General features: G+C 37.0%; 2 protein-coding genes across 7 annotated transcripts; both read right to left on the reverse strand.

The window, feature by feature from the left end:
- Positions 1–24,619: 24,619 nt before the first annotated feature.
- Positions 24,620–90,926, reverse strand: Nxpe3 (neurexophilin and PC-esterase domain family member 3). Of its 3 annotated transcripts, none has more exons than XM_071615390.1 (8): positions 90,636–90,926; positions 71,915–71,991; positions 71,596–71,771; positions 67,390–67,677; positions 40,589–41,343; positions 35,717–35,790; positions 29,711–29,902; positions 24,620–26,160 (listed from the first exon to the last, which is right to left on the reverse strand). In XM_071615390.1, the coding sequence occupies exons 4-8, from the start codon at positions 67,480–67,482 to the stop codon at positions 25,610–25,612; spliced, it is 1,665 nt and encodes a 554-aa protein (XP_071471491.1). In that variant the 5' UTR covers positions 67,483–67,677; positions 71,596–71,771; positions 71,915–71,991; positions 90,636–90,926; the 3' UTR covers positions 24,620–25,609. The 3 variants fall into 3 exon arrangements, with proteins under 3 accessions (XP_071471491.1, XP_027799084.1, XP_071471492.1); XM_027943283.2 differs by lacking the exon at positions 90,636–90,926 and adding an exon at positions 74,980–75,093; XM_071615391.1 differs by lacking the exons at positions 67,390–67,677; positions 71,596–71,771; positions 71,915–71,991; positions 90,636–90,926 and adding an exon at positions 58,215–58,236.
- Positions 90,927–96,097: 5,171 nt separating this feature from the next.
- On the reverse strand, positions 96,098–118,398 carry Cep97 (centrosomal protein 97). Of its 4 annotated transcripts, XM_071615392.1 has the most exons (12): positions 118,308–118,398; positions 116,256–116,398; positions 115,177–115,335; positions 114,092–114,193; positions 111,497–111,610; positions 110,794–110,960; positions 107,800–107,964; positions 106,823–106,956; positions 105,612–106,380; positions 102,134–102,209; positions 99,707–100,384; positions 96,098–96,417 (listed from the first exon to the last, which is right to left on the reverse strand). In XM_071615392.1, the coding sequence occupies exons 1-12, from the start codon at positions 118,348–118,350 to the stop codon at positions 96,379–96,381; spliced, it is 2,589 nt and encodes an 862-aa protein (XP_071471493.1). In that variant the 5' UTR covers positions 118,351–118,398; the 3' UTR covers positions 96,098–96,378. The 4 variants fall into 4 exon arrangements, with proteins under 4 accessions (XP_071471493.1, XP_071471494.1, XP_071471495.1 ...); XM_071615393.1 differs by lacking the exon at positions 116,256–116,398; XM_071615394.1 differs by lacking the exon at positions 99,707–100,384.
- Between the last annotated feature and the right edge of the window lie 845 nt (positions 118,399–119,243).

Consider the following 119,243-nt stretch of genomic DNA (forward strand, 5'->3'; position numbering starts at 1 on the left):
AGTGGCAAAGAAGAAACCAAATGAAAGCACAGTAGGGCCACATTGCTAGGGCAGAATAAATAGGTCTGACATAGTTGGTGGTGAAGAGCAATGAAAGAGTTCCAATCTCTTGGTGGCTTGAGGCCAGGAACAGGTGAATAGGGATGTAAAGTTCAGATCAAAGGGAAATCAGCAGAAGCACAATGTTTGGGTTCTAGGAAGGGGGGAATGACACAATAAACTTGGATTGTAACTTAACATTAATAGGTATCAGACCCTGGAGGGGATCATTACAAAGTAAATATTTCCTTATTTCTCACAAATGTGACATTACCTGTAACTTGTTACTGCCTCTCCCTCCACCCAATTTTTGGTAATAAATCAGAAACAACTCTCTTAGTGTATCTGTGGAAAATACAAGGTTGTAGTAATTGCAGTTCTGCAGAAACAAAATCACTTAAAAATGCTCCAGATGAGATGTTAAGTATGATGGTTAATTTTGTCAACTTGACTCAGTTAAGGATGCTCAGACTGCTAGTAAAACATTATTTTTCTGTGTGTCTATGAGGGTGTTTGTTAGCATTGAATCAACAGACTAAAGAAGAAAACCTTACCAACATAGGCAGGCATCATTAATCTATTAAGGGCCAGAATAAAACAAAAAGGTACAATCTCTTATTGAGCTCAGTTATCTATTTTCTGGTCTCAGACATTAGCACTCCTGATTCTTTGGCCTTGAGACTCCAACGGAGGATTATGTCATCAGATTCCCTGTTACTCAGGCCTTTAGGCTTGTATCAGAACTACACCACAGGCTTTTCTGGTTCAGTTTGCAGATAGCAGATGATGAGACTTCCTGGCCTCCATAATAGTGTTAGTTAATCTTTCATCTCTTTGTATCTACATATATGCCCTATGGGTTCTGTTTCTTTGGAAAACCTAAATACATTGGACTTTGTCAATAAAATCTGTTTGGATTTTTTCCCACTTTAATACATGTATAAAAAAGAACTTAAATGCCCATTCGAATAAATTCTACTTGGTATATAAAAAGTCATTGGGGAACTGGGGTTGTGGCTCAAGTGGTAGAGCGTTTGCCTAGCACGCGTGAGGCATTGGGTTTGATCCTCAGCACCACATAAAAATAAAATAAAGATATTGTGTCCATCGAAAATGAAAAAAAATAAATATATATTTTTTAAATTCAATGGGAGGTCCATCACACCTCTAATTCCAGCTACTCAGGAGGCTAAGGCAGGAGGACTGCAAGTCTGAGGCCAGCCTAAGCAGTTTAGCAAATCTCTGTCTCAAAATAAAAAGGGCTGGGATGTGGCTCAGTGCTTGCCTAGCATTTTCAAGATCATGGGTTTGATCGCCATTATGAAGAAGAAGAAAACAAAATTCAAACTGAGGTAGAATAGAAGAAATAAGGATATGCAGAAAGGAGAAAAGCAGGGAAGAAAAAAGGGGTTGTAACTTTACATCTAAAAACTCCATGTAGGCCCTTAACTTCACTACTACCACCCCAGGCCTGTTTCCCCCCCAGGCCTGAATTCTTAAAAGGTCTACTACATCTTAGAGAGCTGTCTTTGTTAGTTTATAGAATGTTATTTTTAGACTGATTAAAGAACCCTAGATAAAGACTGGTTATTGTTTGGATATGCCATGTTCCCCCAGATCTCCTGTGCTAATGCAGAAGGTGAATGATTGGATTGCGAGAGCTGTAACCTAATCAGTCCATCCTACTTTGAATGGACTTACTGGGTGGTAACTATAGTCAGGTCGATGTGTCTGGAGGAGGTGGGTCACTGGGGGTGTGCCCTGGAAGGGTACATCTTCCCTATGGCCCCTTCCACTCTTTCTCTCTCTCTTTCTCTCTGCTTCCTGGCTATCATGAGTTGACCAACCTTCCTCGGCCTCACCCTTCCACCATGATATTCTGCCTCACCTTGGGCCCAGGGCAATGGAGTTGGCCCAGCATGGACTGAACCTCTGAAGCCATGAGCCAAAATTAACTCTCCTTCCTTTAAATTGTCCCTGTCAGATATTTTGGTCACAGTGGTGTCCATGTGCTATTAACTAGGTAATGTCAGCCTGAAGATTCTAAAAAAGATCCAGACCACTGTGACCCACTCTGTGCTCCAAGATCAATCAAAAGAATTGAGTTCATTAAGCTGACATCACCCCTCTTATATGTTTCTCATGATCACCATTTAAGAAGTTTCCTGTAAAAGAAGACGCCTGAAATCAACACGCGTAAATCAAAGGCATTCCTGTATATCAGCGAAAAATCCTCTGAAATGGAAATGAGGACAACCACTCCTTTCACAATATCTTCAAAAAAAATAAAATACTTGGGAATCAACCTAACAAAAGAGGTGAAAGACTTATACAATGAAAACTACAGAACCCTAAAGAGAGAAATAGAAGAAGATCTTAGAAGATGGAAAAATATACCCTGTTCATGGATAGGCAGAACTAACATCATCAAAATGGCGATATTACCAAAAGTTCTCTAAAGGTTTAATGCAATGCCAATCAAAATCCCAATGGCATTTCTTGTAGAAATAGAGAAAGCAATCATGAAATTCATATGGAAAAATAAAAGACCCAGAATAGCAAAAACAACGCTAAGCAGGAAGTGTGAATCAGGCGGTATAGCGATACCAGATTTCAAACTATACTACAGAGCAATAGTAACAAAAACAGCATGGTACTGGTACCAAAACAGGCGGGTGGACCAATGGTACAGAATAGAGGACACAGAAACCAATCCACAAAACTACAACTATCTTATATTTGATAAAGGGGCTAAAAGCATGCAATGGAGGAAGGATAGCATCTTCAACAAATGGTGCTGGGAAAACTGGAAATCCATATGCAACAAAATGAAACTGAATCCCTTTCTCTCGCCATGCACAAAAGTTAATTCAAAATGGATCAAGGAGCTTGATATCAAATCAGAGACACGCTGTCTGATAGAAGAAAAAGTTGGCTACGATCTACATACTGTGGGGTCGGGCTCCAAATTCCTCAATAGGACACCCATAGCACAAAAGTTAGTAGCTAGAATCAACAAATGGGACTTACTCAAACTAAAAAGTTTTTTTCTCAGCAAAAGAAACAATAAGAGAGGTAAATAGGGAGCCTACATCCTGGGAACAAATCTTTACTCCTCACACTTCAGATAGAGCCCTAATATCCAGAGTATACAAAGAACTCAAAAAATTAGACAATAAGATAACAAACAACCCAATCAACAAATGGGCCAAGGACCTGAACAGACACTTCTCAGAGGAGGACATACAATCAATCAACAAGTACATGAAAAAATGCTCACCATCTCTAGCAGTCAGAGAAATGCAAATCAAAACCACCCTAAGATACCATCTCACTCCAGTAAGATTGGCAGCCATTATGAAGTCAAACAACAACAAGTGCTGGCGAGGATGTGGGGAAAAGGGTACACTTGTACATTGCTGGTGGGACTGCAAATTGGTGCAGCCAATTTGGAAAGCAGTATGGAGACTTCTTGGAAAGCTGGGAATGGAGCCACCATTTGACCCAGCTGTTCCCCTTCTTGGTCTATTCCCTAAAGACCTAAAAAGAGCATGCTACAGGGACACTGCTACATCGATGTTCATAGCAGCACAATTCACAATAGCAAGACTGTGGAACCAACCTAGATGCCCTTCAATAGACAAATGGATAAAAAAAAATGTGGCATTTATACACAATGGAGTATTACTCTGCATTAAAAAATGACAAAATCATAGTATTTGCAGGGAAATGGATGGCATTAGAGCAGATTATGCTAAGTGAAGCTAGCCAATCCCTAAAAAACAAATGCCAAATGTCTTCTTTGATATAAGGAGAGTAACTAAGAACAGAGTAGGGTCGAAGAGCATGAGAAGAAGATTAACATTAAACAGGGATGAGAGGTGGGAGGGAAAGGGAGAGAGAAGGGAAATTGCATGGGAATGGGAGGAGACCCTCAGGGTTATACAAAAGTACATACAAGAGGAAGTGAGGGGAAAGGGAAAAATAATACAAGGGGGGCAAATGAATGACAGTAGAGGGGGTAGAGAGAGAAGAGGGGAGGGGAGGGGAGGGGAGGGGAGGGGAGGGGGGATAGTAGAGGATAGGAAAGGCAGCGGAGCACAACAGACACTAGTATGGCAATATGTAAATCAATGGATGTGTAACTGATGTGATTCTGCAATCTGTATATGGGGTAAAGATGGGAGTTCATAACCCACTTGAATCAAAGTGTGAAATATGATATATCAAGAACTATGTAATGTTTTGAACAACCAACAATAAAAAATTTAAAAAAAAAAAAAGAAGATGCCTGAGACCCCAAAAGTGTGTCTCAATCTTCAGTACCAGCAGTCTCTCCCTTTGAGCACATATCTCACTCTATTATTTGCTTTCTTGAATAAATCTTTACTTGAACCTCTTTTCACACATCCTGAAATTCCTTTCTGGGGAAACTTCCAGGGCTGATTTGAAGTCCCCTTTTCGCTTCTGAAGACCTCCTCAGGCCCTATCTAGTGACAAGAATCATGGTCTCTGGAGAACTTAATATAGTCAATGAATGACTAATGTTTCACAATAAACAAATTTTCCATGAAATACCAAAGCAGTAGTACTGTTTGAGAAGACCACAACCCCCAATTCTCAGAAACTCTCCCCGACATGGTCAGGAATGGGTTTTGTTGACATCGCTGTAAGAAGAAAGTTTAGATATATTTTGCTTCATTTAAATGTTGAAGTATAAATTTCATTTAGTCTATTAGGTTTAATGATATAACACCCCCATTGTTCTAATCCATTACGGTTGAATATTCACTCTGGGGAAGAAAGCCACCATGTTATGAGAACACCGTCTGGAAAAGTCTACTTAGGGCAATTGCAGCACCAACTTGCCAGTCATTTCAGTGGCTACTCTGAAAGCAGATCCTGGAACTTCGCACAGCCTTCAGATGATTCAGTCGATAATATTGTTTGTAATTTCATGAGAAACCTTGAGCCAGAACTCCAGTGCCACTTTCAGATTCCTGGTGCACAGAAACTATTTACAAATAAATAAATAAATAAATAAGAATTTGTCCAAAGTCATCATAGGTGAGGAGAGATTAAAATTCTTATTTCTATGATGCTGGAGTCTGATCTTTTGCTTTAAAAAGGGAGATTAGACAACGTACTTTCTCAAGGCTCAGATGTACTGTCTATACCTAAAGACACTTAAAAAAACATAAAAATGCCATATCAGAGAGTTTTGTCACTCATAAAAAGAACCGATCTTTTCCCAAGTGACTGGAAGAAACTGTTAAATTAGAAATTAAAATTGGCAATGCTATCTTTCCCCGGCTTTAGAACTGTTAATAATTTACCTTATTATGTTTTATGCAATAAAACATCTTGAATAGTTTTATGGTCCCAGTTATGTTGTAACCCCACTTCGAGACTGCTGAAAAAGGAATTGAGTGTGTGTGGTATGGTGTGTGTGTGTGCATGTGTGTGTTTGTTGCTGGGTATTGAACCCAGGGCATTTTGCATACTAGGCAAGCACTCTATCACTGAGCTACACCCCCTAGTTGATAACTATAATTAACTGTAAATGTAACAAACTTTTGAAAAGCCAAGAACTATTTAGAAGAGCTCTTCACACTTGAAATGAAAAAGCCAGTATTTTAAAGGGTGAGTTATTGTACTGCGTTGGCTGAGGAGACGAACATAAGAGGTGAGAAACCAATAAAGACTGGTAGTTTATTTTTCTGGAAGCCTTGTACATGAAAAGTCAGCAAGAGTAATCATCGCACTGTCAACTTCCAAAGGTACAGTTACTCACTGAATTAAAGATTTAACTGCAAACTGATCTTGCCTGCCAAGTTACACTTATGCCTTAGAAAGGACAAATCTACAGAACTGTTCAGACTTGCTATGTTGGTTACATTCATCTGGTATTAGCACCAGCTAATTATCCAGTCTTTTATATGAATACTTGACCACAAACACACCATGTACTGAAATGTTCAAAGTGTACAATAACTTTTCTGAATCTCATCATTTATCCTGGAACAAGTACATTGACAGTTGCAATGACGGTACAAAAGCAATGATCAGTAAAGCTGCTTGTGCCTCAGAGCAAATCAAGGGAGTCAGCAAAGTGAACCAATAATCACTGTATTCTTCACTACCACTCACTTGCAAAATTATTTTTCAAAACCATTTTACTTTAACAAAGTCCTAGATGAAACTATGATTATTAATTTTATTAAATTTTGACTCTTGGACTGGGGTTGTAGCTAAGTAGTACTGTACTTGCTAAATATGTGTAAGGCCCTGGGCCCCAGCATCACCAAAGGAAAACAAAAAAGAAAAAGAAATCAATAAATCTTGACCCTTGAAAGTACATCTTTTTACTATTCTATGTGTCAAAATGGAAAATGGCATAGAAGTTTGTACTGCATACTGAAGTATAATGATTATCTCCTAGAAAGTGCTTGTCTGTTAGGTTGAACAACATGACTTATCCATTTGTTCTAATCAAACACTGAACTATGAGCTGAGCTAATCACTGTTTGCCATGGCACACCAATTTTACTTGACTGACAGGATATTCAAACTTTGGTATTTGTCAATTTTTTTTTTGAATGAACAAAGTAAGCCTGTTATCTTAAGGAAAATAGCTAACACAAATATTTGTTGCCAATGATAAAATTCAAGTTTTCAAGTGAATATTATGAATAAAATGAATTTTGGGAAACTTCTATCAGATATCCTGAGCTTGACAGCTGCCCAATACTAAAGACTTTTTTGATGAGACCAGTGGTGATATTACTCACAAATGTGATTTTTTAATATTATATAATGAAATATAATATCATTTGGAAATTTATATAAATCAATTAACTAATATTTTCTAAATGAACAATGCAACACATTATGAAATCACACAGGGCAAAATATCCATTCAAAGGGCAAGAGGGACAAGGGATTTAAATGGGTCAGTGGACAAAAAGCTTTTTGGTATGGTTTCAGATCCCACCTTGTATCCATCTTTTAAATAACTATCACGTAGTAGCTATCTCCCACCCTTATCAGAAGTTTCATTTTCTGCAGTTACTAGCACTAAACCATGGTCTGGAAATATTACATGAAAAATTCCAGACATAAATAATTCATGAGTTTTAAATCGTGCATCATTCTGCGTAATGTGATGAAATCTTGATCTGCCCCTTCTGTCCCATTCTGGACATGAATCATGTCTGTGTCTAGAGTCTCCTTACTCTACCCACTGTCCTCTCTTAATCACTTACTAGCCATGTGGGTTATCACATCAATGGTATCACAATGCCTGTGTTCAAGTAAAGTTTACCTAACAGCCTATAACACAACGCCTCTGCCATTCACTACTTCATCTCATCGTGCAGGCTGTGCATTGTCTCACCTCATCACAAAAAGAAGGGTGCGTACAGGTCAGTAAGATAATCTGAGAGACAGACAATATTCACATAACTTATATGACAGTATATTGTTGTCATTGTTCTATTTTATTGTTGTTTGTCTCTTCCTGTTCCTAATTATAAATTAAACTTTATTGTGGGTATGTATGTATAGGGAAAAAAAAACAATGTAATAGAGTTCAGTACTATTTGCAGTTTCAGACATCCACTGGGGGTCTTTGAATGTATCCCCCACAGATAAAGGGAGACTACAGTAGTTGGGATCTGAAATATTCCAAGGCTCATGTGCTGAAAGTTAGGTCCCCACTACAACAATGTTCATTGTATCATGAGGGCACTAACCTCAGCAATGGATTAGTCTGTTAAAGGATTCATAGCTGGATAGATTAATGGAAACTGTAGGAGGTAAGACCTTGTTGTAGGATGTGGGTTCTTGGGAGTATGCCCTTGGGAACTTTACCTCTTATCCCCAGCCCCTTTTCTTCTTTCTGTACGTGCGCTGCACTCCCATCCCCTTTCTCTCTCTCCTTCCCAAGCAGGAGGTGTGCAGTAGCTTTGCTCTGCCACACACTCCTGGCCATGATGTTCTGCCTCACCATAGCCCAAAAACAATAGTCAAGTGACTGTGGACTGAAACCCCTTAATTATGAGCCCAAACAAATCTTTCCTCATTTAAGCTGATTTTCTCAGGTATTTTGTTATAGTGATGGAAGGCCATCTAACAACTGTTAAAGACCATCCAAATTATCTGAAAAGCTATTAAAAATTATTTTTTTATTTTAAAATTTTATTTTAAAGCTATTAAAAATATTAATTTTTTTCTTTTTTCCAACTACCTATCTGAATAAGGCAACATTATTTTCATGTTCTTCACCAAAAACAGCACATTGCAACAAGTTCAATGCAGAAATAGACATGAGAATCCCTCTTCTGTAAAAACAGACATTAAGAGATTTGCAAAATTGTAAAATAATAGTTTTTTTCACTAAACATTTTCTTCTAGTTTAAGAAATATAGTTATTTAAATGATAAGCAAAGATTTAAATAATTTTTAATGATAGAATGTAGATAATGTTATATTGTCCAACTAAATAGTTCCAGATTGGACTATTAGTTGTTGAATACTTGGTTCTGGAAACTTCCTTTCTATCCCAACTCTATTTCCACTATTCAAGACAGAAGAAAAGGTTAAATTTAACTCACTGCCTCATTAATATAGAAACAGGATATTGTATGTTTAAATCTTCATATCTTCATTATACAGTTGCTTAATATACATGTTTATTAGACTGATTTACACATTGATTTATGTTTTTCAAAACATTCATATTCATAATCTCTTATCCCTTTCACTTTAAACACAGATAACACATATCTATCAAAATAGATGATAATCAGATAATTTTATTGCTTATATAAAAGCATGAATACTTTATGTGCCACATCTATTTAAGAAGAATTTTAATTGTAGAATTTTTATTTTTTATATAAATAATCTTTATCTAGAAGGACTTTGAATTTAGAATTTAAAATTTAAAGTTTTTGGTTTAGGGGAGTTTTTTTTGTTGTTGTTGTTGTCTTTGACATTGGTCGATAGAGATTTATTCTGAATTTCTATCAAAAGGACAGTAGGTCCGATATAAAAAGTCCAATTATAAAAATGTTTAAGAGAAGAAAAATCGAAATTGGCCTGGATCATGTGCAAAACAGATATCATCACTAATGAAACAATAAAAAGTATAGACCCACAATATAATATATACTTTGGCAAACTTATTGATATCACTACTGAAAGTCCACCATATACTGAATGCTGTGTTAGATAACTTGTACACACACTATCTCTAGTGTTAAGTAATAACTGGGAGAATGGTCAAAGATTGAAGTAAAATACACAGTTATGAAATCTTACCAACCACAACCCTTGAGAAGCAGATAAAATAAAACAAATATGCATAGCTACAAATGGGAAAATGTTATGATACAAAGATGATTTAATACTGAAAGTAATGAATGAAGAAATCTGTACTCTAATATTAAACAAACTATGCAAAATTAATACACAGTTAATGACAATTATTCATTTGAACAAATGCCTCTCTTCCCCTAAAATTGTTTTTGCTTAAATTTTCAGGATACTTTAGGCCAGCAATTGGCAACTACCACCTGCAGGCCAAATCCAGCCTGTTGGACAACCTATTACCTAAGAATGGTTTTTGCATTTTTTAATGATTATATTTTAAGTGTTTATATAAGTGGTCAAGTGAGTCAAAATGGTTAAATAAGTGCCTACATAATATCCTCCATCTTGTCTCTTGGGCCACAAAACCTAAAACAAAAATCTTGTCTACTTGGCCCACAACAGAAAGAAATCTGCCAACCCTATTTCAAGCAAAAGTGCTCAAAGGCTCTATGGTGTCATTACTTTGAAGCCTACAAACCCAACTCTAACAATTACCAATTGTATGACCTTGGGCAAGTCCTTTAACTTCTGAGCCTCATTTTACTTCTGTAAATTGAGATGCTAGCTTCTAAATCAAATTGCTAAAATTACATGAAATAATGTGCAATGTATGTAATGTATTTGACACATCCTAGAAACTTAACATTAATTCCATAAATTATTATAACCACTGTGTATCTGTTGCTGTGGGAAGCAGAAAGGATAGATCACAAACTAAAGCCTGGACAAAAACCTCTTGTTATAACTTATGTCTGCATAGCATTTCTCCCCCAGAGTACTTTTACATTGTGCAATCAAACTGGTTAGGAAGGAGTCCTGTGTATTTTTAATTCATAATTGTTAAATTTACAAATCAGACAACCATTATAATGAACAATTTTAAAGATGCACTAAGCTGGCAATGAAGTTTAGCCAACAGGTTCTCCCCGTAACATCCTTCCACTTTTCTCTATTTCCAACAATCATATTCAAAATTTCATCACTTAATTTTTTTCTGGATTTTACCAGCTTGTCCTGTTGCCTAGAAAGTAACTTTTTCCTGTCAGCCTACTCATCCTATACAGGATAAAAGTTCCACAAAACTCCAAACAAACAGGATCTGGGAGACCAAAAAGCAATTCTATGGTGAAGAGTGGAGGACAGAAACAAAGAAAGTCATCTTTCAGTATTATCTGTTCAAACCTCTCAGAATCCTTGATAAATCTCTCTCTCAACCCTTTTCTTTCCAGTGTGCCCAACAGGAATGACATGCTCCCATCAGAAAGTACTGTCCAGCCACTGTGATCTTCAAAATGCTCTGTGGCTCTTGAAAACACTTCTTCAGCGACTTTCATAGTTCTTTAAGGAGGACTTCCCCACACGTTGGAGAACCACTGCTCTAAATCTAAATGACCCAATCATTCTAGGGTCATTTACACCACTCAGACTATTGGAAGACAGAAGTCATTTGTACTAGGTCTTACCCACATGAAACACATGTAGAGTCATATTTAAATTTACAAATTTACAAATGCCTATCCTATCTAAAGTTATAATTATGACAACCCCATCCCAGGGAAAAGTATGGAGAATGGTCATAAAAAGAGTTCTCAGGTTTGTGTGGACTGATGACATCTACACAGGTACCATGAGATGGGAGTCTTTAAATACAGGTATGGTGGGTAAAAGCAGAAAAGATCTGACAAATAACCTTCTATGAAAATAACAACAAAAAAAGTGTAGATGCAAACAGATAAGCTAAGAGTAACCAGACTGCCAAAATGCCTGAATTTTCAGAGTCACTTCTACTTTCTTATTAAGAAATGCTATAGAGAGGTGGTGGTGGAGGGGGGGGAGTGCTGAGGAGCTATATTGGCTAAATTTTGTTGTTGTATTTTGTGCACTATGGATATGTAACAACAAACTCCCCATTATATATATAATGCACCAATAACAATGTGAGAAAAAAAGATATACTATAGCAAAGAAGAGACTGGGTGATCTTTATCTGGGGAAGGCAGAAGTTGAGGGAAAATACAAACAAAATTTAAATTTTCAGGTTGGATATTTTGAATTCTCAAACACATTTGTCTGTATACTCATTTACCAAAAAGTGTTTGTTCAAAGAACAAAATTTTACTTCAAGAAAAGATAAAAAGGCAATATCTGAAAATATAATTATCATCAACTTAAATTCTATTGATAAAAAAATTCACCTATTCATAGATTCATTGAATAATGAACACTCCTCCAGGTAGTAGGAGTATAGTACTAAAGAGACAGGCAGTCTATGCCCTCATGGAATTTGCATTCTATGAGAAAGATAGGCAATAATCAAATAGCTATATAATATACAATACAGTGCCAGGTTGTAATAATGTGCTATGAAGAGAAACGGCAAGATGAAGGAAGACAGTCAGAGGGGCTATTTTAGATAGATCTTTAAAAGCCTCCCTTATCACCTTCCAGACCTATGTAACAACAAAGCAGTTCAAGGCCTGGGAATCCTTGCCTCCTGTCCTTTTCAAACTCTGATGTTACTCACTCACACACGCTCAACTCTGACCAGGGCAAAGACTCCAAATGCTGATCCCTAACTCTGGCCTCTTCTTTAAATTCTTATCCCACGTTGACCAAAGTATAATTGACAGGTCTAAAACCAAACTGGCCACACTCATTCTTTGCCCCTGTATCCCCCACCAAAATACTACCTTCGCTTTTCCAGAAATCTCTAAAAGACTTAGATTCAACTCTTTTCTGCTCCTTCATACCACAATAGAAAAGTCCTAATAGTTCCTTTTCCAAAGTGGTCCCATTCACCTCTTGGAATGCATTTGAAAAAAATCACATTTAAGAGTAGCTGGAAGTTTAGGGAAACATTGCTCCTGCTCAACCACAATTAGACCCTATACTCCCATATTAAAATTAAACCCTTATCTGTTGATTTGCACATCCTCTAAAATCCAGTCATATCAAATTTACCAGTTATTGAATGAATTGTACCCTCCAAAATAAATGCATATGTTGAAGCCCTAATCCCCAATATCTCAGAATGTGACTATATTTAGAGACAGGACGTTTAAAGAGGTAATTAAGTTAAAATGAGGCTTAGACTGAGCCCTAATCTTTTGTTGTCAAAAGAAAAGGAAGAGCCATCAGGGATATGTGTGCACAGAGAAAAGGCCACGGGAGGACACAGGGAGAAGATGGCCATGTATATGTCAATCAGAGGGGCAACTTAGAAGACATGAAACCTGCTGGCACCTTGATATTGGATTTCCAGTCTTCAGAACTATGAGAAAATTCTTTTTTGTTATTTAAGTTACCCAGTGGGAATGGGGGTACTGTGCCATGACAGCTCCCACAAACTAATACTCAACCCCACAGTACTTCCAATTATTCCTGACATGTAGATCTTATGAATGATCTTCAAAAAACACAACATTAATTTTTGCCATAAACTTTTGTCCAAGCTAGAATTCTTGTCTGTAATATTCTTTATCCCTTACTTAAACATAGTGCTATTTCTGTTTTGTGGTTTTGGTTTTTGTTTGTTTGATTTGTCGATTGGTTGGGGTTTGGTTTGGGATGGTTTGGGTAACTGGGAATTGAACCTGGGGTGCTTTTTACCACTGAGCACATCCCCCGTCCTTTTTATTTTTATTTTGAGACAGGGTATCACTAAGTTTCTGAGACTGGCCTTGAATTTGTGATCCTGCTGCATCAGCCTCCTGAGTCTCTGGGATTACAAGTGTACACCACCACACCCAGCAAAAAATGTTGTATTTTGAAGTCAACAATTTGGGTTCATATGCTAGCTCCTTGTACTTAACCTCCTACCTTAATTAACTTCTCTTTTCTGTTTTCTCAACATTCAAATGGGCATTTTAATTGCATTAAATCATTATGTAGGTTCAAAGAGATAGTGTACATGATATGACTAGTATAATCCCTGGCACATTGTATAGACCCAATGATGACAAATATTATCCATTTTTCCAAGCTATGCTTATTATTTGATTTTTGAGCATTCTGGCATCTTTGGTCCACCAGCCAAATTTGAAGAGAACATTTGGGAAGGGGAGAATCATGGAGTTAAGTTTTGAGCCCTATCCCTAAGAACTCTGGAGGGATCATGCAAGGAGCCCTAGGGAGCCATTCAGCGTTTCTAAAAAGGGTAAAGACATGCTCAGAAGCAGTTGCTGTGTGAATGCAGGTGACCAGGACAGAAACTATGCAACAGTCAAGGTAACAGGTCATAAACAGTTGAACTGGAGTGGTGCCCATGGGAATGGAGAGGGGGAAATATTTAGAGAAATATTTCAGGCAAATAATCTATAGGACTGGCACCAGGCTGTCCGACCAAGCGAGCAAGGAGAATCAGAGGTAGCTCCATAACCTTGACATGACTAGAGGGGAAGCAGCAGGGACAGAAATAAGGAAGCCAGATGAAGGAGACAGGTGGGCCTGAGTCTGATTTCAACCTTCATATTCTATTCCCTGTTCTGCTCCCACCACTGCATCTTACTTTTTGTCTGCAATCTGATAGGGCAGTCTCTGGGTCCTTCTCCTCCAGAAAAATTTCAAGAAAGGATCTCAAAATATAATCACATCAAGGCATAAACAGAAACCTCTCCTAAAGGCTATTTGCATTTTAAAGAGAGGCTCCCCCAGAAAGGGAAGAACCGTAAAATTTGAGAAGTGACAAACCTAAATCAGATGTGGTGTGAAGAGAGGATGTCCTTTAACATTATTATCCCCACACATTTCACCTCCTGCCTGTTACAAACCCTGGTTGCGCACTTTCACCATACCCTAGATTTTAAATGAGTGTTGTTGTGTTTAAGAATCCCTTTCTTATCTTCATGCTGGATGCTGTACAATACCACATGCAAACAAAGAAAACTGTTTTCACTGACTGTTTAAAAGATATAAAACATAAGCACAGAATAGCAGGGCTGGGAAGGTCCCCACACTAGCCTCTGCCACCTTTCAGATGACACTGGAGATTCCAAGGCTAAATTCAGAAACCTGGCCCTATCACTTTCAGTTTCCACCAATTCTTGTCTTCTACCTTAAATTAAACCTACCTCCTTTGCCCTTACCAGAGTTACAAAATAGGAAGTTCTTATATCCTTCATAGTAGCTTTTCACAGCTATTGTGATTAGAAAATAAAACCTTCTTTCACTTTTGTTTCACATTATGGATTATTTGTTCAACCAAAATTCATGGATTCTGCAGTGCTATACTGCAAAGATGAGGGAATGGAGTGGAGAAAAGGAGTAGGGCCCCAATCAGAGTTCACATAATCTGTATCAGGATTTTTTGGTTCATCTTCACTCACAAGTCCTAATCCCCATATCTGTGGGTCACCTTTGTAGTTCTGTCCCCTTTTGAACCTCTGGCAAGCCTTCTGGGTTTCTTTAAATGTGGAATTTCATGGAAAAAGGTCCAAATTTTACAAGACGATCTGACCCATATGGAATCCAAATGCATTAACTCATGATTCTCAAAGGGATTATCTCCAACTATACACTCATTTCAAAGTGTGTACATTAAAGTATGCAGCCAGGCAAGGGTGTGTGTGTAGGGAAGGTTGTTTTGATTCAACAGCTGTCTTGCTGAATCACTCAGCAAATTATTTACTCTGAACTTTGCATTATTTTCTGTCATATTCATGCTGTGCACACTTAGACTCTGCCAAACACTGTACAAACTGAGTTAAAAAGAAAAAAAAAAAAACATTGTGAAACCACTGTGGAAAATGATATGGCAGTTCCTCAGAAAATTAAACATGGAATTACCATTATCCAGCAATTTGACTTCTGGTCACATATCCAAAAGTACTGAAAGCAAAAACTCAGGTAGATACTTATATGTACATATTCATAGCAGCATAATTCATAATAGACAAAAGGTAGAGGCAATCCAGTGTCCACTGATAAATGGGTAGACAAACAAAATGTGGCATTTGTACACACACACACACACACACACACGAACACAGAGGAATACTATCCAGTTTTAAAAAGGAAGGAAATTGTGACATACATTACAATGTCAAAGAACCATGAAAACATTATGTTATGTGAAATAAACTGGTCACAAAAGAACTTATGATTTAACTTATGTGAGGTATCTACAGCCATGAGTTCACAGAGACAAAAAGCAGAATGGTGGTTGCCAGAGCTGAAGGGGGAGAGGGAATGGGGAATTATTGTTAAATCAATAGAAGTTTCGATTTGGGAACATGAAAGTTTGTGAAGATGAATGCTGATGATGGTTATAAGGTAATGTGAAAGTATTTAATGCTGCTGAACTATACACTTAAAAATAGTTAAGACGGTAACATTTATGTTGTTTACCACAATTTTAAAAATATATTTAAAATATTTAAGGACATAATAGAAAAAATTTTTTTTCCTCAAATAAAGAAATTTAAAAAAATATTCTCCTTCTGGAATCCAGTATTTTTTAAAATTATGGCAATGATTAGACACAAAGCAAGACACTAAAACACAATAGACCAGATAAAAAAAATGTTTCACATTAAATGAATAAGTACATGAAGAGCATTTATAGCAGCCTTTCTTTCACTATCAGACTCCCTCAGGAAACTTTTTACATATTTTTCCCCCTAAATATCCCTTGAGGAAAAGTTTAACTGCACAGATATACTGTGTATCCATTTTTTGTACCCTGGTTCTTTGCAAGCCCACAAACCACTGCAGTTATCTTAAGATTCTTCCCCCAAGAACCAATACTTGTCCTTTGGGGGGCAACATCGCCCTCTTTGAGAATGCATGATTTAAAGTATTAGTCACTCTATAAAAACAGGTGCTGTACAAACAACAAATATGACTGAAAAAAAAATCGGAGGACTGAGGGTGCACATATACTACTCAATGCTAGAATGTGTCCAAAAGTCTCATATCAGTATTAAAAGTATCTGAACATTGATAAACATCTAAACAAAAAGAGAAATTCATTTCTACTGTCTCCAAATATCTGGAAGTTAGCATTGTATAGTTATAGTATCAAAATGTTTAACAGAATTTTGGTAAGTTTAATTCAGATATTTGGCATTATGAATAGAGAATGTAGTATTACCATTGTTAACATAACGATGACAGGATTTATTTTCACACATGGTAAAATGATATATACAGAAAAAAATGTATATTTTTTCTTATTAACAGAAATTTATGGAGCTTTATAATTTTGCTACTCAAAGTGTGGACCTTGGGACAGAACATCAGCATCACCTAGGCTTGTTTAAAAGGCTGAATCAAGCTCCTCCCCAGACCTGCTGAAACAGAGTTTGTAGTTCAACAAGATCCCTAAGTGACTCTACTCACATTAATTGAGAAATACTGCCTTAAAAGACAAATATAAAACTGGGTGCAGGAGCACATACCTGTAATCCCAACTACTTGAGAGGGTGGGGGTGAAAGATCACAAGTGTGAAGCCAGCCTGGTCAACTTAATTAGACCCTGTCTCAAAACAAAATATAAAAAGGGCTGGGGATGTAGCTCAGTGGTAGAACACCCCAGGGTTAAACTCCACTACTGTTTTATATATACTCTTCCTTAATTCAACACATTTTAATCATTCAAGAGGTTCACTTATTACTCCTCTCAAATGAATTTATTTCCTATAGAGAATAAAGGAAATGTAAACCAGAAAGGGATCACAGGAGACTTCTTAGAAATCACCAAGGACCTAAAGCATGCAAACTACTAACCTGGGAGCTACCTCTGGAAGACTTTAATTCAGGTAGTTTATTAACTGATCCCTGCTCTGGCAGGGATGGTTTGGAACAGGTGAATGGGTTTGCTAGATGCCTAAGGCTCTACTCTTTAGAGGCAGCTGCCATGGACCCTTCACCAGAGCTGTGACTCAGAATGCTCCAACATTTCACTTTCCAGAATGGAATGAAAGGTCCTGCCAGAGGCAAGAAAAATGTGTAGCACAATACCCCTTTCTTTACAATCCTACAATTTCTAAAAATGGCTTAATAAGTAAAAGGCTGCCTTTCTCCAAAATATTAGTCCAGCCACCCATATAGTTCTAAAGCATATTCTGTGGTCTTCTTAAAATACAGAGGGTTATGGCAGTTATCAACTCAAACTTTATTAGTTGAGTACGAAAAGGGAGGAGGTGGTGGCCAAGTGTGTGATTTGGGGAGGGGGGCTAGATAATTCAGGACCCTGGGAAGAATGGACCACTCCCTATTGTACCTTTGCCTGATGGCAAACCAGAGCTCTGCTACTTACTACCTGAAGGGCCCTGAGCCAATTGCTCAATCCTCCTGAGCCTCAGTTTCCTCATCTATAAAATAAGACTAATTATACTCACCTCAAATGTTATTATGAAGGCTAAAGGCACTCTTATTAGCCGACTCCTAAAACAAGTGTTTACAAACACTTGTTAATTCCCAGTCCACTAACTCCTCCAGTAAGATAATTTTAACCACTAAGCTTGAAAGGAAAATGTTTTTCCTCACAGAGAGCTCCAAGTTAAAGGAACAGGAAGTACTTTGATCAGAAACCACATACGCTAGCTTTAGTGAGCCTCTTCACCAAAACTCTGAGGATATGATGCTTTCGGAGCCTGTTAAAAATTACCTAACCCTGAAACCGTTGGTCAGCAGAGAGCTGAATTTCCCTTAGATGTGTTCATATGCTCTCCCCATGAAAAATAATGGAAATTCAACAAAAGTTGTTGAAAAACTGCTAAACCACCAAAGAGCTTTAGTTCACAAGAAATCATAGTCACATGCCTATAAGTAAAATTCATAATAGTCTTGAAACAACTTCAAAAATTGGTTAAAAAGACAAGAATCTTAGAACCTTTAGAAAACATCCCACTCCCCATTTTGACTTTAGCAGCCAAGACTTGAGTGATACTTAGATCCTCCTTGGTTAGAAAAATCTGCCTTTCTCACCCTTGGGAGTTCAGCATCAGGCCACAGGAGTCAAAAGGTGAAGTTCAGCCTGGGCCCTCGTGATCTTCCTATTAACCTGAAGGGAAAAAAATCAAGAGGCCACCAAATCAGCATCAGGTTAAGAACCAAAAGGAATTTTTTTTTTCCCCCAGGAGTAATTCATGGTTGATCTTAGAAAAATCAGAAAGCCTTCCCCTTAGTAGTGTTCTCAGGAGTCTGTAGCTTCTTAGAGAGTGTCTTTTGATTTCTGGAAAGGAGGACCTATTTCAAGACAAAGTATAAGGACAAGGGTTTGCATCCCTTCCCTTAGTGAGGAAAAGTCAGTATCTGAACAACTCAGTTGGGCTGACGGTGGTCCTCACCTCCACACTAGAAAGAAAGCCAAGGGTTTAACAAGCCAGTGCTGAGCCATGGCTTCATATGCTAACTCCTCCCAGATGGATTCTTCCACCCCTGCACCTGCACCTGCCCAACTGTATCCTTAGCCGAAGCAAAATGATGCTGAAGAGACTGTGGAGCCGCTGCTGGATCACACCTTATATTCTGAAGCTAATAAACAGACTTCAGGGTTACCTGCATATTTAGATGATCCTGTGGGGGACTCCCTCCTCTATCAAGGAATACTGAGAGTGGTGAATGGGCCTTGGAAACTTTACTCTCCTTTTATTGTGAAACAACCTACTATCTGACTAAGAGAAGCAAAAAAAATTCCACTCAGCCAGATAGTGTATTTCTTCAGATGCCAGTTTCAAATTGACAGTATATATATAGAGAGATATAACCATGTACTAAAATTTACATAATAAATGTCAGCCTTTTGGGGACAACACCCTCACCTACTACAGCCAGTTTCCTATCCCTGTGAAGAAAATCTTAATTGATCCTACATAGAAACATGCTTTTATTTGGACAAAACACCTTAAAATACTGATACAGATTGTTATGAAACTGATGATCCAGCCAAGTCATCAAATTTCACATTTCCCTCATTCATAAAACGGTCACTCATAAATTCTAATTTTATAGAGGTTATATAAAAATTTTTGAGGGCAAGCTACCAAATACTCCAATATACTTGGATATATTTTTCCATAAAAACAGTGACATGCCTGCCCTTTTTGGAAAAGCATACCTCTAAAGCCATACCTCTGCCTTGTGGCATCACAGGTCTAAGTCACTAAAGCTAAACCCTTTACATGAGATTTAGGCTCCCTTCGCCACTTGTCCTATCCACTTCCACCATCAGCATCTTAGTCCCTCCTAAGCCTTTAAGATAAACAGACACCATTCATGCTATTAACAAACTATAAAATCACCCCAGATCTTCCCCCCCAAAAAAGAAAACCTGCCCCACCCCCCAATATTTTGCCCCAAAGCAAATATTACTCAAACATCAGAAAGTGATTCCCAAGGAAAAAATATGGGAAAAAGAAAAGGGCGGGAACTTAGCATTTCAAGACACTTCTTCATACTAAATATCAAATAATAAAAATATACCTTTGTGTTTGAAGAGTCAAGTCATACAAATACGTAAAAGCAAATCAACTGTTTCCAGCTGTAATCAGCGATAATAAACGAAGTACGTGAGAGCATGAGAAAAGATGATCAGTTTCCTTTTTGAGGTTACATGATAAGGAGCAGAGGCCGCCTTTCCTCTACCAGCTCGTCTTCTGACCTCGTGGCAGCAGGAGGCTGCCGAGTCCCCGGCCCCCTTTATAGGGTTCGCCTTCAGCTCCCCACGGGAGCGGGCGGTGGGGGCGGGGAACGAAGCGCGAGCTTTCTGAAAGGCCGAACCCGGTCCTCCTCGGGTTCCATCCTCCGCGTGGGCACAGAGGGCCCGGGGAGGCGGGAGGGGGCAGCCAGGACTAGGTCTGTGGATTTTTTTCCGCACATTGGAAATTCCCAGACCGAAAAGGTACCAACACGAGTCCGGGACATTCCCCTCGAGGGCGGGCTCCAAGACCCGGCCTGGAATCACGCGAGGGGATCAGAGGCCACGTCTAGCAACAAAACTTTTTTCTTAAGATGCGTTTCTTGAAGGTCCCGGATGAATCTCCAGCAGGGATTGGGGCTGGCTTCTCATTAGCGCCGCCTCTTTCTGTACGGCCTCAGTGTGGGTTGCAGTGGGTATCTGGGGGGGGGGGGAGCTTGCCTTCCACCTCGCAGCTTTTTAAACACCGCAATCAAAAAGCAGTATCCCCGTCATGTGCTTTCATTGACTTGGACTCTGCAGCATAAATAAAGCGATGGTCCTGAAACACGATTATTTTCACTGGCGATGGGGGTGGGGTGGGTTTAAACAAAGAATGAGCCGTCAGAGCACATTGAAAGGATTTCTCCAATCACATTTAGTTTCATGGTCGCTTTTCCTTTTGGGACACTTGCTACTGTGAACTCTAGTGTTTCCTTTTTCTTTCTGTTTTTTTTTTTTTTTTTTTTTAGAGTTGTCTTCTCCAGGTCGTGTTATAACCCAGGAGACGCCCATGTCTGGTTCTGCAGTAGAAATGGGCCTATCTATAGCTACCTGCAGGTCCCTTGAACTCCAGAGGCCTACCTAACCTCCTCTCACTTAATGCAAAATATTAAAGAGGAAATTGTATATTTAATGTATTTTACACTTTTAAAAAATTAAGTGCACTTTCAACCTGAAGTTGGGGCAGTGCATTTGCATTCTTCCAGTCTGTGTCCTATTAAACTTCTGCTCTCAACAACCTGCTGACCTCCATAACCTCCCATTCTCAGACTGCCAGGTGCCCCTAAGCCTCAGGACACTGCATTCTCACTTTGGAAGAGAAAAACAGCAACTTCCAAATCTTATTTCTTTATTGCACACAGCAGTGCCAGACATTGAGTGCACTGAGACTGCACTGTTGAATAAACCGGGGAGAATAATGCTTCACTCAAAAAAATGAATACATTTAAAAAAGAATTTCTGGTGTTAGTGACTAGCTAACATTTAAAAGCTGAGTTTACCCAGCACCCACTAATATAATGCTAATCAGCTTTTTTGCTGGGTTGGGTCTTATTTCTGTTGCTCCCTTGGGAGTTTATTTCCCTGTACTACTCAGTGATCACCATTTCCTTTAACAGATCCAGAAACAGACTCACTTCTGACATGTAACTCATGACTATGTAAAGATTTACCATATTGTTCTTGTCATGAACCCTGATTTATCAGTCTGAAACCTAAGACCTGCAGCCAGGAAATGTCAGTCAAGTGGTATTTAATAGAATTATGGAATGATAAAAATGTATCATCCTGGGAACTGGGATTGCAGCTCAGTGGTAGAGCACTTGCCCAGCATGAGTGAGGCACTGGGTTCCATCCTCAGCACCACAATAAAACAAATAAATAAAATAAAGGTAAAAAAGAAGAAAGAAGTTTAGATCCATTTAGAAATGGATCATACTGGAACACCAAAGGTCTGTTTGCTATCTGCTAAAGGTTACTTTTAATAGGTAACTTCTGTAAAATATAATTTGCATAGAAGAGCCTTATTAGAGTTCTCCCTTTCACAATACCATTAAATCAATCATTTTAGTTCTGGAATATGAGAATTCACTAAGTTATATTAATACTGTGACTCCAAAATAAAAGTCCATATTTTAATCCAATGAAATTATATATAAAACATTGCTTTAATATTTTATTATAAGCCAAAACATTCAACCATAACGGCCAACTTAGGTAATATTAACATCATTAATATAACTATTGGGCAGATCTTTATAATTTTTAAGGCTATTTAACAGAAAATATTTATATTTTAAATTAAAAAGCGTATCCAAATTACATATTCTCTATTAGCTACAGTTGTCTCTCTGTATTTTGGTTCTAGAACCCTTGCAAATACCAAAATCTGAGGCTGCTCAAGTCCTTAGTAAGATGGTATTATATAATTTATGTTCATCCTCCCATCTAATCTAATAAGTCATCTCTAGATTACTTGTAATATCTAATACAATGTAAATGCTATGCAAATAAGTGTTGTTCTATGTTGTATAGAGAGTAAGAACCAGGAAAGTCTGTATGTGTTCAGTACAGATGCAATTTTTCCCAAATATTTCTATCTGAAGTTTGTTGAATCTACAGATATGAAAGGCCCACTGTATGTGGTTTAAAATCCTAGAAGAAAATATATAAAAATGCTGATGTTCATTGCATTCCTGTGATAGAACTATAGATTTTTTTAATCCGGATTTTTTCTTCTAGATTTTGTACTCTATGATGGCCTTAATTTTTATAATGAGAAATATATATATTTAAAACCACTTTTTGGCTGAAATGCTAATACATAGAACTATGTGATGCTATCCTAAAATAAAAATTTCAGAAAAGTATTGTGCAGGTTAAATTTTCCTCATTCAAAATGCTTGGGACCAGGATCTGGGATTGTGGCTCGTCTAGCACCTGCGAGGCCCTAGGTTCAATCCTCAGCACCACATAAAAATAAATAAATAAAATAAAATATTGTGTCCAATGACAACTAAAAAAAATAAATATTAAAAAAATGCTTTGGACCAGAAGTGTTTCAGATTTTGAAATATTTTGGATTTTGGATCATCTGCATATTTATATGAGATAGCCCAGTGACATGACCCAAGTCTAAACATGAACTTTGTTTCACATACAGTTTACACATGTTGCCCTAAAGGTAATTTTATGTAACTTTTTTGGTGCATCTTTTTTGACTATCGTATGAGGTCAAGTGTATAATTTTTCACTTGTGGTATCATGTCAGGTGCTCAAAAAGTTTTGGTTTGTGGAGAATTTGGGGTTTCGCATTTTCAGATTAGAGACACTTGACCTGTGTCTAATTGTTTTAAGAAAGGTTTATGTAATATTTCAATCTCTATCAAAGTTGACACACAGTGCAGAAAGACAGAGGAGGAATGAAAGTGACTGAAACTACCTCAAGAAATTGTGTCATCAAATCTTTAACCAAATTAAAAAGTAATTAAAATATGTAAGTAAATAAAATATATAACCAAATTAAAAAGTAATTAAAAACTGGACAAGGTCACAAGAAAATCAGTTGCAGCAGCCTCACTCCAAACCCTTGGAGATACAGTGTTTGCTTTCTCCATGAAATTGCCCTAAAAAAGTGACTCCTCAGCCTGCTCCAGCAGTTCTTCTAGAGAAAATGCCAAAAAGTTATCAAAAAAGAAAACTTCTGCCAGGCATAGTACCAGTAATCCCCCACCCCAAGGAGCTTAGGAGGCTGAGCCAGGAGGATCTGGAATTCAAAGCCAGCCTCAGCAACTTAGTGAGGCCCTGGGCAACTCGATGAGATGCTGTCTCTAAATAAAATTTTAAAAGTTGGGGTGCAGGGGAGAGTCTGGGGATGTGGCTCAGAGGTTAAGCACCCTTGAGGGCAATCCCCAGTACCAAAAAACTAAAAATAAAACTTCTTTAAAAAATTGTAAGAAGCTGGTCTCCCATATACCTTAATTCAAATCTAATTTCAAGTTCTTCATCTATAAAATGGAGCTAATACCACCTACACTATTGGATCATGATTAGAATTAAGTAAGTTGTTGGGAAGCCCTTGAAATAGTAGACAAGCAGTGTTACTTTCCTGGTTCCGCCTTCCCTCTTCCCCTTCTGTGTGTTTCTTCATGTGTAGAACCCCACTGCTGCATCAGAATCACTGGCCTCTTGTCACAAACATTAATTCCCCAATTCCTGGAGGCACAGACCCCAATTCTGAAATTTTATCAAATATAACAAGCTTAAGGTCCATTAAAATTAATTTAACTCCTTTGGTCCTCTTCAGGCTCAGAAAACAAAAATGCTCTTTACCCGTAAAATGTATTATAAACGATGATCTTTAGAAGAAAAGGAAAGGAAGATCTGAGACATTAAGTTAAAAACCCAAATTATTTGACTCATTCTTCTAAGAGTGCATACTTCTCATGCTTTAAGCATCCATTGTCATCTCTAAAACGACCTATGTTTCCTCATGTGTCTACCTAACGACAACTAAAATTAGACATGGGACAGTACTTAGTAAATGACCCCAAATAAACTTCAATTCATTTAAAACTAGTAAGATGGGGCTGGGGTTGTGGCTCAGTGGTAGAGTGTTCAACTGGCATGTGTGAGTCACTGGGTTCCATCCTCAGCACCACATAAAAATAAATAAAATAAATGTACTGTGTCCATCTACAACTAAAAAATTTTTTTTAGAAAAACGTAAGATAAAGTCAAAGAAAATTGACAATTGAGAATGGGAGAAAATATGTATACATATGCCTAAATAAGGAATACCTGTCATGAATTTTAATTTCTGATTTTATTAATATCTAATTGGATTCTAGCTTCTAATTTTGGTATGTAGTTCAAAATAACCAAAAAGGAAACACTTGAAATTGGCAGAAAAAAACTTCTACATCTTTATAATAATAAATAGCATTCTTTACATAAAAGTCAATTTTTAAAACCCCTCAAACTTTAGAACATAAAAATAAACTTCTGGGCATAGATTTCCCCCTTTCAGTTCCAAAAGTGGTTATTTTAGAATAAATATTCATCACACAAAAATTTAGCTGATCCAAATAAGAAACAATCATCCAATGCAAATATCAATTCAAAGCACAGATTTTATCCATACTGCTTTCATATTTCCCCTTCACTTCTTTCCTAGATAAAAGTGGGAAATTTTTAATATCCCATACTATAAAATTCTGACCAAGCACATTGGCCTTTTCAAGTAATTCAGAAAAGGTAGATCAAGAGAAATTCCTGGGTCACTGCAGTCTTCAGTAGGTTCATAGGAACCTATAAGTATAAACCCTCTTTAATTCACCCCCTAAAGATGGACCACTTGGACTATTCATGCAGATATATTCAATTTCCTTTACCAAATAAGCCACAAACACTTCCACTGACAACCAAATTTGTCCCTTCCATTTACATCAAAACATTTCTCACATGCTTTAACACAGTAGTCTCCAGTCCCAGAAGAAGCTAGGTCAAAAAAACTCATTAGCATCTTTGGTTACAAGGGCAATATAGTGTGTAGATGCTGTTAATAAGAATTCTACCATGGTTAAGTCAAGATTGGAAAAAATCCTATAGGTAGATATAAATGTAGCCTGCGTTTTCCAAGGTCCTTACAGGTCATTATATAAAGTACGGCATTTTTTGAAGTTTTATATATATTAATGGTAGCCATCTCATAATGGGGCCACCCACAAACTTTATGCACTGGAAGTCAATTGGGGAGATCACAGATGTTATTCCTCTAGTCCCCTCCAGGGCAACCTAGGTCTCCAAGGGGCACACAAAAGATAAAAACATGTCCAGCTGGTTCTTCACAATAACCTCATCTGGGTGCAGCTTGTGGGGTAGATAATGGGCCAGGGTCATCTCCCAGGCATCAACGAGATATACTCCAACCCCTGAGAACATCCTCCGAAGGATGGTGTCCAGTTGAAAGTTGTACCAGTCACTGTTGAAGAGGCTCACTTCGGGCCCCAGTTCCTGGGCATTGGCTGTCCGGATGACCACTACAGTCCTAGGGCTTCGATCCAGGAGCTGGACCACTGACCGACGGATGTTCCTGAGCCGACGGATATACACTTCCAAGGGGTAGGTGCTGAAGTGAGACCACAAAGATATGGCAATCACTGTGTTCCTTCCTCCCACGATTCCATTCAGTTCATTTGCCACATAATGGAGCTCATTGCTAAAGACGGTCGTGAAGCGGATGGGTGGACCATGGCAGCGGTATTTGAGCAAGATGTTGTGCTTCTGATCCACTGCAAGGAAGGGACCCACATTCTTGGGACTACCCATTTGAAACTCCACTAAGTCTGAAACAAGGAAAAATTAAATTCATAAACACATTCAAGCTATGTATGTATATATATGAATATTCTTTACCAAGTAGCTTCAAAGAACAGCTTTTAAAATAAAAGTCCAGCAAAAACATACAATAGAAATACTAAAGGAATACCTATTTCACTGTTCCCTGCCCACCTTTGAATCAATCGGCCTTTATTCTGACGTATTAATTATTCAAAACACTCCACAAATGTGATATTATAAGTAAAGCCATCAGTGAACGATTCTACATCTTTAAATATGCCTCAAAAACAACATACCTGTTTAACTTTAGGCCAAAAACTCTTGCTGTTTGCACCACTAGTTGAATATTTAAAAGTCAAATTGGCATTTACACTTTATGCTTCTAATAGGTAAATATTATATCTTCCAGGACAAGGGCTGTAACTTCTGTTTTATGAGCACAATTAGTAATCAAATAATTCTCTTGAGAAATTCTATCATTTGCAACAATACGGATCAACCTGGAGGACATTATGCTAAGTGAAATAAGCCAAGCACAGAAAGACAGATATGCATGATCTCACTTATATGTGGAATCTTAAAAAGTCTCCCACTTACAGTAGAATACAGAAACTCACCAGAGGCGGAGTTTTGGTGGGGGTAGAGGGAATGAGAAGATACTCAAAGGGTACACAGTTTCAGGTAGATAGGAGTAATAAGTTTTAGGGATCTGTACAGCATAGTAACTGTAGTTAATAATGTATTGTACATTTCAAAATGGCTGAAAGTAGATTTTAAATGTTCTTATTACAAATAAATACATTTGTGATAGATATGCTAATCGATATAATCATTCTAAAATGTATATATATCAAAATATCACATTGTATCCCCAAAATATACACAATTATAAGCTTTTCTCCCTCCCACATTTTGCAAGTACTGGGGATTGAACTCAGGAGTCCTCCACCACAGAGCTACATTCCCAGCTCTTTTTATTTTTTGAGACAAGGTCTGGCTAACTTGCCCAGGCTGGCCTTGAATTTGAAATCTTCTACCTTAGCCTCCCAACGCAGGTGGCATACACCTAATCCTAGCCTTCCAAGCAGCTGGCATTAGAGGTGTATGCCATCACACCTGGATAAAAATAAACTTTTTTAAAAAAATAAAATAATCTAAGTTGTAATTCTGGGGGGAGGGTAGAAAGTTCCTCTTTTTGCAATAAGTGAAAAGAAAGAAGCAACTCTGGTTTCTTTTGACTTTCAGTTTTACCCCATGGTTGAAAAAAAAATCACAGTTAATACCCTACAGAATTTTTTCTGGTCTGAGAAATGACAAAGGCAGCAGTGTAATATAGAATTCCCTTCTGCCCCACCCCCACCCCCCCTTTATCTAAGTTGTGTTTCAAGGTCTATTTCTCTGAAATATTCTGGAGATCCAAGGAATCCATAGGATCCCTTTTTACTCCTAAAAACTCTGTACTTGATCACTTGATATATGCCCCCATGAGGAAAGGGGAGCTCATATCCTTTAACATTCCCAAAGTGCCTTACAGGGAATAGAAGGAACAAATATTGGCAACACAATTCCACCAGCATTTCCTAAGCATTCAGGGCTCATTTTCAGCAAGGCTTGGAGAGGTGTCACAGCTCTTGCCCTGAGGGAGTTTACAGTCAATTGTGAAGAGACAGCATCAGACTGTAATTGTCCTATATTCCTTATAAGGGTTCAAGCAGGTTTCACTTTTTTCTGCCTACAACCCAAGGTTTCTCTATTAGATTTTCCTACCAGATTCATCACTATTTAGCACCCAACCCTACTTAAACCAAATAAAAGCTCAAGCTTCTGTTTGCTTTTGATCAAGATCAAGTACCCACACAAGGCTTTCTTTCTTTCTTATTTATTTAAATATTTTTAATTGTAGATGGACACAATATCTTTATTTTGTTTAGTTTTGTTGTTGGTGGTGGTGGTTTTTGTTTGTTTGTTTAATGTGGTGCTGGGGATCTAACCCAGTGACTCACATATGCTAGGCAAGCGCTGTACCACTGAGCCACAATCCCAGCCTGAGGCTTTATTTTTATTGGATGAAAATTTGTCTATAACGGGTCTGTGGAAAACAACCAAAACTGTCTATATGATCATTGCAATTAAAGGAGACACCAAGTTACAACGTTAGAAATTAAGAAGAAACTATAGGTATCTGAAAGGCCCAGTCTGGTCAGCATCAAATCATGCTTAGCACTGTGCTATACAAATTATTTCCCTTCTGATTTTTAATTTGTTTTACCAACAAAAACTCAACTATATCTGTTTCAATAAAAAACAAGTGAAAACTACAATTGACTTTTCTCCTTTTGGGGTAATATCTACTTCTTCCTTTCCTTCTAAATATTAAATTTGAAAGTAAGCTATTGTAATAAATAGGAGAATGAATGAAACACATCACAAGCAGCAACTCATAACAAACATTGAGGATTTACTTTATGAAAAGCCTTTCCCATATATAATCATCCAAAAAAACCCACAAAATCAGTTCCCACAGAACTTCCTGAATTGTAAGCAGGGTCTTTATTCTTACTACCAGGATCCATCCCTCCTCATCCCATCAATATTCCTTCCAGAAAGAAGAGAACACCATTGTGAAATGCCGCAGTCTGGCTGGGCACAAAATAACCAAGCCACCACAAAGCCTTGTAGATTCAAACAGCAACTCTTTATTCCCGAACTCTCACCGGCACTCTACACGCATGTTCTGGGAAAATACACTCCCTCCACCGGGCTCTGCGTACCAATTCTCTCAGAACCCCGCGAGAACTCAACGGGAACTCAAGGAGCAGGAGCCCGAGGCAGCAGGATACGCCCTATTCCCAGCAGGATCCACCCTAAACCTGGAGCCACCCTAATCCCTGAGCAGGGTCACCTTTCAACCAAAAATGCCATGCGTCCTACTTGGCTATGGCTCTCAGCAGTGAATAAGTGGTGGGTTTTGTTCTGAGTCTGGAGAGTAGCCCCAGAGAAACAAGAAGCTAACCACACTGGGACTTGCCCACACTCCCTCCAGAGGAGCCAGCTCTACCTCAGAGTGCCCCCAGTGGTAGGCCTAAAGGATGGTTTTGCTACATGGATGCAGTAAAATGAACCACAGTAAATTTCCTTCCAGTTAAATCTACTATAAATTTGAGGTTGGACCGAACAACTAGAAGAGAAACAACTGGAAATGTCTACCTCTATGTTATAATCCCGAATATTAGAAGTAAAAGACAGCTGTAAAGTGACATGGTCCTGCTGTCTCATCTCACACATGGAGAAAGAAAGCCCTGAGGAGTAAATGACTTGTCCAGGGTGATCAAACAGATAATCAGTGGACAAATCTTTCTGGATTGATCAGAAATTGCACATACCTCTCCAGAATGAGGATACCTCTTTAATCCTACAGAGAAATTGCTTCTTCACCTGATGCCTTTCTTCAGAGTTAGAGTGAGTCTACGTATTTCAATTTTATGTCACTTCCTTACATAACCCGGATTTCATCCCTCTAGGATATAGTTATGAAACAAAAAGCAAAGTACCAACCTGGAACAAATGTAGTGAGGTAATCAAACCATTGCCTGATTGTCGAGTCACCAAATAAATACACCATTTTTCTTTGTAAGCATTCTGTAATGTTGTCAGGGTCATTAAAATGGCGCATCTTAAATCTTCTGGGCTTCCACTGGTCTTTGTAATAATACCCAGAAGGAAAAGTTTCTGAGCCTTCAGGTACTTCTAGGTTGTTAGTTAGAAAAAGGGAAAATAAATAAATAAATAAATAAACAAATACACACACACACACACACACATATATATTTTAATTTTCCTCTAGTAATAGATGAAAAATGTTGCAGGAAACATAATAATGCCTATATATTTGTTAGACTGCTAGCATTTGGGCAACATTTCCTGTTATCATATCTGAAAGACATCCCAGACTTTCCCCTTCATACAGAAAGGTTCTCCTTTGCACAGAAGTAGGAAGATGTGAAATAGGTGTGGGAGTATTGAGGGACACCAGGGGAAAGGGGGACGCTGAGCATTCCTTTGAGTATGCATGTTTTTATAAAAGACAAAAAATAAAGGAAGGCAAACACCAAAGAAATGTGTAGATATAAGCACATGTCCAGCAATGTCCCAGAAAAAGCATAACTATTTTTTATCCAAATACCTGTGAGGCAAGTAAGAATTTAATATTTTATATATGTATAGTAATATTAGTCCAATGTTTCTTGGTTCATTAAAAGGAAAGTTTTAATCTGTGGGTCCTAAATTCATTGACCACATTGAGACAAATGACATATAAAGGATTATTCTCCACAATATAAAAGGTTGATAAGGTCTTAGGCATAAAAAAGCATCACAACGTGTACTCACCTTGTAGCCTAGCTACAAAGCACAACACAATCACCATCTACCTTTTAGAGGGAGAGTCAACCTCTGTCTGCCCTAACACCTCCATTGGAAAAATGCCTCCATGGAAACAAATGCTTTGCATGCGTCAAAACAGATAGTGATAGCCAAATTTCTTGCAGTTTACTCTGCATTAGACACTATCCTGAGCAATTAAACCTAATATCTCACATGAAGCTCACAATAATTCTTTATAAAAGGTACTGTTACTATCCCTGCCTTTCAGAATAATTAAGCAACTTGACCAATGTCCCAGAGCTGAGCTAGTAATGAAATCGGAACCAGACCTGAGCAGGTGGGCCCCAAAGCCCAGGTTTTTAACCACTGTGCAGGAGGTACTTCTCAGAAATAGATATCAGTAGATGTCAGCCATTTCTTTCAGCTTTTTTTCTTGAAGGTATATATATTTATATTTCTAACAATTATTCAAATCTCTAATCTTCAAGAAACCACCAATCATTTTATGTCACTTCCTTACATAACCCAAAGTTCAACCTTGATCATATTCCAATCATTTTACAGTGTAGTGATCTGTTAAACCACAATTTGAAATGCAAATGTTTACACCAATCAGAAATTTAAGTATGTCCCCTATTTGTGACTATTTTCAGTTTATCTGAATTCTTGATATTATCCACGTTACTCAAAATTATTTTGGATTTTTTATATCCTCCAAAGAAAATGCCCTATTTAACAAAGTGCAGATCTAATCATTTTTCCCCTTGGCTATCTGCTAATTCTTTATATGTTCAGGGCCCAAATGAAAAGTAAACGTGCTTCAAAAGCTTTACTTTGGTAAATATTATTAAAAAGAACAACGGAAGGGTGATGAATAAATATTTATTCAACTTATTTAAAAAAATTCTCAAGTCAGATAGTAACTCTAGTCCCCCAGCTACTCAGGAGGTTAAGGCAGGAGGATCCTGAGGCCAGGAGTTCAAGGATAGCCTGGATACCAGAACAAGACCCCATCTCAAAAACAAAAAATCAAAGAATCTTTCAACATGTTGTCAAGGGTGGCTTTACCATGTAACTACACCTTGCCCAAGCTCCCTCGTTTCATCAGTACATCAAAATGGCAGAGCTAGAGAGCTATAGTGAAGGCACCCAGGTCCACAGAAAACATTTACTAGAGAAAATTAAAAGTGGTTTTGAAGTTAAATTTTTAATTTGGTAATTTGACTATTTTCTGTCAAATACATGTTAAAAAGAAATGTATATATCACACAGGAAAAATTAACATTTCAATTACAATTACTACCAGAGTTAAATCAAGCAAAGCAAATCAATTACTGAATCTGACATCCATTCTTTAAGAACTCTATTTTTTAAGGTGAAATGTACATACCTGTGCTGCCACCTTATGGTCAGTTGTTTCAAAAATATTACCTGACTGATTTCAAGGGGTCAGAGGTTGTTAAATTCAATGCATTTTCACATAAGGTAACTAAGATATGAAAGTATCTTAAACTGATAATATAACCCCTAATATGATATTAATTTGGAATAAGATTAAATAAAAATAAAGATTTATTACTCAATTTAGTGGTTAGTTATACTGAATATTGCTGGTAAGAGGAAATGTTGATGCCAAGGTGGTTGTAAAGGCAGATATGAAGATATTTGTACAAAATCAGGTTTATCTTTGATTTGCAAATAATGTCTAGTCATCTCTAAAATGGCCTGGCTTCTCTTTAAAGCCCATAGCTAACATTTTCCTCCAGAGGGTGTCATCCCATGCCATTGTTAACCATAGGAGGCTATCTGGGACAAAAAATAGGACAAATAAGGGGGGGAGGCAGTAAGATAAATTTTCCTAAACCATCTAGAAAGATCTGGACAAGAGGGATACAATGTGAATTAAGGGTGGAAGTTTGGGTATTATATCTCAGTAGAATAGGTAAGCATCCCCTACCCCCACCCCGACCCTCACCCCCTAAAAAAACACGAGCTCAAGTTTCTGATGAGGTTGGGATCCATCAAGGTTGCCAAGTCCTTTAGTTATGATAGTCTGGGGACTACAGTACAATGCTAATGAAAGTTCAACAGTAATTATGACACTGGAAAAACCTGTTAGAAACCAAACACTTGGCCTTGATAAGCTAGCCTACTCTTATTAAAAACTCTTTCTTTGTTCTTGACTACAATTATATCCATGCATTAAGCAGTCTCAAGAAATCCACTAGACTCAAAATAGGAATGTTGGAATAATTTTACCTTATAGGAAGTTAATTAGCTAAAACAAAAATAATAAAATTTCATAGAGAGCAAACTCCAAAATATAGGTTTTGTAAGTGAAATGATAAAGGTGTAAAGATGATGAACACATCCAGGGATAGGGCAAAAAAAAAAAGGAGGCTAGAGTAACTGGTGGTGCTAGAGAGTAAGAAAGTGCTCCATTGAATGAGAACATGTCAAAGGTAGAGAAAATTCCTGGAACGATTCCAATTGACAAGGTTTCAAATCTGTAACAATTTGAGAGAAAGCGATTAAGCTGGATTATAACTCAAATATGAAATTATGATGAGTCCATACTGATATAAATAAATGTGGGGAAAGGGATAATACCTCTTTACAAAAGAATTTCAGCTACAAGTGTTGAAGGAATGAGTGATATCATTATTAGATTGTTAACATTAGATTGCCACAGAAATAACTACTAATGATAAAAGCTAATGGGTGCTAAAATTAATGGGTGAAAATTGAAGCAGAAACAAACTGTTGGCATAGGAGGAAAAATATGAACTCTTATTTAAGGTCTTTGAGTGCCCTCTGTGGGTCACTAAGGTGAATTTCAATGAAGTACTGCTAAGCTGAGTTCCTTTGATTCTACATAAAGCAAAGCACCTGGCCTTCTCTTTCTTTCTAATTACCTATCTGGTACAAGATGCTTTCTCAATGAAAGCCAGCCTACTTGCTCCTACTGATTTAGGGTTACTTTATTCCTCTAAAAATCCATCAAAAGCCTCACTAGTTACAGAGTCTGTCTTCCCTCTAAGTAGTACACCACATACCACACCACTTCCTGGCTGATCTTTAAGATCTGTCAGGTGGAGGTAAACATAAAAGCTCCTTCCACTAACCATTCCAAAGACACCTGAGACATCAAAGGTGGGCAAGCCAGACAGGGCTGTGGAAAAGAAGAGTAAATTTGGTGTTGGGACAGGGCCTCCTGAGGATGTCAAACATGGGAGTGTTGAGAGGCATCATGTCTACTGACATCTTGGCCATGGGCTGAGATCAAGATTGATAAGTATTTCTATTAATGATGTTTCTCATATGTACCTTCTAAAACTAGTGATCCATCTGGTTCAAGTAAATCAAATGTAGCTCTTCGTTAGGAAAAGATTGAGATTTCTTATGACACACAACAGTGGAGACTAGAGAGACAACCGGCAGTTTCCTGCCTGTATCGCTGCCACAGACTAATTTTATTTAGCCCCCATGCTATTTTGAATTGGATGCTAATGCTGTGAGATCTGGAAATATCACATTTTTAAAATTAACATTTCTGGGGTTTTGTGAAAAAAAAATCTACAGATCTGGCTGCACTGGGTTTGTTTATGCATGGAAACAAAGCTGTACAAACAGCAGAATTCAGGCTGCCCTACTGAGGTGGTCCTTGCTTTTCATTAATTCCCCACAACCGCACAAGGTATGGCTAAATGCCCATTAAGCTTGGTCCATGTATATTATATACCTCACCCCTAAGGCAAAAGGCTTTACATCTACTGTGTGGGATAATATTAATATGTTTTCAACAACTAAAAGGATCTTGCCCACCATCTGTGTAAATCTCCTTAATAATGTTCATCCTTTCTAAAAGTCATTATAACTAGCTATATCTATTCTGCAAAATCATAACACATTCCTCTGAATTTTATCCTTTTACTATTAATATCCTACATCAATGCATCAGAATGACCTGGAAAGTTAAACACAGATTTTACCAGTAAATGGATGAACTGGAGACTAACAATCTAAGTGAAATAAGCCAGACCCAAAAAAGTCAAACAACAAATGTTTTCTCTGATATGTGGAAGCTAATTCAAAATAAGGAGACAGGGGAAAAAAAAAAAAAGAATAGAAGAAAGATTAGTGGAGTAGACAAAAGGGAATAAAGGGAAGGGAAAGACAGTAGAATGAATTTGACCTAACTTTCCTATGTACATACATGAATATACCACACTGAATCTCACCATCAAGTATACCCACAAGACATTAATTAAAAAAAAAAAGTAAATAGTAGAAAGATCAGTAGAGTAGAGGAAAGGGAACAGGAGGTAGGAGGAACAGAAGGGATCAGGAAGTACTGGGGGCTAAATTAGAACAAATTATATTCCATTCTTTTATGTCTAAATAAATTCTGTTGTCAGCTATAGCTAAAAAGAACCAATAAAAAATTGCAAGCCAATTTTACACATTCCTTGAGTATCTCTAGTATAACAATATCCAACAGAACTTTTTGTAATCGTGTATAGATTCTATATTAAATGCTGTTAAAACATGATCACTCTCAAGTATCATGTATAGTGTGGTGAAAACTTCTATGTTTTCACATAGTGTGACTAAAGAATTGAATGTTTATTTATTTTTTCCCCTTTTTTATTTTATTTATTTTTTTTTAATTTTTATTGTTGGTTGTTCAAAACATTACATAGTTCTTGATATATCATATTTCACACTTTGATTCAAGTGGCTTATGAACTCCCATTTTTACCCCGTATACAGCTTGCAGAATCACATCAGTTACACATCCATTGATTTACATATTGCCATACTAGTGTCTGTTTATTTAATTTTAATTAATCTAAACTTACATAGCTTCATGAAGTTAGTAGCTACTATACTGAACAATATAGCTCTATGGGCTCTTGATAAGATAAACAGAAGGGAAGGGATGATAAAAAAAATATAATTTTCATATAAACATAAATAGAAAAACCCAGAATTAATCACATAAGATTTAGCTAATGTTTTTAAAATCAGTTTTTAATATTTTCAGTTGTGCCAGAAGTAACCAGGCACATTAAAGTGACAAAAAAAAAATTTATAACATCATTGAAATGACAGAGCTTCAACCCATTTAGCAAGAAAAACAATAAATCATCAAACTCCTTTTTTTTTTTTTTTTACCTTTTATCCTCCTGGGAACCACAGTCACCCAATCAGGTCCACTGGAATTGATTGGCATTTTGATATTGACACCACTTTAAAAGGAATAAAAAAGCACAAGCTTAGATTCAGAGGCATTTATTTTCGGGTATGCATCTTTATCTGCACATAGCAAAAAAATGGATATGATTTCACAGTGCCTTATTATGGTAAAATGTAAGTGTTAACCAACAATATGAATAACTGACAAACCAGGTCTTTTGTAATAAGTACGTTATATGTGTATATAAAGTGAGGAGGAAGTTAACATAGTAAGTTTTCACCACACTATATATTCTTGGCCAGTCCTAAGAATGCAAAATCCAAAATGACAAGTTCTGGCTTACATTACTTATTCTTCTGGTACTCAGAATAGCTCACGCTATTGTCTAATTGGTAACTACCTAGTTATCAGGCTGTGTGTCTCTGTAGCATGTCAGATTCCTTTGGCTTTGCCAGATCTGAGATGAGTCCCACTGAGGACACTTGCCCCCAGATATGTACTGATGCAGTACTTTATTCATCATTACTATGACTCTCAAGTGCCGGTGGCCCTTCCTAAAATACATATTCCTCAAAGACATGAATGGTGCCTCATTCACCCTTGTGACTTCTGCACTTAGCTCAGGCTAGAATCCATGCTCAGACTTTTTTTGAATGGCTGCATGAAAAACTGAGAGAGAGTGAATATCAGAATACTAAAAACCCAATACAGCTATTGTAGATACTGAGCCACAAAAATCAAGTCTATTATACTTAGATCAAAAACAAATAAAAAATGAAATAAATTTCTAAACTCTTGATGTAGGAACATTCAGTCATTGTTTTTTTTTAATAATTGTTTCATCAATTTCAGAACAGATGTGTTTGTTCATTCAATAAATAATTTTCAAGCTTCTACTATGTGCCAGGCACTGTCCTAGATGCCAGGAGCTATCACAGTAAACACACACACACACACACACACACACACACACACACACACAGAATCTCTTTCTTAATGGACTGACATTCTAATGAGAAAAAAAGACAAAATAAACAAGTAATGAAGAATGTATACAGGGCTGGATTCATTAGAGATAAGTGATACTTAAGGAGAACATGACTTTTAAAAGAGTCCAAATAAACTACTTTCATAAGCTTTGAGTATTATCATATGACAATTACATAATTTTCCCATAAAAATATCTGTAGGAAAATTTCCTCTATAGTTTTCCTACAAAAATATTTAACCTGAATCTAGTCATGTTGAAACAATAAAGCAAATCCAAAGTAAAGGACATTCTACAAAACAGCAATATTTAAACTATCATGTCATAAAAAACAAAATAGACTAAACAGATCTCCTGGATTAAAGAGATAAATAAATACACTGTGTGATCATAGATTAGATTAGCTCAAATAGATGACTACAAAGGATATTACTAGGATGACTGGGAAAACTTGAATATGGATTGAATATTAGATAATAATATTGTATCAATCATACAAGTCTCCCTTACTATGACTATGTTATGGTGATACATTAAAGTCCACATTTTTAGATTCATATTTATGGGTACCGTTCCATAATGACTAATTTATTCTCAAATGATCCAGGGGCAAAAGTCACACACACACACACACACACACACACACACACACACACAGAAAGACAAAGCAAATGCAGCAAAACATTAACAATGGTGACTCTAGGAAAAAGCTGTATGGGTGTTCACTGTTATTAATCTTAAAAATGTTTCTAAAGACATGAATTTTTTTAACACAAAGTTAGAAAAAATAAAAATCTTGCTAAATTAAACGGGAAACTTTTCAGGTGATAAGCTCATTCTTTCAAAAGGCCTTCCCTTACATTAACAGGATCTTTTAAGGAAAGTACTTCTATCTTTCCAAGACAAACACATTTTTTCCCCCTTAAAGGTAAAGAACAAAGATTACCTTGACTTAACTGTCCACCTGTTACTTAGGGTGTCAAATACCAAAAATAACCTTCTTAATTCCTTCTAACTTAAGCAAGGTTAGAAGCCACCAAGGAAAAGAGGTACATACAGGTATTAATGCAACATATTCAGGCCAAATAAGCTCAAATAGCACACCCTAAAATTTCTCCAAAGATAAATTTCAATCTTTTTCTTTTTAGACAGTCTGATGTAATATTGCAGAACTTTATCACAGGAAAAGATAGGAATATTAATTATCAGGACTCTGCAAATGTTTGGTTTCCAAAGATGTATGCCACCTCAAACACTGTTTTTTCAGCAAACCTCCAGATAAGGAGAATTTTGTAATGATTCTACAATAGGCCATCAGCCATATTCACCCAGGACATGCAAATAAATGCAGGATTACAAAGATATTATTCTTCTAGATTAACAACAGGTGCTTTTGATTGTAAAACTTAGTATCAGGAATATTTTAAAGATTATCACTAATTCTCTAGCTTTCCCACACACACACACACACACACTATTTTCCACACAGAAATTGAGTAATTATAAACTGTGCTTCTTTGTTTTTGCTAAGCCACCAAATGGACTGACAACACAACTCTAAAAGGGATGGGTGGGGCTGGGGATGTGGCTCAAGCGGCAGCGCGCTCGCCTGGCATGCGTGCGGCCCGGTTCGATCCTCAGCACCACATACAAACAAAAGATGTTGTGTCCACCGAAAACTAAAAAATAAGTATTAAAAATTCTCTCTAAAAACAATAAAAACAAAAGGGATAGGTGGGTAGTCTTCACATATAGGCCCAAAACAGTGCACAGAAATGAAATAATCTGATAACAGTCATTGATAAATAACGAGTCTGAGATCTGAATGTAGGATTAAAAATAAAACTTCTGGTTTCGTTTTTTCCTTTCTTTAGGATATGTGAGTGTGTGTGTGTGTGTGTGTATGAGTGTGTGTCATTTTTACTCTGTGCTAAGCTATACCTAGTCTTCTCAAGAACAGTACAGCAAATATAGTTAAGTCGGGCTCCCTCTGCTGGCCCCGTGTATGCATGGCAAGACTCCACTAGACTTACACTGCCAGGACCTATAGCAAACTTCAGTGGAAGCGGAGGGTTTGATTTCAGGAGCTCCAACAGACCACGCTTTATGACAACAACTTTTCCTCCACCATGTAGAGTAGACATAAAATATGCAATCTGGGAGATGCCCAGACGTATTAAACAAAAATAACTCTCTACCAGGCAAAGTTTAAAAAGTATAGACTTCATTAAAAAGTTAAAAAAGTTATACTTTCTACCAAATAATTTATAACATGTTACTTTTTTAAATTTTTTTTTATTTTTGACTGACACGTATCAATCGTACATACGTACAGAGTACACTGTGACTTTTCAATACATGTATGCAATGTGTAATGATCAGATCAGAGTAAAGGGCATGTCATCTCAGACATTTGTGTTAGAAACATTCAAAATCCTCTCTGCAAGTTATTTTCAAATATTCAATTAATTGTTGTCAATCATAGTTATTCTACTATGCAGGAGAATACTAGAAGTTATTAGGAATGTTCGTTTATTCAGAAATGTAAGGAACGTTAAAGAAAACATAAATTACAATTTTTACTGTTTCCCTACATTCCACTCTGCCGGTTACTCCACACATTGACTGTTGTGCTAATTTTTTTATGCTTTATATTCAAAAGAGGAACTTGAACAAAATAGTGCAATAAATTTCAATGATTGCTAACTTAAAAAATACATAGTTTGCTGTGGTATGCCTTGTAACCCAGTAATTTTGCCATATGTATACTTTTCTTTTTTTTTTTTTTTTTTAAAGAGAGAGTGATAGAGGGAGAGAGAGAGAGAGTTTTTTTAATATTTATTTTCTTTAGTTATCGGCGGACACAACATCTTTGTTTGTATGTGGTGCTGAGGATCGAACCCGGGCCGCACGCATGCCAGGCGAGCGCGCTACCGCTTGAGCCACATCCCCAGCCCTGTATACTTTTCTATTCATCAACAAATGTTTCTTGAAAACTAATATTATGTCACTTTTTAAAAGCTGTTTTTAGTTTGACACAAGAAAGCTAAAACAATAACCTATCCACTAGATATCACTAGAAGCCCTGTTCTCAGATGCTTTTGAAAATCTGTTCTGTGAATAAGTGACCTTGTCTCTATAGTCACTAATATGATGTGTAGTTCTAAGTAAAATACATCAGGGAAAGACCAACAATTCAAGAATAAAAGATTAATTTGAGCTTGGAGAAGAACTAATTAAAATACTAATTAAACCAGGTATTGTAGCACATGCCTATAAAATCCCAACTACTTGGGAGGTTGAGGCAGATGGATTGCAAGTTCAAGCCTAGTCTGGGCAACTTAGTGAAACCCTGTTTCAAAACCAAGTAAAAAGGGCTGGGAGTGCAGATCAGTGGTACAGTGCTTGTCTAGCATGTGCAAGGCCCTGGGATCAATCCCTAGTGCTGGGGTAGTAGGGCATACTAATTACAAATACAAATTTGTGCCAGGCATGGTGGCGTATGCCTATAATCCCAGTGGCTTAAGAGGCTGAGGTAGGAGGATCATGAGTTCAAAGTCAACCTCAGCAACTTAGTGAGCCCCTAAGCAACTATTTCTAAATAAAGTATAAAACAGGGCTGGGGATGTGGCTCAGTGGTTAAACATCTCTGAATTCAATCCCCTGTACCCCAAAATAAATAAACAAATGAATGAATGACTAAATAAATAAATAAATGCAAATTTGTATTTTTCTTATTCACTACTTCTCCTGAATTGGATCAAGCTCAGCGAGATAAGGAATATATGCTCAAAACAACAAAGTCTCCTAAATGTGACTAGGGCAGTAAAAAAGAACTCTTAAATTACCAAGGAGCACATACCTCTGGAAGAAAGCACTCTCTGTAGCAGTTAGAAGACCCTTCAGATATCCACCTTTGAAATGATTAATTCTGCTGCTGCAAGGGAGTTTCTTTGGTTTGAAGCAGAACCAAGGCTCTCCAGTGTAGAGATCTGTAAAGTTACACAGGGGCAGACTCCCAGGAAGACATACATTGCACTCAGTGGTTTCAGAAATCCTTCCTGAACGGAACAGGCTCTTGAAATAGACTCTGTCTGGCTTTTCTTCCTGTAGGTGCTGAAGAACTCTGATCCCTTCACTTGGGTGAACCAGAGATATGGACACTTTAACTTTGCCTGGCCAGAGCAAAGTAAAGAAAACCTTATAAAACCCATTCTTATAGTCTACTACTCTGCCCACAGCCCCTGCCTGAAGCTTGGGGGAGTGGATTTTGGCCTGCAAGTAGTCTCCACCATACTTCTTGGGCTTTCTTTGAAAATCCTGCACATGAACCAGTACCTCCAGTTGGCTTCCCACCCTGAAGAAGGCTGCGGAGTTCAAGATGACAAAGTAGCTAGAAGAAGGGTCGGTGCTCTTCACAAAGGGGACTAAGCCCACATCAGGTACCTGCCCCTGTAAGGTGGCCAGCAAGGAGTCCTCCTCCAAACGTTCCTGACGGGAGAGAGTCTGGTGTTCATAGCCACAGTAGGGATTTCGGCTAATGCCTGTAGCCTGGGATAAAACAATTTGCCCGCTGCTGTCAATGAATGTGGCTGAAACAGTCTCATGGTCCAAGTACTAAAGAGAATGACACAAAAACAGAAATCACTACTACACTAAATATCTGAATATCAGTCAAATAAATCTCTGCTTCAGTTTAAATTTGCATAAAATCAACCAAGATGACAGTGCTTTAAAAACCATAGCTCACGAGTTTTACAGGGCTGTCTTACTATCTTACTTTACAAAATAAAGTCAGTGTGAGAAATGAATTCATAGATGGGTCTCTACACTTTAGCAAATTTTACCCAGAGGAGTTCACCAGGTTCTTAGAGTGAATTATTCTTTTCCCTCAATTTTTTTTATTGGTACATTACAGTAGAACATAATGGTGGGATCTGTTCTTACATATTCGTACATGCATACTATATAATTTGGCCAATATCAATCCCCAGAACTTACCCCCTTATTGTGTACTTAAGAAAGCCCATCCTCAACAGTAATTATTTTACCAGATCCTACCCTGTTGGGGTTTTATCAAAGCCTAACCTACCTGGAAGGAGGGGGAAAAAAACAACTCCAGCCTACTAGGGAAAAATCAAGAAAACTAACAAGGTTCAAAGCCAAGGGGTATATACACTTAAAGATTGAGACCTAATGACAGTAACAGAATGCATACCCTCCCCCCACATACCTTACTACCACACCTCTAAACTCTTGTTTACTGGAATTCCTTTTATCTTGTACATTATGCCAGTTTTCCATCAAAAAACAAAATTACAAGGCAAATTAAAAGGCAAAAAACAGAGTTTGAAGACACAGAGCAAGCATCAGAACCAAATTCAGATATGGCAGAAACATTAGAATTACCAGACTGGAAATTTGAAACAACTAAGAATGTAGTTCAGCGAAGAGTGCTTGTATAACACTGTGAGGCCCTAGGTTCCATCCCCACCACCATGAAAAATAAAAATAAAAATTAACTTTAACATAAAACTATGTTGCTATGTTAATAATGCTAATGGAAAAAGTAGACCACAGGTGAACACAGATAAGCACTGAAAGCAAAGAGATGAGAATGCTAACAAAGAATCAAAAAAGAGATGCTAGAAATGAAAAATACCATAAGAGAAATGAAAAATGCCTTTGGTGGATTCATTAGTAAACTGGACACAACTAAGGAAGAAGTTCCTAAGCTTAAGGATCTTTCAATAGAAATCTCCAAAACTAAAAAAAGAAAAAAGACTGAAAGAATATAGTTGTGGGACAACTATAAAAGGTATAACATAAGCATAATGAGAGCACCAGAAGAAAAAGGAAGGAACAGAAGAAATAGCTGAAGCAATAAAGACTAAGAATTCTCCCCCAAATTAATGACAGACACCAAGCCACAGACACAGGAAGTTTGAAAAACAACACGCAGGGTAACTGCCCATAAAACTATATGTAGGCCTATCATACTTGAACTGCAGAAAATTAAAAATAAATTTCAAAATGCTAGGGGCTGAGGATGTGGCTCAAGCGGTAGCGCGCTCGCCTGGCATGCAGGAGGCCCGGGTTCGATCCTCAGCACTACATACAAAGAAAGATGTTGTGTCCGCCGAAAACTAAAAAATAAATAAAAAATTTTTAAAAAATGCTAAAGAAGCCAAAAGAAAAAAAATCATCTTAATTACAAAGAGATAAAGGTAAGAATTACACCCCAACTTCTCCTCAAAAACTAAGCAAGCAAGAATAGAGAGGAAATGAAATGTTTAAAATACTGAGAAGGAAAAAAAAATCCATGTAGAGTTCTGTAACCTGTCAAATCATCCTTCAGAGAGGCTGGGGCTGTAGCTCAGTGGTAGAGCACTTGCCTAGCATGTGTGAGCATTGAGTTGGATTCTCAGCATCTCATATAAATAAATAAATAAAGATCCATTGACAACTAAAAAAAATAAAAAATAAAAAATCATCCTTCAGTAATGAAGGGGAAATAAAGACTATTTTAGATGAACAAAAATTGAATTGAAGGAAGTTGTTGCCAGTATACTTGCCTTGGAAGAAATGTTAAAAGAGGTTCTTCAGGGAGTGGGAAAATATAGGTCAGAAACTTGAATCTATATAAAGGAAGGAAGAACATCAGAGAAGAGATAATTGAACACAAAATAAAAATGCCAGTTTTTGTTGTTGTTTTGTTTTTTGGAGGTGGGGTTTTAAAAATTGTGGCCTCAAACTCCTAGGTTCAAGCAATTCTACTGCTTCAGCCTCCAAAGGAGTTGGAACTATAGGCATGCACCCACACACCAGCCATTTTTTTCTTATTCTTAAGTGATCTCACAGAATGTTTTGTTACAGGTAATCATACTATCTATGAGGTGGTACAGTATTACTTGAAAGTGAAATCTGATTGTATATTACAAAATCTAGGACAATCACTAAAAAATTTAAGTTTAATTGATAGCTAAGAAAGGAGAGAAAACAGAATCATATAAAATGCTCAACTAAAATCACAAAAGGCAGAAAAAAAAGTGAAAGTCAAAGCAGGAACAAAGAAAAAGGACAGCAAATAGAAAACAGTAAAGATATTAAAAGATTGAATCAATACTTAAAAAATGTTTAAGGAAGAATTATACCCATTTTCTACAATCTCTTCCAGAATATAAAGATAAAGGAAATACTTGCTAACTCGTTCTATGAGGCCAGTGATCCTCTGATATAAAAACTACACAGAGACATTACAAGAAAATGACCGACCAATATCTCTCATGAATTTACATGTCTTTAAAAAAATTAGCAAATTGAATCCAACAGTGCATAAAATGGATTATACACCATGACCAAGGAAGCTCTATCTCAAGTTTGCAAGAAAATGCCTTAACAGGACTCCAGTGCTTCCTATGGAGCACAATTTATATCTCCTAAAAAACAATCCTTAATCTTCAATTTGGTCTTCCTGCTTAGACCTCTGTCTGTTGTAAGTGAAACTTCATCAAACTAAAAAACTTCTGCACAGTAAAGGAAACAACAACAGAGTAAAGAGACAATCTACAGAATGGGAAAAAATATTTTCCAACTACCTGACAAGAGATTAACTTTCAGAATATATAAGAAATTCAAACAACTGAATAGCAAAAGAGAAAATAATCTGATTTTTTTTTTAAAATGGATGAATGACATGGAAAAGGTCATTTCTAAAAAGATGATATAAAAAATGGCCAAAAAGTATATGGAAAAAAATGCCTGACATCACTAATCATCAGGGAAATGCAAATCAAAACCATAATAATGCACCTCCCTATTACCAAAAAAAGCAAATACTGGCAAGAATACAGACAGGGAAACTCTTGTACTCTGTTTGTAGGAATTTAAACTAGTTCAGCCAACATGGAAAACACAATGTAGGTTCCTTAAAGAACTAGAAATAGAACTACTTATGGCCATATGATCCATCAACATAACTAACTACTGAGTGTATAGACAAAGGGACTGAAATTAATATGCAGGAGAAATATATACATCATATGCAGCACTGTTCATAACAGCAAAGACACAGAATAAGCATAGGTATCCATCCACAGAAGGATGAATGGATAAAGGGGATGTGGCATATATACACAATGAAATATTCAGCTAGAAAAAAATAATGAAACTCTTATCATTTGCAGTAACATGGATGAGCATGGAGGATATTGTGTTAAATGAAATAAGTCAGGTACAGAAGACTAATAGCACATATTCTCACTTACATGTAGAAGCTAAAATGTTGATCTCAAAGTAGAGAACAGAATAGCAGTTATTAGAGCCTGTGAAGAGTGCAGGGAAGGAAGGGATGGGGAGGATGGACAATGGGTACAGGGGTACAATTGGACAGGAAGAATAACTTCCAATGTTATAGAGCAGAGTAAGAGAACTATGATTAACAATTAATTGAATATTTCAAAATAGCTGATGGAGGGGATTTTGAATGTTCCCAACACAAAGAAATTATGTATATCTGAGGTGACAAATATGCCAATTATCCTGACCTGATGACACATTGTATAGATGGATTGAAATGTCACACTTTACCCATAATTATGCACAATAGTATGTATCAATTTGCATCAATTAAAATTTAAAATACATATTTTTAAAGATATTTTTAGTTATTGATAGACCTTTATTTTATTCATTTATTTATATGTGGAACTGAGAATTGAACCCAGTGCCTCATGCATACTAGACAAATGCTCTACCACTGAGCTACAACTCCAGTCCAAAAACTTTTTTATTTTTTAAAAAGACTTAGTCCTTTCTACTTATATCTGTACATGCCCGTAGTCCTAGATATTCAGGAGGCTGAGGCAGAAATATCTCAAGTTTGAGGCAGCCTGGGCAACTTAGCAAGACCCTGTCTCAAAAATAGAATAAAAATAAGGCTCGGTAGATGTAGCTCAGAGATACAATGCTTCTGAGTTCAGTCCCAAGTATCTGCCTCTCCCATCTCTCTCTCTCTCTCTCTCTCTCTCTCTCTCTCTCTCTCTCTCTCTCTCTCTCTCTCTCCACACACACACACACACACAAATTGTGTTTATATATTTATATTTTTATTTTTCTCCATTTGTTGTATAACACAACGGATTTCTGATATCCCATTACTCAGAGTTATGTTACAAACTCTAATTGTGAGGAATTTTTTTTTTTTAAACTCCAGATTGGGATCAGGATGGCGGAGGGGAGTTAAGATGCACTTTACAACTTCTCCACAGTTCAAAATCAAAACAGCTAGAGAATACTCACACAGTAAGATGGATACCTGGGGCAATACACTGAGGACCAACATTAAACTAACAGAGATTTGGAGAACTCAAGAAATCATGGTTACTAGGACTATGAGAAACAGTTCAGTTCCGAACTTACGTACGTACAAGCTGCCTGGACAGGGAAAGAAGCGGGAACACCATAATAAAGAGAAAAAAAGCCAAGTATGGTGGAGTGTGCCTATAATCCTAGAGTCATGAGGGGCTGAGACAGGAGGATCACAAGTTTGAGGCCAGCCTCAGCAATTTAGTGAGGCCTTAAACCACTTAGACTCTGTCTCAAAATAAAACATAATAAAAGGCCTGGAGGTGTGGTTCAGCAGTAAAGCAACCCTGGGTTCAATCCTCAGCACAGAGAGAGAGAGAGAGAGAGAGAGAGAGAGAGAGAATGAGCAAACACGTGCGCACTGATAAGATCATTTTCAAAACAGCAGAACTTAGTGGACACAGAAATTGCTGGTGCAAGAGAAGTGTTTTGTTTTGCTCAGTTTTTAAGTGGAATACCATGACTGGTAGCCACTTTGTGAAGGTTACACCTTAGCTGGCAGTGCCAGGAAAGTTATCATCCAGCATCTTCTCACTCCTGGAAACTGCGGCAAATGTGATATGAGAGAACAGCTCTGAATTATACAGTGAGAACTCAGTGACTAAGGGCTGTGAAACTACTACCGGTAGCCAAGGGAGCTGAGAGGAGAGCAGTGTACTTCTTGCCCAGACTCTCAGCACTCAGAGCAAACCAAAGACCCCTGGCTACACATACCAGCCTACCAGGTGGAAGATGTTATGGGCCAGGCTATATGGGTAATGACCAAAATTTTACCCTGAGACTTCATATCATGTAAGAAATGCTTCTTCCATGGGAAAGCCCCACCTCTGTACCCATTAATAGTTACATAGCATAGCACACTTGGAAACACAAAATAGCAATTCTTACACAATGTATAATTATTCTCTTTGCTTTCCATGTTTCTTGGGCAATGTACCTTGTCAGAGATTGATTGTCTAGACGTTAGTAACCATTCTCTAACTTGTACTCAACTAGGGTCATTTTGACCCCCTTCCCTTCTGCTTGCTTGCTGCTATGCCAACCTGGAAAGTCCTGTGGGAAGTACCAGTGTACCCACTGCATTGTCTCACTAACTGCCCAATTCAGCTTCTGTACCTGCTTGCTTGTAGCTACGTAAACCCAGGTGTGATTTTTGCCTTTAAATATCCTAAAATGCTCAGGCTCAGGGTGTTCCTTGCAGAGACACTTATGGGTCCTGTGAGGGGCAGTTGCCAGCTGGACGGCTAAATAAAGACTCTTCGATTTGGACAAAACTGGGACTTGGTGTGCTTTCTGAGTGACCTGCCTCACAACATTTGGAGGCCCCAGCAAGATCTACTTTTCTCACATCCCGGAGATGGCTCAGGATCAACAAGGGAGGTGCAGTGGTGAAGAGATCCCCTAGGGGAAGGCCTCTGAGAGACAGCCCTGGGACATCCCTCCACCAGCCCCCACCCACCTAAAACTACCAAGAGTCATCTGTATTTCCTGGGGAAGGTAAGTCTGGTCTGTGTGGATCCATGTCTGGAGAGGCTTGGGGAAAGCTTCACACAACATTATTTCCTACAGTCCAGGGCTTGGTCCTCTGGTCTGAGTCTGGTTTTCCTTGGTCCTCTGTCTGGTCTGGTTTTTACTCAATCCTCTGGTCTGAGTCTGGTCTTCTATCAGTTAAATTTGTCTTTGGCGCCTTACCTGTTGTGTTTTATTGTTTGTCTTGTTTGTTGTTTGTTATTCTGTGTCCCCTTTGTGTTTTGTGTTAATTTCTATGTCAGTTTGTTTCTAATGTTAAAAAATGGTTTAAAAGGTTTTTACTGTACTCACTAAAGCTTGTGTTAAAATGTAAATGGCTGCCAACAGGATTTTTTTTAAATGTCAAAAGTAAAAGCTAAAGGTAAAGAAGCATTCTAGAGATTGCCTTCATTTAGGAACTGGGCCAGGTGGCCAACAGGGTAGATCATGTCAGTTCCTATAGAAGGCAGATTAGGGATTAAAGTATTTTATACAATTATTACTTCTATATTGTATAACAAAAAGCATAATCTTGTCTAGGAAATTTGGCTTTTGTCTCTCAGTATTTGCAAGCATGAATAACTCCCAACTACTAAAAATGATCCAAAGATTTTCCAATGTCTAAATCAGGCTAAAATTTGGTGGCCACTATCCAAGAAACCAGAAAAAACATTTTAGAATGGGACCCCGACCTGGGGGGACAAATATTAATGGGCTGATATAAACCAAAGTTTGACCTATATGTTAAAATGACAAAAACTTCTCAAAATATTAATTACATTGTGTCTGATAAGTTTCATTCTCTAAAGCAACTAATCTTGGAGAAATTAAGGTTTGTATATCTGTGGTTAAACAGCAACTGTTATTGAGTATTTTCTACATTACAGAGTCCAGATTTTTCTTTAAAAGCTAAACTTGGTTAATATAAAAACATCAATGGAATTGTGGTACATTACTCTTCTTTACATATTAAAAATGTGTTCATATCTTTCAGTTTTACAAGACTTTAACGTAAAAGGTTAAAGGAGGCATTTTATCAGGCTGGTATTCTCCAAACTGAAGTTTTCTGTAATGGTAATTTTAAACGTATAAGGATAACAGATTTTATTGGGGATTTATTTACATCATTTGATGTTTTGTAACAAAACCTTATGTTACCCATTATACTGGGATACAAAAATTGAAAGATATTTTAAAAGATAATGAGAGGGGCTGGGGACATAGCTCAGTTGGTGGAGTGTTTGCCTCACATGCACAATGCCCTGGGTTCAATCCTCAGCACCACCAAAAAAAAAAAAAGATAATGAGAACCTGATCTTTTAAACGTTAATATTGTAAAACATTTTGCCACTTTTCCATACAAAAGGAAAGTTCTGAGCTCTCGGCCTTTCCTTGATTCACATTTTAGTTGTAATATCACATTTGAGTTAGCGAATATTCATACAGACTCAGACAACAATATATGCAAACTTTATAAAATGATATCTAAAAAGATCAGTTTCAGAACTAGAACATTTACCTAAGATTTGTGAAGAGCCCTGCCATACCTGAGATAAGCCCCCCACCTTACAGCATGTCAGATGATTCAAAGTAGGCCAGATTCGGCTCATTTAAAAACACCCCTGAAAGCACCTCTTCTGAGAATGCAGACGCAGAAGTCTGTTCAGTGAGTGAACCTACTGTAAAGCTTTCAGAACAAACTGATGGACATGGAGAAGGGTGGGGTGAGATGTGTTAAAAGTACCAAGCACAGACTTTCCCCCCTTGAGTATGCAGAGACACTGCCTACACCAGGGTAGATTCTGATCTCTGGGCTGCACAAACCCCAGGACCATCACATTTGTGCTACCAGAGAAATCTCCAGCCTCTGGGCCTAACATGGAGCCAATAAGAAGACTAGGACAGAGTCCTAGACATGGAAAGAAATAAATTAGGCACAATGCCCCATCCCAGCACAGAGACTGTGGACTCAGTTGGGACCTCCACACTCAGGAACTCTCTGAGGTAATTTTCAGTGGCATGAACACTTGAAACATCTCCAATACCTCAGAAACGACAAATCTAAAAGTCCTAGGGAAAAGTCTCTTCACCTTACCTACCTACACAAGGAAAAAACAAAATTTGTTTTTTTGTGGTTCTGGGGATTGAACCCAGGGCCTTGTGCATGCAAGGCAAGTATTCTACCAACTGAGCTATATCCTCAGCCCGCAAGGAGAAAATTTGGTCTTGTCAATTGTAATTTTTTATTTTGCTTGCATGGTTTTCTGTGGTGGTTAATTAAACCCTGGAAAATTCTGCCATTGAACTGCATCTTATTCCTTTTTATTTTTATCTCTTACTTTCAAGACGGAGTCTCAGAAGGAGGTCCAAGCTAACCTTGAATTTGCTGTCCTTCTGCCTCAGACACCTAAGTGGCTGGAATTGTATTTTATTTAGAGACAGGGTCTCACTGAGTTGCTTAATGCCTCACTGTGGCTGAGACTGGCTTTGAACTCATGATCCTCCTGTTTCAGCCTCCCGAGTTGGTAGAATTAAAGGCATGCACCACAGCACCCAGCTCAATCTATAATTCTTGATTGCCTAATTCTTCAGGCTTTCCTATACTATTACTCCTCATTTCCTCCCTTGGTTAGAAGAGTTGTCGAAAACATTTTTTATTAGTTTTCATAATATATTAGTTTATGGCTTGCTGTCAAGCTATTGCTATTATTGGTGGTTATTATCTCTTCTCAAAGTAGTGCACAGTTTGAGCACTTTGAGCAGTTAATTCAGTGCTTTGATGTTGAGAAAAACTTTCAACATAGAGAACACCATAATAAGAAGGCAGCTCACTAAAAATACCTTCATACAACAATGGAAGCGCACCATCCTGACAGATGTGCAAATCTCAGCATAAAAACATAGGAAACTTGAGAAAACAATAAGATGCCTCTAAAATATGTAACTCCCCAATAACTGAATCCATGGACACCAAAGTGGAAAAAATGTTGGAAAAAGAATTTTAAAAGCTAATTGTTGGGCTGAGGTTGTAGCTTAGTAGAGCACTTGCCTCGCACTTGGTTCGATCCTCAGCACCACATAAAAAAATAAACAAATAAAAATAAAGAGATTGTGTCCATCAACAACTAAGAAAAATATTTTTTAAAAAGCTAATTGCTAAATTGATCAATGAATGAAAAGAACAAAGAAAGGAACTAAACGACAATACAGGATATGAAACAACACTTCAAGAAAGAGAGACTGTGAAAAAAAAAAAAAAATCAAATGAAAGGCCCAATATGTCAAAAAACTTAGGTGAAAGTCTAATAGACCAGTTCAAGTAGAAGATAGAATTTAAGGGCCTGAAGAAAAGGAGGACAAACTGGAATATTCAGAAAGTAATAAAGAAAAAATAAGAAAGTATGATCAGAATGTACAAGAACTCTGGAACAACATGAAGAGAGCCAACTTAAGATTCCTAGGCATCAAAAAGGAAACAGAGATACAGACTAATGGCACGATTGACTTAAATGGTGAAATACTGGCAGGAAATTTCCCAAACCCTGGAATAAGATGGAATTCAATCAGTATTCAATCAACCATTTAGAACAGCAAATAGGAAGACCAGAAAAGCCTCTTTCCATGGCACATTATTGCTAGAATGCCAAAAATCCAGAACAAAGAAATAATTTTGAAAACTGTAAGAGAGAAACACCAAGTCATTTATAAAGACAAACCAATCAGAATAACAGATATCTCAGCAGAAACCCTAAGAGCCAGGAGAGCTTTCAATTCTGAAAGAAAATGACTACCAACCTAGATTGCTACATCCAACAAAGCTATCCTTCAGAATCAAAACAGAAATAAAAACTTTCCAAGCTAAGCATAAACTTAGCTTGGAACTGCAGAAGATAAAGGAATCATACAGAAGAAAATGAAAGCAAGCAAGAGAACTCAGGAAAGACTAAATCTCATTGGAAGATTAGACAAGCAAATGAGAACTAGGATCAAATCAAACATAGAAATAAAACAAAATGACAAGAAATAATGTATACTTTTCTATAATTATACTGAATGTAAAGGTCTCAGTTATCTATTTAAAAGGCTGAATTAAAAACAAGACAAGCCTGGGCACACCTATGAGAGTCTGAGGCAGGAGGATCACGAGTTCAAAGCCAGCCTCAGCAAAGACAAGGTAATTAGCAACTCAGTGAGACCCTGTCTCTAAATAAAATACAAAAAATAGGGCTGGTGGGCTGGGGTTTTAGCTCGGTGGTGGAACACTTGCCTTGCACATGTGAGGCACTGGGTTCGATTATCAGCACCACAAAAAAGTAATAAAATAAAGGAAAAAAAAATAGGGCTGGTGATGTGGCTTAATGGTTGAATGCCCCTGAGTTCAATCCCTGGTACCCCTCCCTCCCAAAAAAAAAAATCAAGACACAATTATATTCTGCCTATAACAAACAAATCTTATTGACAAAGACATTCACAAAAAAACTGAAAGAACATAAAATAATCTATGCAAATACAGCAGGAATATCTACTTTCAGATCCAACAATGAACCTTAAGCCAAAATTACTTAAGAGATACAAAGAAGGTCCCTGCATGTTGGTAAAGAAGCAACCCAATAAGATAAAACTACTGCAAATATGTATGCCCAAATGTTGGCACACCTAAATTCTATTCAACATAAAGGCTCAGATAGGCCCCAATATAATAACAATGGGTGCTTTCAATACACCTAATAGGTTATCCAGACAAAATCAACAAAGGTGATACAAAGTTAAAATATACAATAGATCAAGTGGATTTAACAGACACCTACAGAATATTTCAACCAATACCTAAATATATTTTTTCAGGTGCTCATGGAACTTTCTCCAAAATAGATCAGATTTTAGGCCCTGAAGCAAGACTTCAAAAATACAAAAAAGTTCAGATAATTCCTTGGATCTTATTAGAAAATTCCTTGGAATGAAATTAGGAATCAACAACAATAACAAAATCACAAAACTAAAACATATAAAGACTGAATAATACAAACTTAATGTTGAGTGGATCACCAAAGAAATGAGGGGAGAAATGTAAAAATTCTTATAACCCAACAAGAATAGAAATACAACACACCCAGTAAATGGATGGCGCTGGAGAAGATAATGCTAAGTGAAGTTAGCCAATCCCAAAAAAACCAAATGCCAAATGTTTTGTCTGATATAAGGAGTCTGACTCATAGTGGGGTAGGGAGGGGAAGCATGGGAGGAATAGAGGAAGTCTAGTTAGGGTTGAGGGGTGGGAGGGGAAGGGAAGGGGCAAGGATGGTGGAATGTGATGGACATCATTATCCAAAGTACATGTATGAAGACATGAATTGGTGTGAACATACTTTATATACAAACAGAGATATAAAAATATGTGCTCCATATGTGTAATATATATCATTCCGCTATCATGTATTCAAAAAATAATATCAATCAAAAATAAATAAATAAATATGGGCATGAAGAAAAAAATAAAAGAAAGAAAGGGAGGGAACAATACCAGAGTAATCTTATGAAGCCAGTATCAACATAAACACAAAATCACATAAGGACATCTTAAGGTAAGAAAATTACAGACCAGTATATTTGATGGACATAGACGAAAAAAATCCTTAATAAATTATTAGCCAATTGAATTAAAAACCGCTATGATCAAGTTGGCTTCATTCCTGGGATGCAAGGATGGTTCAATTATATGCAAATCAATAAATGTAAATAAATTACATAATTACAACCAAGGACAAAAATCACATGATTATTTAAATAGACAGACAAAAAGTCTGTGAAAACATTCATCAGTCCTTCATGATTGAAAAAAAAAAAAAAAACCCTGAAGAAACTTGGGATAGAAAGAACTTGCTTCAACATCATAAATACTACTACATATATCAAACCCAAAGCTAACATTTTACTGAATGGGTAAAAACTGAAAGCATTTCTCCTAAAATCAGTACAAGACAAGGATGTCCACTATCATCACTCAAACACAGTATAGTATTGAAGTTTTAGCAACATGCAAGTATCAACAGCTCTTCTATATACCAATAATGAAGCCACTGAGAAAGAAACCAGGAAAACAATTCTATTCATAATAAAATACTTGTAAGAAATCTAATGAAAGAGGTGAAGCATCTCTACTAGAAAAAATACAATACACTGATAAAAGAAATTGAAAAAGTCACCAGAAAATGAAAAAAACATCTCCCATGTTCATGGAGAGAAAGAATTCATATTGTTAAAAGGTCCATATTACCAAAAGCAACCTACAGATTCCATGCAATCTCCATCAAAATACCAATGACATACTTCTCAGAACTAGAAAAGGCAATTCTAAAATTAATATGCAAGAACAAAAGATTCAGAATAGCCAAAGAAGGGGCTGGGGTTGTGACTCAGCAGTAGAGCGCTCGCCTAGCGCGTGCAAGGCCCTGGGTTCGAGCCTCAGCACCACATAAAAATAAATAATTAAAACAAAGATATTGTGTCTAAATACAACTAAGAAATAAATATTAAAAAAAAAAAAGAATAGCCAAAGAAATCCCAAGCAAAAAGAACAATGCCAGAAGCATCACAATATGCAACTTCAAATTATATTACAAAGCTATAGTAACAAAAACAGCCTAGTACTAGCATAAAAACAGACACAGGAAACAATGGAAAAGAATAGAAGATACAGAGAATACCACACACAGCCAAAGTCATATGAGTCTTGACAAAGTTGCCAAAAACATACAATGGAAAAAAGACAGCCTCCTTAACAAGTGGTGTTGGGAAAACTAGTCATTCATATGTAGAAGAATGAAATCATACCTCTTTCTCTCACCCTGAACAAAAGTCAACTCAAAATGGATCGTACACCTAAATATAAGACCCCAAACTTGGCAACTATTAGAAGAAAAATAGATGAACCACTTCAACATACAGGCACAGGCAATGACTTCCTGAAGAAACCCCTATAGCTAAGGAAATAAAAGATGGCAGCAAATTAAAAAGTTTTTGCACAACAATGGAAACAGCAGAGCAAAGAGACTGAATGGGCAAAAATCTTTGCAGCTACTCTTCCAACACAGCATTAATACCCAGATTATATGAACTCAAAAAACTCAACACTAAAAAACAAAACAAAAAACCAAACCAATAAGTGGACAATTGAACTGAACAGACACTTCTCAAAAAAAGTACAAATAGCCAAAAATTATATTTTTAAAATTCAACATCTTTAGCCATAAGTAAAAAGACAAACAAAATTACACTGAACTCCCAATTCACTCCAGTTAGAATGGCAATTCTCAGGAAGACAAATAGCAATAAATGCTGGCAAAGATGGAGGGGAAAAAGCAGCTCTTCCACACTATTGGTGAGAATGTAAATAATACTACAGCCATGATGGGATTCACCTGAAGGCTCCTCAAAAAAACTAAACCTAGAACTGCCATATAATCCAGCTACATACTTAAGAGATACATGCAGAAAACTCGTGTTTTCACAGCATAACTCAAAATAGCCAAGTTACAGAATCAGTCTAGGTGTCCATTAACAGAAGAATGGATAAAAGAAAATGTGAGAGACATACACTATGGGGTTTTATTCAGTCATAAAGAACAAAATTATTTCATGTTTGTATAAATATGTCAAAATAAACTCTACTATCATGTGTAACTAAAAAGAACAACAAAAGAATAAAATTATGTCATTTGTAGAAGAAGGTATGGAACTATAGATCATAATTTTCAGTGATAGAAGTCAAACTCAGAGAAAAAAGTATTATATATATATATATATTTTTTTTTTTCTCATATGTGGAAGCTAGAGGGGAAAAAAGTAACTCTATGATAGTAGAAGGTATCCATTAGGATAGGGGAAAAAGGATCAAGGGGAAGTAGAAGGGGAGCATGGGGCAGGTATTGGGCAATTTTGTTTTAGGGTATGTACAAACATTCCATAATTAAACCTACCATTCTTATAATTAATATTCAACCAATAAAAAAGTGAAAACATTTGATAGAGAGAAAATCCTAAAAGCTTCCAGAAAGAAAAACAATGTTACCAATTTTTAAAAATTAGACCAGCATTAGACTTGTCTTCTACAACACTAGAAGACAATGAAAACAAAGTTATCATGATTCTGAGGAAAAAGGACATTGCATACAGTCCAAATCTGTATTATAAAATACAAATAACAATTATACATAAGGGCAAAATAAGGGCAGTTTCAGACATGTAAGATTATTTTCCATGTGTCCTTTCAGGAAAAAAAAAATGATGGATTTAATCCAGTAAAACAGAAAAATCCAAGAACATAAAAGGCCTGAGTAGTAACATTTTACACTTACATGCATCTATTTTCATTTGAAAGGATCTCATTAGAAGCCTCATTTTAAAGGAGTATTTGTTCATTTATACAGTGGCACAGGGAAAGACAAAACTGACTGAAAAATTCCCCTTACCAACTTACTATCTTTGAGGAAATATTCTAGTCCCATCAAAAGCCCTAATATGCAGTATAATACATATCTAAAATATTAATAAATAAGACAAAAAGAAAGCTGGAGGCTATGCTCAATGAGAGTAATGAAAGACAGCAAGACTCCCTGCAATATTTTGTTAGACGCTGCTACATACACCTTCTTCTCATATTATATGATGCTCCTAACTAAAATAAAGCCTGGGGATGGGGTTGTGGCTCAGAGGTAGAGCGTTTGCCTAGCATGCATGGGGCACTGGGTTTGATCTTCAGCACCACATAAAAATAAAATAAAGATATTGTGTATATCTATAACTAAAAAAAAATAAATATTTTTTAAAATAAATAAATAAATAAAATGAAGCCTGTATTTTTTCAGAAAATGATCAGACACTCTAATCACAAGAAGAGTTGGAGCAAGGGATGTAGAACAGATTAAGAAATGGAAACTTCCAAGGCTCTGAAAAAACTTTTCTACATCACCCAAAGCTTCTTTATAAATTATCATTGCAATAATAAACTGAACAGTTTAAAATTTATTATAATATTCTCATCCTGGTCAAGATGACCTCTTTAGTCAAGGTTAAAATGCTTTATCTTACTCCACTAAAAGACCCATTTATTATTTTCAATTTCAGAACTGTTGTTATTATTGCCACCTCCCTTGTCCATTATTATTCAAGGCTGTGTTCATTCAGATAATTAGATCTTTTAACTAGCATTCAATCCAGAAGTTTCTGAGAACTACATCAGTACTAAAGGGGAATTTTCCAACATTCCTTCCTGACTGCAAAACATTAATTATGTGGGACTCTGACCTACCCTCTGAAGTCTCTCTCTCCCTCTTTACCTTCCTTCTCATCCACCCAAGACTTACACAACTATATTTTTTCTCCATTCTTATTCTCAGGTCATTAGATATAGTGGAAATAAGCACACACACAAAGTCAATGCAGGTGAGTACCATACACTCTTAAAGTCTTAAAATTTATTTTCCCTTTGTAGCCCTAGAAAGCCAGCTCCATCTCCCAACCCTTTCTTTCAAGTTCCAATACAAACCACTTGGGCTCCACCCTCCTTCCACCTTCAACCTGCTCCACAAGCAGGAATTCCCTTGATGTCCTACTCTGCAAATGCATCTGTCATGTCATCTTTCTCTCTTAGGTTGAAGGAAGGAATGTGGCTCCTCCTACATAATTAGTAATAAAATAACAAGAATACTCACAAGGTACTTGCATTCCTTGTTCTATATCTGGGTATATGCTCTATCTGTGCTCTAGATCCCATCCTTTCCTCTTCCTCTCCAGCTCTTGTATTATTTCTTGACTCTCAAATTCAAGTCCCTCAGATTTCCACTTCCTACCAGGATACAGAAACAGTGTCCAAATTTATCCTCCCATCTGAAATAACTTTTCTTAAAAAGACCAAAATAAATGAAATGATGGTTGCCTAAGAGGCAGTAAAGAAACAGTTAACCGTGTGATTGCCGTTTGCATATTGCCTTTAGAGAGTTTCCAGGATGCAGAACATGAGGGGAACCCTGGTGCGGCCTGGTGAACTAAGTAAGTCAGAGATGGAGCTGAATCTTAACAAGACCAAGCGATCAAAATTTATGGGACAAAGTAAAAGCTACACAAAGAAGTTCAAGATCTAAAAAAGATCCCACTTGAATATTCAGCAAAGTACTGATAAGTATATTTAAGGAAACTCCTAGAGGTTGTGGAAAGAACCCACAAAAAATATAAGGGAGAACAGAACCTTAGATCATACCAGGCCAGAATAGAACTTGTTCCCATAAGCCAGACTAGAAAACCTCAGCATTCAAATGATATGAATAGAGTACTCAGCAAAGTTTTAAATCAGTAGTGAAGAAGAATTACTCTTAAATACTGATCTGGTCCCAAATAACAAATCCTAAAATCAAGAACCAAAAAGATCAAACTAAGGGTAGGAGATACAGTTCACCAGCAGAGTACATGCTCAGCATGTGCAAGGCCCTGAGACAGATGCCCAGCACCACCAAAACAAAAAGAAAAAAGGAAAAAAGAGCAACAAGCTATTCCCAAATAAGTTATAGTACCCCAGAATGAAGCTCAAGATTATTTATAGAAGTACCAAAAATACTCACCATTCAACTAGATCTGAAATCCAACCAAAATATGAAGAAGAAAATATAACCTATAAGGAAGTGAAAATCAATCAAATGAAATCAGCTCACAGCTGACAAAAATATTACTAGGACAAAGACATTAAATGAGTTATTATAGCCATATCCTATGTATTTAAAAAAAAAAGAGGAAAGATTGAATACTACATAGAGATGAATAAATACAAAATATTAAGGGAAATAAGGCAGGGATTGGGGTATAGATCAGTGGTACAACTTCAGGTGCATGAGGCCCTGGGTTCAATCCTCAGCACCACAGGAAACAGAGAGATAGGAGAAGAGAAATAAATCCTCTGGGATGAAAAATACACTGAATGGGATTAATAGTAGATTAGACATTTCAGAAGAAAATTCAGTGAACTTAAAGAAAAAGCCCCAGCCCAAGTTTTTTTCTTGAAGCTATTACAAATGTGAATGTTTTCCTAATTTCTTTATTAGCAAGTTCATTCTTGCTGTACTGATTTTTGGATGTTAATTTTGCTTTCCTCTACCTTGCTAAATTTGTTTAACAGTTCCAAGGATTTTTTGGTGGAGTCTTTAGGGTTTTCTAAGTATGGAATCAGTTAGATTCTATACTAAAACAAACAGGGATAATTTGATTTCTTCCTTTCCTATTTTATCCATTTTATTTATTTCTCCTGCCTGATAACTGTTATCTAAAATTTCAAGTACTATTCAGAATAAGAGTGGTGAAAGAGGACACCCTTTTCTTGCACCTGATTTTGGAATAAATGCTTCCAGCTTTTCCCATCAGCATGATGTATAATGTTGGCTATGGGTCTGTCATACAAACACACATAGCTTTTATGATGCTGAAATATCATCCTTATCTACCTAGTTCCTTCGGAACTTTTATCATGAAAGGATGTTGAATTTTTCATCAAAGGCTTTTTCTGCATCTACTAACACGATATTGCAAATTTTGTCCTTGATTCTATTTACTGCCACATCATTGTGTTAAGTCATTTATTGTTGGACCAAAATACCTGACAAGAACACTTAGAGGAGGAAGACTTTATTTTGGGCTCATAATTTCAGAGGTCTCAAGCCGACAGTCAGCCAACTCCATTGCTCTGTGACTGAGGTGAGAAAGAAGATCCTGGCAGAAAGGCAAGGAGAAGGAAAGCACAGAGAGAATAGGAGGAGTCAGAGACAAAACATAAAATCCCCAAGGCATGTTCCTTGTGACCCTCTTCCTCCAGTCACATGCCACCTGCCTCCAATTACCAACCAGCAATACATTCAAATTATTAATCCTATCAAGTGCACTAATGTACTGATTAGGTTACAGCTCTCATAATCTAATTATTTTACCTTTGAAAATTCCTGCCAGGTCTCACACATGAATTTTTGGGGGATACCTCATATCCAAACCACAACATTCCACCTCTGACCCCCTAAAATTCATATCTAGATCAAAATGCAAAATTCCTTTAGTCCATCTCTAAGAGCCCCCAAAGTCTCAACAGTTTCAGCATTGCCCAAAAGTCTAAGTCCAAAGTCTCCTCTGAGTCTCAAGACAAACTCTTAGCTGTGCTGCCCTGTAAAAATCAGAAGTAAGTTATATATATGTGATATACAATGACACAAAGTAAACAGTCCCTTTTCAAAAGGGAGGAATAGGGGCATAAAAAGAAAAGTCTTATAATTTTACACCCTTGAGTCTGCAAAGGTTAAGATCTAGACAATTCCTAAATCCTAAAATGCCCTCACGATATCGTTCCCATTGTTTAGATGCAAAGTACAAGGATTCTTTAATAGCACTAATCTCTTCAGCAACTACACCTTCTGTGGCTCCAACTTTACACAAGCTTCTTTTCTGGCCAAATTCCAAGTTTTTCAAATCCGTCCACTCCCTTTTTAGCTCCCAATTCTCACTATAAACCTAACTAAAAGCAGCCAGCAATACCCATGCCACTGCCTAAATGCTGTGCTACCATAAAATTTTCCCTGTCAAATAAATTAGCCTATCACCTTTATTCGCCCTCACACAAAGTCTCAGAACATGGGCAAAATGCAGACAAGTTCTTCACCAGACTGTAACAAAGATGGCCCCTACTCCCATTACAGCCATAGCAATTCCTTGCTACTGTCCAAGTTTCAATGGTATGTGGACCATACCAGGCAGGCACATGCTTACTTCCAAGTCCTAAGTCTACATGCCTGGTTGTGCGGCCAATATCTGGCCTACAGCAGCCCTTCTCACCAACTAAACTTCATTAATATGTGGGTTACACCAAGCAATGTACATTCAGCATGGATGTCTCTAGTCTGTGCACTTGGGGTGTGGCAAATGTTCAACTCATAGGATAGCCCTAAAATGCCTTCCCAAGTGTATGGTGGGGATCAGAACACCAAGTTCCATGCTGGGGGCAGGGTAGGGGGAACGACACATAGGAACCCCCAGATTTTCTATTCTCAGTCTCAATGTCCTCAGACCTGGTCTCCATGTGAAACCATAAATGACTGACTGGGTCTTGCTTCTCACAGAGGGCAAGAGCACAGACTGCTATGCTCCCAACTCCCCTGTTTATTACCCACATTCCCCACTGCTGAAATCTCTCAGAGGGTGTCAGATACTCTCCCAAGCCACAACTGTTTCATGTGGCTATCTTCCACACAATGTGGCAAGGTATCCAAAGGGACCCTGAATTGTGACTGTTCCATGTTTTTTGATCCCTAGTTTAGTCATTAACACTTGATCCCCTTTCTCAAGATGGTTCCTGGCTGTAGCACTCTTGAGAAATGCAATGAATTTTTTCTCTGAGGCCAGTTTTTGTGCAAGAGGAGTCACTTAAAGACCAAATCCCCAATCTAGGTTTAACCCATTAAATCCCAAGTTTTCAATTCTGTGAATATTTCACTGAAATTGACATAGTTACATTAATATAGGTTGAAAATCATAACCTAGAGTTTTTATACATAATTCATCATTAATACTATCACTAATCATTCAACTATTACTTTTCTCAAAAGAATAAAACTCTAAAAACACATTTATTTCAAAGTTACCACAAACTGTTGCTCAATTTCAATTGTACAGGTATTGCATAAATGGGACAGACAGGATTAAAGTTTATAAGAACCATGAAAGTCACCTGCAACTGCATGCTAATATGCTGCTATTATTGGGGTTCTTTGCTTTCTTTGGCTTACCTTATGCTTGAAGAATCTGACCTGACATCATCTTTGAATCCTATATGCCAATCTCTGATGATGCCCATGATGCCCAGGGAAAGAAAGCACAGCAAACCTTAAAAGTACAACTACTCTCCTAAGATCATCCAACTTTTAGATGATTATTCAAAATGCTTCAATGTTGGAGCAGATAATAAAGGCACTAGAGATGCAGCGGATTTGCATGTCTCTCCACAGGAAATCTGCTTAGGGGCAAGAATACCATTATGCTCAAGGCCACCTAAGGGCAGCTGGAAAACCATCTGGTTCTGGAGAAACTATTGCTTCAATATGAATTAACATAGGCTTTGCATTCACAAAGGAGGACCTCACCAAAATCAGAAATATGCTATTGTCCAACAAGGTGTCAGCTATCACCTGTGCTGTTGCCATTGCCCATGTAATGTCACTAGTCTGGGGCCATAAGATCTCTGTCTTAGCTTGGGCTGCTTTAGCAAAATACCATAGAATAGGTGGTTTAAACAGACATTTATTTTCTCATAGTACTAAAAAATGAAAGTCTAAAATAGGGGTACAAGCATGGTCGAGTTCTAGTGAGGTTCTTCTTCCTGGATTGCAGACAGCCACTGTGTGTTCATACGTCTTTTCTTTATAAGGACATTAATTCCCTCATAAGGGCTCCACCCTCACAATAAATTTTAAATCTAATTATCTACCAAAAGGACTCATCAAATTGAGATTTATAGCTTCAACACATGAATTTGGCAGGGGACACAAACAATCTCCTTCTTTCAGGATTAAAGCATTACCACTAAAATCTCCACAGATACCACTGAAATCCTGAGTGACAGACAGCTGATTTAAGAGTTTGTAGCCAGCAAAGCCACAAATCTCCCTCTTCTCCTTTGGTCTACAAAGGAGACAAGAACAATGGCAATATCTACAAACCCAAAGAGTTTGAACAGAAGAAACTACATTATCATTTCCTGGAGGGTATGTACAGCTTTGCCAGTGTATGTCTACATACTGATTACCTATGACATCAGTACCCTACTCAATCATCAGTAAGTACAAGCGAGTCCTGGCTTTCTCTAAAGAGACTGATTACATCTTTCCATTGACTGAAAAGATCAAGATCATTTTGGCTGACCCATCCACACCTATGGCCACGAGCCTGAGGCCATCTATAGCACTGCCGCCTCCGATGTTGCTGCTGCTGCTACTAATAATAAATTTGCACCCCTCCAACTTGATGCAAAGAAAGAGTTAAAGGGCTGGGAAAAGATGGAATTTGTCCTCTCTGAGTAATCACCAAAAAGAAGCCAATTCAGCCAGCTTCTCTTGTGAAACGAAAAATAAAGACTTCTCTCTTAGAAAAATAATGGCCAAATATTTACCAAATTTACCATAAACACAAACCCAAGAACTTCTGAACCTCAAGTAAAAGAAATATTAAAACTACACCAGGTTGGGGTTCAGCTCAGAGGTACAGCACTTGTGTAGTATGCATGAGGCTTTGGATTTGATTCCCAACACCTTAAAAACAATACACTAAGGCAAGTCAACATTAAGTTGCTCAAAACAAGAGAGGAAAAAAAATTGTAAAACACATGGAAAGATAAGAAATTACATAAAAAGAAACAAAGATAAGCCTCAACTCATCAAATAAAATCTCATATCACAAGGTGCTCTATAAATATATATAATATTATGTGTCAATTTTTAAAATAACAAAAAAATAGGAGAAATATCAGAAGCAACCACATGCTTAAAGAAAGGGAAAAGACCACTTGCTCCTCCTGAACTCTGGAATGACAGTTTTATGGTGAATTCTAGGAAACCAAGGCCTTAAGTCATTTCCAGATGATGAGTCTCAGGTATGAGCATCACAGTATTAGCATCTGAAAATGATTTGATGTTTTCCAATGTATACCTACAGCATTTGTGTTTGGTGCCTTTTTAGCTTTCTAGGAAGATAGAGAACATTTTATAACTGCAAATCAGGAAACAGACTCAAGAGAATTAAGTGACTTTTCCAAAGTCACACAGCCAACATGTTGCAGAAGCATAGCTATAACCTCAACTACACTACGCTGATACCAGATTCTGTAAAATGCCTAAGTATCATCCTGGTGTAGTGTTTCATGCCTGTAATCCCAGCAACCCAGGAGGCTGAGACTGGAGGATCATAAATTTAAGGCCAGCCTCAGCAATTTAGCAAGACTGTGTCTCAAAATAAAAAATATCAGCTGGGCATGGTGGGGCACGCCTGCACTTCCAGAGGCTTGGGAGGCTGATACAGGAGAAATGCGAGTTCAAAGCCAGCCTCAGCAAAAAAATGAAGAGCTAAGCAACTCAATGAGACCCTGTCTCTAAATAAAAATCCAAAATAGGGCTGGAGACGTGGCTCAGTGGTCAAGTGCCTCTGAGTTCAATCCTCATTACCCAAAAAAACAAATAAATAAATACATAAACAAATAAATAAATAAAATAAAAAACATGGGGATGTAACTCAGTGGTAAAACTCCCAAATTCAATCCCCAATAACAAAGAAATGAAAATAAGAAAGAAAATATTAAGTATTGGCAAGGATGTGGAAGAACTGGAATACTTGTTCAGTATTGGTAAGAATGAAAAATTTCACAGGTGCTGTGAAAAACTTTCTGGTGGTTTGTAATTAGGATTACCACCCAAAATTAGAATTACTGCTGGGCATTGTGGTATCTGCCTGTAAATCCCAGCTACTTGGGAGGCTAAAGGAGGAGAATCACAAGGACAACTTGGCAAGACCCTGTCTCAAAATAAAAAATAAAATAAGCTGGGGCTGTAGCTCAGTAGTACAGCATTTGCCTGGCATGTACAAGGTCCTGGGTTTAATCCCCAGTAGTGCAGGGGGAAAAAATTAGAATTATCACAATTCAGCACTTGTAGTTGGGGGTACATACCCAAAAGAATTGGATATGTACACCTAACTTCATAGCAGCATTATTCATAATAACCAAAAGGTAGAAATCATCCAAATGTCCATGAATGTATGTATGTTATAGCATGGGTCAAAATGGGTAGGTATGTTATAGCATGGGTCCTTTTATAAGGCTAAATAACGCTTCTCTCTCTCTCTCTCTCTCTCTGTGTACACAGAGGAATGTCTGTGTGTGTGTACAGAGGAATATTACTTGCCTTAGGAAGAAATTTCTGATCCACAATACAACATAAATTAACTCTGAGGGCATTATGCTGCCAAAAATAAAAATAAGCCAGTTGCAAAAGACAAATACTGGGACTGGGGTTGTGGCTCAGTGGTAGAATGCTCGCCTAGCATGCACGAGGCACTGGGTTTGATCCTTAGCACCACATATGTAAAATAAAAATATTGTGTTCACCTAAAAAACTAAAAAATAAATATTTAAAAAAGATAAATACTATATGATTTCATTTATATGCAATACCTAAAGTCATCAAATACAGAGGCAGAATATAGAACAGTAGATGCCAGTGGCTGAAGGGAGGAAGAAAGGGTAAGTATTGTTTAACGCATACAAGTTTGAGTCTGGTAAGATAAAAACGTTCTGGATATAGATGGTGGTAGTAGTTGTGTTATGGGCCAGGCTATTTGGGTAATGACCAAACAGACTCCCATTTTACCCTGAGACTCCATATCATGTAAGAAATGCTTCTCCCATGGGAAAGTCCCACCTCTGTACCCATTAATAGTTACCTAGCATAGCACACTTGGCAACATAAAACAGCAATTCTTACACAATGTAAAATTGTTCTCTCTTTGGTTCCCATGTTTCTTGGGCAATGTACCTTGTCAGAAATTTATTGTCTACATGTTAGTAACCATTCTCTAACTTGTACTCAACTAGGGTCATTTTGACACCCCCCCCCACTTCCCTTCTGCTTGCTTGCCGCTATGCCAACCTGGAAAGTCCTATGGAAAGTACCAATGTACTCATTACATTGTCTCATTAACTGTCCAGTTCAGCTTCTATATCTACTTGCTTGTAGCTACATCAACCCAGATGTGTTCTTTGCAGTTTTTGCCTTTAAATATCCTAAAATGCTCAGGCTCGGGGCTGTTTTCTGCAGAGACAACTTGGTCCTGTAGGAAGCAGTCCTGGCAGGTCAAAATAAAGACCCTTTAATTTGGACAAAACTGGGACTTAATGTATTTTTCTGAGCGACCTGCCCCACAATAGTTGCACATGTGAGCTGTACTGTACAATGAAAATGGTTAAAATGGCAAATTCTATGTTATGTATATTTTCCTCGAAACAGGAATTTCTTAAATATCTAGATATATCATTGACAGGTTCCAGGTAGAAGATACTATCAACATGGAATTGGCACTGCCTTACCTGCAGCAAAAACATGCAAGAACAGTTTAAGCAAAGAAAAGGAAGTGACCTAGGTTTTATGCTTTTTTTTTTCTAAAGGAAATCTTTAACAGAATCACTTCGCATTCTTCAAAATACCAAACAAATTTTGTTAATGGCCCACAGGGGAGAAAACAAACAAACAAACAAAAAGGGACTCTACAGGCCCATTTCATAATAAAATTAGGTGTTCTGCTGAAAAAACACAAAGTGAGTTCCAGCCGGAGAAATGAAAAAGCCTGTGTCTTAGCTTTTAAAGCATCTTGTGCTAATAAAACCCAATAAGAAAAAAAAAAAAAAGCTATAATTGAATCAGAATTAGCACCACTAACAAAATAAAAAGGGCAACATCCTTTTCACTACTCCATAAATTTTGGTGATATATGAGTTCATATATCAATATTACCAAGTACCTTCTTAGCATAAAGCACTTGTGAGGGTTCAGTAAGACATGCTCCCTGCTCTTCAGTGTCATACAATACCCTTCAAAACAAACTCTTCAACTCCCTACCCTTGCATACTACTTCAGTTTTTTGCCAGGAATCACTAAAAGATTCTTTTTCTTTTTTTTTTTGGTACCGAAAATTGAATTCAGGGGCAACTTTTGTATTTTATTTGGAGACAGGGTCCCACTGAGTTGCTTAGGGCCTTGCTAAGTTGCAGAGGCTGGCTTTGAACTTGTGGTCCTCCTGCCTCAGCCTCCTGAGCTCTGGGACTACAGGTGTGCACCACCACATCCAGCTTAAGATAGCTACCTTTTTCTTCCTCTCCTAAAGCTACCTTGGAATTCCTCTTTTATAGCACTTTTCACAATCTCTAATTAACATTACTACTATACCATGTGATTAAGATTACTACTTATTATTACAAGGTAAGCATCCCTAGTCTAAAAATCTGAATCTGAAATGCCCAAAATCCAAAACATTTATTTGTTTGTTTGTTCATTTATTTTAATTTTTTTAGTTGCACATGGATGCAATACCTTTATTTATTTATTTTTATGTGGTGCTGAGGATTGAACCTAGTGCCTTACATGGGCTAGGCAAGCACTCTACCACTGTGTTACAAAACAGTTTTATTTATTTATTTATTTATTTTGGTGGTGCTGGGGATAGAACTTAGGGCCTTGTGCATATGAGGCAAGCACTCTATTAACTGAGCTATATCCCCAGCCTCCCCCAAAACATTTTTAATGTTTAAGTTCTGAATACTTCTGATTCCATATTTTCAGATTAGGGACACTCAACCAATAGTTATGCAAAATTGAAAAAAACTCAGAGCTAAATAAAGCTCTTTTCTTCATAAAATAAAACAAAAACCTCCAAAATTTGAAAATTTTCTGGTCCCAAACATTTCAGACAAGGGATACTCACCCCATATTATTTTCTCCCATGCACAATCAGAATGTGAACTCCATAAGTAATGAAATCATCTCTGTATTCTTCACTGCTGCACCCTCAGTGACTATCACAGTATATGACCACCAGAGGCACTCAAATACTTAATGAATAAATGGAAGGAAGAATTGTAACTTGGGATAAGTTTCCTGATGACAGTACTGCCTCAGGCTAGTTAATCCTTAGTCCCCAGATCTGGCTGCTTTAGTTGTGGGTACTTACCTCTACCTCAGTAACAATGATGACCAGCACTACCACCATCAGCACAGCAAGCAGACAGCAAAAAATCCGCAGTTTGAAGAAATTGGTCCACATTGTCTGGCTGTGTCCTGATCACCCATGGCCGACATCATAATACCTTCACTCCTCAAAACTCATGTCTTTGTTTTTCTGAGCTGCAAATGAGCTCTCAATGTAATTTGCTTCTATCCTGTTAGTAGCCTTAAGAGCTCTTTGTGTAGAGGAGAGACTGCAGTTGATTCAAGAAGCATATTTTTCTTCAACAAACTCCTTCAAATAGAAGAAATAAAGAATACATCACCAATTGCAATATCCTGGAGTGGAGTAAAAGAAAAAACAGATTTCCTTTTCCTGAACCTTATCTAAGGCCCAAAGTCACAAGAAGAGAGCAAAGAGCCAGAGCACAGTAATATTCCAATTACCAACAATCATCCCCGTTTCCTATCCCAACTCTAGGCTGTAACATTTGCCCTACTACCTTTTTAGGTTTTAACTTTTAAGAGAGCAAAAATGAATGTATTCAAACTCAGAAACTGCAAAATAAAATTTTTTAAATTTAAATTTTATAATTGTTAAATATGTGTTATGGGCCAGGCTATATGGGCAATATAGCCAAACAGACTCCATTTTACCCTGAGACTTCATATCATGTAAGAAATGCTTCTTCCATGGGAAAGCCCCACCTCTGTACCCATTAATAGTTACCTAGCATAACACACTTGGAAACACAAAATAGCAATTCTTATACAATGTAAAATTGTTCTCTTTGCTTTCCATGTTTCTTGGGAAATGTACCTTGTCAGAGATTGATTGTCTACATGTTAGTAACCATTCTCTAACTTGTACTCAACTAGGGTCATTTTGACCCCCTTCCCTTCTGCTTGCTTGCTGCTGTGCCAAACTGGAAAGTCCTATGGGAAGTACCAGTGTACCCACTGCATTGTCTCACTAACTGCCCAATTCAGCTTCTGTACCTGCTTGCTTGCAGTTACGTCAACCCAGGTGTGATTTTTTGCCTTTAAATATCCTAAAGTGCTCAGGCTTGGGGTTGTTCCTTGCAGAGGCAGTTATGGGTCCTACAAAGAGCAGTCACCAGCTGGCCAGCTAAATAAAGACTCTTTGATTTGGACAAAACTGGCACTTGGTGTGCTTTCTGAGTGACCTGCCCCACAACACACGGAGATGTAAGTAAATAAAATCATTTCCCTTCCCTTATAGCTTAAGTTATACAATATTATCATATAAATTATATCTAAAGGGTATTAAGAGAAAACCCTGTGTTTTTATGAGGAACTCTGCAAGATATTATACAAACCACTCTGATAGTCTTCTCTGGAAAACAAGGAGGGCTACCCACTGAAGGGTAGGAGACATAAAATATCCAGCTCCCCCCACCATAAATGTGGTCCTTGTTCTCCCTCAGCTAAGAAACAAAGTACAGGAAGAAAGATACCTGTCCTGAAGAAGTGGAGGAGTACATTAAGCTGGAGGAGTGGGCAACAAGATCCCCCACTCTCCATCATACCTGTTACAGGCAGAGGACGTCAGAGGCAGCTATTCCTAACAATTTTCCACGTAACAAATTCAAAATACTTTCTCCAGTTGTTATTTGATGCAGGTAAACAGAGATGATACTGGTATTTTGCTGCTAGAGAGGCTTTCCATGGAGGGCAGTGTTGAGGTAAGGTGGAAAAGGTGCATAATCATACTGCAGAGTATCTCAGAATAGATCAACTGCATCAACATCCCCCTCTGCTTTATGCTAGACCTGGCAGGTATTCTATTCTCTCATTTATCTACTCCACCTGTCTGAACCATTCCCATCCCACAAGGACCATTGCCAAGCCTTCCACAACCCAGCTTCAGAAAGGAGACAAGACTGACAACATGCTCTCTAACCTCACAATTCCCATAGTGCTTATTTTCACTTCTCAGCTGATCTCTACTAGTATGTATTTCTTGTCTCTCTAACAAGACTATACTAATTATGACTATATTTTTAAAAAAAAACAGTAACTATATTTCAGAGAAAAAGCAACTTAATGATAATGCATCATACTTTTTCAATTTCCTCTTAGAACTTCATTCTTTACATGGTATACAATGATTCAAAAGACTACGTTAACAAATAATTATAGTGGTCTACTCCATAATTGCATTGTACTGTCAGAAATTCCCCTTGAAAAGTTTATACTCATATCCTTCACTCTGGAAAATAAGGAATGCCATCCCTCTATATGGCAGGAGGCAGGAAGCAGAAAACTCCTTTTCCCCCAGCTAAGTAGCAAGTATGGAGGACATCTGCCTTGAAGGTGTGGGCAATTGTCTTCTTAAAGATAAGGCAGCTCCCTTTTCAGAGGAATAAAGGCTGGGAGTGCAGCTCAGTGTTAGGGTGCTTGCATAGTAGGCACAAGGCCTCAGGTTCAATACCCAGTACCACAAAAAAAAGGCGGTGGGGAGTAAAAGAAAGAAATCTATCACTCCTGTATATCTCCACCAGATGCAGGGACTATGAAAGACTTCACCTAACATCTCATGTCCCCTGACACCATCCCTCTCTAATACCAAGGCACTCATCCACCCTGAAGTGCCTATAAATTTCATAACACAATTCTATGAAACAGAGGAAAAATCTCTCACCAAGACCCAAACTTTTCTGCTACAGAAATTCTCTCTCAGAGTCGGCCATAAAAATCATAGGTTTCCCTAATGGACAGAGTGGGAGAAGAACAAAGATGACAATCCATAGGAATTTAACTGCACATGGGCAGGCATGGTCTATGAATCCTGTGGATGCCAGTCATTCGGAGAACATTAGAGTGCTTCAGAAAGTCAGCAGCAGCACAGGATGATCAGTGATGCAGAAGGACGGCAAGGGGAGCAGACTCCAAAGCTAAAAGAACTACAGGGCTTCAGGCAGCAATATAAGAAGCCCTCATGGCTAGAGATTTCTGCTGACATTAATCATGAAGGGTCATGCCAGGAAAAGACCTGACTTCCTGCTATAAGTAAGTAGAGCACTGACATTTCAGAGACTCCTTTGTTCAACTAAGTAGATATTGTTTGAGACACACTAGATAGATCTCTCTTTGAAAGACATACTAAAATGTTCTCAGGAGTCACCTCTGGGCAGTTTTTGTTTTCTCCTTTATATATCTGTCTTAAATTTCCACCAAGAAATAAAAATCTAAAACATAAAGAATAAAGCTGAGGGGCTGGGGATGTGGCTCAAGCGGTAGAGCGCTTGCCTGGCTTGAGTGCATCCCGGGTTTGATCCTCAGCACCACATACAAAAACAAAGATGTTGTGTCCGCCAAGAACTAAAAAAAAAAATATTAAAATATTCTCTCTCTCTCTTTCTTTCTCTCTCTCTCTCTCTTAAAAAAAAAAAGAAGAAAGCTGATTTCTAAGAATAAAAATTAAAGGCCAGGTGGGGTAGTGCATGCCTGTAATCCCAGTGGCTTGGGACACTGAGGCATGAGGATTCCAAGTTCAAAAAGCAACTAAGTCTTAGCAACTTAGTGAGGCCCCCAGCAACTTAGTGAGAACCTGTCTCAAAACAAAAAATTTGAAAAAAGGGATATGGTTTAGTGGTTAAGCACCCCTGCACTCAATCTCTGGTACAAAAAAAAAATTAAAGCTATAAAAAAAAAAAAAGAAAGAAAGCATTAAACCATATTTGGGAAAATAATTCAATTTTAAATGAAAGATTTATTTGGGAGGGGGAACCAGAGATTGAACCCAGGGGTACTTAACCACTGAACCACACTGGCAGCCCTTTATTTATTCATTCATTCATTTATTTACTTACTTATTTTTGAGACAGAGTCTCAACAAGTTGCTTAGGGCCTCACTAAATTATAAATTGCTGAATTTAGCTTTGAACTTGTGATCCTCCTGCCTCAGCCTCCTGAGTTGCTGGGATTACAGGTGTGTGCCACCATGCCTAGCTTAAATGAAAGATTTCTAAGAAAAAGAGGAAACTGGTAACAGGTTTCAGCTGTTTTCCTACAAATACAAAACACAGACACTATCACAAGACAGCTATTTTGCAAAGTGAACAAAAAACAATCAATCAGTACCTCAATCACTTTGGAATCAAGTCAGAACAATAGTACTGGATGGGAAAAAAACGCAAAAAAAATGAAGATCAACCAAAAATTAAATTTATAATTCACTGTAATTTACCTTTTTTGGAAATTTCCCAAGAGATATGTATTGGAACTATGAAAATAGAATTTATTTCTAATTCCTTCCAGCGTGAAATCCTGAACCCAGGCAATTGTAAGCAGCAGTCCTTATTCTTTTCTTGCCATATTTGAAGCATACATTGATGTCTTTTCATGTTTATATCATTCTTCCTACTGCAACAGAAATAAGCACATGATATAAAGGTTAAAGATATTGAAAATAAGATAAAGGAAAACATGTTAGCAATTAAAACTACAATATTATAGGCAGAAAGATATGCATAGATTTAAATACAATGTAGTGTATTGGTACATACCTGCAATTTCAGTGACTCAGAAGGTTGAGGCAGGAGGATTCCAAGTTCAAGGTCAGATTTAGCAACTTAGGTACATACTGATGTGAAATAAAAAAAGGAATAGAGATGAGGCTCAGTAGTAAAACGCCGTTCAATCCCCAGTACCAAAAAAAGAAAAAAAAAAGTATGATGTAGTGGGAAGAGTAGTGAGAACATTTCTTTTTTTTTTCCTACTAATAAAAAACAGAACTCACTGTTAACCAGTTAACTTTAACCTTGAAAATCACTCTAAAAACTTAGCTGAAGGTCAAAACTTCAAGTAGCAGCATAACTGAAAAAATATAAACCAAAGATAAAAACTCCAAATATTATTTTTCTTAAAGACTACATAATTATGTAGTTCAACAATCCATTTTCCCACTATAGAAAACAACAGGTATTTTTATAAATTTTTAAATAAAAGTTGTAATTCAAGGAATCTAAACTTGAGCAGTCTTGTTTTCAAATCTTTGTATAATGTTAGAACTCTACTTATTCATGCTTTATTTTTATGTGCAAAGGACAAGCAAACACCAAAATGTAGTCAGGCATGGTGGCACATACCTATAATTCCAGCAACTAGGGAGGCTGAGGCAGGAGGATCACAAATTCAAGGCCCGTCTGGGCAATTTAGTGAGACCCTTCTCAAAATAAAAATAAACAAAACTGAAAATATAGTAAAGGGATACAGTGCCCTTGGGTTCAATCCGTAGTATTGGGAAAAAAAATAAAAAAGCAAAATGTAGAATCTGTCTTGCAGGTAGAACCCAGTATTTATTGGGATTATTCTGCCAAATTCTGATTAAGACTGTTTTGAAGTCTAAGACATATATTAAGCAATCTTTCTTTAGTATTTGTAGTAACAGCCATAGAATGACTTTCTATCCCAATTTCACAAGAGAATTACCAGTGGTTGCTCACATTACTAGGAATAATAAATGTCAATGACATAAATGAAATACCTGAATTAAACACTAAACAAAGAAAATTTGACAAGAACACCACCCTCTGGAGAGGTCACAAAGACAATATATTACTAGATAATTGCACCTCTCAAGTCTCTAAAATGATCCCTATCCTAAATATTCTGACCTATTATCCACATAAATGTAATTCACTAGTTAGAGCAAGTACCTGGAATTTTAATTCAGAATGTATTCTCCCCTACTTATGAGACACAAGCAGAGGTTTACATGGAATATAACCAAACATAAATGGTTATATTTCAAATTTCCCAAAGAGCAGCTGTGTTTCATCTAGAAAGAATGGAGACCTATCCAGGACCATAATATTGATTAGTCAATCAGAGAGTGTTAATTTTCAATAAAGATTAAGCAAGGGAACTTTGGATTGTGCAGAGGGGAGTGAGGGGAGGGGAAGGGATCTGGGGATGGGAAGGCAGTGGAATGAGATGGACAGTATTACCCTATATACATGTATGATTACTCTTCCAGTGTGACTCTACACCAACCTCAGCCAGAAGAAGTTGTGCTCCATTTGTGTATAATGGGTCAAAATGCATTCCACTGTCATTTTTTAAAAATTTAGAAAAATTAAGGAAGGAGGGTAATGTGTAGAATTTGTTTCCACAGATTCCACTTCTTTCATGTACCTTCCTCCCCACCTCATATGCCCAGTGTTGATGTATCCACAGAGATTATGTGGCAGGTAGAGAAGTAACCAAATTAAATAAGTCTCATAGTAATAAGTGCTATAAGAAAAAACTAGGGCATTTGGTAAGTCATGGCCTCAATCCTGCATGCACATTAATAATTATTATGGAAGCTTTTTAAAACACCAATGCCTGGGTCCCACTCACCCAATTACATCAGATTCTGTAGGAGTAGTTAAGAAACATTAAAAAAAAAAAAAAAGGTACCCTGATGATTATAATGTACAGTCAAGTAGGGGAACCACTAGTATAGGTTGGATCAGTTGGTGAGGGATGGCCTTTCTGAAATGAAATTTGAATTGTAACTTATCTTGCCCTCTCAAGACACTCGGATCCCCAGGCAATGAAGGTAGCAATCCCTACTTTAGTGATCTATCCCTTCTTTTCATTTCTCCATAACAAATAACAATACTTTATCAGCCCCAGAGAGAGACTGTAAGGAAAAGAGACATTGATAAGGTGTAATAAACACAGTCAAAGGGAAACAGAACCCAAATACTATGGAGGAATAGTATGTGCTTCCTCCACTAAGCAGAATTAGACAATTATCAGGATGTAGGAGTCCTGCCAGATTCAAACACACCCTCATGTTCCAAATGATAATTAAAGGCAGTGAGGAGGGGTAAGGCCCACTAGAGCAGTGTGATTCCTTATCTTTGGGCAATGTGGCAGCAATCCCCCTTTAGCATAATGAAAAGCAAGGGAAATTTTACAATTTCATAAAACGTTGCATAATCCTTCCAGAGAATTGTCTTCACCGCCCCTGGCCTTGGGTCAAGCAGAGATGGGCCACAGGCCAGGGTCTCCACATTATCCTTGAGAAGTCACACTCCACATTTGACCCAAATCTGATGTCCCAAAACTGCAGCTCAGTAATGTGAGAGCAGTCCACTGTGTGACAGCACCACTGGCCAAGAGGCAGCTGGCTGGTACTCAAAGCAGCGATGAGACTGGAGACAGGGGCTGACCTAGCGGCATCGCCTAGCACGCCGCATCGGGGAGGGGTCGGGAGAGAGGGTCTGAGCTGCGTTTTCCAGGTCAGGACACCGCGCTGCCACAAGAAAGACCGCTGAAGATGGGGCTACTCAAGCCCCATCCCGCCCCTCCCTACCGCGGTGCCGGTTCCTGTGGTGCGAGGCTGCGGCAGCCCGGGGCTCCAAAGCTGCCTTCCCCTTCGGCCCGGGCCTCAACTTCCTGGCCCCAGCGCTCTCAGCCAGGACCCCCAAGGCTGCACCTCCTCTGCACCGGGCCAGGGACTACGGAGCCAGAGAGCGCTGAGGGAAGGGCTCCGTAGCCCAGAAGTGCTCCTGAGAAGCCAAGCGCGGGTCGCTCCGAGAGCTGGGACCTCGCACATAGTCCGCAGCCCTGCACTCACCTCTGGGTTCCACCGCACCCCATTTGCTCCCCAGGGGCGGGTTCCTGACACTGGGGTTTGCTCGGCAGCGCCAGGCCGTTCACCCCCTGCTTCCTGACCCAGCAACGTCTCCTCACCCCCGACCCCCGGCTTCTATTGGTCGAATTCCTCCGTGGGCGGGCCTAGGATTTTGATTGACATCCAAGCGTGCGGAGCCCAGAGCCTTGAGGCGAGCACGCGGAGTTGGGGCTCTTTTACCTTGGAGCCACTAGGCTCCAGCGCACTAGGTGACCCTGCAGCTTTTGGTCTCCTGCCAGCGGTGGGTCTGACCCCTTTGGCAACCCAATTCTTTTTTTTTTTTTTTTGCATTTTATTCTAATTTGTCATACATGACAGCAGAATGCATTTCAATTCATAATACACAGAGCACAATTTTTCATGTCTTTGGTTTTTCACAAAGTAGAGTCACACCATTTGTGTCTTCTTACATGTACATAAGGTAATGATGTTCATTTCATTCCACCATTTTTCCTACCCCCATGCCATCTCCCTTCCTCTCCCTCCCCTTTGCCTTATCTAAAGTTCCTCCGTTTTTTCCATGCTCCCCATCCTGTCCCTATTATGAATCAGTATCCTTATATCAGAGAAAACATTCAGCATTTGGTTTTTGGAGATTGACTTACTTCACTTAGCATAATATGCTCCAACTCCATCCATTTACCTGCAAATGCCATGATTTCATTCTCTTTTAATGATGAGTAATATTCCATTGAGTGAATATATATATATATATATATATATATATATATATATATATATATATATATCACAGTTTCTTTATCCACTCATCTACTGAAGGGCATCTAGGTTGGTTCCACAATTTAGCTATTTTGAATTGTACAGCTATAAACGTTGATATGGCTGTGTCCCTGTAGTATGCTGTTTTTAAGTCCTTTGGGTATAAACTTAGGAGTGGGATAGCTGGGTCAAATGGTGGTTCCATTCCCAGTTTTCCAAGGAATCTCCATACTGTTTTCCATATTGGGTGCATCAATTTGCAGTCCCACCAGCAATGTATAAGTGTGCCTTTTTCCCCACATCCTTGCCAGCACTTATTGTTGTCTGTATTCTTAATAGCTGCCATTCTGACTGGAGTGAGATGAAACCTTAGAGTAGTTTTGATTTGCATTTCTCTAATTGCTAGAGATGTTGAACATTTTTTTTTATTTTTATATGTTTATTTTTTAGTTTTCGGCAGACACAACATCTTTGTTTGTATGTGGTGCTGAGGATCGAACCCGGGCCGCGCGCATGCCAGGCGAGCGCGCTACCGCTTGAGCCACATCCCCAGCCCGATGTTGAACATTTTTTCATATATTTGTTGGTTGATTGTATATCATCTTCTGAGAAGTGTCTGTTCATTTCCTTGGCCCATTTATTGGTGTTTTTTTTGTTTATTTGTTTGTTTGTTGTTGTTTTTTTTGGTGTTAAGATTTTTGGGTTTTTTTTAATATATCCTAGAGATTAGTGCTGTATCTGATGTACATGTGGTAAAAATTTGTTCCCATTCTGTAGGCTCTCAATTCACCTCACTGATTGTTTCTTTTGCTGAGAAGAAGTTTTTTTAATTTTAATCCATCCCCTTTATTGATTCTTGATTTTAATTCTTGCACTATAGGAGTCTTATTAAGGAAGTCAGGGCCTAAGCTGACAAGATGGAGAATTGGGCCTACTTTTTCTTCTATTAGGTAACCCAGTTCCTTTTGACATCACCATTTCCCTGAAGCATTGGCCTCAAGGCTTTTTTGTGTCCTCAAAATGACCACAACCAGAGATAACCCTGCTTAGGCTGTCTTTCTTGTGCAGTGGTGGAATTTATTGTTCTGTGTACCAAACACACACAATTTATTAAGTATAGAGATGGCAAGACCTTGAATCTTTCCTTGCTTTGAAATTAATCGACTTCTATTCACACTTGAAGCCATCCTGTTCTTTTTACTCTCACAATATATGACGCAGGTCTCCTGGCAAAAAATACCAGAATCTTCTTTGCCCTTCAATTCTCAGTTATCCTGTTTTGAACATTATTCTAACTGTGAAACATCAGCAGCAGTTGTGTGAAATTGAGGAACTGAATCAGATGCACTCTCAGGAAGCTGGAAGGAATTGCTGGCTTCTTAGTTTCTCAAAAGTGCTCAGAGCACAGTGGTGTTATCACAGCAAAACACAAGTTCAAAAAGTGTCCCGCCCCCAGACTGTTATCCCACGGTTGAAGGAGAAGAATTAATATAAATTACAACTGATCTTATTTTTTTCATATATTGATGACAGTGGACTCGATGTGCTCATTCAGATGTTTTCATGGCAGCCCTACATGCATGAATAACCAGACTCATGAATGGAATAATGGGTAGCTCTGCCCTAACTTCTAGAGTAACAATTTCATTCTCCTTTCTGGAGGAAATAAAGCTTTCCAAGGCCTTTTGTAGTCATAAAAGGTAGCTTCCATGTCTCTGTTCTTAAAGACCCTCTGCCCCAGGCTGAACTTCTGCTCTGATTAAGCTTTATCTCCCAATAGGTGAGCCCAGTCTTCACAGTTTGGCTCACAAGTGGCAAATACTTAGACATGAGGATTTGGGATTCATTGACCCCATTCACTCAGAGGCACTCATCACCCAGAAGCATTTGTACGAAAAGAGGAAGAGCCTCAGAATGAGCTAAGAGGAACTTCTCTGTACATTTAAAATAAATGAGGCCTTTGAGTAATCGTGCACATATTTTACAGTTATAGTCTCCCAAAAAGCAGTCAGGGCAAAAAGACCTGTCCATCTCTACTCGATTCTTAAAAGATTTCTCACTGCAAAGTCATCACACTTCCAACTCAGCACATCCAACACAGAATTTATTTCTCTTAGGAAATAGACTGTGGGTATTAAGGGTCGATAAGTAAAAGCAAATTAAGCCCATTTCTGATGCAGCTATTTTGGGATAATTCACTAGCAAATCTGGCTCCATCTCTGATGGCAGAAGCTTGGGGTACAGTGCTCTGGAACCTAAGTCAGTTCTTAATTTGGTGCCTTTGCTTCCTCCCTTTGAACAAGTGATGAGTTTGCACCCTGGGGCTGGGGTTGTGGCTCAGCAGTAAAGTGCTCACCTAGCTCGTGGGAAGCCCTGGGTTCGATCCTCAGCACCACATAAAAGTAAATAAAATAAAGGTATTGTGTCTAACTACAAATAAAAAATAATTATTTAAACTAAATAAATAAAATAAAGATACTGTATCCAGCTACAGCTAAGAAATAAATATTAAAACAAAAAAAGTAAGCGTCCGGCATAACATTACATACTAACCACTAATTCCAAAAACATGATGAACCATAATGAACCAGTGCATAGGAAGAGGTATTTGGTGCCACTACTGTGTTGTTTCATGCCCTCAAATTAAGGGACAGATTTTCTTCTTTTATTTAAATATATTTTTAATTGATACAAAAAAACATAGAACATAATAACTGTATGTATTTATGGGGTACCATATGATGTTGCAATACATGTATAGAATATGTAATGCTTAGATCAGGTTAAATGTGTCTATTTTCCTTTTTTTTTTTCCCGTACCGGGGATTGAATTCAGGGGCACTTGACTACTGAATCACATCCCAGCCCTATTTTGTATTTTAATTAGAGACAGAATCTCACTGAGTTGCTTAGTGCCTCACCATTGCTGAGGCTGGCTTTGAACTCCTGATTCTCCTGCCTCAGCCTCCGGAGTCACTGGGATCACAGCATGTGCCATTGAGAGCCGGACCTTTTTTTTTTTTTGAGACAAGATGTCACTAGGTTGTCCAGGTTGGCCCTGAACACACAATTTTTCTTCCTCAGTCTCCCCAGTAGCTGCAGCTACAGGTGCAGGCCACTGTGCCCAGTTATTTTCCTTTTCTGAACTTATAATTGATGATAGGTAATTGTACATATATGGGTTGGGGAGATACTAGATTTTTTTTTCCTGCTCTTTATTTCTCCAGCTCAAATCAAATTCCACTGATAATCAGAATAACATCAGTAAATAGATAGAGCATTTGTTAACATGCATGAGGCCAATACACTGGGTTCAATACCCAGTGAAGGATATAAAATAACAACCCTCAGGAATAAAGGATTGGTCCTGGATGAAGAAGGCAAACAATCGGCTCTGGGCTCTGGACTTTCATCCTTTCCCAGTAACTATGAGTCCTGGGTGGAGAAGGCGGACAATGGGCTCTTGGGCTCTAGGATCTGGACTTTCATCCCAGTATCAATGGGTGTTGAAGCTTTTACAGATGGTTTCCTAATTTAGACTTTGAACCTGCACAACTAGTTTCCTGACTACCCAAATCTCTAATGATTAAGTCACACTAAACATTCTGCTAAAATTAACTCCAATTAAAACCTATAAACAGACCCCTCTTGCAACCAATTGCTAATTTCTCCCCTGAAAATGTGCCATTTCACCGCTGCTTAATAAAGACAGCTTGGTGATCCATTGAGGTCTGCTCCTGTTTCAGTTATTTTTGCTTACACCCAGCACCACAAACACACACACACACACACACAAAAGTAGGAATTTTAAGTCCTATTTCCAGTCTGCTGAGTTAGAGTCTCAAGGGCAGGAATATGTAATACCTGCATTATGTTAAGCTTTCCAGACTTTTTTTTTTTTTTTTAAGTCCTACAAATTGAATTTAGGGCCTCAAACATATTAGGCAAATGCATCCCCAGTCTTATTTATTCTTATTTTGAGACAGGGTCTTGCTTAATTGCCCAGGCAAATTTAATCTTGAATAGCTGGGATTACAGGCATATGCCACCAAGCCCAGCACTCTCCAGATTTTAAAAATCTTTTTTATGTTAAAACTATTCAATTAATTTTAAAGAAAAGAGGAGTAACAAAGAGCTCTAGTGTGTAGAGTACCTGTATACCCCTCATCCAACTTCCCTTAAAGTTAATATTGTATATAACAACAGCACAATTACCAAGACTATGAAATGAAGACCAATATAATACTATTTCTGTAGACTTTATTTGGATTTCACCAGTTGTTCCGTTAATGTTCTTTTTATCATCCAGGATTCTATGTTGCATTTATTCATCTTGTCTCCTTAGTCTTTTCCAATCTGTGACAGTCTTTTCCTTGTGTTACAGTTTGGGTCTGGAATGTCTCCAAAAGGCTCCCGTGTTGAAGGCTTGGTCCCCAACTAGTGGTGCTACTGGGAAGTGATGGAGGTGGGGCCTAATTGGAGGAAGTGTATTGGGACCACAACCTCCCTCTCCCTTTCCCTCTCTCTCTCCTTCCAGCCACCATGAAGTGGACCAGCTCTCTGCTCTGCCACATGCTCCCCCCCATAATATTCTGCCTCAGCACAGCCTCATACATAGCACTGGGGCCAAGCAGTCATGGACTGAAACTATAAGCCAAAATAAATTTTTCATCCTTTAAGTTGTTTTCCTCAGATATTTTGTCAGTGACAGAAAAACTGACAAACACTCCTTTTTTTTTTTTTTTGTGCGTGTGTGTGTGTGTGTGTGTGTGTGAACTTAAAAACTTTTGAAAAATATTGGTCAGGCATTTTGTAAACTGTCCTTCAATTTGGGTTTGTCTTGTGTTTACTCACAATTTTTCAGGGATCTGCATTTGGAAGAAGAATACTACAGTGAAGTGTCCCTCTCATCACATCAGAGCAGGAAGCCTATCAGAGTAACATGATTTATCATTCATGGTGTCAATCTTGATCACTTGGTTAAGGTTTCTCCACAGAAGAATTTCTGATTTTCCCTTTTCATATTCTATTTGTTAGAAACATGCCATTAAATCCAGCCTAAGCTCAGGAAAGAGAAATGAGCTCTAGTTTCTAAAGGAAGAAGTATAAGAGAACTTGTGGATATATGTTTAAACCACCTTAATAATCAATATTTGTTTAGGGGAAAACACTTTGGGGCTGGGGTTATGGCTCAGTGGTTGAGTGCTTACCTCACATGTGTGAGGCACTGGGTTTGATCCCTGGCACCATAAAAATAAATAAAATAAAGGTATTGTGTCCATCTACAACTAAAAGAAAATCGATTAAAAAAAAACTTTGAAGCAATGTAAATATCCTGTCTCTCTTTAAAGTTCTGTCCACCAATTTTAGCATTAATCAGTTTTCTAAATGATTTTTCTGTTTTTCTCTATATTCATTGTCTGGAAAGCTCCTGTAAGAAATAGCTTTCCCTTCTTCCAGCTTAATTTATTTATTTAACAGTTTGTTTATCAGGGTACACTTATGGATATTTATTTTGTTCCTTGGGTTATAATACAAAGCTATTATTGCTCAAATTATTACAGTTTTGGCCATTGGAGCTCTTTCAGGTTGACATGCTCTGTCATTTCTTTTTTTTTTTTTTTTTAAGCACTGCTATATTTCTGGCACTTTAGGATGTTCTGGGCTTTCTTGTATTGAAAATTGGTAGAGACCAAGATCTGGGTGCTAAGTGTGCTTTTTGCTATGGCAGCATCATTCTTTCTAGGATGTCTCAACCAAAAGCACCAGAAGTACATGTGTGTACACTAACCCACGTATAAACACATTTCTATATTTAGTTCCATAACTGTATATAAATTAATATAAACATCAGTTGATATTGGCATATATAACTTGAATGAAGCATCACAAGTCTCATTCTAGCATTTTCCCTTTGCCTATTTCTTTCTCCAACAAGATACCTAGCAATCATTATATTTACTCTTAACCCTAGTATACATGTAGTAAAATAACTGAAAATTTATAACCCTGTAAGAAACAAACTTATCAACTAGAGTACACTGATTCTGAACTATTAGTACAGATTTTTTTGTTTGCTTTTTGTGAGCAAGTGTGTGTTTTCTTGTGGTGGTGGTTTATGTGGTATTGGGCTTTAAACCCAGAGCCCTGTGCATGTTAGCCAAGCACTCCACCCCAGCTCTATTTTTGAGAGAGGGTCTTGCTAAATTGGCCAGGGTAACTTTGAATTTGGAATCCTCCTGCTTCAGCTTTGCAATTAGCTGGGGTTACAGGAGGTCATAACCATGCCCACCCCTACTTTTTGACTTAGCCTTACACTATCCAGTCAAAACAATTTTCCAAAATTACTTAGGCTATCTCCCTTTTTGTTCATCTCCTTCAGTGAGATTATGTCATACATTTGTTAAACAGCAGGATTTCTTTTTCATAGTCTATATTCCATCCTGAGATTCCTCTGACATCATAGTTCAGATTTGGGAAGGTGATAAAACTTGCTTACAGTAAAGTTTAATCTTTTAATATATTGTTGTATAGACTTTGACAAAGAAATGGACTCATATCCACAACTACAGTTTGATATACAATAGTTTCATTACACAAAAATTCCTGTATGTGACCCCTTTATAAAAGTCAATCCCTTCCTCAATGCCTAGCAACCACTCACCTCTTTTTCTCTCCCTATAGTGTTGCATTTTCCAGAATGTTATATAGATAGAATCATACAATGTGTATTCCCAAGATTTGATTATCAGCAAGTTTGGCAACCATTATTCTTACTAATTCAGATACCATGTGATAAAGCACTAACATCCAACTAATCACCAAACTGGGAGTCAGTCTCATTTTAGACACATTTTTAAAGGGTATAACCTCCCAGATTGGTTAAATTATCTAAATTTGGAAGAACCTTGTCTGAGGTGCAAAGAGGTCTTCTTTCCTTTCAAAGATGCATGAGAAGATACAAGAAAAGCTTTGTTACCCTGCTGACTTCTTCCTTCCTCTCTTGAGAGCACACTTCCATTTCCACCCATTTGAGTTATATTTGTTTCCAAACAAGTTTATGCCAGTTATGTTACTGTTAGTCACATATTATAATTACCTATTATCATATGAAGCTTTGAAATCAAGTGTAAAAAGATAAAATAGTCAAGAAAAACAAAGTTACATGCTGTGGAAGTACTCAGAAGTATATTGATTGAAACGGGGGGGGGGGGGGGGGACTTCTATTGACTTAAAGACCAGAGAGAGAAATTATCAAAATTTAGAAGTATTCTGAATTCAAATGGCTTTGTAAATTCTTTTAGGTTCTCACTCCATTTTAAAGAAATATTGAAATGGCAAAATGTAGTAGTTATTTTTGATGTTAAAAAATTGTAGATATTAATGAGGTACCATGTTTCAATACTGTATACACTGTATAATGTTTAAATAAGGTTAAATGTATCCATCTTCCCATTTATCATTTCTTTATGGTGAAAACATTCCAAATTTTTTCTTCTACCTTTCTGAAATGAGTAGTATATAACTATTATTTATAGTCACCATACTGTGCAACAGCACACCCAAACTTCTTAACTCCTCTCTGCCATAACTCAGTACTCACTGATCAACCTTTCCCCATCCCTCCCTGGCACTCTCCCCAGCCTCTGGTAACCATCATTCTATCTCAACTTCTAGAGCAAACTTTTTTGGATTCCACAAATGAGTGACATCATGCAGTACTTGTCTTTCTGTGCCTGGTTTATTTCACATAATATAACGATCTCCAGTCCCATCCACGTTATCAAAATGACAGTATTTCATTATGTCTAAATAGTATTCAATTTTTGTCTATATACCACATTTTTAAATCTGTTCATTAACTTAGATCATTTCCATCTCTTGGCCATGGTGAACAGTGAGTGTGAATATGCTAATAGGAGTATAGATGTCTTGTCAAAATACCAATTTCATTTCCTTTGGATAAACACCCAGTAATGGTATTGCTGGGCCTCATAGTTCTAGTTCTCCTTTTCTGAGGAAACTTCATATTGTTTTTCATAATTGCTGAACTAATTTACATTCCCACCAACAGTGTAGAAGTTCCCCTTTCTCTGAATTCTCATCAGCATTTACTTTTCATTTTTTAAAACAACCATTCTAAGTGAGGTAAGATGATAGCTCACTGTGGTTTTGATTTGCATTTCCTTGATGACATAGTCATATTGAACATTTTTGAGCATTTTGGCATATAATTATTGGCCATTTGTATGTGTCCTTCTGAGAAATGTCTATTTAGTTCTACTGCCCATTTATATAATGTTTTTGATTTTTTAAAAATTTGTTCTAGGGCTGGGGATGTGGCTCAAGTGGTAGCGCGCTCGCCTAGCATGTGTGAGGCACTGCGTTTGATTCTTAGCACCACATAAAAATAAAATAAAAGATATTGTGTCCACCTAAAACTAAAAAATAAATATTTTTTAAAAATTGTTCTAATTAGTAATATGATAGTAGAATGCATTTTGACACATCATATATAAATGAAACTAATGCCCATTTTTAAAAATTTTTTTTGATGTTTAGCTTTTTGTTCCTTATATATTCTTCATATTAACTCACTGTCACATGTATAGTTTGCAAATATTTTTTTCCCATTTTGTAGGTTATCTATTCACGCTGGTGATTGTTTTCTTTGTTGTGCAGCTGTTTCGTTCCATACAATTCACTTGTTTATTTTTTGCTTTTGTTTTCTGTGCTTCGGGGTCTTGTCCAAAAAATATGCTTGCCCATTTTCATGTCCTGAAGTATTTTCCCTATGTTTTTTTCTAGTAGTCTCATAGTTTCAGGTCTTACATTTAAGTCTTTAATACATTCTGAGTTGATATTTGTAACTGATGGAAGATATAAGCTGGAAGAGGTAACTGAATGGTATGGCATGTTTGGCATGCACAAGACCCTGGGTTTGATCACCAGCACCAAAAACAAAAACAAACAAAAGAAATAAACCTTAAATTTTGTTTCATACCATACATAAAAATAACCTGAAAAGGATAAATAAGCTTAAACCTAAGAACTAAAATTACAATACTTCTAGAAGAAAACAAAAAAAGAACGTTTTAGTGGTCTTCAGTATGGCAAAGATTTTTTTACATATAACACACAAAGTACAAACACTTTTAAGTTAATACACTGGACTTCATCAAAATTTTAAACTTCTTCTTTTCAAAAAACATAATTATAGCTGGGCACAGTGGTGTACACCTGCAATCCCAGCAGCTCAGGAGGCTGAGTCAGGAAGATCTAGAATTCAAAGGCAGTCTCAGCAATGGCTAGGTGCTTAGCAACTCAGTGAGACCCTGTCTCTAAATAAAATTTTAAAAATGTTGCTCAGTGGTTAAGTGCCCCTGAGTTCAATCCCCAGTACCAACAACAACAACAACAAAAAAAAAAAAAAAAAAAAAAAAAGGAGAAGAAAGAAAGAAAAACATGATTATAGCCAGGCATGGTAGCTCATACCTGTAATCATAGTGACTCAGGAGGCTGAGGTAGGAGGATGGTAAGTTCGAGGCCAGCCTCAACAACTTAGTGAGACCCTGTCTCAAAATAAAAAAAGGGCTGTGGGATTATGCTAAGTGAAACTAGCCAATCCCTAAAAAACAAATAAATGCCAAATGTCTTCTTTGATATAATGAGAGCAACTAAGAACAGAGCAGGGAGGAAGAGCAGGAGGAAAAGATCAACTTTAAACAGAGACATGAGGTGGGAGGGAAAGGGAGAGAAAAGGGAAATTGCATGGAAATGGAAGGAGACCCTCATTGTTATACAAAATTACATATAAGAGGTTGTGAGGGGAACAGGAAAAAAAAACAAGGGAAAGAATTAAATTACAACAGATGGGGTAGAGAGAGAAGATGGGAGGGGAGGGGAGGGGGGATAGTAGAGGATAGGAAAGGTAGCAGAATACAACAGTTACTAATATGGCATTATGTAAAAATGTGGATGTGTAATCCATGTGATTCTGCAATCTGTATTTGGGGTAAAAATGGGAGCTCATAACCCACTTGAATCGAATGTATGAAATATGATATGTCAAGAGCTTTGTAATGTTTTGAATAACCAATAAAAAAAAAAAGGGCTGCGGATGTGGCTCAGTGGTAAAGTGACTCTGGGTTCAATCCCTAGAACCCCCCCACCAAATATATATATGTATACACACACACACACAAACACACACACACACATATCAACAAGCAACACACAGACCAGGACAAAATATTTGATATATGCAGACTATATAAAGAACTCTAACATCTCAAAATAAGAAATGACACGGCTTTTTAAATAGGCAAATTTTATAAAATACTTAGCCAAATTTTGGGACACTTAACCAAAGAGGATAAACAGCAAATAAACAAATTAAAAGATGCTCAATATCATTAGTTACTAGAGAAGTATAAATTAAAACCACAGGGATATACTATTATACATCCACCAGAAATGACCAAAATTAAAAAGACTGGCCATAACAAATATTAGTGAGGTAGGATAGACAGAACTATCCTATACTGTTGGTAGTAATGCAAAATGGAAAACAAAAACGTTTTGGAAAACAAAACTGATTTGGCAGTTTCTTGAAAAGTTGGATATAACTATTCTATGATACAGCCATTCTTGCTCCAAGACAAATAAAAATATATGTCTATACTAAGACATTGGTAAAAATTCATAGGAGCTTCATTTCTAATAGCTAAAACCTGGGAACAAACCAAATATCGTTTAGCAGATGAATGGATAAATTATGGTAAATAAAAACAACAGGATACTACTCAGAAATAAAAGGAATCACATGAATCTCAAAATAATTATGTTAAGGAAAAGAAACTTGACAGAAAAAGGTGTCATTAAAAAATGAGGAATCTTTTGGTGGCTATGAACATATTCATCATCTTGATTGTTGTGATGGTTTTATCAGCACATTTATGTGTTAATATTTATCAAATTCCTCACTTTAAACATATGCAGTTTACTCTAAGCAAATTTAATCTCAATAAAGACATTAAAAATTTATGATATATGAAGTTATTTTTTATGATTCCCTACACTGATTTTTTAATTCACCAACGAACTATTGTTCCTATTTTTATCAAATGAGAAGGCTTCTACTAAACTTACTACTAACACTTTCAATGCCCAATGTACTCACCAACCCCTGACAATGTGCTCTTGGAAGATAATATATGCTCTCCTCTACCCACAGAATTCCAGTGAATATCCTAGAGGTAATAAAATCTGTGCTGAATAAGACTAAATTAGCATTCCTTTCACTTATATCCATTTTCATGAGGCTAGGACTACTCTTCTGTAGATTCACTTATGACAACACTCCGGACCTTCCTCAGAATAATTCTATTGCAGTCTGCTCTGAACTTTACCTATTGATTGCAAGCAAAATGAATAATAACCATTACTACTACTAATCACAGAAATAAAGTTGAAGCACTCAAATGTATAAACCTTTTATTTAAAATGAGAAAATTAAATACATGTTAAATCAAGTATAATACAAAATATCAAGCCTTCCTAAAACAGGTTATAACCACTTTAAATCTTCTATTTCTAAAATAAAATTAAAGAGAAATCTAAAAATAGTTGAAAATAAAATTATTTTAAAACTCTTATTGTGAACATTAAAAATATTACAAAACATGGGGGAGGAGATGTAAATTAGTGGTATACTACTTGCCTACCATGCGCAAGGTCCTAGGTTTGATCCCCAGCACCGCTAAAGAAAAAAAAAAGTTTCAGAATAATCAAATCTGTAAGAAAGCAAACAAAGCCACTGCAGAGTGATTCTGCTATCCATTAAAATCAACAAAGGAATTAAAATTCAGTGTGATTTCTATTCATACATAGATAAGAAGTACCACATTTTAAAAAGACAACTATCCATTTCTCTCCAAGGCTGTGAGGAGTGCTTTATTTACTTGACTTTCAATTTTAATATGGCACAATGGGGTTTATCAGTGAAAGCAGAATCATTAAAAATGTTTAGCGCTGGGGTTGTGCCTCAGCGGTAGAGTGCTTGCCTAGCATGTGCTGTTATGGGCCAGGCTATACGGACAATGACCAAACAGACTCCATTTTACCCTGAGACTCTATATCATGTAAGAAATGCTTCTCTCATGGGAAAGCCCCACCTCTGTACCCATTAATAGTTACCTAGCATAACACACTTGGAAACACAAAACAGCAATTCTTATACGATGTGAAATTGTTCTCTGCTTTCCATTTTTCTTTGGTAACGTACCTTGTCAGAGATTGTCTAGACGTTAGTAACCATTCTCTAACTTGTACTCAACTAGGGTCATTTTGACCCCCTTCCCTTCTGCTTGCTTGCTGCTATGCCATCCTGGAAAGTCCCGTGGGAAGTACCAATGTACCCACTGCATTGTCTCACTAACTGCCCAACTCAGCTTCTGTACCTGCTTGCCTGCAGCTACATCAACCCGGATGTGATTTTTAACTTTAAATATCCTAAAATGCTCAGGCTTGGGGCTGCTCCTTGCAGAGACAGTTATGGGTCTTACAAGGAGCAGTCACCAGCTGGCCAGCTAAATAAAGATTCTTCAATTTGGACAAAACTGGAACTTGATGTGTTTTCTAAGTGGCCTGCCCCACAACATTTGAAGGCCCCAGCAAGATCTACTCTTCTCGCATCCCGGAGACCAACAAGGGAGGTGAAGTGGTGGAGAGATCGCCTAGGAGAAGGCCTCTGAGAAATGTTCCTCAGGCCTGGGGCCATCCCTCCACCAACCCCCACCCACCAAAAAGTACTAAGAGTCATCTGTGTTTCCCTGAGCAAAGTAAGTCCGATCTAGAGAGGCTCAGAAAAAGCTAGACGCAGCATTATTTCCTGGAGTCCAGGGCTAGGAAGTCCTCTGGTCCAGTCCTCTGGTCTGGTTTTTCCTTGGTTCTCTGGTCTGAGTGTGGTTTTCCTTGGTCGTCTGTCTGGTCCAAGTCTGGTTTTTACTAAGTCCTTTGTTCTGAGTGTGGTTTTCCTTGGTCTTCTGTCTGGTCCAAGTCTGGTTTACTCAATCTTCTGGTCTGAATCTGGTCTTCTGTCAGTTAAATTTGTCCTTGGCACCTTACCTGTTGTGTGTTTTATTGTCTGTCTTGTATTTTTTTCTTATTTGTTGTTTGTTATTGTTTGTCCCTTTTTTGTTTCATGTTAATTTCTATGGGTGTTTTTTTTTCTAATGTTAAAAAATGGTTTAAAAGGTTTTTACTGTGCTCACCAAAGCTTGCATTAAAATGTAAATGGCTGACAACAGGATTAAAAAAAAAAAAGGTCAAAAGTAAAAGCTAAAGGTATAAAAAGGCATTCTAGAGATTGCCTTCATTTAGGAACTGGGCCAGGAGGCCAATTCAGTTCCTATAGAAGGCAGATTAGGACTAAAGTATTTTATAAAATTATTACTTCTAAATTGTATAATAAAAAGCATAATCTTGTCTAGGAAATTGGCTTTTGTCTCTCAGTATTTGCAAGCATGAATAACTCCCAACTATTAAAAATGGTTCAAAGATTTTTCAATGTCAGGCTAAAATTTGGTGGCCACTATCCAAGAAACCAGAAAAACCAGTTTAGAATGGGACCCTACCTGGGGGGACTCTCCCAAGGAGACAATCATGCTGTTTCTTTGGGAAGTTCCTACAGGGAAGAATAAGTCCCGTCATTTGTCTATGTTCCCTTAACTCTTTTTAGCTTTGATAAGTAGGACCACCTCAGGACGAAGGCCAGGAAGGCTTTTAAAATTCTATATTTGTTAAATTCATGTTTTTGATCTGATAGGCATAGGTTAATGTTTTTCTGATTACACTCTGCTTTGTTCTAAGGCCAATTTACAATGGCTAACTCTCAATCTAACAGGTTTTTAAAAAATAACCTACAAAGCTTTTGTTTGTCTGTCTTGTGTAGGTGCACAGGTGTACTGTCCATCTACATGTACTGCCATGTCTACATATATCTGGCACCAAAAATTGACATATGAGCTCATAAATTAAAACTTAAAAAGTGCATCCAAATACCTTTGATTCATATGATTTAAAAGGTTGAACTTAAACTGGGTAAATAAATAAAAGTAAAAATGTCTTCAAAGTTACTCATGCACAGTTTTGTTTCTAAAATGTCAAACAGTTGTTAATAAAATGTTGATGTCTATAAAGTGTCTAATATCCATTGTCTCTAGATTTCTCTTCAACAGAAAAAAACGTCTAATGCTGTTCAATGCATTTGTCTGATATATTGGTTTTGTTATTTTTTTTAATAAGTAAATTAGATCTGACATGTATGGAATTAATCATGGATGTGTTTGTTACAGACATCTGATTGGTTTACAAAGTTTAAATGTTAACTGTTAAATATAATATCAAGTACTCTTAACTCCTTAAACTCCATAAGGTAAAATACTTAAACATTACTGGTGTTGAAGCCAGATTTAAAGTTAGGTAGTCAGTGTAGTTAGATAAATCGGGTCTAATGCCGAGTGAAATCTAAAATGGAGGCCATGCTGGCAATGATTCCGGGAAACGCAGGACAACTCATGGAATGTTAATGAAGTCCTGAAAAGGCCCTAGGCCAAAGTCCACCTCAAAGAAATGTCAATGAACAGCCCCCAGCAAAAAGGTGCTGACTCAGAAGTCCTTCCTGACTAGATTACTTCTTTGGCCCACCTGTGTCCCACCCCTGGGGCCTTACCACCTACATTCCATCACTGAAAGAACTATAAAAAGGGGAGACAACATCCCTTCCACGGATTCCACCTCTTGGGTCCCCTTCTTCCTCCGGGAGAAGTCTTTTCTGCTGTCCTTTAATAAACTTCTAATTTCTACTCTGACCTTACCTCGGCGTGCTTCTTTGGTGTTATTCTTCAACATTGGGGAAGCAAGAACTCGTCACCGGTCAACAGCGGTAACAGTGTTTTCATAAATTCGTAAATTAAAAAATAAAAAAGGAATTTAAAATTACTTTGTGTCATCACAAAAACAAGGTTACTAAAAGTTAAAAGTGCCAATAGGTATAATTCTATACACAAGGGGTCAAGAGGTTTCAACTGCATTTCAATTAGTGTACTGTAAATAACAAAAGTATTTCATCTTATTAAAATGGAGTAATTTATCAATTATCAATATATCAAGGTATAAACAAAGAGGGATTAATGGATTAAAAATTATTAAAAGGTTCTAAATATAAAATATATTTAGAAAAAAATGTTTAAGAAAGTCTTTATGTGGTAAAGTATAATTATAATACATCTAAGTAAATAATAAGAGGGTCTAATTAAGTAATATAAAGGTCTATAATAAAGGATAAATATTAAAAGGTTTATATATAATTAAGTTAGTTATATATGTAACACAAATAGTTGAAACTATTCAAGGTTGTTCCCTAAGAACAAATATTAATATGCTGATAAAAACCAAAGTTTGACCTATATGTTAAAATGACAAAAACTTCTTAACAGGGGCTGGGGATGTGGCTCAAGCGGTAGCGCGTTCGCCTGGCAAGCGCGGGGCGCTGGGTTCGATCCTCAGCACCACATAAAAAAATAAAGATGTGTGTCCGCCAAGAACTAAAAAATAAATATTGAAAAATTCACTCTCTCTCTCTCTCTCTCAAAAAAAAAAAAAAAAAAACTTCTTAATATATTAATTACATTGTATCTGAGGTTTTATTCTCTAGAGCAACTAATCTTGGAGAAATTAAGGTTTGTACATCTGTAGTTAAACAGCAACTGTTATTTTAGAATATTGTTCTACATTACAGAGTCTAGATTTTTCTTTAAAAGCTAAACTTGGTTACTATAAAAACATCAATGTAATTGTGGTACATTACTCTTCTTTACATATTAAATGTGTTCATATCTTTCAGGTATACAAGGTAAAAGGTTTAAAGGAGCATTTTAACAAGCTGGTGTTCTCCAAATTAAAGTTGTCTGTAATGATAATTTTAAACTTATAAATATAACAGATTTTATTGGGGATTTATTTATATCATTTGATGTTTTGTAACCAAAATTTATGTTACTTTTTACACTGTGATACAAAAATTGAAAGGTATTTTAAAAGACAATGAGAGGGGCTGGAGACATAGCTCAGTTGGTAGAATGCTCGCCTCACATGCACTAAGGCCCTGGGTTCAATCCTCAGCACCACCAAAAAAAAAAAGATAAACTGATCTGTTTAAAGGTTAATACTGTAAAACATTTTGCCACTTTTCCACCCAAAAGGAAAGTTAAGAGCTCTCAGCCTTTCCTTGATTCATGTTTTAGATGTAATGTCACATTGAGTTAGCAAACTTTCATACAGACTCAGGAAACAATATATGCAAACTTTATAAAAGGATATCTAAAAAGAGAGACAAATTTCAGCTTCAGAACTAGAATACTTTATCTAAGATTTGTGAAGAGCCCAGCCTTAGCTGAGATAAGGCTCTACCTCCCACCCTACGGCATGTCAGAATGACTTACATTGAGTTAGCAAACTTTCATACAGACTCAGGAAACAATATATGCAAACTTTATAAAAGGATATCTAAAAAGAGAGACAAATTTCAGCTTCAGAACTAGAATACTTTATCTAAGATTTGTGAAGAGCCCAGCCTTAGCTGAGATAAGGCTCTACCTCCCACCCTACGGCATGTCAGAATGACTTCAAAGTAGGCCAGACTTCAGTTGATTTAAAGTTGTATTCAAAGATTGACTTCATTGTAAAGATTACTGTGATCTCAAATAGGGGATATAATGTATAACTCAGCCAAGGTTCAAGATTATATACAAGCTAAATAGGTTTTTACTATTGTTTATTTCACTTTGTATTTTCCTTATAATTGATGTCTGTTAATGTTTTGCAGAGGTAACTTCAAGAACACACAACCTAAATTAATTTGAGATATTAAGCCACCAGCTGTAGACAGTAATTCAAAGGGATTAAATTAATTGTAAAGGGAATAGGGTTGTGGCTCAGCAGGAGAGTACTTGCTTGCATATGTGAGGCACTGGGTTTGATTCTCAGCATCAAATAAATAAATAAATAAATAAATAAATAAATTTATTGTGTTATGTACAACTAAAAAAAAATTAACTGTAAAGTTATAAATATTAAAGTTAAAGGCCAGTACTCTTAGTTTAAGACTGATAAGAATGACTTGCTGGATGTTTAAGACTAAGGCTTAAAGATTCTGGTTAAAATAAAGGGGCCAAGAAAACCGATATTTGGCTCTTGCCCTCTGAGTCAGCCTGAACCCAGGAAAAAGGAGAAGAGTTTCGCAACTCTGGGCCACATAACCTCCCGATAAGGGAGACTAATGAGACCACTATAGAACAGAAAGCCAATGAGTGTGTATGCTGCAAAAGAGGAGGGTTATTGAAAAGGGGAGACATACCTGATGCTTCCAAGGGAAGCCACATGGTCAGCAAGACCTTGACCCATCCTAACGCAGATGGCACTAAAATGCTGCTCATGATTTCCCCAAGATTGCCCTCCAAGGGAACTCAGCTGACTCTTACCAATAGATAGGAGCAAGGTCAGTTTGACCAGCTTGATCCTAAACACCTAGCAAAAACAGTTAAAACCAAAGCACAGCTATTCCTGGGCAATTAAAAACAATATTTTAATCTAACTTAAGATGTACACTTGTGTTAGCACCCCCAAGAATAAGTAAGACTGGAGGCAACAGAAGAGAGATTCTTAGGCAAGGATGCCTGATAACTATCAATAGAAACTGCCAGAGCCAGAAGTTTTTAGTCAGTTTAAGGCCTACAGATCTTCCTAACCTCCTACACAGGTAGACTTAATCAATGTCTGCTAGTATTATCTAACCCTAAGTAACAAAGGGATCTCTACTGAACACAGAGGTCATGCCAATAAAAAAGATATTTTACAAAAATCAGATGACATTAACTAACTTAACTAAATGTTGTGTCTACATTCCTTTTAACTCTGACAATGTTAAAGATTTATGTTCCCTAAAAAGGGACCTTATTAGGCTTTGTTAGGCCTTGTTATGGGGACAATTTCTCAGGTCTTCCACCTCCTGGTAAACAATTATTGATTTCTATCATCTTCAGGATATTCACTGACAGGTTCCAGATGCTACAACTGCTATTTTGTATGCCCACCCCCAGGTGAATTTACAATCGGTTCTTCCTGAACCAGATTTTTACCATGGACTCCTTGACCCACCCAATTTCTAAAAAGGGACTCCAAACTGCTTGCCCCACTGCACATTGCCCCCTCTCAGCTCAAAGCACCAAGAGCAGTCATCGTCCTTTTTCCTTACAGCAGTAGGAGGTCCCTAACATTAGAGGGGAAAATTACAGTCAGAATAGATAAATAATTGATTTAAATCACAAAATGAAGGCCAGCTTAAGTCCAGAAAATGTTAAATCATCTTTTTCTCTTGCTCAGCCTATGATTTTAGATCTCATGACATTTGTTTATGGTTTCAAATCATAACAACAGCCATTTATGCGTAATATGGTTTTAGACTACAAAAGGTGGAGTCAAACATTAGGAAACTTATAAGAACAAGGCTTATGCTTCCATTCCAAATACATAACTCCCCTACTGACATTCCTGTCTTTCCACCCAGGTATTATTAAATACACTCCAGGAGTCTTCTAATTTCTGTGTGGCTCCAGAAGGTATTTGGTTTGCCTGCCTATCAAGAGTAACTCCCTGCTTGTCCTACAGCTTTTTGGCACATTAAGATGGAACAAATTTGTGTGACTGTTCACACTATTCCCCAAGTGTGCTACTATAATGGTAGCTAGACGAGAAGTTAGACAAAAACATCTGGGGCTCATATACCATCCTAGAAGTACAACCTCTATACTAGTTCCCCTACTAATGGGCCCAAAGGTTGCGGGATCTTCAGACCCTGGGTACAACAGCCCTTTTAACTAGAAATGAAAATTCCAAAGCCCTGAACAAACAGATAGATTTGGATCTGAGGGAACTATTAATCAGTGAACAGACTTGAGACCTCTCTTGATTCCCTGGCAGAAGTGGTATTACAAAACAGAAGAGGTTTAGATCTCTTGCTCTTAAAACAGGGAAGCCTATGTATGGCATTAGGGGAAACATGTTGCTTCTATACTAATCACTCAATAATGGTAAGAGACAGTCTATCTCTAATCAGAAAGCGATTAAAGGAAAGGGAAGAAGCAAGACAACATGAGGAAACTGGTATCAAAATTTGTTCTCTTGGTCCCCTTGGCTAACTACTCTTATATCAGCTGTAGCCAGTCCATTTTTGTTTGTCCTCTTAGGGTTTTTAATTGGACCCTGCATTTTCAACTGTTTAATAAGACATATATAAAAAGTAAATTCTGTAAAACAGATGGTCCTCTGTACTCACTATAATCAACTGTATACCAATGATGATTAATCAATGGTTTGATTAGTTCCATAAAACCAGTGGGGAATGTTATGGGCCAGGCTATATGGCAATGACCAAACAGACTCCATTTTACCCTGAGACTCCATATCATGAAAGAAATGCTTCTCCCATGGGAAAGCCCCACCTCTGTACCCATTAATAGTTACCTAGCATAGCACACTTGGCAACACAAAATAGCAATTCTTATACGATGTGAAATTGTTCTCTTTGCTTTCCATTTTTCTTGGTTAATGTACCTTGTCAGAGATTGTCTAGACATTAGTAACCATTCTCTAACTTGTACTCAACTAGGGTCCTTTTGACCCCCTTCCCTTCTGCTTGCTTACTGCTATGCCAACCTGGAAAGTCCCGTGGGAAGTACCAATGTACCCAATGCATTGTCTCACTAACTGCCCAATTCAGCTTCTGTACCCGCTTGCCTGCAGCTATGTCAACCCGGATGTGATTTTTAACTTTAAATATCCTAAAATGCTCAGGCTTGGGGCTGTTCCTTGCAGAGACAGTTATGGGTCCTACAAAGAGCAGTCACCAGCTGGCCAGCTAAATAAAGATTCTTCAATTTGGACAAAACTGGGACTTGATGTGTTTTCTAAGTGACCTGCCCCACAACATTTGAAGGCCCTGGGTTCAATCCTCAGCACCACATAAAAATAAATAAATAAAAATAAAGGTATTGTGTCCATCTACAATTAAAAAAAATTAAGAAAAATAAAATATTTAGATGCCTATATTCCCAGCTACTCCAGAGGCTGAAGCAGGATGATCACTTAAGCCCAGGAGTTAAAGGACAACTGGGAATATAGCAAGACCCTTCTCAAAACAAAAAAAGTTTAGAATGTTCCTTACAGACCCTTTCTGTTTCACTTCAGAATAAGTGTTCATACATATTTAAAATTTAAAACATTAGAGTATAATAAATACCTTTTAATAAGGGGTGTGGCAAAATAAAATACACATTAAACAATGAATTCTCTTTTTATGAATGGGAAATTGATCAGACTCATTTATATTATTCATATCATAAATCCAATTTGAAAACTTTGCACAAAGAAACATACCACAGGAAATAATATAACATATAAAGCCTTATCTTCTGAAAATCTTTACAAAAAGTAGAACTTGGCTGGCACAGCACTGCATGTCTGCAATCTCAGTGACTAAGAAGGCTGTGGCAGGAGGATCAATCACAAGTTTGAGGTCAGCCTGGGCAACTTAGCAAGATCCTGTCTCAAAATAAAATATGAAAAGGACTAGAGATAACATTCACAAGATTCACAATCCTCAGTATCAAAAAAAAAAAAAAAAAAAGAACGAACTAGATCTCTTTTAGTAGATAACAGAAAAATACATTGATGGTATTTATATATTTAAAACAACCCAAAACAAAGAAAAAACACACTCAAGAATGGCACTCACATTATTAAAAAATAGTTATTTACATTTATACAAACAATTGTGTAGCTAAACACCTTTCTAAAATATGCGTATTGTGATGTCTTCTATAATTAAACTTATGAAAGCAAACTAATTGAACATCATCAACTGTCATGATTAAAGCTTTCTGAACCACCAGGAGAATTAAAATTATAAAACTGTTGTTCTGTAAAACTGAAGATAAAATAAGATCAAATTCAGCCTTTTATGAGAAAATCTTATGTATTATATAAATATACATTACTAAGGCTCTTCCAAAAATCAAGAGAACTAATGTGAATTAAATTAGTACAACTGAACAAAACCTCTCTGGTTTAGAAAAGTGGCAAATGACCATGTTGAAAGCTCAACTTCACAAATTTTACCAGACCTATTCCCTCTTCAGTCAAGATAATGAATACATCATAAGAGTTAAAACCAAATATCTTAGATATTCAAATTACATTATAAACCCATCAAAATGTATTAAGTCTATATTAAGTGCTATTTTGTATTTTATTTAGAAACAGAGTCTCACTAAACTCATATGTTTTCCTACATTCTAATTTACATTATTTTCATTCTATCTACATTCAACATACTCTGTCTAGTTAAGAGAGTTGGCTGTTTAATTTTCTTGTACTTCTAAATGCTAGAAAAAGTAAAACACAAAGAAGAATATTAAAAATTATTATAATTTGCCAAATTTATTATAATGAATGCTGAATAATATTTATGGGCTAGAAAAACAAACCAAAGGCAAAAAAGAAAATCCTGGTGACATGCTGATGATAAAATAAATTTAGCTGTATTTGCCCTTACTTAACAAAAGAAAAGAGAAAAAAAGATGTTAGCAGAAACCTACTTAAGTAATACTGAAGCATGACATTTCAGAAGCTTTCTGAAAAATCAACATACCATGAAGCAGTATTTTGGTAAAAGTGCAGTGCAAATTGGTTTTTCTAGTTAAGTATGTGCAGCAAAGGAGGCACTTTACAAATAGAAAAATATGATATATTTAAGAAGAAATTAAAATTCATTCATAAAATTCATCCATAAAAGATAATAAGCATTATTCAAAAAGTAAAAATTCAATTTTTATTTAACATGCAGTCAATGTTACACATGCTTCATAGGGAAAAAAAATCCTTTTGAAGATAAGATTGCTGTTTTGCATATAAGAAACAGAAAACAATTCCTTTTCAAGGAATTCTAGATTTCAGAAAATGAAATCCAAGCTTTCTCAACCTGCGTTTATTTATAAACTGAGAAAAATACATCTGACTATACTAGACAAATGTTTCTAACTATCAACAAACTATAGCATGTGATCTTCAACTTTATTAATACTTTTTTTTTTTTTTTTTTTTTTGGTACCAGGGACTGAACTCAGGGACAATCAAACACTGACCTACATGCAAAGTGCTATTTTGTATTTTATTTAGAAACAGAGTCTCACTAAGTTTCTTATCAACTCGCTTTTGCTGAGGCTGGCTTTGAACTTGAGAGTCTCCTGTCTCAGCCTCCTGAGCTGCTGGGTTATAGGCATGCGCCACTACACCCAGTTCAACTTTATTCTTGAAGGATCAGAAGTTTTTATTTCATATAATTTCAAAGAAGAGGATCTAATGGCTCTAAAGAGAATTATGAATACATATTTAGCACCTAAACTTAGAGAACACTCAAGAGTTATCATAGTGTTAAATAGGTACATGTCCATAGTTTAAGGGAAATTAGATATGTGTTATTCAATAATATTAGAATGTGCTAAAAGAGTAAAATACTAAGCTTCCAAAAAATTATCCTTGATTTACAGATGTACCTACCTACAACATTAAAACACAGTCTTAAGTCTTCCTGAAGTTACATACATATATTGTTTTAAATAACTAAAGTGAGGTGAGGTTTATTTTTTCTTAACCACCATTATCTTTCAAATGTGGCACTTTTTTTCAAAGAGTAGACAGAAAATAAATCTTTAAAAAAAAAAAATCATTCACATTCGACCACTAATCTTATTTTAAATATTCTTCACTATAGGGCAGAGGTCAAAAGTGAAATGAATGGCCTTGGAACCTCTGTTGAAATACATAAAGAACGATAAGCAGGAACAGAGATGAACATACATTAATTTCTGGCAATGTAATGGCACATTAATTCTCAATCAGCAGGGTAAAAAAGCACTTGATGAAAAGATAAATGTTTTCAGTGACATCATTAATAAGTAAATGGAGCTTAGTATCTCCTTTCTTCATATCAAAAAGAAATATTTTTAGGTTACCTCTCTTAAGTATGCTTGATTTTAATCCCGGATGGAACACTTTACTTTATATGTTAAAACTCATGCATGACATAAACTACAATTTTTCATGAGACAATTTAGTCATTCCCACTAAGAATCCTATAATCTTGAGGATGGGAGATAGCTCAGTGATAGAGCTCATGCTTAGCATGCTTGGAGCCCTGGGTTCAAACTAAAACAAAACAAAAATAAGTATCCTATAATCTTACTTTCTTTTTCTAAATTTGCTTATAAGAAGGCTTTTTTTGACTCAAAAAGAAAAGGTCTTAGGAAACATGTTCTTATTCTAAGTAGACTGGCAAATTTCAATAGTTCACAGCCCTCACAGTTATCATTTATATTGATATAAATTGATAATAAAATATTGTTTAATATATAATTAATTTCCCCAGAACAAAAGAACCAAAATTCTATTTATCATTAAGGTAAATTTTTCAATTTTCTTTAGAAAATTCTAATTTATTTTTGAAAGGAAACAATTACATAAATGAAACATTGTTAATTCAATTGTTAAGAAATAAAGTGCATATAGCTTTCAATATAAATATTGTTTGGTACATTATAGATATATAAAGCTAGCAAATCAAATTAAGACTCAGCTTAGTACCTAGAATCTGAAAAGTGAGTCAAGAATACAAATTTTATATAAATAGTAACAAAATGGATAGAGGTTGCTCTCCTTCAAAAAAAGGAAAAAAAAAAAAAAAAAAAAAGGTAACTGAGAACATTAAGAAAATGTTGGATTTCTGCTTCCCTAGAAGCCAGACATGCTACACAATAACGTCAACATGCAATACCTGAAATGTGGAATCACATTCTGGCTGCTGTTCTTGGACTTCTGCATTTAATTTATAATTCTCTGGCGTCTGGCTGACTTCATTTTGCAAAGTAGGAGATACACCATAAGTCTCACCTATGGAAGCACTGTCAGACAAAGCATCTAACTTTTCCAAAGAACAAGCTATGTGGAGCTTACTATCTCCTGTCCCTTCATCAAAATTTGTCCTCTCAGCAGCATCTTCTAGCTGTTGAACTGAAGTTAAATATTGTTCAAGCAGATTATTATCCTGCTCATCATTTGAGCTTTCCTTACTCCAGTCACCACAATCTTCACTAACATCCCCTACATCTGGCTCTTTGCCATATTTGACTGTATCAGTGGAATTCCCCATTGTGGAGCTTTCACTGCCTTCTGTGGAACTTTTCTCAAAATCCAAAGAATCCTGCAAATGGTGAACTTGTTCTGTTAGGGAGGAATGAAAACCAGAGTCTGGAAATTCTGGTAAAGATTTCTCTTGACGAACTTCATCATGTGCAATGAACCAATCAGAATTTGAATCAGAAGAAGGCTCATGACTTTGGGTGAATAATGGAGGTTTAGATGGTACCAGAATGCTTGATATAGGAGGAACATCAGTATGCCAGGAAATTAAATGCTGATCCACTGTCTTTTGCCAAGCTTGTAGAGACCTTACCTATAAACCAGAGAGTACAGTTTTATATAAGATAAAAATCATGCTAGTTTGGGGGCTTGGGTTGTGGCTCCGTGGTAGAGTGCTTGCTTAGCATGTGTGAGGCCCTGGGTTCAATCCTTAGCACCACATATAAGTAAATAAAATAAAGGTATTGTCTCCATCTACAACTAAAAAAAAATTTAAATCACGCTAGTTTTAAAACAGTTCTCTGAGCTTTTATTTCCAGCAGTTATGAAGGTTGGTAAATAGCAGAACTGGAATTTTAAAAACTACCCGACCCCACATAGCAGCCCTAGCCTTAACGAAGCTAGCACAAGTAGAACATGTCCTTGGTAACAAGAGGCCCTCACCAGGACAGTGTGAATGGGCCAAGCAGTTTTCTTGCTTCTACCAGAAAAACAAGAAGCACAACAGTACCTGTCTAGCTGAAAAAGGGTTCAATAATGTACAAAATATACATCAAGAATTATTCAATAAGACAGGTTAGATCCTATTTGTTTAAGTAGATCCTTTAACATAATTCTCATTTTAGATATCAATATAGTCATGTTTTAAATTATTATCTAAAAATACAGTATATGTAACTTCCTAAAATGCCGAAAAATATCCCAAATTCTTGATAATAGGACCTATACTTTTTTTGTTGGCATGGTATTGAACCCAGGGGCACTTAACCATTGAGTCACATCCCCAGCCCTTTTTTTTAATATTTTATATTGAAACAGGTTCTTGCTAAGTCCTTAGGGCCTTATTAAGTTGGTTATCTTGAACTTGTGATCCTCCTGCCTTAGCCTCCCAAGTTACAAGTTTGAGGTCAGTCTCAATAACTTGGTGAGGCCCTAAGTGACTTTTTAAATTTTTGTTCTTTTTAGGTATACATGATAATACAATATATTTTGACATATTATATATACATGGAGTATAACTTCCCATTCTTGTGGTGGAACATGATGTGGAGTTATACTGGTCGTGTATTCATATATGAACATAGGAAAATTATGTCTAATTCATTCTACTGTCTTTCCTATTCTCATCCTTCCTCCCTTCCCTTTCTTCTCCTTAGTCTGATCCAATGAACTTCTATTCTTCCCTCTCCCACCCTTATTGTATGTTAGCATCTTATACCAAGAACATTTGGCCTTAGGTTTTGTGGGACTGGCTTATTTCACTTAGCAGAATAGCCTCCTGTTCCATTCATTTACTGGCAAATGCCATAATTTCATTTTTCTTTATGATTGAGTATTATTCCATTGTGTGTATATATATATCACATTTTCTTTATCCATTTTCTGTTGAAGAATACCTAGGTTGGTTCCATAGCTTAGCTATTATGAATTGAGCTATAAACATTGATGTGACTGTGTCACTATAGTACTAAGCAACTTATTGAGACCCTGTCTCCAAAAATAAAAAGGCCTGGGGTTGTGACTCAGCAGGAAATTAAACGCTGAGTCACAACCCCAGCATTTAATTTAAATTAAACACCTCTGGCTTCAATCCCTGTACAAAAACAAACAAAAGGAACAAAACTACATACACCCTTAACTGAGAAAAAGTGGTTAGGCGTGGGGATACAGCAGAGTGGTAGCATGTGTAAAAAGCCCTGGGTTTGATCCCCAGCACCACAAAAATAAACAAATAAACAGAGAAAAAGAAAAAAGAAAAAAAAAGGGTACTTAATATACATGATTATTCTATAGTTGTTTCAATGAATCTAGTATTCTTTCTTAACAATAAAAGGGGGTTTACCTGGTTCCAAAGGAATTTGACAGCCTCTTCTTGCACGATTTTTTTAACATGTTCTTCATCTCTTTCTTTTCTTAATCTACAATAATTCAAAATACATTTTTGATCAAGGAAGGCTGCTTTGACCTGTACTACCTAATATAACTACAGTATAAACACATGCAGTATAAAGACATTAATAAATCTAATAATTCTCTCCTACTTTTAGAATATCTAAACTGACACCTTAGTTTTAAACTATGACTCAAAGTAAAAACTAAATAAGATGTGATTGAAATTCAGATATTCTTCTATAAACTATTGTCTATTATAAAAAATTTAAAAATAAAATATCAAATGGCTCTTTATCTGCCTTCAATTTCCCAGCCAAATACATTAAGGGGGTGGAGGTGCAGAAAGGACTGGTTATACAAAACATCCAAAAAGTTAAGGCTCACACTTAAACACTTATGATCACACCTTGAAATACCCTCATCTAAGACTAGCAGGATTAATCCCATCAAACTTCACTTTCCTGTTTGCCCTATTCCCTGACATATCCTCTGAGATCTATCACTCCTCTTATTTATTAAGAAGTCTTAGCTCTGGTCTCACTGCTGCCATCTCCATAATTTTGTCACAAACCCTCACTGCTGCCATTTCCATACCAAACCAAGATTCCCTCAGTTATCCAACTGTCACTACCATTTTGACCCAAACTTTTTTTTTTTTTTTTTTTTTCCCAGAGCTGAGGATCAAACCCAGGGTCTTATGCATGTCAGGCAAGCACTCTCTACCACTGAGCTATGCCGCCAGCCCTTTTCTGAACTTCAGGCCCAATTCTCTACTTTCTCCAGCTCCGTCAAGACATTCTGCTGTGTCAGGTACTTCTGAATTATGATCACAAACTCCCTTTCCACTCAATTTCTCTTTGGATTTTTCCTTGGCCAAAGAAGACCCACTTTTGAGAACGTTATCACTTTCTCAAGTAGAAGCTATTTTTGCCTTCTGTACATCAATGTCAGAAAACTGCTTATCACTGCTGTTTTCAAATGGTTCTTTACCCTCCTTTATTTTTATTTATTTATTTATTTATTTATTTATTTAGGGTATCAGGGATTGAACTCAGGGGCACTTTTTTAGAGACAGGGTCTCACTGAGTTGCTTAGCACCTTGCTTTTGCTAAGGCTGGTTTTGAACTCATGATCTTCCTACCTCAGCCTCCGCAGTTGCTGGGTGCATCACAACATCCAGTTCTCATATATTCACTATTAAGATGACTATCTCAAACCTCATATTTCAACCCTTACTTCTCTTCTCATTTTCAAATATTGACCACAACTAATATATTACTAAAAAAGACCACACATCAGACAGGACTTTCCCATCCTCCCACCATCAAACACACCACCTTACATTCTCCTGCTTCTACCTCACGCCACTTCGTCTACTTTTGCACAGGATCCCTTCTTATTGTACTCCAAGAACTTCAATCCTGTGCTTCTCCCTTTTTTCTTCCACACCATCAGCTTTTCCCTCACTGAATTATTCTCATCAACACCTAAATACACTCTGTATTTCCCATCTTTAAAAAAAGAGAATCTTCTTTAACTCCAGATTCTCCTCTAGCAACCACCGACTCTCTTACAGAAACACTTCCTAAGAGTTGGGTATACTCATTCTTTAAACTTCTTACTTCCCATTCACTATCCAACCAATTTCAAACTGGCTTTCATCCTCCTGTACCACTAAAGGTGCTCGTAGGAAAGTCACTGTGTAGCAAAGGCTTAACTCAGCAGGACTGACACATTCAAGCCTGCATATTCCAAAGACAGAACCTGCCCCTGGTTGGCTCCTGGTTGATAACCTCCAATCTAAGCCATTGGAATATCCTGTCTGAAGAGTATCTTTGTATTCATGGAGTCTTGAGTCATAACAGATAGTTTATGCCAATAATGTGATTCCTAGTGAACACCTGTTTTGTTCACGTGGGAACTTAGGCCATAGTGCATCAGTCTGATGTCTAAGGAACCTGATGTCTGAGTAGTTAAGGTCAGACACATGAGCACTCAATCCCTGTTACTGACCCCCAGATAAAAACCCTGGGGACTAGGGTTGTAGCTCAGTGGTAAAGCGCTTACCTAGCATGTGTGAGGCCCTGGGTTTGATCCTCAGCACTACATAGAGATAAATATATAAAATAAAGGTACTGTATCCATCTACAACTACAAAAAAATATATATATATATATAAAAAAAAAAAAAACACTGAACATCAGGACTCAAAATGAGCATACTTGTTTGGCAAGAGTTCGTATGTGTTGTCATACATCATAGCTGTGAGAATTAAGCCCTGTCTGTACAACACAACCAAGAGAACACAAAAGGAAGCTTGTACCTGGCCTGTCCTGCACTCTGCCCTATGTGCCATTTTTCTTTGATGTTTTAATCTGTATGCTTTTGCTGAAATAAACCATAAGCATGAACAAAAGAATATTCCAGAGTTCTGTAAGTACATTAGCAAATCATAACACCTGAGAATAGTCTTAAGGGTCACCAACACAATTACCAACAAGCTCCAACTGCTAAATCTACTGTCTAGTTCTCTCTCCTTCCTAAGGCACTTTTCATCTTTCCTAAAACACCTTCCTCCTGTGGAATTGGACACTTATTCTCCTAGTTTTCCTACCACACAGGTTGTCCCTTCTCAGTTTCCTTTGCTGCTTTCTCCTCTTCCATCTGATAATTTGAATAAATATTGCTAGCTGCAATGCTAATTAAATCCTAATCTTCTTGGGTTGGTAGTCAGTAAATCATATGAGCCATGGAATTAAGAAATAATTCCCGGGCTGGGACTGTAGCTCAATGGTAGAGTGCTCACCTTGCACACATGAGGCACTGAGTTTGATCCTCAGCACCACATAAAAATAAAATAAAGGTATTGTGTCTACCTACATCTAAAACATATATGCATATTAAAAAAAGAAATAGACAATATGATTGATGTATGTATATTCCATGTATGTATTATTTATCAAAATGCATTCTACTGTCATGTATGACTAAAAAATAAATAAATAAAAATTTAAAAAAAGAAAGAATTCCTATTGTAACTGCAAAATTTTAGTCCCTTTTAAGTCCCTGCTATTTTCTCTACGTCTATGTCATCTACACTTCCTCATCTTCTCTCTTTTACTTATCCAAATTTGCTATATCATCTGGACCTTTTTATGTTTAGAATTATAGATGCCTTTATAGCTCACATTGATTCAACATTTTGTGATACTGCATCCATGCAGCAATTGCTCTGAAGGGGATAGGGATGCATTTGACAATCTGTACCCTAAAAATGCTTTCAGTATATTCTACAAGACAACCAAGTAAGCTAACAGTGGCTACATGGCATGAAAAGTGTCATGACCAGAACAGCACAGTGTTCAAATGACTTAAGAAACCAATATTTCAAACAGACAAAACAGCACCCAACAAGATTTTTGACCCACCTCCTTACTTCATCAGTCAAGCAGACAATATGCTCCTGCATTCTGCGCAGTCGGATTTCATAACGCACCTCTTTTGCTTGAGGATTGTAGTTCCTGGCATAAAAGCCCCGCCAATAGGCTTGAAGCTTTGTGGCTGCTTCATTCAATTTCTGAAGTGTACATTTATCTTGTCCCAAAGCAACAGATCTTTGGGTTAAAATCCTGCAGGGAAATTTCTCTGAAGTTGTTTGAGACATAGTTTCCTCACTATCTGTCTCTGTATGGGAAACATTTTGTCCAGATGACACACACGTAAGATTTTGGTTATCATCCTTCAAGATAGCACTGATTATTGCTGGCGCAGGACAAGGTAACAACACAGCTTTTTCATTTATCTCTGAACTGATCTTACTTTTCAGCATCTGAACAGAATCCTCATTTGAAACCCATAAAGCCTTTTCCTCTTCCTTATCCAAATCTTGATTTTCCAGCTCCTTCACAGATTCATTTGCAACACCAACATCTTCAAGACCCAGGTTAATGCCCTGCAGCCTCAGCTCAACTGTAGGTGATACTGGAGATAGTCCTGATGCAACTGGCATAAAAGTAGACTCTGAAGAGAGAAGACTACAGTTTAACTTGTCTTCATCTGTTTGTATGTCTTCCAGGTGAAGGTCATTTCGAGAATATCTTGTAGTGTGTGTAGAGGCTGGAAAGCTATTCTTAACAGCATATAATTGATCATCATTACTGCTTATCCCAACCCAAGAATTCACTTGGATGACAGGTTCTAGAAGAATCAACAGAGTATCATTTAAATAATTAAATTGTTTTGTTAGTTGTATGCTTTTAATGAAATCTATTCCTTGAAATATAATAAAATACAATAAAATGCCTTCAGTGATTTTCTCCAATATACCTAAAACATCAAACCAAACATTTTTAAGAATATGAATTTTTGTAATAATCATAATACTCAATCCCTCAAGTCCATACAAAAGGCTAATAGTCCTTGAAATGTTTTTTTAAAATTAGATGCAATAATTATAATGTACATACACACACACACACACACACACACACACACACACACATACATTTATAAAATAGCAGATCCAAATGATCAGTGAAGTTAAACAAGAAATTATAAAATATGTACTTATTCTATATTACAATACCAAATAAATCAAATGACCTGAAGAAAAGTGAATAGAAATAAATTAATTTCTTACCACTTTCCTGGACTATCTGGCAATCTTGAACAGGGCTTGAATGCTCAGGTACAAGGGGTACCCTTGTTTCAATAGGAGCAAGAGGAGACATCTCTTCATTTTGGCTTTGGTTCATCAACTGTCTCTGGTGAAACCTAAAAATCAAAACATCTGATGTTACCAGCATAAAACAAAAGAGAAAGCTCTTATTCTTCCTAGGTAACAATGTCAAAAAGGTAGAAGTTTACAAGTTTACAAAGCAGGAACCATTAATCACTGGCAAATTATAGTCTTATTTGGAAACACTACAAAAAAAAAGTTAAAACATTTTTAAATTCCATAGACAGCCTCATATACACATGTATACACATACAGAAATATTTAAATACAGGATCTCTGATAAACAAAGTAACCACTAAATGCTTCTAGTTACACTTCTTTTTTTTTTTTTAAGACAGAGTGAGAGAGAGAATTTTTAATATTTATTTTTTAGTTTTCGGTGGACACAACATCTTTGTTTGTATGTGGTGCTGAGGATCGAACCCGGGCCGCACGCATGCCAGGCGAGCACGCTACCGCTTGAGCCATATCCCCAGCCCACACTTCTTTTTTTTATACTTCTTAATATTAGTCTTTAAAAACCTATGACACGCCTACATTAAAAAGTCAAATACATTTTTTTTTGAGGTGCTAGAGATTGAATAAGATAGGCAAGAACTCTACTACACTGAACTATAACCCCCAGGCCCTGACAAGTACATAGTTTTAAAAATTCCATTCCCCCAGCTCATATTGCTTGGCTCCTCCCTCATTAAGGGGAAATTATTGGTAATACAGATACCAAGAGCAAGCTACACTTGTGTGATTCAGAACTACTGCAGTGACAAGGGGCATAAGTGCCTGGAGATATAGGCCAAAAACACTGGCTTAACCATACAAAAGACTTAGAGGTATTTTCACTTGTGAATTCATCAACTGCCACAAATAAATGGGTTTACCTCTGCTTACTCAGAATCTTCTCTAGTTTGGCATCCTCTGCAGTTTGAAGACCCAGTGTAGAAGTGAGAGGGCAGACTGTAGCTAGATACTGAACAAGCTGGATATGCTGGCCAGGCCGATATGCTCTCCCCTTGCCTTGACTATATAGCCACTCAGCTTTTAAACTGGAATTGAAAGAAATAAAGAAGAGAGGATGACACTGGGGTGTTCAAAATACATTGTTAAGCAACAATGACATTCCTTCTTAATTAACCTTTATAAAGCCATTGGCTATTTTTCATAAATCCATTCAAGTTTTAAAAAAATCTATGCTCTGACTCATTTCTCTTACTCTAATAATGTTTTAAAGCTTTATTCTTACTTAGAGGATTTTCCATAGGTTGAATTAATGACTCCAAATATTTTTAAATTATTTGCAAAGAAGCAATCAGTATTTTCTCCATTCATCTTATCAAACTGAAGTACTTCTGTACATTAACAACATTTAAATCCATTAGTTCATAATGACAATTTTTAAAATAAAAAACTAGTCATAGAGAATGCCAGTAAATCACCAACTCATTTTCTAAAAATGGTAAATAAAGGCAAGAATTAAATATCATTTCTTATACAAACTATACCAATGGGTAACCTAGATTCTTCATAATAAAAAACTGAATGATAGAATTAGAATTTTACAACTGTTAATCAATTAATTGTTTTAGGCTTTGATCAGAATCATGAGAGACAACCAGACACTGGATGTCACCCAATAGAGGACACAAAGCGGTAGTCTTACCTTAAAAAACAAAACAAAACAAAACAAAAAAACCCTGAACCTGATCAAATCTTCATATCCCAGTTACCAATTTTCAGGTAGTACAGAAGAGAGAAGAACATGTTAAAGACATAGGAAATAACCATACCCAGCAAAATGAGCAGACAGTGGGAAAACTTTTTAGGCCAAATAATTCAATTTCTTCAACAACCAAGAAAAAAAAACAAAGATAGATTTAAGGGATTAAGGGAGTCATCCTGGACATCCAGTCAAGTCAAGCCTTCAGATGATTCTAGTCCCATGTGATGTGACTGCAGGGACACATGATCCCAAGTGAAAACCACCCAATCAGCACAATCAATCTATGGAGCATGTAATAATAATAAATTGAGCTGGGGTTGGGCCTCAGTGGTAGAGTACTTACCTAGCAAGGGTGAGGCACTAGGTTCAATTCTCAGCACTGCATGTAAATAAATAAAGGCCCATCGAAAACTAAAAAAGTGTTTTAAAAAACAAATAAAATTGATATTTTAAGACACTAAAAAAATAAATTTAAGAGCAATATCAACCAATTGCAAAACATGGCCTTATTTGAATCTTATTTCAAAAAAAGTCCATTTTAAAAAATAGAAAAACTATTAGAAATGTAAGCTCTGACTGAATATCTGTAATTACAAAATTATCCTTAATTATTTGAGATGTAATATTAGTTTTGTGATTACCACTTTAAAAGCTCTTTTAGAGAAAAATACTGAAATATTCACAGATGAAATGATATGTAAACTGAGATTTCCTTCAAAATAATACAGAAAAAGGGAGAGTAAATGAAGGTACATAAAGGAAACCAGGTTGGCCATGTTGAAATTGGGCTATTATGGAAGGTCATTATCTCTGTCCACCTTACCAGATATAAAAATGCTTCTCAGATATGAAAACGCTGCCACTATAGAAAAATGCAATAATTATATCTTCTTTCTCCTAAAGGAAGAGCCACAGAAGATAATTCAAGTAAGCCTATATTTTAATTTTAGAACCAATCAGTTTGAAACAAAATAAGGTTTCTTCTCAGAGCAACACTAATTTCAGGAAAAAGGAAAATCCACCCATTTTGTAAGCAAACTAGACCTAACATATATCTTTTAATCTGTACCAGCATCACCACTATTTAGTTCCTGGATGCCATTCCTCACTGTTCCCTACTCTATCCAGCAACTACATGACATTTCAAGAAGGAAATTTCATTACAATATGCCACTCATCCTCTATGAGGAAACCCCTCGAGTAACCTATCTGTAGTACAGAGGATTTTAAAAAGTGAGGGAGAATGTGAGTGCTATGTTCATGAATGCATGTGTGTATGTACTAAGAGCAAAGAATGAAATGAGGCATGGTAAAAAGAGTAACTTTCATCTCATCCCCTCTAATTCCCTGACTCTTGTCCACATCCTATTTCCTTAACTCTTCTAAATTGTTGATTCTACTGATCTTGTACCAGTATCCAGAAGATTCCACTTGTCAGGGTCCCAGTCCAAGCCACAGAGAGGATCAATGATCCAGAGAGGGGGAAGTTCCAGTTCTGTCAGTTCTCAGGTATGAGAAGGGAAAGACCAATTGGTATGTCTGCTACTAGTTCCAAATTGGAACTGTCTGCATGAATTATAAAAGGTAATTGGGTTCTAATTTTATTGTTATTTGTTTTGTTTTGTTGTTTGTTGTTGTTGTTGTTGGGGGGGGGGCGGTGTGAGTATGTGTTGCTAGGGACAAACCCAGGGCCCTGTGCATGGTAAATAAGCACTCTACCACTAAGCTACACCACTAGCCCTAAGTTCTAAGATATTATCATTAATATTTCCCTTAATTACATAATAGGTTATAAGCTTTTGTGGGATTGATCAAAGATGCTCCACAATATCTATAATCTCTTATCTATGCAAAACTGTTTCAAGTTCCAAACAACTTATTAACAAAAGAACTCTTCAAAATTAAATTATTATAAGGTTGGGCACTAAGTTAGACTCACTACCCACAACTTCTGGGGCTCACATTTTCTTCTTGCTCTTATGCAGAAGGGAGAGACAATCCTAAATAATCAGCATATAGCCTGCTATGTGATTGCAGTAATGCTCTTAATTTCTAAACTAACATTTTCAGAAATATCCAATTTATTAATCTGTAATACATTAGAAATCTTTTTGGTCTTCCATGATTTATGTGATGTTAAAGAGGTCATGTTCACCTTTCCTTCTGAGAAATCACGTATCCATCTAGGACTCTCAGATTTAAGCACCAGCTGACAATATATGGCCGATAGTCAAACCCGGGAATGGACGGTGTTGCCATCACACAAGGATTGTTCATGATCGACAACTGCTCCAGTTCAGTTAAAGATGCCAAAAAAGAGATCTGGAACAAAGGATATATTTGTTGAACAAAATGGACTATTCAGTGTCAAGCACGGGGTTTCCGCTGATTACACATCTTTGGCAGCATTTTAGAATTTAACAATTTACCTCTTGTTCTGAAAAGCAATAAGTAATACTCTTTCATTAGCAACAGACTTCCAAAATCCCAACAATATGACCATTTGTCCTTGCTGCACAGATTCCCTTAAAAAGTATCAGCACTATTTCCTAGGAGAGAGACTCCTATTTTGAAAACATAGGGTGCCTTAGTAATCCTTGAAATGTAGATGTCTCACTATCACCAATCACTTCCCAATGTGATAGCTGCAATATAATAAATGAAATTAAACCTTAATGTGTGACTTACATCCAGAAAAAGTGGGGGGAAAAAATAACGATTATCTAGAGCCAAGTGTTTCGTCTTGATGGATTTTCTTCTAAGATGCTCACAGTCTAAAAGTGAGCTCACTAACCTCTCCAATGCATCTCCTGGACCTTCCAATATCCTGGATCCCACAGAATATCTTCAAATTTTACCTCATTTAAGTCCCGGATTTCATTTTCTGCCAAAGACAGTATAGCAAGACTTCTGGGTAGATAAGCAGGTGCCATTCTAAGTGAGGTGATGATGTTTCCATGTAAAAGCAGGGTCTTGAAGGTAAAAACAGTATGAATTACCAATGAATAAAGTACAAATAAATTGTCAGACAACATTAAAATGGCATATGCAAGAATAAAGGAATCTATTTTGTTATACTTGTCATTGCACATAAATCAAGATTATTAATACTTCAAAGGGACCTAGGATATATTCTGATCTAACTTTGTCTTTTCATGACAGCATCTTAAACTCAGGGAAGGTTAAAGACTTGTCCAAGTTAAAGACTTGTCCAAGCATACTGTGAGATTTACCTTATTAAATACAGAGAGCAATTTTGAATACTCTCATTCATTTCCTTCAAAACACCAAAATAGAGGATGAAAAAAGTGAACAAAAAGTCATTAAAACAATCATGCAGGGCTGGGGCTGTAGCTCAGTGACAGAGTGTTTGCCTAGCATGTATGACGCATTGGGTTCAATCCTTAGCACCACATAAAAAAACTAAACAAATAAAGGCATGCTGACCATCCACAAATATAAAAAAATAAAATAAAAAACAAACAAACAGACCAAAAAAAAAAAAAAAAAAAATCAACCAGGCATTAGGGAGTATCTCAGTGATAAAGCACTTGCTTGGCATGCACAAGGCCCGGGATTTAATTCTTAACACAGCAAATAAAATAAAATAGCCCATAGGTTACAACTACACTCTTTTGATAACTAAAAGCTAGAGGAAACCAGGAGCAGTGGTGCATGCTTATGATCCCAGCAACTCAGGAGGCTGAGGCAATATCATTAAATTCAAAACCAGTCTAGGCAACTTAGAAAGGTCCTGCCTCAAAAAATAAAGTAAAATAAAATATAAAAAGTTGCAGATCTAGCTCAGCACTACAGTGCTTCTCTACCATGTCCTAAGCCCTGGGTTTAATCGCCAGTACCACCCACACACACCAAAAAAAAAAAGCTAGAGGAAGGCAGAATGTGCATTTTGCATATGAGGCTGATTCACATTAAGTCAACAACAAACAAGAATAAAAACAAGACTCTGAATATTCAGGATTCTGATCTGGTAATCATGTTTCCATTCCAGAAAAAAACAAAAACAAATTAAAATGTTCAATTATCTTTAGTTCATTTGAATTCTCTTAGTATCTATTAGAGTAGTATCTGTCTACATCAACGTGTTTAGTATAGTTGTTGCTAAAAGTGATTTCTCCCAGCAGCTCCAGAAGCTGAGGCAGGAGGATCCCAAGTTCAAAGCCAGCCTCAGCAAAAGCAAGGTGCTAAGCAATTCAGTGAGACCTTGTCTCTAAAAAAATATAAATAAAATAAGGCTGGGGATGTGGTTTAGTGGTCAACTGCCCCTGAATTCAATCCCTGGTACACCACCCCCCATCCCCCAAAACCAAGTGATTTTTGAAGAAACACAGAGATAAGATATTGCTTCTAAGGTTTAATGAGTTTATTCTGATCTAAGTACTACTATCCAATGAATCAAAAATACAGAAAAGGCCTACATATGTTTTTCGAAGCTGTGATTTCATCTGTTGATTGCATGATACATTACCCTTCATTAAAAAGTACTGTATTCTATGGGCTGGGTTTATAGCTCAGTGGTAGAGCATTTGCCTGGCACATGTGAGGCCCTGGGTTTGATCCTCAGCACCACATAAAAATAAATAAATAAAATAAAGGTATTGTTGTCACTCTACAACTAAATATATTTATTTAAAAAGTGTTCACCTTTTAAAGTAAAGAGAAATTAATTAATTAATTAAATTAAATTAATTGTTAATTAAGTAGCAACTATTAATTAATTGTTAATTAAGTAGCAACTATTACTAAAAAAATAGCAACACTAAGTGTTAAAAAAAAAAAAACAACTAAATTCAGCCAGGCATGATTGTGCACACTTGTAAGTTGCAAGCACCTATTAGCACCAGCTACTTAAGAGGCTAAAGCAGGAGAATCACTTGAGCTCAGGAGCTGCACAACAAAACATAAGACCCCATATCAAACAAACAAACAAAAAAGACTCAAGTTCAGGTTTTGTTACTTTCAACCTTACTAATGTGTTTTTACTATATAACTAAAGCCACTAGCATGTTTGCTGGTTGAGCATGAAGGAAATTCTATCATGTGCACACAATGGTAAATAAGAATCTTAGCTACAATGATCACTTTCACATAAAACAAATCAGTCATAGAAACTAACAACAAAGCCAGGCATAGTGGGGTATTATTATAGTCCCAGCATTTGAAAAACTGAAGTTAAAAGATTGCTTGAGAATTTGGAGACTAGCCTGGGCAACACACTGAGACTCTGTCACAATAAAAAGAAAGAGAGAAGATAGGATAAAAAAGAAAAGAACTATAAAAAACTCCATACTTTATTTTGGTACTCTAATAGAATTCTTATCATAATAAAAACAATCTGTTCTTCATATATGGGAAGCTAATTTGAGGCTAATCAGATGATATTTTCTTGTTATTTTGGATACAATTTCAGAAATGACAGAAAACATGCTTACCTTCAAGGATATTAATTTGGATAAATCACCTATCTGGGGTATATTATTGTCTGATAAATCAAGGTGCTGTAGAGCTGTGCAGCTATTGATTTGTTCCATGGCCTATCACAAGAAAATTATCACATTATTTATTGCACTCAAAATCAAAAATTAAAATTATTCCATAGTTCCTGAAGCTGAAAGAGTTACCTACCATATCTTATTATTATTAGAAGCAGGGCAGCAAAGTTGAACAAGAGAAAGGGGAAGAGTGCTAACAAAATTTAATAAACTATCATGCTATAAATTTCCACTCTCACAATTCCTCTATGAATAGAGGACTAGCAAGCAGTTCATACCATCCTAGATATTTAGTCTGAAAAAACCGTAATAACATGAAAATTAATACAGAGTTTACAAGTTTAGAATGTAGCCAAACAGCCTGGATTTAAATCCTGGCTCTGCAACTTCCTGGATGTATGACTTTAGGCAAGTTATTTAACTTCTCTATGCTTCAATTTCCTCATCTATACAATTGGCATCATAACTATACCTACCTTGTAGGCTGTGGTGAGATTGAATGACCTAAAGCAGATAAAGCACTAGGAGAATAACTAGCATAAATTGTTCAACAAAAGGCAGCTATTACTATCATTTAATCTAGTCCACTGAAAAGTAAGACAAAGAAACACTTATTAACTTATCCAAAATTATACAGTTTCTAAGTAGTGGAAGCAGGACTAGAATCCAGATATCATGACTTTTAAAACAGTATATTCTCCATTGTACCATTAAATATTACTTAACCCTTAATTCAGCAGGACATAAACTCTCTCCTTACCATTGTATTTGTTTGATTGACTTTTTTCCTAAATATAATATGGATTCTTGTTCCCATTTACAAGAATACTGCTTTGTGTGTTTAAAAATGAGATTTTTTAAAACTTTATGTTGACAAACGTTATCCCTGGAGAATGGGAGTAATTTCATTTTTTTAAAACTACTTATTTCTATACTGCTTCAATTTTTCTTTTTTATAGAAAATAGATCTATAATGAAAAAAAAACCTAAAAAACCTAATTACTAAAATAAAATACACAGTTTACCTTGAGATTATTTCCTGCCAAATTCAGCCATTCCAAATGTACTAGTTCCTTTAGCCCTTCCACATAGCCAATACTATTATGAGGCAAATTTAATACTCGCAATTGGGTCAGTTTGGCCACACCCATCATCCGAACAAGCCGATTATTAGCCACTGACAACTGTAGAAAGGAAACATATCATTATTCCCAGGAACAAACAAATATGTGTGTGTGTGTGTGTATGTTTATATGTGTCTATATGTGTATACATGTGTATATTATTTTCACATTACAGTGGTTTAAAACACACAAACCCAATTTGTACCTTTCACATATATCATCTAAATCTATTATTTGCAATATAATTACTGGTTTTTTGTTGTTGTTCCTAAGCAACACAGGTATAACTGAGTGATTAGACCTCCTTCAATCACTAAAGATCTTTTTTTAAAATACTTTTTTTAGTTGTAAATGGACTCAATATCTTTATTTTTATGTGGTGCCAAGGATCAAACCCACTGCCTCACACAAGCAAGGCACGGCTCTACCACTGAGCTACAGCCCCAGCCTCTAAAGATATTTTTAACAAAGCAACAACTTGAGAATGTAAGCCCTGAGTCAAAACCTAGAACATAGACACATGACAGAGACCCAGTAAACATTTCTTGGATGATGAATGGTTGAATAAACTCTTTACTCTCATTATTAGGTAAAAAGTTTATCTTTTTTTAAATTTTTTTTAGTTATTGATAGAACTTTATTTTTATTTATGTATATGTGGTGCTGAGAATCAAACCCAGTGCCTCACACATGCTAAGCAAGCGCTCTACTACTGAGCCACCATCCCAGCCCCTAAAAAGTTTATCTTAACACTGTATTTTACCAACATAAAATGTTTTTTCTCTTTAATAATGCTTCTTTCTCTAGTCCATTCTAAATGTAGCACATACATGTTCATATTCAAAAGAAACTGTCATGTAAAAATTTAAGGCAACATTTACCGCTTTCCAGGCCTGCAGAGTTACTTTTTGTCAGGTTATTTTATTGCTTTATTTTGTTTAATAATAACTTAGTGCTATTTCACGGATAGCAACACCCACCTGTATTAATCGTTTGCATTTCTCTAGATTTTCCAATTTAATAATCTGATTTTTATCCAGAATCAAAGTGTGAATATCAGCTTCACAGGGTAAATTTGAACCTAACTTCTGTAGTCCCTGCCCTGACCAATTGACCACTGATCCTTGAAAAGAGAAGAAAATTTGTTAGAAAACACACAAACAAATATGACAGCTGAGCAGAGGGATGGAATTATACTAATAAAACCTCTATACAAGTTAGAAAAATACTACAGCATAATAAACATCAAAATTTTAAAGCTCCCACTATTGTGCCCCATCCACAAAAATGGAGTCCTAATTAGAATAAGATATATCCTATGCTTGTATAATTTTATCAAAATGGATTCTACTGTCATATATAAGTAAGAAGAATCAATAAAATTTTTTTAAAAATGTAAAGCTAAAGCAATCTTGAGTTCTAAATAACCACAGATTCAATAACTAATTTTTCCTCAGAAATATCAAATTACAACTAGATTTGTGATATTCAAGTTTCTATAATCCTTTGAAATTGTTCACATTTAAGTATGAGCTATTACTTCCATATTTTGTACGTAACAATGGCATTTTTTTATGGAAATAAACGTTTGATAAATATCAATCTGTTTACAACCTAAACAGATTGGGCCTATCTGTAAGTGCCCAAACTATTTGAAAATCAAAGCATAGTTCAGTTAATTCTATAAAATAGAATAATACACTTATTACATTAGTCTGATGCTGAGGAAAGCTCTTTAGGGTAACATAACAGACATTCAGATCCTGGCTCCACCAGTAAACCACTTTGGATAAGCAAGTTTCCGATGTCTCTTGAGCTCACTTTTTCTATTTCTGTAAAATGGGAATTTATCCTATAACACCTGCCTTATAAATGCTGTTACACACACACACAAATGAGGTGAGCAAAGCATTCAGAAAATGGGCTCATAAAAAATCGCTCTATAACCGTTAACTGCTATTATCGTCGGTTAAATTGCCTTGGTGGGCTATGGAGGTGGAGATTTCTTAAGAAAAGCAACCATCAGAAGGCGCGGGGCCAGAGAAACTGCCAATTTCAAATTTCTACCTAGATTAGGACTACTGCGGGAAATAATCAGGCGTGATTGCTCTCCCGGCGGGCCTCAACATTTCCTATTACCTAAAGGCTTTTAGCATGTGAGGGGTCTTGAGCCCCTCTGGGAATGTTGTTGAAAGCTGCATGCTGTCCCAGGAAAGTGCAATCTCCTCACACTATTCCAAGAGATCGACAGACCTCTTAGAACCGTCTACCGACTCCTGCCCCAAGAATTTACGGCTCCCAGACAACCAGTCCCGGGTCTGAGTAGTGGAGACGAGCCTCGATCTCGGTCCAGCCGCGGATCCACAAGGCGGCTACCAGCCTCAGAGCCGTAACCAAAACAAAGGAGCCCAGGTCCGGCACTCCACAGGGGTATCTCCGGGTCACAAAAGCACTTACACCTCGCGCTCTGCTCAGCAACGATCAAACCCGACCCAGGATGCAGAACAAGGGGTAGAGAACTGTGGGCTCTGGATCACCCCTAGATTTTTATCACGGCCAATGGCCATTTCCAAGTGTTCCAAGTCAGTCTACGGAGAAGAGTCTGAGGAAATGTTTCCTGAACGTTCTTGGAACCGAGGGGGAACACGGACGCGTGAAGCAAAACAGATAGATCCTGCCAATTCCTTTTAGGCATTCCGAATTCACAGTAAACGTTTAAGAAAGGTCAGAGCAACCCGAAGCCCACCGCCCAGCCAGGCTTGGGAGCGCGGGACGCGGACGACTGGCGTCGCGAAGGCTCCTGGGGACTGAAGTCCCCAGTACAGCCCTCGCCGCGCCGCTGCGGAGCGGGACAGCACACCGTGACTACAACTCCCAGAAGGCAGCGCGCCTGCGCGTCGCCCACAGCTCCGCATCAAAAGAACAGGTCCAGAACTGCATCTCTAAACCCAGGCTTCTCCTCTCTACCAGGCATCTGTTTAATTAGGCTGGGTGGAGTAAACTTTGGGATTCTGGGGTAGGGATCGCCTTACCTTCTCCGGGAGGCAAAGTCGCATCAGCGCGTGCTACAGCCATACTTGCCGCTTGCTAATAACACCAGGCAACCGTCCTCCAGCCGCTCAGTGGAGCTTGTGGTCTGCAGGAAAGAGCCGGAAACTACAACTCCCAGGATGCACGGCACCCAGACGGCTCAATTGGCTGCCTAATGATGTGAACCCGAGCTAAGATCTGAGCGGTAGTGAGCTCAGGGACCCTAGTCAACTGCCTTATTTGACGGGTAAGCAAATGTCATTGTTAGATGATCGTTTCACACCCTGCCCAAGTGTTTGCGAAATTTGAAGCCTTTATCATAGGATGATTATAAGGATGCTCCTTACTGAGGACCGAATTTGGGAGCTGATTGCTAGAAGTCTCAGTGAAGGCTGCCCCTTCTTGTGACAATTCTGAATAAGTTTAAAGATTTCAATCAACTCAGCCATAGGAATAACTTGGCGATCTTGTTGAGTCAAACGGATGGATACGTTTATATGAAATTTTAGTTAAAAGTGTTTAAAGCATTCCGAAAGAGAAACTGTTATACATTGCTTTTAAGCAGTTGTTCTTGCATAGTTGGCAGAACTTCTGACCTGGGAGTATATTTAATAAGCGTGAGCTCATAATTTTTTTTCCAGATAATTCAAAAGAAGTTTAACATATAGTTTCCAAACTCAGGAATTACATTATCTAATTGAAGGAGAGTAGGCTTACATTTTTTATATACCTATTACATACTAAATGGTGTAATTTTAAGTATGAACTTAATATTTCAGAAAATGGAGAAATAAAGGTAAATTATAATCTTCAGGAATTACTTGATTGGGGAAGCAAAATGGAGCTCTTTACTACTTTAAAACAGTTCAGAAGTAGAAAGTGAAAAGACATTAGCACAGGCTGCATGCAGGTGAAGGGTGCTAAAGAAGTTGTGCTCA

This window comes from Marmota flaviventris, chromosome 8 (assembly GCF_047511675.1).
Source record: "Marmota flaviventris isolate mMarFla1 chromosome 8, mMarFla1.hap1, whole genome shotgun sequence".
NCBI lineage: Eukaryota > Metazoa > Chordata > Mammalia > Rodentia > Sciuridae > Marmota > Marmota flaviventris.

What these genes read in the sequence shown, in the direction of transcription:
- Nxpe3 (XM_071615390.1), bottom strand. Translation starts at nt 67,482, where the DNA reads ATGTGGACCAATTTCTTCAAACTGCGGATTTTTTGCTGTCTGCTTGCT. An exon ending in TCATTGTTACTGAGGTAGAG is followed by an intron (nt 41,344 to 67,389) that starts GTAAGTACCCAC and finishes CATTCTCTTTAG; the next exon opens with TACTTGGACCATGAGACTGT. An exon ending in GGTTCCCAGGAGGATAAAAG is followed by an intron (nt 29,903 to 35,716) that starts GTAAAAAAAAAA and finishes CTAACAACCTAG; the next exon opens with AAGTACCTGAAGGCTCAGAA.
- Cep97 (XM_071615392.1), bottom strand. Translation starts at nt 118,350, where the DNA reads ATGGCTGTAGCACGCGCTGATGCGACTTTGCCTCCCGGAGAAG. An exon ending in AAATCCGGGACTTAAATGAG is followed by an intron (nt 110,961 to 111,496) that starts GTAAAATTTGAA and finishes CCTTTGTTCCAG; the next exon opens with ATCTCTTTTTTGGCATCTTT. An exon ending in AATGTGATTCCACATTTCAG is followed by an intron (nt 96,418 to 99,706) that starts GTATTGCATGTT and finishes ATTTTGAGACAG; the next exon opens with GATCTTGCTAAGTTGCCCAG.